Genomic DNA, 113,643 nt, shown 5'->3' with positions numbered 1-113,643 from the left:
TCACCCGGCCCGGCGCGGGTGTCACGGGGAGTCTGTTCCCGCCGGCCAACCGCTGGGCGGGAAAGTCGGCGGCCGCGCCCCCCGGGGCGGGGCCTGAGGGCGAGGCCGGGCTGTTGCTGCCATTCTATTGGGCAGAAGCCGGGCTCACGGCCCCGCCGGAGGCGCAGATTGGCCCGCCGGGGCGGGGGCGGGGGGAGGCAGGGGCGGTGCGCCCGGGCAGGTTTGGCGCGCTTCGGCTGTGGGCGGGCTGCACGGGCCAATCCCTTGGCGGCGCAGCGGAGTTGGCGCGCCCGGCGGCTTAAAGGGGTCGCCTGGCGGTGGGACGGCGGGTCGTGGCTTCCCCTCCCTGGGGCGGGGGAAACGCTTTCCTTTCCCCTGCTGGAGCCCTGCCCTCAGCGGCGGACAGAGCTGGGACCGATCTTACGGGCTGGGAGAGTACCCTCCGCGGCGATCGCAGGGCGGGCGGGGTCGGGCCGGCGCGGCCGTTATGGCTCTGGCGGGGCCGCCCGGGGAGACGCCCCGTCTAGCAGCGGTGCCGTGGCAATAGGGCACTTGTGGCTGTACAGCTACGTGCACCAGTCCCGGGGCTGTGAGAAGTGTGTAGAAGACGTTCTCTCGGCCGTCGACTCGGGAATTTTAGGAGGTTCTTAAGGCAGGTGTTATTTTAAGAGGATGGTGCCAGACTTAATTTAGTGGTTCAGAGCGGCAGGACGAGGAGCAGTGGCTCTAAACTGAGACATAAGAAGCTTCACTTCAACATGAGTGACGGCTTCTTTACGTTGAGTGTGGTAGAGAACTAAAACATAAGTTTCCCTTCAGCACGGGGCTGCTCCAGTCTGAGAACATAGCTTACATTTATTACATTAGTAGCTAAATTTTGAGGCCAGTATCAAGAGCAGAGATGCCACAGAGCTCCAAAAATTGTGAGTTTTTTTTCCCAAGATCTATTTTGTTCACAGTTCATATACTGCTGACTGCTGCCTTGTAAGAGTGTTGGCAAACTTCATGACTGACAGGAAAAGGAAAATGCAGGGAAGAGCAGGTTTGCAGTGTATGACTACTAAATAATGCCCTTTTGGATAATGGGAAAAGCCTACCAATTCTTCCAATACAGAGGCTGTAATATGGGGCGTCAGCATTCCTTACCCATCCTGAGATCAGCAGCCCTTTCATTCTGAATTATAGTTGAGTTTGCTTCAACTGCTCTTTTAAACTAACTGAAAATCCTCAAGTGTTTACTTAGGCAAATTCTTGTCCATTGCTATGCTATCCCAGCTTCTCCAAGTCAGTGTAACATGTCAAAGTCCTACCGTTACTATGCCGGGTCAGGCCTTCCTTACCAGGCCAGAAAGAAAATGCTGCAGCTTGTAACATTTGTTTCCAAAATGAGCAAATAGGTTTCCACATGCTTGGATCTGATCCCCTTAAAACCTTTGGCCCTGAAAATAGCCCATGGTAAATACTTCTGGTAATATAATGATGTTGTAGAGGAATAGTCATACAAAAAATATGTTAAAATCTACTTTAAAATTAAAAAAAAAGAGGAAAAAATATTCATGTTAATATAATTGCACCCCAAAACCAAGCTGCAAATATTCTTCATAACTTCCCAAAACTACATGCCTAATGCTTCAGGTAGTACATGTAGCTGCTAAAGAACTCTAGTGATGGATGGAATTAACATTGTGAGCTGGTATACAGAACTGTAGATACTGGGAATGGTGCAGTGCATTGTGAGCAACAGAATATCTCCATATTTAACCTATGCTGCCCCAGTGTACACATTATGTTTTGTGATGGCTTTCAAGGGCCTGGCAGCAGATTAACTTTTTTATGTGGGTCTTGTAAATTTTTCTAATGCCAATTTATTGAATTTTGTTAATAGAGGCAACACAAGAGAAGGGAGAAGTTAGTTGATGCCACATCTGATATTTTAACTGTTCTGAACAGTAGTGTTTTATGTTGTGATAGCCATAACCAAAGAGAACTGAACTTTTTCTTCCAGATCCTGCCACTGGAAGAGAATATGGGCATATAGAATGTACCTGGCCTAGAGGGCTTAAAATACACAGTACACAGCTGTCGCAGACATTTTTTCATAGAAATCTTTTCTTTGAGATTTGTTCATCTTCTGGAAAGCTGAAGCCCCAGAAGAAGAATGTAAACAATTGTTATCAGCTAGTGTAGAATGTAACAAGTGCAGCAGTGATTAAGCTTCTGTGAGTGTTTAGATTTGCTAATCACTTACAAGAGAGTTTGTCCTTGCTTTCTGCTGGACACAGAACTTTGTTGTTCATTCTTTTCTATGCTATTCTTAGCTTAGCAGCCTCTGCAACTTCTCTCCTTATTCTTTTTAGTATAGTTATAATGTATTATATATCATATATCAATAAATCTAACCTTCTGATCATCAAACAAGATTCTCATCCTTCTCTGACCCTAGAGACCTTCATCAAGGTGCTGTAATACACAGCCATAGGTATTATGATGTATTATTAAAATAGTTCATGTTACATGTAAAACCTGTTCTAAAGTAATCATCTGAACTGAAGTGTCTTAGCAATATTAAATATGTTTCCTTTTCATAGTATTTTGATGCGATGCTACTAGCTTAATGTGTGTTGTAGTTTGACTGTGGCTAGATTCCTAAGTCTCTATAACTTCTCTCTGCAGCTGGACAGAGGAAAGAAATTTTAACAAAAGGTTAATGGGTTGAGATAAGGACTGGAAGAGATCGCTCACCAAATACCATCATGGGCAAAAGAGGCTCAACTTAGATATATGAAGGGAATTTATTACTGACAAAATCAGAGCAGAATAATGAGAAGTAAAATAACCCTTGAAAACATCTTCCTGCCACCCCTCCTTCTTTCCAGCTGTGCTCCTACCCCAGCAGCACAGGGAGACAGGGAATGGGGGTTATGGCCAGTTCATCACCCCAGGCTTCTCCCACTGCTCAGGAACAAGAGTCATTCCCCTGCTGCACCATGGAGTCCCTCCCATTGCAGACAGTTCTCCATGAGCTTCTCCAACATGGGTCCATCTCATGAGCAGCAGCTCTCAGTGACCTGCTGCAGTGTGAGTCCCTCCCATGGACACACAGGCCTCCCAAAACTGCTGCAGCCTGGGTCACTCTTTTACAGGGTGCAGTCCTTCAAACACAAGCTGCTCCAGCCTGGGGCCTCCGTTGGGTTCACAGACTCCTTTGTGCATCACTGGCTCCAGTGTGGGTCTCCCCACCAGCTGCAGGTGGATCTCTGCATCCCCATGGACCTCCATGGGCCGCAGGGCACAGCTGCCTCACCATGGGCTGCACCAGGGGCTGCAGCAGAACCTCAGCTCTGGTGCCTGGAGCACCTCCTCCTCCTCTGACCCTGGTGTCTGCAGAGTTGTTCCTCTCACGTGTTCTCACCCTACTCTTCTCTGACTGCAACTACATATGTGCAATATCTTTTTTCCTTTCATCTGAAATCTGTTATCACAGCAGTGTTATCACCATTTCTGACTGGCCCAGCCTAGGCCAGTGACACATCTGTATTGGAGCCACCAGGGATTGGCTCTGCTGGACATGGAGGAAACTTCCAGCAGCTTCTCACAGAAACCAGCCCTGTAGCCCTCCCTCCTGCAAAGCTTGCCCTTGCAAACCCAATTCAATGCATTAAAGCATTAATATTTTAGTGTAGAAACAAGAAAAAGTTCACTATGCAAGTTAAAGGACCAAAATAATGAAACATTATACAGTCAGATCAAATCCTCCTTATTACAACAAAGCACACCTTTTATCACACATGACATAAGACTGGAATTGTAAAAGATAGGGAGCAAGGATTCAAGAGAAAGCAGGAAAATGTATGGTAATAGTATCTTTTATCCAAGTCTTTTTTATTATATTTTTAAAGTTTCCAGATTTCCTGTCTGAGCATTCAGATTCCACTCTAGGAATCACATTCCCAACTCGTGAGACTTTCACTGCTGGGACCGAGATCCCTTTGCAGAGGATGGCTCCAGCCACCTGACAGGTGCCCTGTTTGAATCTGTACACTCACCATACTCACACTGCCAGACAAGCTTCCTTGGCCACCTTGACCCCGCATTTCCCATAGCAGTGTCCCAGATGCTGGGTTCCTGGAAGTATTTTGATCCTGATGGGGCAACTCAGTAGCAGCACACGCTGTTTCTAAGGAATTCCTGGGCTTTTACACCCTTACAATCTATGTGCCCACCCTTCATGCCTCTTGCACTTGCCTCTTGGTCCAATGGTGATGTTTTGGCTGAGGTCCTGTCCTTGTTCACTGGGTCCTGCAGAGTCTCTAGGTGACTGGGCACCCCCACCCCTTGCAGCTAGCACCAAGGTCCCCATGCCCTTTGTCAGCAGAAGGTCAGTGTCTGTTCCTGGCTCATTTGATGGGGCTCCAACCATTTTCTGCCAGGCAGGGCACAATGTCCAGCTTGCACAGAAAGCTGTCAGCATTAGGGTACTCCTCTATAAGCATGCCCATCTTCCATGATGCAGCTCTCTTTTTGGCTTAAGACTTCATGTAGTCAATTTTGCTTGGTAGAATTGTGCTGCTGGAAAATGTATGAGATAGCTAGATCCTCTAAGTGATGCAGTGTTACCCTCTACCCTGCCCTAGAACAGCACCTTGAGCCATGTTATGTGTTCAGGATGTGTCTCCCTCAGGCAGGAGAGATGTGGGCATAGAAAATGAAAGGATGAGAAAGGGATGAGAAAGTGTCTGTATGACAGGGATGAGAAAGTGTCTATATGAAAGGTCAAGGACAGGATGACCCTTGCTGCTGATTGGGTACTTAGCTGCAAACATAGAGAAACACCAGTCAGCATTCTCAATTCTGTCTTTTGTAATTAGGCACTTTTGCACCTCAAAAAAAAAAAAAAAAAAAAAAAAAAAAAGACGAAAAAAATAAGCAAGGGCTGTTTTGGTAAAGATGCCATATTCCATATCTACACCTGCTAGGCAACCTTGCATAGGGTGCTGTTCTGTGCATGTGAAAAATCCACTTGTGGAGAGAATGTGGACGGGACAGCCAATTAGGCAGGCAGCCCTCCTCTTCACTTAACAAGAGTTACCTGTTGTCAGAAAGGTTAGGCACCTGTGCCTTGTATTACAACTAGGAGATTCAGGCTTTGCATGTAAATATGTAATCGTGCCAAAGCCATTGCTATTACTTTTTGGTATAAAATTCCAGACAGAGCATTTGGTTAAAATGTAAAATTCAAGTTTTCCTTGTCTGTCTCCATTGTTTGTGTAAGTAACTCACCAATCACACACTGATTGCGCATAGTGAAAAGCTGTGAAAGGAATGAGAGGGAGGTGTTTTTACAAACAAACTGTGGGCCTGCTGGTAGATAGAGCCAGATACTGATAGGAGAAAGAAGCAATAGGAACCATAAATTCCAGAGGAATTCCACTAATTGACACAGACTGTTACTCACTCAAGGCCGCACTAAATTCCTGGAGTTAGAGAAAAACAACAAGAGACACAAAGAAAAAGCAAGTGGGGGAGGATGCACATTGGAAGAGGATCTGTATTAGGCGATTTGGGAAGTCTCTACTTCTCAAGTACCTAAAACAATGGGAAAAGAGAAAAGGAAATGGGGCTGAGAAATTAGGATAAAAAGGAGGATGCATCCCCCAGCAATTTGAGAGATCCCATGGGAAATTTCCCCATAACCTCTCCTTTTATTCATTAATAAAGCTATGGGACTCCACTCCACTCTTTTTATGGGACTCCATTCTGTCTCTTTTTTGGACATAAAAACCTCTGGCATTTTGGATTAATTTTCCTGACAGCTGCAAGCAAAAAAGAGATTGCAAATTAATTTCATTTGTCATGCAAGACTTTTAATCAGTTTGGAGGTTGGAATCTCTTACAGAAATTTTGTTTTGATTGACAGTGCAGAGCATCAGAAAACTAAGGATTTTTCTAAATCTTTGCATTAATTTTAGGAAACAGAACTGTACAGATAAAGACAAGATATATTTGTAGCAAACACTGGTTTTGGCTGTCATTGTGGAATCTCTCTGAGCAGTCAGATTTTTTTTTTCTTTTGAGGCTTCGGGAAAAAAAAAAAAGCAAATCCCACGGAGCCCTAAATCTCTAATCTTACTGCTGAAATATATCTGAATTTCTCATATTCATCCCTCTCCAAAGATACTGTGACCTTCAAAGTACCTATTAAAGCTGTAAGGACATTACAGTCAGTGATGGCACTGACCAATGATAGCCTGTCATCTTTCATATACAGCATAACCTTCATTCAAACTTGTGGAATATTGAAATAAAAATATTTCTAAAATTTCTAAAAAAAATTCTGGATACAATGTGTGCTGATGAAATCTAGTGTAGATGCTGCAATTGATACCAAAAGGCTCCAAAAAGATCTGCAAATATTTGGCAAGATTTTTGCCAAATGTAGTAAAATGCTGTAGTAATGTGATGTTGTTAATGTCTTTCTCCAGATTAGTACAGGACAACATTCCTTTCCAGTTCCCTCTTTGCACTGAAAACACATGAGTTTTCATCTTCCGACAAAATAAACCAACAATTCAGAGGAAAGGACAGTTGATCTAAGCGAACATTTCTTATAAAGTATTTTATTCCTTTTTCGTATTATTGAAAATTTCGTCATGAACTTTTGTTAATTATGGCTAGCTACATTCTACAACATAAGAACTGTGCAGAAATAATGATATTTTTCTTTTTTTGACTTATATTTTTCAGCTTTTAATTTGAAGTGTTTCAGAGCCTGAGAGATTTGACTCAACAAGCAGGATTTTGTAAAGCTCTTTTGCAAGCAGATAATTGCCTGAAGTTTCAGTCATTAATTCCATGCAAAACAGTTTGCATTCTCTTGAATGAAATTGAAACTTGAAAGGGCGCTAAGCCAAATTAAATTAGTTTTCTAATTCTGCATGCCCTGATCATGCAAAAGTGGGTCTACATGACAGCCAGGAGAGATGCAATGACTATGTTCAAGGCTTGGAATAATCTGTAGAGGATACACATAATTTTGCTTTACAGTGGTGTCCACAGGCTTATCAGCATCCCAAAATGAAGAGAGAACAGGGCTGTCTTTAATCCTGCCTTTTGAAGCACAGCATGATTTCTGATACTGTTTCAAGTAACTGTAATAAAGATAAAATTAATTTCAAAAGCAGGTGGTATATGCAGTGAAGTTATCATCACAGAGGAAGCGCTAGTTTCATGGAGTAAAGACAGCCTCATCACAGAAATCAAGACTGCAATCACCCTTCTTTGGGCAATTGTGGCTGAAGGGCTAAGATTTTGTTGTTACTATGGCTGATAAAAGAGGCACTGATATTTTGCTCTCCCAGGTGCCGGTCCCCTGCGGAAAAAAGCCTTGATGAGTTTCCTGGCATGTCACTATTGCTCGCATTTATTGAGACAGCAGAAGTACTCGCAGCTGGGTCCAGCTAAGGCCTCTACAGGCGTGTAGGCCTCTACAGGTGCGTGGCTGCACCACAATCTGTCACCGCGGGGGCTCGGCGGCGGCCGGGGAGCCCCGTCCTGGCTGTGACTGCCCGGAGCCGAGCCGAGCTGCGAGTGCCGCGCTGCAGGCGGGCGGGCCGTGCCGGTGCCGCTGCGGGCGGGCGGGCGGTGCCGCTGAGGGGCTCGCTGCCGGCACAGGCCGCGCCGCTCCGCTCCGCTCGGACAGCCCGCGCTGACACCGCGCTCGCCGCCTCATCCCGGCGTGCGGACCGCAGAGCTGCCCCGGGGAACGCCCCGTGTGAGGGGCGCCTCTTCCCTTGGTGCTGCGGGAAATGCGTGTTTTGTGATTGGCTTTTCGCAAATATCGAAATGGATATTATATGTGTTAGAAAGTTACGCTGTATTAATTCTCTTAAGTAGTGTGCTAAATATAGTTTTAGGTTATAACAAAATGTAGAAATATGAAACTATGCTAAGTAAGGTGCTTTTTTACAAGAAAGGACTCGCAGCAAGATAGCACCGCAGGACACCTAAATCTTGCAAAAACAAAGAATTTATTGCCCTCTTATCAAAAGAAACTAACTTCTTCCCTCCTTGCTCAGGCTTGAAGGCGCCGTTAAGATTCAGAGGAAGAAGTTGACGATGACCCCGAGAGAATCCTGTATGTGAATGGAATTTATGCGTCATGTGTGAGGTGTATGAATATGCAACAGGCTATTGTTTTTAAACGTTAATCCTCTGTTAACAGGTGTCCTTTACCGGGTTTATGCTGCCCAGAAAAAGGTACCCGGACGTCCGAAACTCCTTGTTTCTATTGTCTCATATTGTCCTAATTCAAATTGTCCAAATTATGATTACTCTAATTGTATTACTATTTTTATAACCATTTTATTCCTATTAAACTTTTAAAATTTAAAAAACCCAAGTGATTGGCGTTTTTCCCAGTGTCACTTGTTGCAGGATGTAGGTTGTACGCAAAGACCCGCGGCGACACCGTTGTGTGACGGCGACACCTTCGAAGCTCTGCCGCCGGAGACCGTCCCGCCGGAGACCGTCCCCCGTCCGACGGGGCGGGGCTGTAGCGCTGGCGGGGCGCACGCCTGAAGAATAATAGAGCGGAGCACCGCATTGGGTTAACGGGCGTGATTGACAGTTCTGATCCTGCACGGTATTGGCCGCAGCTGGGCACCGGGGGCGGGGCGGAGCCTGGCGCCGGGATTGGCTGCTCTGTTACTCGCCGGTCGCGCGTGCAGGCGGTGGGCGGGCCCGGCCGCACTTATAAGCGGCGGCGACGGCGGCGGCGGTGGGTGCGCTGTGGGGCTCCATTGGCTGCTGCGGCCCAGCCGGGGCGGGGCTGCAGAAGGTGCGGCGGGCCGCCGGCGCTGGGGCGGCGCGTGAGCCGGGCTGCCGCTGCCCTCGCCCGGCGTGTGCCTTGCTTCGGCCCCGCGCAGCGGTGGCAGCCTCCTTGGGGGGGGGGGGGAGGGGGGGCAGCCGCCGCCGGGGTGCGCGCAGGGGGCGGCCGGGGAGGTGAGGCGGCCGCACGGATGATGGCGGGGCTGGCGGGCAGCCCGGTGGGTGCCGTCATGCAGGAGAACTTCGGGTGCTCCGTCACCAATCGCTTCTGCCAGCTCCTGGACGACGAGTCGGACCCGTTCGATGTCCTGCGCGAGGCCGAGCGACGCCAGCAGCAGAGGAAGAAGCGCGATGAGGAGGCGGCCGTCGCCAAGAGAGCCGTGCCCGGCGGCCGGGCGGGCAGCGGCAAGAGGGAGACCCAGAAGGAGCGCAGGCAGCCGGAGAGCTCCCCTGCACCCTACCTTGCGGCGCCGCCGCAGCCAGGTACGCGGGCAGCACCCCGGCGGGGCGGGCGCGGGCCGGACCGGCGGCCGGTTTGGGAAGGCGGTTCCCGGCGCTGCGGTGCCCGGTTCGGGCCCCGCGGCGCGGCGTGGGTGGCTGCGGGCTCCGCCGACCTCTCGGTAGCCGTGGCGTGGCGGGGTTAGCGCTGTCGTGGCGGGGCTGAAAAATCCTGGTTCCCTATGGGGTCGTCGTGGTGAATGCACCTGAAAGTCCCCTCAGAGCAAGCAGTGACGCTTGGCGCGGTCACGGCACGATGTTGCCGAGCACTCTCAGCCGAGAAGGCCTTGGAATATGTAAATGAAAACTTCAGCAATATCCCCAAGAGACAAGTGCAAGAGCATAAACTCCTACGCTGTGGCATCTACAGCTTTCATAGTGGTTTAGTAGTCCTGTTGCTGCGTTTCATTGCTTGTCACCCTGGACAGTATCCTTCAGTGTCTGAAGTTTCCAGGCTTGATTTCTGGCCCTTTGGTGTCTTCAGAGTTCTGTCGTCTCCAGAGATCTGTGCTTATTTTGGCTTGAGCTTGCATTGGTAAGCCGGCCTTTTTATAAAACCTTATTTCCTGGGGTAACTCTTCATCCGATGTTCAGGAGTGGTCATCTGCTAGGTTTTGATGCATAGTACTGCTTGGGGAAAGAGGGATTCAGTTGGGTTTTGTACTAGAATGTCCCTCACAGTCCTCTTTGTAGCTGGAGGCTCTGTGGGCTATAGCTTCTTGCATTTGGAGCTGATTGCTGGTCTTAGTCTGATTGTTACTTCTTACCCGGTATTGAGCTTCTGGTTGCTGGATTCAGTATCTAAAGTATCTGAGAACTGGTGGATTGTTTCTAAATATTGAGAATCTTTGCACGGAAGATTGTGGTTTCACACTCTTGAGTTGTAAGTTCCCGTTCTCTTACAGGAAGCAATGAAGCCTAACACATAATCTATTATTAAGATATTTTCTTCCTGTAGTAAAAGCTCCTGTTAAACTCACGGTAATGGTACTGTGTGTTTTAATGCCCTAGGAAAAGGCTTTTGAATTAGGTTGTTGCTCCATCAAGTTGTTGCCAGTGTTGCCAATTCTATTGCTTAGGCTTACAGTCTTACACACTTCCCAACAGCAGTTAGTAGACGTATTTTTAGCAGTTTGTGGAGCAGAGAATCTTCAATGCTAAATATGTGCTGGATAATGAGCACCTTTGTAGAGGAAGATAAGTTTTCGCTGTCTTTATGGGCAGTTATATGAAACTAGTCTTTTTGAGATTTCTCTGCTATTATGTGAGTTAGTCTCGTAAGACCAGTACTCAGACTATAACAGCTTATTTTATTTAAAAGTTACTTTACTGTGGCTGTCAACAGAAGTTGCAGGAGTCTGCTCAGTGAACATCAGAGTCTCAAGTTTTGATGAAAAAGTTCTTGAACAAGATCTGGTAGTTAGCAGTAACTTACCACAGTAGTGTGTGAAGACAATCCTTCGCCTCCCGCTTGCCCATAGGTGTCACCATTCCTGGCAATACACAGTGCCTCTGTGGCTTGTCTTTGACTATTCTCTGCAACCTTGGTTGCAGAAATTTCTTATTAATGCAGAAATTTATTGTTAAGAAATCTCTTTTCTCATACAGAGACAACAAGCATGTGCACCTTGTTTCAATTTCCTGCTGATTTAAAATGGAGAAAAGACTGCTGACTATAGTAGCCTTAGCGAAAGGGCATTAAGATCTATTTTAGGAAGAGTTATTTCTCTTCTATATTTAAAACACACACTTTGTTCTTTAAACATAGCATCTGTTTGGGATTTTTTGTGTTTGTCTTGGGCTCGTTAGGAAGTAAGGACTATAAAAGTACAGTGCTTAAGATGCTAAACCAGTGTGGATAGTCATGACTTGGCCTTGACTGTGTTCCTCATTTGAATGTGCTGCGTTAGTGAGTCTGCTCTGAATGGCAGAGAACCCTCTGAGTTAGGGTGAATACATAAATGATGATGTAGCTGACAAATGTTAAGCAAGTGTCATGTTGAGTAAAAAATCTTGAGGTTTTTTGGATGGGAGTGGGTCAGCTCTTTATTGGTGCCATACAAAGTTGGTTTGTTATGTAGCGTTCAAAACTTCTATATTTTATATAAGATTCAGGGTGCTATCAACTTGACAGTTGAGAATGACCAACCTCCTTGCACTCCCACAGTTTGGCATAAAGCTTCTAATAACAGATGGATTGTTAGAAGAGTGTATCTCTGTTTGGGGAAATAAATAATATTGATCAAAATTACTAAATTGTTAAACTAATTGCTAAACTTTTAATTAAAAAAAGAAAAACATACCAATCTTAAGACTTTGTTTCTAGACTTTCTTAGTGATTTTTTCCCCCCCCTGATTTTGGGCATAACTACCCCTAACTTCATTGTACTTATTAGTAATTAAAACACCAAAAAATAGCATCTAGATCTATCAGAGTAGCAGAATCAGAATCTAGTATTACAGTTGAAATGGTGGAATTCACTGTCTCATACTAGTGTTTTTGGAATCATCACAGAATAGGGTTGAGAGGCTATGTTGGAAGGATGGTCTGGTCCAACCTTTCCTAGGAAAGGCAGCCTTGAAGACCTCATCTGCTACCTTGTTGAGTTGCATTTTGAAAGCCTTCTGTGATGGGGGTTTAACTCTGAAAAGGTTGTTTCAACATAAGGTAGCGCCACAAAGAAATTCTTAACACAGATGAAATCTCTTCTTGTGCAGCTTGTCCCCACTGTAGCCGCTCACTTTCATGGGACTCCTTGTGAAAGGAGCCTTCATCATTGTAGCCTTTCTAATACTGGGATACTGTGATGTGGCTTATGTGAAGCCTTGTCCTGGGAAGAGGATAGCCTTTTCTCATAAGGCAGACTCACCAACTTTTTCATAACCTTCACAGCCTTCTTTTAGATATTCTGCAGCCTGATCATCTTCATAACCCTACTTTGGACCTTTCCAGACTGTTTTATCTAGTTGCTAGGGTATTTGCTTGTTTGTACTACAAAAAGTCTTGTTAAGTTTCATGATTTTTGTTTTATTCTAGTATTATTTCTTAAGCATATTTAATCTGTGAAAAAGGGTCTTTCTAAAGACTCAAAGCACATCTAGGCTTCTATCTTGCAATATAAGGAGTTTTACCGTAGTCAGAGATTTTTTTGTGGTGTTATGTTTTAGTGTTTGAGTGGAAGGTTTAGTCACAAAGTTCTGTAAGGTATGTTTGTTGTTTTGTTTTTTTCAAATGTAATTCTTCACTGAATTTTTCAAAGCAGGTTTTACTAAATTTCTGGAGATATTTTCAATTTGAAGCAAACCTCCTGAGAGGACTTTGCCAGAGAATGCAGTACTTTGAACTCTAGAATCCAAACTATTTATTATGAAATGGCACAACTCTAAGGAGATGACTTTTTAAGCTTTGTTTTTTATGGAGAAAATGGGTTTCTATTTCACTGTCTGTTGCAGAATCATCCGTTTGTCTGGGATGAGCCATTTGTCGGTGAGGGGAGACTCGGACACTCAATATGAGTGATAAGCAAGTTCCATTTATTGAAGAGGGCATCAGACACTTATACAGCAAGTAATAAGCTTATGAATATTCTGTAAGCCAAGCGATCTATTGGTTAAACTATACCATCAACTCTTCCTCATTCCTTTGGGCCTACATTCCCTCTTTCCCACGTCTCTGTCCACTGTTGTTATCATACTCAGCTAGGCCCGAGGACACGCTATCTCGCAGGTGCAGAACTTGGAATTAGCCACGGCCTTGTACTTTTCCAGTCTCTAGTCTAAATTCCCAACAACTGTCTACCAAAACCTATACTTTTGACCTTAAAGGTATATTTTTTCTCTTCTCTGGACTGTTGTTTTGTGATTTTTAGACTGTATTAGCTGAGGATTTGGGTAAAGGCTGGTTGTAGGTGTTGCAGCTCTTATAACTGCACCACTCGATGTTAACTCAGTTCATTCTTACCACAGTGACCAAACTGCATTTGCCAGCTCTTTATGCAAAAGGCCGAGTTGCAGAGCTAGCATTCTTTACCAGTCCAGGAAAATTAAATTTGTTGATCCTGCAGTAATACTCTCTGTTCTTTTGAAATCTCTAAACCTTTGTTGCTAATACTTCTAAAAGGTTTTCTTCTTTCCTATACATATGATGACTCTGGTAACATTTATATATAGTTCCTAAATACTGTGCTTTTGAGTTTTTAGCTGTGGTTTTAAAGTGGCGTGGAATTTTCTATGGAGTTTTATCTTAGACTGACTGTGATTTTCTTATTTTTTAATAGTTTATCCTGATAACATTCTTTCAACTACAGTACCATAAGGATTGTCTAAAGGAAAGCTATGGTAGGCAATTCTGTATTTCAGCAAGCACTGGCATGCATGAAAACAAATTGGCACTGGATGGAGTCTAACTCCATATGTCTCTTTGGTGTGTTGCTTGCAATAGCTGAAGCTATTGTTTGAAGTTTGGTATTAGAATCACACACATTCAAAGGGGAGAAAGTGAAATTGTTTTTGGAGTATTAATTCTTTTACTCTCTAAAATATAACAAAATAAGTGTTTGAGTGAAAATAAATTTCCTTTTACTATTACCAGTTATGAAGTTTTCTTGTAAAGAAAGATTAGTTGCCTGTGTATAAGTTGTTAAAGAAGTTTATTCACCCTAGGCTTCCCACAGCTAGCATCCAGTTTCGGGAGAAAAAACATTAATAATTTTGTGGTATTGCAACAGGTACAGCTCAAGCTAGGTGCCTCACCAGAGGGATTTAGGGTACAGAATCCCAGGTATTTCTTTATTCTTACAACCAATGCTCCTATTCTTTGCACACTTCACACCTTGCATGCACATCTTACTCCAATGGTGATTTTTGCTTTGGAGTCTTCTTGTTCATATCACATTCTTCTTCTGCAGCTGTCTTTATCTGGATGGGTTGCAGGTTCTGATGATAGCCATGACTTCTTAATCTTTTAGTTTGCACTCTTCTCAGAGCCTCCTTTCATTGCAGCTGAACAATAGTAGAAGACTCATTCAGCATTTCAAGGTAAAAGTTTGCAGCTTGTGGCCTAAAACTTCAGCACTTAGCACAAGCAAAGCAAAACTACTTAGATAAAAGAATTCAGCTAACTAAGCTCAGTATATAACAGTCCTCCCTTTGTTTTTATTAAGCTTTCCCACTATTATCAGAAAGAACTCATGAAGTTTTTCAAAGCATTTGACTGCTCTCCATGTCACATGTGATGTTATTACAAGTAACAGGCATAATATCCTAAAGCTTTAACAGCAAAGTAAGTACATGGTAGGGTGGTATGTGACCACTTCCATTTAGGTTCTAATTTGGATGTCTGTGAAAATACCTTAATTAATACTTCAGTAATACCATTGGGCATACTTTTTTTTTCTCAAAGCTTTTTTGCATTGATTTAGCATACTGAGTCAACCACTGATCTCCAAGAGGTTCATCCTAGGTGTAATTGTTTGCCAAACACTAATCCTGTTGATGTCAACCTTAGATGTTGGGAAAAGCTGTTTCCCAACATTGCATAATATCCCAAAGTATACTGCTCCTAAGCTTCAGGCCATTATAAACCTATCTGACAACAAGTTTGAGTTATTTTATTTTTTTTCATTTTGTTGGAGCCTTTTGTATGAGCTCAGGAGTATACTACAGGAATATTATCTGCAGAAATATTATTTTCTGCTGAAGCAAGGGACTCTCATTTTTCCACAGCTTACCCATTGCATGACACACTCCAAAGGCTTACTTAGACTCAATATAAATAGTGGCACTTGCTGATCATGTCACCACAAGGCTGCTTTTGTTAATGCAATTAGTCTGGCCTCTTGGGTCATCAGCAAGGGTTGTAGAAGTTCAGTTTCAAGTGCCTCAAAGTTTCTCACTAATGCATAGCCTCCGTGTTGTTTTCCATTTGCATAGTATGGAGATCCATTGGTCAACAGTATCAGATCTAAGGTCTGTAGAGGCTGATTTTACAGATCTGTCCATAAGTGGCTGGAGTGAAACACCTTATGGCAATTGTGATACAGGTCACTGTTGGAAAGAACAAATAGAGCTGCTGAATTCAGCATCCTTTTAAAGTAGTAATAATTAAATTAATGATGTAAAATTCATAACAGTTCATTTTTTGAGGGGACAATGCTTGTATATAATATTGTTTAAGCATCAGTTCTACTTTCGTTACACAGTTATGTGATCTATAACTACTATTCCTTTTACAACTTGGAATATCCTTTCTTTCTCCAAATTCCAATTCTACTTTCTTTGCCTTGATAACTTAACTGCCGTAGTCCTGGTAGTTAGGTTCTTCAGTACCCTAATGTGCCTAAAAACTTCCTCACAGTTGTTTTCTTTGTTACTTTGTTTGGTCAAGATATTTCTACCATAGCCTTGGACCTATTTTGGGTCTACTTTGTCCTTTTGAAGTATACTGGGAAGAAGGATAGTCTTCTTTTAAAGCTGAAAGGGGTTTCCTCCTTTTTTTTTTTTTTTTGGTGGCGGGTGTTGGTAGTTGGTTTTTTGTGGTGTTCTGATTTTTTTTTTTTTTTTTTTTGGTTTGGGCGTGTTTTGCTATTTGTTTATTTGTTTTTTGTTTTATTTATAGATTAAGCCCAAGCATCAGTTCTGCATTAATGCTGATTTTTCTCCACAGCTTTGTGACTGTGGTTTTCAACAATTCTGGTATTTTTAGCTCCTTTTGTATGTTTTTGGTGATCACACTCCTTCCCATAAAGATTAGATCTATCCATTCAGGTAACAAATGCAATTCTGTATCTCAGGTCTGTAAGAGGTCTCTTTTTATGCTGGGGAGTCTTCTGTCAATGTGACCCTTCCACAAACACTCTTTTCCCAATTTGTTCTTTGTAAGCAGTTACCTCGAATTGCATGCCAGCTACCACTGTCACATTAGGAAGTGGGAGAAACAGCAAGGCTTCTGCTTTAGTGTATAGTCCCTCATAGCAGTTGCAAACTGGGCTCCTTGTGGTGTTTGTCTGAAGTCAAGGCTTTCTACAAAAAAAATGTGTAAAATGAAAAATTTAAAAAAAGTGAAAGCACACTCTCTCAGTACAGGCGAGTGAAGAACCACAAAACCTGGAGATACCTCTTTCCAAGCAAAAGTCTCAGTTTTTGAGGATGGATTATATAGATGGATTATATAGATGGAGAAACTTGCTGAGAGCTAGACAGCAACACTGGAAAGGCAGCTAGATTTTGCTGCATTATTTTATATCCATCTGTTAATACATAGATATCCAGTTTCTGGGAAACCAAACAATGCAAGTTATAAAAGTATAACTTCTGCTTTTCCAGTAGCCAGTTCTGTGTACATACTTATTAAAAACAGTTCTCTAGAAAGTCTTTTTATCTAAGTGCTGCAGTGTTAGCAAAAGTAATTCTAAAAGTGAAGTATTATTGTGGGGAAAGTGAAAACTACTTAAGTATGTTTGCTCTGTATGATTTAGAGTTTTAACAATATCTCTCATACAACTGAGCTTTTTTCTTTAGCACTGTCTAGTTCTAGTACCTGGTAATTTTAGTATTTACAGATTCTTTCCTGCTAATAATAGTTCAGTTGCTTCTTCTGGGGAAAAAAAAGCTAAGTCTGTTGAAACACAGATCTCTGTTCTGATTCCTCAGTTTAGAAAGTACAGTGATAGGCAGCTTAGCCAACAGACTGGGCTGATGCAGTAACAATCCAGGAAAGCTGTGGTGAAGTAGGGAACGGTGGGACACATTCAGGTGAATACAGATTACAGATGTAATTTTAAGACACAGAAAAACCACTTTAAAGAGAGGCTATACTAGGTAACTAGAAAAGAGTGATCTTCAGGTTTCAGAATGTGTTTGTAAGGCCTCAAGTAGACGATCCACAGAACTCTAAAGCTTTTTTCTTTTGTGTGGTTTTGAAGAAAACCTGCATACCAGATTATATAGACAAGCAAGCAGACAAAATTTGCGTCTGTTTGGAGAGGTAGTTATTAACCAAGCATTCAAAATGTACCCCAGTCCTTTGTTAGTGATGTACAAGATGGCTCATGCTTTGTCTTGATTTTGATGCCTTGTTTTATTGTCCCCCAAAGGATAGATGGCCCTTGGGCTCTGTGAATTAAACCAAGTCTGTGTTTGGACATAGCAGAGGATTAAAATTGTAGAGCTTATGCTATCACTGCTGCCAAGCTCCAGTCTGGTTTTATTTACATGCAGAGCTGAAAGTTGGGCTGTCTTTTTGAACTGATTCACAAGCAGGTTACATGAACTTTTGCCCCAAGGGTGACTTGTCCTACTAGAGAGAGACAGGTGTTGCATACTGCCTTAATCCACTACTTCATGTCTGTCAAACCAATTAAAGATGTTTTTGTGGCACTTACTACCTGTGTAAAAGACTTTCTAGTGTTTAAAATACATCTGCAGTAAATGAAGCCACCTGTTAAAATCAAAGTGAGAGAGCCTGGCACTCAAATTGGAGTAGAACACACAGCTCCATCCAGTACGCTCAGTGCTGCTGACATGCAATATACTGACATGTCTGACAAGGAGACTTGTTTTGAAGGTGTTTTGAAGTACTTATAAGCAGTACTGGGTGATAAAATGAGATACTATGTTTTTAAAATTACTTCTGCATCTTCTTTTTTTAGCATTATTTTGCTAGTTTGAAGGAGCTCTTTGAATCTCAAGGTGAAATTGAGGTTAATACTAAATATGTAGGGATTCTGACTACTGCATTCTTGCCAAAGGAGTCTTTTTAGAATAATTGATGCTTCAGATAGCCAATGAGAGAGGATCAAAAATAAATAGCATCATAGTCTTCTATGCATTTTTGTACATTCAGATCCAAACAAAACAACTAAAATGACACCAGAAATTAGTAGTAATTTTCCCAAGCAAGAGTCCAATTTAGAATTAACCTTTACATAGCTGGTAGTGTAGTTGAGATGTGTGTAGAGTAGATGTTTCCCAACAGCATGTACTGTTCTGTATCATCTGTAATTTTGCTTTGTATTAAACTGTCCTGATTTGAAAAGCTTACTCATAAACTGATTTCAAAAGTTGTCCTTTATGCAGAGATTACATCGTAATTCGGGTAATGCAAATATGCTCAGTGCTCTGAGGGTCAAGTAACTTCAAACCTGAGAAGAGAGAATTACTGGAATGTATTATGTCAGGTGGTTTGTAGTTTAAAGAAAAGCAGAGCTGGAGTTGCTTCTGTACCACGTATAACACTATCTTCTCTGTACAAATATGACTGTTCTTACTGCGTAACAAAAAGCTTTATTTACTACATTCACCAAGTGGATAGTTCTTTGAAGCTTTCTCTTTACAAATTGTGTTAGATTTCATCCTCACCACCTAAGCTTTGATCAAAAATCTTCTGATGTGGGCATTTCTCTGGGGCTATGAGTTAATTTGCATATTAATATTGTGACATAAAATGGCCTTTTTTCTCTCTATGTTGTAGCAACAGAGGTAGCCAGGACTGTCACTTGTCCGCTAACTTGAGTTCAGTAATCTGCTCAGCATTCCACGGTAGTTCAATACTTCCTGTGGAAACAGTAGCTTAGATCTGAGACCAATCCTCCTGTTCCTTACTTGATTGCCTTACACTGTTGGCTTAGAAAGGTGTTGGTTTAAATATAGAGGCCTAGCAGACAAAATGGCTTGCTTCTGGAGATCTTGGTCCCAGAGGGAGAACAGAATTTGGGAAAACGGGAAAGGAGGCACATAAAGAACTGTAATCTTCTGCTAGATGTATACAGGTTGAGTGTAAAACTTCAGTTTTTTTTTCTATTATAATTCACGATTTCTTTTCATTCATTCTGCCCAACCCGATTCTCCTCAACTGCAACAATGGCTGAATAAAACTCTAAAAAGCTTAAGTATATTTTATCTTGGAATATGTTTATGTTCTAGAATCAGTGGTGTTGAAGTCTTCCTACTCACTGTTTGGGTCTCTGCCAGCTGAACTCAGTGACCTTTAGTGTTGCTGAATGGTGCTTTCCTCTACAAAGCAGCAGTGTGAGGAGGTGACCCTGTGCTGGTTGTTTGATACTGTGGCCATGAGCTTAGGGGACCCGGAGGCTTAGACTTCTAAACTGAGCTTATCTGACAGGAGGTGTGTTGGTTCACAATCAACACCTATCTGTAAGGGGTCATTCTCTTTCCCTCGCCTTCATTGCTTCTGCTGCCATCTTTCAATTGGTCTTTTCCATTGAAGCTTCTCCACCTCATCCTGTGCTACACTTTCATGATCCTTGAAAACATGAGAGAAACAGTTTTTGTTCTTCTCCTCTGCGACTTGTGAGCAAAATGAGATTTTTCCTTAGACTTTCTTTTCTAGAAATCTCTGACTTTCAAAACCCATAATATTTTGCAGGTTCATCAACACAGAAGGTAAAGTAAGTACATGTCTTTCAAGCAAACAGTGTCTGGCGACATTAGCTATAAGCAGTTTTAATGTTCTAGTGGATTTGGGTTTGGATGTGTAGCCAGCTCACTTCAGTCAGTAGTTTGGTAAATGCAATTGTGTTACTGTTGAGCTGTCAGTAGTCCCTGCGTGTGTTTGTGTAGGCCCAAAGCGAGTACCCAGGCATGGAGAACAACAAGGGTTCAGTAACAGAGGCACGGAGGGGAAACAGGACAAAACTGAATGGAGACCATCTTTCAGGAAATACTGCTATGGAGCACAAAGACAAGTGGAATTCTCAGTGGAACGGTATGTATCCTGCAGAGAGAACTAAGATCCCTCACAGAGGATATTAATGTGCAGGTTTTTTGCAAGACTCCTTACTTCACGCCTGTAAGAGCTGTAGTTTCACCTTCCTTGGGGGTTGAATTGGTACATTTTTTCTTGAATGTTAGCAATATAAGGCAAAACTGAAAAATTTAAAGATCTGAAAATGTACCCCCTAGTCAGCAGCATATTTATAATGTTAGTTTCTGAGCTCACATAACAAGCCTTGCAGAACATGTAGGAGGTTGCAAACTGGAATTTACTGCTTGGACAGTGAATGCATGTTGATTTTTCTTCATAAATATTAGAAGATTCCACCTAACCCTTAATGCTTCAGAATGTGGCTGTTCTTACTTTATACCATAATAGTTGATATTTAACAAGTTGTCTGAAATTTTAGCAGTTGCATATAAATATGGGTTTAGATGGTGGAGCTATTGCATATAAAGTTGTGAAGACTTGACTGTTTTATAATGTTTTCTTTAGTTTCTGTAATGTTTTCAGTGTTAATAACTGCTGATCGTTCTGTTTGTGTGCTGTAATAATTCCTCTAGAGTTCAGTTTGTCCATTTTCAATGACAAAACCCAAACAGCTGTAGTGTGTACTGTACAAAGATGCACTCTACAAATTGTGCTGTAGCTGTTATATACTGATGTATCCCATAGCTGCACAAACATAACAATATGATTTTTTTCTTCTTAATTGTTCTATAAAAACAAAAGTCTCACTAATTACCTTCTTCTTAGACCAGTGGAAAGATTAGACTATGAAAGACCAATAAGAGGCCGTGGTGGGGGAAGAGGCAGAATGAGAGGTAGAGGAAGAGGTGGTGGATTAATTGGAAGTTTTGATGGGTTTGACCAAAGAAGAAAACGTGAACCAGAAAGACAAAGTGGGAATGGTAAAACGTAAGTGTTCTGTATGCTGTTTCCTACTTGGTATACAAGTAAATAATAGTCAGCACTGCAGTTCTCTCTTTTAGGTATTCTGTTCCCTTCCATATCCAGGTTGGCTGGCAAAAAGTCAGTACTGGTTTTAGCTTGAGGTCATAAAAAGGCAAAAACCTCCTTAACTCATAGAATTCTTTTCCTCTCTAGAGGTGTGAAAGCAGGTGACAAAAAGGGTGGAGGTGGACCTTGCAACTACAGAACAATGACAGATGGTATAAGGTATGTCATATACTTGTGCCCATCACAGATCATAATTTTCTGTGGCCTAGGTTAGATCATCATTTTCATCCGTTTCTTGTCCATTTTGAGCTTTATAAGCATCACTTTCTATTATTGTTGTAATTAATGTAATTTTACATTTTTTTAACTTGGCTCCTTTATGATGGTGAGATTAAATTGAAGCAAAGGCATGATGATGTTTGTTCACTTAAGACAGCCAGAATCTTTTGACTGGAGTGGAGTTGTCTTTTAATGGAAATAAGTTATTATTTTTCTCAATAGTCAAGTAAATGGTATTTAATGGAATTGCTCCAAAATGCTAATTTTAAGATTCAAACTCTGTTACTGGGTTTAAAGTCTAGTCTCTTTTCTGGAGTTTTATGGGTAATTTCTAAATTGCAAAATGGTAGTACATTCCAGTGTGGTTCTGCAGGTAATATTCAGTTGACTGTACCATGGAAGTACATTTTAAAGTGATAGAAAAATCAGTAGCATAATGTGATTAATGGCCACTTTGAGGTAAAAAAATCAGGACTTTTCCATTCAGTTCTGTATATCTCTTAGGGGTACTGATTTCTGTTCAGATTTGTGAAACCTCACTGATTATGTTGGCTTTTATCCATTCTTTGTACCTAGCAATACATTGCTCTTTCCAGTAGCTTTTGTTCTCATATACATCTAGAACTCTTTAATTGAAGGCTTTTAAATGATGGAGAAAAAGTAGTAACTTGAACTTGTAGCAAATATATTTGGCCACATACACATTGATTGACAAAATTGTTTTAAAAAATAAAATTTTATTTTAAAATCAAATCTAGTTTTAAAAGTCAATGGATTCAGACAATCATGCTGAAAGTTTGAAAAATATGGCCTTTATGTGTAATAATTTTTGGGTCTTGATACTCCAAATTCTTCTGAAAGTTGTATTAACTTCTCTCCCTCCTACAGAATTTCATATTAAGAGTAGATGGTTTAGGTACCCTGGCTTTTCAAAGGATCAGCTAGGTTAACATTGTTCTGAACTGATAGTGCAAAACAAGCTGGCAGAAAACTGTCTTCTGTAGGGTATCAGGGAAGGCTTCATAAACTTACAAGGTATTTATTGGCCTTTACATATTTTCTTCCTAGTTGAGGTGGGTTTTTTTTGGTTTTTTAAGTTCAATAGCATCAGAACTTCTACCAATGTTTTCCTGTGATGTGGTAGAAGTGACATAAAATTAAAGCTCTCTGAACAATTCTAAAAGCATGTCTGTGTCCTGATTGTGGTAATCATGCATTGAAGCTAAAAGGTGTTAATTTAAAATATGTATGCCTGCTACTGGAATGAAAATAAGTTCCTGCTGTCATTTGACAGTGAGTTAAAGTCCATTTTACAGAAAATACAAACTTTAATTCTTTAAAAGAAGCAAAAAGGCAACTCCAAATGTCAGTGTTATACTGACAATTAATACTAATCATGATTATTATTCATAATGGAATTATTTCATCTTCATACATGCTTTTCTTTTTTTTAGCGAAATAGGATTTTTTCCCATTATTCCCAAAATATACTTGTTAATGGCTCAACTAGTCACTTAGTATATCTTTCTGCTTATGATCAAAGAGTTTTCCTTTTTTTTTTCCCTCCTTACCAGGGAATTCTGGTAAAAGAAATAATGTATTGATTTGTTTTTTTTTTTTTCCAGTGTGAGTCATGAAGACCATAGTTTTGTTTTGGTTTTTTTTGTATGTTTTGTTTTGGTTTGTTTGCTTACTGTTTTAGTGGGAAGGAGCAGACTGCATCTATGGAGGAGACCGCAGAAAGTCCTGAACAGCCAGGGACATCTGAAGGAGAGCCTCTGAGCAAGTACAGTCAGACAAATATTTTCTGTCTAAATGCAAAGGAAACAATTAACTCTTACTGATGTACTTGTATTGAGGGGCACACTTGAAATGTGAACTGTGAAGTTTTGCTAGTGCATGTATTTAAAAATAGAAAAGCTTGTTTTTTATTTGTGAGTATGGAAAATATGTCCCTTATTCTGACTAAAGCTTGATTTTTACAGTTGGAAATTGCATTTAATTGCACAGTGATGCTTAACTTCCAAAGATTTGGTGATGATTTAAGGAGGAGCTACATATTGTGTTTTACCTTTTCACTTCTCTAATTTGTAGAAACAACCATGCTTTTTGTTCTCTGACAACAGATATTTGAGGTGCCCATGCAATTGTACAAACACATTTAAAATATGCTGAGCTACTCTAAGTTTCTATTCACCAATCACTAATATCATGCAGATATCATCAATTCTTGAGAGGCCATGGTAGAACTTGGAAAAACTTTCTGGAAATGCCATGAGCCTTAGACTAGGGAAACTGAGAGAGAAATGTCCCCGTTGTCTTGTGGCTTTCATTCTAATCAGTGTCACAGCAAATAAGTGAACACTGGCATAAGAAAACTAACTGGACAGTCTTGTCTAAGTAACAGATTGAAAGAATAATTAAAGAGCATGTGGTGCATATCTCCTAGTGAGTGAAAGATGGTCAGTGCAGTATGTCGACCTCTTTTGTTGCTGTGAAGCCTTTTTTACTTCATGGAGCAGCTCCAGATATTAGTGATATAGGTTAATTTATTAATTAATTTATTAATTATAAAGCTAACTAGATGACAAAACCTGTTTTATATGTTCAGGTTGTTTTCCTTGTCAGATGTTCAGTTGATATAACTTTGATTCTTTTAATTTTAGAGGTGGTTTTAATATGTAGGTAAAGCTGTATATCCAGGGGGAAATCTGTCTTTGAATGACTTACGACTGAAAAAATGTTTCTAGGCTAATTCAAATCAGGTGAGCAGTGTAGGTACAGTGGCAAAAATACACTGTATTAGCTAAATATGATAACAGTTATTCAGCTTTTTTAAAATTTCAATTTTGTCAGTTGCTGGTTGCTTTGTTTGTTTCCTGCTTGTACTTGTTTCTACTTCAATTCAAGCTCTTTGTAGATATGTCCTGATATCTGTTCATTGTAGAGCTTAAGACATGAGAAGTGTGTACAGTGGAAAAGGCCTCCGGCAGAATTTGCCAGTTATCTTTAACTCTTTCCTCTTTCTTAGAGATCACTAGATATTCAGTCAGACTGGGAGCCTTTCTGGAGATTTTACTCCTGTTTATATATTTTTTTAAGATTAATTTAGGCATAGTCCACTGAAATTCAAATTATTCAAAAAAGCAAGTAACCTACAAGCAAAGTTCTGCACTGTGTACTCCTTTCAGGGCAACAAATACTGTCCTGAAGGCTTACAAATCTATATACAAAACATGAGTTACATAAATCTCCCTGCACTTAATTTTTGGGGGGTGTCAGCTTGGTGACCCTATGTATTTTAAAAGAGGAGATATTCTGTGAATAGTGCCTAGGTCATTAGGGATGGTTGTATGGCATATACCTTAGTAAGATGGAATTGTAGTTGTTTTAATGTTTAAAAGCAGAAGCTGGTAGGCTATGGTGTTCAGGCTTCAGGATGTACTTAAAGGTCTGACATGCTTAGGTTGCCCCTGCTGTCCAGATAACACAAATTAGGCTACCTTCTGCTTTTGCTACAGCCTCAGTGTATACAGGGTTGTGTGTTTGCTTGGGCTGCTGCTAGGGTCATTCTCATTTTGACGCTAAAATGCAGTGACTGCAAGGTAACCATTTATTTTCTACTGCTTTATTGCAGTTGTGTGCTTGCATTGAGAAAGAGATTGAAGACTTGGGGTTGTTTCATCTCTCATTCTCTTTCTAGTCTGAAGTGTTTCCATTTAAAATTACAAGTAAAAAAATGTAATCTTGGAAGTTGGGAATAACCTGTCTGCATGAAGATGGTGTGGAGCTTTCTGATGTGGTGCTGGCTAATTACCATGCAGCTCTGGAAAAGAGGTTCTGTGGGTTTCTGTGACTTATGGGGTCTTCCCTTTAAGACTCTGTTTTGCTATTCCTGAGCTTCTATTTGCAGAATATTGCTGGATAAGAGTTTCTTTTATGCTTGTGTGATGTAAGTCAAGGTGTTTCTTCCCATATCCTCAAATCTTGAGTGTATCAACAGTTTTTATCTCTAGTTATTATCATCCCAAACTGCATGCTAGTATGGGGGCTTTTTTGCTGCAAAAGCAAAACCTAACCTTGACCCTGTATAAAATAAATAGGTCGTGCATAAGCATAAACTTTTCTCACAACTGCTTTTGGTTGAACTTTTCACAGTTCAAACAATGTAACACACTTGTGTTGGCCAATTCAAATTATATTTTTTGGTTTCATTCAGTACAATGCATGGGCTAATCAACTGCTGTTCCTAAAGGTATTTGTAGAGCTTGTATGTAATCTTGTGGGGTTTTCTTACTTTTTTATTCATGTGATAGTTTTCCTTTTTGTGGAGCTATGTGTCATATTGGTTATTTAATAGGAAGCTTTAACAATTTATCTTCAGTGTTTTGGCTATTTATCTCATTTGTTTATTTGTTTTGTGGTTTGTTTTTTGTTGTTTAATGGTGGTAGAAAGCTTTTCCTAGATCAGGCCAGAGCTTCATAAGTATTTGATTCAGTGTTTTTCTTCCATAGTAAGTTTGTACAATTGTTTGGTCTTACCTTATTTAACTTTAAACTTTTCTATAGCTGGTGATAATGCTCTTGTAAATAATGCTTAGTTGGAAAGCTTCTTGTCATTGACTTCTTGATAAAAGCTAAGCATTTGCTTTGTGCAGCTGAATAATGATGAAAAACTGATCTGAGAGAGACCTGCTGTCATTATTTTTAATATGAAAATAATAGGTGAATAGCTGAGCTAAATGGCATTCCTTTCCATTTACCTTCCTTCTGGCAAAAAGCAAAGGTATTTTGTTTTATTGTATGCACAGCAATCAAGGCATAGTTAAGGGGTTATTGTTGTCCACTGGAGACACTGAAGCAGTAGGAACTATTACTGAAGGCTCTCATTTAGTTATTTGCTAGGACTTTCATTGTAAATTCAGTTCGTTCATGTCCAGAGGTTGTGCTTAGTTGTCTGGCAGTGTTTTGTAAGCATGACTGCTGGTGTGCCAAGGAGCTTATTAATTTGATAAATGAAAATGCACACTAAGCAGTTACTAAAAATGTATAACGTTAGAAGGTAGAAAGTAAGATACAGAATGCATTTCCATTCTGGCTTGGTGCCCAAAATAACTTGCTGCAATTAAGTTTCCGTCCAAAATGTGGTATGCAGGTTTTTGTTGGTGTGCTTCACTCATAGGTGCTTCCCCTTGAGAGTCTTGACATCCTAAAACAAATTTGTACCCTAATAACCTAGCAATTAAAACCATCCTTTGGAGTAAAAACCAAAACCATACTTTGCAGTTGAAAAAACCAAGTATTTGCAGCGTAAATCTGCAAGTATTTCCTTTGGAACTGGCAAGTGGATGTTTTTGTTGTATGTATATTTTTGAAAGGAATAGCTGTCTTTGCTTTTTGTGAGATCAAGTTGCTGTGTGGTCAAATGTCCTTGTGTTTTCTTATGATCATAACAATATAGACCTGAAAGGGGTCTTTTGGGCCCAAGGCATGATCAATTTTAATTGTTGCTTCTGAAACATGTCCAGTTGATTTTAATGTACTCTGCTACTGGAGATTTCAATGTCCCCTGATGGTCTTTCTAATACTTAAAAAAATAGAAGCTGCTATGTTAGTTTTTTTTTTTCTCCTGGATTTCTTGCCTTAATGTAATGGATATGCAAAATTTTTTTAGCATTATGTACATTTCCTTTGCACATCTTTAAAGGGTTCCCCATTGTGCATCAGGTGTTTCAGACTTGTGTCTAGCAGCGCTACTGTGGACTTCTCATCTGTTCCCATGTAGAAGACATTATTCAGTTGAGATTTTGTTCCACCCTGCCAGCAATAACAGCTGTTTCGATACATACTGTGTTGATGAAGAAGGAGCAGATACTTGAGTGAAGTGCTCCTGCACAATCCAGGCAGTTGAGGTCTCTCCTTCAGAACTTCTGCCTTGTTAGTGGTTCTTTCTATGTTTGGGTGGCTGATACTTTTGTCTGAGTGTATGTATTTCTAGTTGTTCTTGGGACTTTCTGGTGATTGTTGTTTTGGTTGCTTGTTTTCAAATCACTGGGTCGCTTTAGCATCTCATACCACTGAATCAGAAGCTGTTCAGTATTCTTGAATACTTGCACTATTGCCCTTCTTTTGGGCAATCTTTGTGCCACAGAAAATGCAGTAAATATTATTTTACACTGTTAAACTCCCATTTGCATTCTTGGCTTGCTTTTGCAAATTGAAATATTGATAGATAGTTCTCAAGTACTTTTTGCTGTCAGTTCTGCATCTTTCTGCATCTCTTGCGAAGGACTGAAACATTGTCTCTCTAATGTGGTGAAATGTTCATGGAAGAGGAGGAAAAAGACTTCCAAAATTCAGACATGCAATTTACTGAGATACGGCTTAGGAAAAAATTAAATCAGTCTAATAGAGACTCTTTTATTAGTTATGTTTCTCTTTAATTCCTCTAACACTTATTCCCAAAACTGAAACTTCAGATAATTGATCAGAAGTTGTTTGGCCTCTTACTCTTGAGGACAACAAATTGAAATGGTTTTGGGGCTATGTTTTCTTAGTGCTCTTACAGATGCAACAATATCTGTTGGTGTTTTTCCAGAAGTAGCTGCTTCTTTCACCAGTATCCTTTTTATTTAACTCAGTAAACTATTTTTTTCCCTAACAGTCCTTCTAATACAGTTTCAGATCATAATGAGAAGGGAGTGACAGACTGACTACCAGTCTTTTAACCTTGAATTTCTGGTTGATAAAGCTGGAATTTTCAAAACAACAGGGCATAAAGGCATGTCAAATTCTTCTGTGAAGTGAATTTAGAACTAACTTATGTTAATCCTAGAACTAAAATCAAGGGTTGCTTTAGTGTTCAGTTCTGCTTCTCCCTTTCATATGCTGGGTGTTTAGAAAAATACTGTCTAATTTTGGCAAGAAATATGAATGCTTTTGTGCAGAATCTGGTAAGAAGGACTAGGCCTGTTCCCGTATAGGCTAGTTCTATACAGTACAGTCCCAAAAACTGTGTGTATTCCAATGAGTTGCTTGTACAACTTTAAAAACAAAATACACACAGTCACTGATTGTCATTTGACTCTGCATCTTTCCATGATAAAAAAAGTTCCAACTTGCACCTAATAAACTGTATATTTACATTGGGGAAATTATAATTTTTTGGTAGTACTGTGGAATTATGACTGAATGCAGAAAACCAAATCCATCATTCTCCCACAAGACAGATTCTAATGAAGGGGCTTTCTAGAAAAGTCATTGTTAGGGAAACACTTAGTCAACTCCAACTGCTATTGTAGCACATAACAGTTTTCTATGTAAGGAGAAATGGTTTCTCAAGCATCTTGGAGTAATCATTGTGGGCTTTCCTGTACAAGTCATGGTATTTCACTTGTTTATGCAGCAGACAGTTATGGTGGTGTAGGAAGTTGTGCTCTCCCTGTATGTGATGTCTGGTTAGTAGGTAGGTAGCTTTCTGTAGGTATCATTAAATGTATACCTGTAGTATTCTAAAACCTGGTGTCCTGGCCAGGCCTGTCTTGATCAGCAGCAGAAAAGTGGCAGAAGAGTACTTAAGCATGATCAGTGGAAGGGAAGTTTTTTTGCTTATGTAACTTGTCTTATCTCTATGTATTACAGACATAAAACCTTCTGTCTTTACAGTTCACAAATATGCAAGGCAGCCTCTGATGTATTCTGTATGGTTTTCTAGAACATATAGTTATTGTACTTAGTGACAAATGATAATTTGACTAGGATTAGTCTGATTTTTGCCAAGTGATAAATACTGTCTGTTGCTACATCTGACAAAAAAATTCAAGGAAGCATCTTGTGAAATTAACAAAGGAAATGTTAATAATTACCTGTAAGATCCCATGGTGTGATCATCATATGGTGAACATTTTTGATGACTGAAAGCTACACTAAAAAATTAGTTCACCTCATATTGTCATTGTGCAGTACAAGGCAATGAAACCATGCAATTGGTGTGTTTTAAAACTGCTCTGTGTTTTTTTTTTTTTTGTTTGTTTGTTTGTTTTGTTTTTTTTTACTGTGGCTATATTTACTATGGGTAGATCCACTATTAAAATGTAGGGTTAAGAATATGCCAGATCAAAAGGCAGAATAATTTGTCTAGAATCTAAGTGCTTGAATTCAGGATGAGACTGGATGAGTACTAATACAGGAAGCTGCAGACAGCATTTGTTCATATTATTAATTTCAGAGTACATAAATATATACTCGAAGTTACGTTAATATGAAACTATCACATGAAGTTACTGTGAGGAGTAAGTGAAATTGACAATTTGGTGGGAAACATTCTAAATGTTTTGTTTAGTATCCTTACTTTAGTAGTTAAATGAGGTAAGTGCTCTTGTTTATCTTGTTGTTTTTTTTTTTTTTAAGTTTTTTACTCTAAAACTGTCAACTTCTAGAGCTGCTGAAGGAGAGCCAATGGAAGAAGTGGTTCAAGAAATGACATTAGATGAGTGGAAAAATCTTCAGCAACGGAATCGACCAAAGCCTGAATTCAATATCCGGAAGCCAGAATCCACTGTTCCTCCCAAAGCAGTGGTGATTCACAAGTCAAAATATAGCGACGATGTAAGCACTGTCTCAGGAATTCTGTCAACCTTCCTTTATGCCCAGGGATGAGAAACTGTCTCTATTTTTTTTTCCACTAGCTTTAGTATAATCTGAATGGGCAAGAGAACAATATCTAAGCTTTATCATTGCAATGACACGTGCCCCAAAACTGGCTTTAAATTGTGTGACAATTGTCTTTGTCTGACATCATCGCCCCTTCTTTCTGTGCAAACATGTAAAATATCAAGTTGTTCTACTTTATGGCTCAGCTGCTGCCACTGTATAGGTCTCTAGTAATGCTGCTAGAAAAACTTGGCTTATTTGAATCCCGCTTAGCTTGCTTGCCAGTATGCATTTGTGTGTATCATAATGTGCACTTGAAAATACGAATTTTGGATTTTTAGGGTGTGGTTTTTTTGGGTCCTTCTTCTTAGAACTAATCTTGGAGAGCTTGTGGTGCTGTAGTGTGCATGCCTCCCAGTTTCCTCTTAAATTTCACTCCATAATGTTATTTAGGTTGAAATTCCATGGAGAAGTACTAGTTCTGAGGAGAGAAGGGGAAGCTTCTTTCAGATTCTAGCTTACTTAGATTTCAGATTTTGGAGGTCACAGAAATATGTGCATAAAGTCTAGCATGATGGAATTTTGATCCTTGAAGTCTACATGCATTTACGAATATGTACCTCTTCTCTAGTTATAATAATAATCTCAAAACTTGCTTAATCACTTTAGATTGTTGAGTCTGCCTTCTTTTTAGTAAGACTTTTTAGGTCAGAGTTGTCATTATCCCCTCTTTCTTTTCTGAGAGGTAGTGGTAGGGGTGGGGCGATACCTTCCACAAACTCTGAAGAGAGCAGGTACGTGTTCCTTTTGCCTGTAAAGTTTCTCTTCTGGTAGTATCAAGAGACCTTGTTAAAGTGAACACAGAACAGGAGCTACAGGAACTCTGTAACACAGGGAGGTGAAATCCCTGAATTAGACATTGAATAAGTGACTCATCATTGTAAGGGATGAGTTAACAGACTTTATCATTACTACAGTCCTCATTAGTTATGCTGGGCAATAGTCTGACATGCACTAGCTATTAGGAACACATAGTTAAAACCACAGTGATCTCATAGCTGCAGGCATGTAGGAGGAATACATCGATTAAGTAGCTTTGGTATGGCCTTTTATCTATTACTTGGACATAACTGTAGGAGTAAGTAGCTTAGGTCTGATGCTCTAGCCTCTTTGAAAACCTCCTAGATTTATATTTCTGACAAACCTCTTCAGTATTATGGAGTTGGTACGGAAGCTTTTGTTACCAGGAATCTCTGAGCCAACAAAGAATGCATTTCCCAGGCATCTGGGAAGCTGCAATTACCTCATCTGTGTTAAAATCCTGTACAAGTTAAGGCTTGTCTTCTACTCCAGATGCTATCTTGGTTCATCTGCTGCTTAGTCAATAATATAAGTGTGAATATGTATCTGGGAGGGGAGAAGCTCATACATGGAAAACTGTGGACTTTAACCAGATCTTCTCTTTAGTTGCAAAAAGAAGACTTTGAAGATAATTCTCATGTCTTTCGAAAACCAGTGAATGATATAACTTCTCAGCTGGATATTAATTTTGGGAGTCTTCCTCGCCCTGGCCATGGATTCAGAGGAGCACGAGGTGGTCGTGGCAGAAGACCTGAAGAGACAGTACCTCGACCAGAAGTAATGGTAATGGATTTTGTGGTGGTGGTTTTGTTCATTTGGGGTTTTTTTGCTTGGTTGGAGGTTTTTTCTGTTGTTGATGGTGTTTGTGTGTGTCCTGCCCCTTTTGCGTGGAATTTTGATTTCTGTAGTGATAGACTTGTTTTTAATTCCTGTCTCATAGTACGTTGTCATGCATATTGAGTTCCTGGCCCATATTATGTTACTTGAAATTAAATACCGATTCAGGCTCCCAACTTTTAACACATACATTTCAAAAGGTCCGATTACTGGATGCTGTAATGGTAACTAGAGGAAAGGATGCAATTAGTTTTTATATAAATTGGGAAGTAATTAAAATAACTAGAGGCTTGTATCTCTTTGAAAAAATTCTGTGATACAGTGATACTTTGTTTACTAACAGTGAGATCAGTAAATCTGTGATCCTACAGGACGATTCATGTGTTCAATATAACCATTATATAAAAATTTCACTTACCTTTTCCTTTGGAATAAAAAAAAACATTTGTACACTGGAAAATGGCTTCTTTATTCTTCATACTAACAGAAACTTTACTGTGACTAAAATGCTTTAAGACCAGGAACTTTCAGAATAATATGGAAGTGTTGATGCATTTGTTTCATCTGTAAGAAAAAGGTTCTTTATGGTAACAGATCAGAGAGATCAAAACGACAACCCAATATGTTTGGTAGTTCTAGAATGTAAAAATATAGTAATGCTACTTCAAAAAATATGCTGTATTCTGCTTGAGACTGCTTAAATTTTCTTTCATTCAGTGCTGCAGAACTTGTGACCTTCTGGTTCTCTCCAGGGAGCTTTATAAAAACATTCACACTGAAAAGAAACTATAGCAGTTGGAAATTCTGAGATAAAAGCCTTGTGGTAGTGAGGGATACAATTTGAGTAGAAGTAGCCTTTAGTAGTAGTAGCATTTGAGTAGAAGAATGAACCCTTTTGAGGGTAAAATACATATACATAGCTGTCAGATACTTTTGAAATTTATTCATTTTTATAAGACTTCTTTTCTTCCATTCTAGGTGCAGCTTGTTGCTCCAAATCCTGATGATCCTGAGGATTTTCCAGCGTTAGCTTGAGGACCCATCGTGAATGGTGGTATCTCAAAGTTCCTTTGTAACTGTGAAGAGACCTGTTCTATGCTGGTGTGGATTAAGGAAGCCAGTTTCCTTCTGGAAAGTTGAGTGTTTGGTGTGGAATGATTGCAGCTGTCTGCTAATAGAGTTGTGTTCTGGAGATATGGGTGGATTGGGATCCTGTCACAGGCTCCAATGTCTGCCTCCATTTAGAAAGCCTATGGGAAGGCTTACAGTACTTCCCTACTTGGCTTCAAGTGAAGTTAAAAGGGAAGAGTGTTTAAAAATATATATATAGAGATTATATCAAGTTCTCCATGACACCATGATGAAATATAAACTGTACAACACAATCCACAATTGGGACTCAATTTCGCTGTATATTTGAAAGTTGTTTCCTTTGAGTGAAGTGTATATTTCAGACAATCAAAAGTGTCAGTTTTTCAGAGTTTCACAAATAAAGAAAAGTGCACATTGGTTTGGGTTTGAGGTATTATTTTAAGAAGTCAGAGTGGTAGGTGGAAGCTTTTGCTATTTGGATATAGTCTGTAGAAAAAAAGTGGGGGGAAAAAACCCAAACCCTAAACAGCAATTTGTACTCACCAAAAAAAGTGAATATCTCTCTAAATGGAAGTGATCTTTAAAATCAAGGCAGCATAGGTGCTTTGAATTGACACCTAACTAAGTCCTGCTTAAGCAACAAGATAGTCTGCAATTACTTTGAAGATTAAGTAAAATAAGAATTTTAATCTAAAGACAGAACTAAATTATTAAAGAAGTTTTTAATTTTAGCAAGAGCAACTACAAACTAAAATGTTAAATGCCTTACCAAGAAATTTGTGATGTTGGGGATGAGATGCGATGTTCTTTCATTGCAGCTTTAACATACTTGAGCCAGATTTTCTGTTCCCTGTCCAAGGGGACATTGAGAGCCATTCTGGGAGATATGAGAGAAACAAGAAAATGGTGCCAGAGGTGATGACAGAAAGAAATGAGCGGAAAAGCACACTGGGCATTTTGGAAGTAGCTGTCAGCCTCACAAGAGTCTTCAAATGCCTGCTCAACTTGAACACATTCTTTAAATTTTCTGGGAAAGCAGATGACTGTAAACCTTCCATGTTTTTCCAGTTCTGTGCCTCACTTCTAAGCAACTCTAAGCAGTCTCCTTTGAAAATAAATAATGGATGAAACTTAGAAGAAAAGTTTTTCTTTGGAGTAAGCTCTAAAAGTACTCACAATCTTTGAAGACTTTGCTCACTGATAAGGCTTTACTCAAATAGGATGTAGTCATCCTACAAAGACTCTTTTCTGTAAGCTCCAAACAGATGGTCTGCAGAGTAGGTAAGCCCAAAGGATTTGTTTTTGTATTGTTAAATTACTTATATAACAATGTGCTGTAACATGAGATTTTTTACTCTGCAAGAAGTTCATTGTAGTGGCATAGAGATGCTCTGACTTGCAGTAGGAAGAAGGTGCAAAAGCAAAGTTTTGGTGTTAGAGGAACCCATGCTGCTGCTATTTGAGTAACTGAACAGGATGAAACAATGCACACCTCCTTTACTTTGTAGTCGCGAGGTGTTACTTGAAATCACTGCAGTTTAAGATTTACCTGATGCTGCCCTTTTTACAGGTGTTGTTTGTTTCTGACAAAAATGGCAATTTAATCAATGTGGAATATAAGTGATTTTGTCTGTGGGGTAGTTGGTATATTTTGCTTGCTCTTCCCTTCTTGTTCCTGTTTTCCCATTGGACAAGGAAGAATGTGTCTGAATTTTTATTTATATTTTTACTTGCTGGGGTGAGTGAATGCATAGAGATGAGAAGAGCTTCTTGGCAGGGCTTCCTTCTATTTCCTGTCATGTTTTGAATATAGCCTTCTCTTCCACTGACCTGTTTTTGCTAAGGAAAGTGTTCATATAAGTAACCCTCCCTTTTTCTACTAAAAATTAAATCTTTGCTATGCTGTGCTACTGGGCTCAATCTGCTGTGATGCATTCAGTTTAGTTCTGACTGTTCTCTAAGAAAGCCAAGAGATTTGTTTATTTTTCAATCTCCTTCCTGCTGTTGCAAAGTTACTGTTCTTCTGACTTTGATCTGCCTTTCAAAACAGAATGACAAATAGGTTCTTTGGGGAATGCTTTAAAGGACTTGTCACTTTTGGTTAGCAGATTGTAAACTCCTGGTTAAAAGGAGAAAAGGCTGGTTACAAGACTGTTTAATTAAAAACAGAACAAACCAACCAACCAAAACTAAAAAATAAAACCCATCCAAAACTTTGTGAGAATGAGATTTAGTGTAATTGATTACTGCTTCAACCAGTTAGAGCATGTATGTATGACAATTTTATTTTTCAGTTTGTCAGACTTGAATATGGCTTAAGAGTTTCTCTAGTTGATGGTATATCCAAGTATAGAAAAGAAATTAATTGTAAGTGATGACACTGAATGCAATTTCTTTGCCCAGCTGTGAGAACTGTAAATCTCAGTCGTCTGTCATATTTAAGGTACCAAAATAGCTGTATCTGTTAAGCACAGATTTGCTGCTATCACTCCTGGTGTAGCTTTACTCCTTCATGTAAAGGAGTTGGCAGCAGGTGTAAATATATATACAAACACTAGTAGAATATGGCATACATACTAAGAAGGGATTAAATTGTGTTGCAGGTCTTAGTCATGTTATTCTTTAATGCACTGCTACCAGTTACTCTTTGGGTTAATGTAGTGAGTGGCCTAGGAAAAACCACTGCATTTCAGGTTTAAGTTTTAGATTCATGTTAAGTTGCAGAAAGTTTGCAAAGAAAGGAATTCACCTCTCTTCATTACTGTCATTTACATATGATAATGTTGATATGATGTTGTTCAGTTGAATCATATACAGTAGTACAGTTTAGAATTGGCAAGTGTATATTAATATAAAAGTGCCTTTAGAAGAAAGTGGAGAGAAATGTCTGTGCTTAAGATAAGAATACCAAAGAATTAATTAAGAGACTAAGAAGTAAAAACCTTGAGTTTATGAATAGGAATACTGGGCATTTGAGCCCTTAAGAAATGAGCTTTCAGCTGGTTACACTTTTTTTTGGTATAAAAATGGGCCTTGGGGTAAAAATATGTATTGGGCCCAAATTCAGAATCTGTACCTCTAGCACACTTATGCCATTAAGATTATTCTTAATCTTGTATTATTCCTAGAGCTTTTTTTCCTAGAGCTGTCACAGGCACATACACACATATTCATATGAAAAACTGAATATATGTGTGTATATACACACGCACACAAATATATATATACATGTACATGCAGTGTTGGAAGTAATACAATGCTGACTCATTATCAGTGGATCAATAGTTGAATGTGAAAAATGATTCTTTGCATAAAAATACATTTCAATCACTGAATATTTGGCACGAAATCAGAGCTTTTTCTCTTTGAGTAGCATATGCTGAGCAACTACTGAACAGTTTGTGCTTGGAGGGAGGTAGCCTTCAGTCTTTGGAGGAAGCAACAACTGTTACACTTTGGCTGTGTTGCTTAGAATTTAACTTGAAATACATTTTATCTTCAGCTTTCTGTTTCTTTTTTTTTATTTCTCAGCAAATGCCTTTTTGAATTTGTGATACAAGTGTTGCAGATAGCTGTATCTTCAGCGCAGCCTCAGATACTGCATCACATTTAACGGCTGTTGGAGATGAACCAGTGCTAAGTAAATTGAATTAAGTTTCTGCTCTCCCTGTTTAGGTAACTAAACTAGTTACTAGTAAAACTGATAAGTGTGGCTGTTCATAATCTGTGTTCTGTTGTCTCTACAATGTTTTACAGCTAGTTAACAGGACTCAATAAGCTGTTACTTGCTTTTAGCAATAGTATTTCTTCTGTTGAGATTTGTACAGTAGTTACTGTTTGAGTGAAAGATACTGAATTGTGTACTGGAATTAAATCAGCAGGATAATTCTGCTAAAACATAAAAATAACAGCAAGGTACAAAATTTTTTCTCATGCCAGAAGAGAACAATAAGCTAACACATTCTGATTCAGGAATTCTGTACATGTTAGTTGTTTGATTATATTTCGGTTGCTTATGGATTGAGTGCTTCTTTCTGGAGTTTTTGCTAGCTCTAGCAAAGGCTTGGAACCTTAGAGAGTATTGTAGGAAAAGAAAAACCCAATGAAACTGCCACCAGAGTGAAAGAATACCAGAGGCTAGAAAGGTTTGATCAGTGCGAAGAAGAGATGGAACTCTTTAAAATAGGTATGATGCTGGTGTGAAGAGACGGACAAAAAGCACCTAGAAGCATGAAAGCAGGACAAATATAATGTGTTTTAAGTACTGAACTAGAGATTCAGTCCAGTGAGCATGCCATTTTGGGAAGAATGGTGAAAGATCAACCTAGTAATAGTAAACATGAACTCAGGAAGAAATACAAGAATGTCTAGAGAAAAGTTGTTTTCAGAGGAGTGATAATGAAGAGGTTGAGCTCTTCCACTGAGCAGAAAACAATGTAATTATTCTGCTATCTTAAAAGAATGGCATCAAAGCACTGACAGAGGCAAAAGCAAGCTCATAAGGGTAAGAAGTGATGTTTCATTATTTACCCTCCTGCTATTGGCACCACTCTTGCTTTGGATTTTCTTGCATTAGTAATAGCTGCTGCCAGGGGTCTGTTCCCATTGTGCTGTCAGGGTACAAAGCCTTTGGGGTTTGCTGCTTTATCCTGTTAGTGCTGTAACTGAGCTGCAGCAACTGGCGTGGTTAGAGGTGCTAGTGGCACAGAAGAGCTTTTCATCTGCTGCTATGCTCTTATGCAGCAGGATCACCACATGCTGGGTTGAGGAATCAAGAACACCAGTGGCTGCTTGGCCTCTCTGGAATCTTTATCAGCCTTGAGAACTAGGACAGACTTAGATAGAGAGGACATGAATGGAGTTGTTTAAAGGACAAACTTTCTAGGTGTGTTCTTTCACCCCCTTTGTGACAGTCCAGCACTTAACAAGGCTCTTGAAAATACCCCATGGGTGGAGGGTGCATGTTTAATACCAGATTTACTTATTGAAGATGGTTCATGCCACATGGTATTTCTAGTTTGGAGTGATACAAAGTATACCAAAAACATAATATTATAATTAATGTAGCAATTGCAGAACACAGATCCTTCACAATACCAGGATGACTCCCTTTATTGGTCCTTAGGAAATACATCCTCACTGTCATCGTGTGAGGTGTCCTCAGGTGTCGAGAAGGAATGGGGAGGGTTAATCAGTTAAAGCCCATTGTTCTCTTTGAAATTCTTATGGCAGTTGTCTGGCTTTTATTGCTATGTATTCATTCTCCCCATACTGGCCTGGTCTTCATTCTCGCTGAAAAAGTACTGGTTGATCCACCTAAACTTTGATAGCCATTTATCCAAAACAAAGGCCACCCCGTGTTCCTTCTGAGTTGAGATAAAGTCATCTTTATAAGTGCTCTGGTTCATCTTTTCCTGAGCTTCAAAAGCACATCACCTTTTTCTGTGTTCTCTTGACCTTATTCCATATTTAGGACTTGTCACATCCATATGAAACCAATCCCAGAACCTGAAGTGCAAGAAAAATACATTTCTTCTTCAACAAACCCTTGGTGAGGTAGGGTTTAAAGCACAGCTTCTCTCTGAAACTATGCTCAGATTTCATGTATAACAGGGCACCCTTTTGCTGTATCATGTTTTTGTCTACTCCTATATAAGCAGTGTAGAAACTGCAATGCAAAGGAGGCTAAATAGATCCAAATTCAAGTTACTCAGAACTACTGTGAACAGATTATTCTTGCATTGACTTTTCAATGGAATTGCGCCGCTGTTCAGTTTTGCTCTGTGGGATTCTTTCTGTCCTCTGCCCTCCCCTGCCCAGTGCCAGTGCTCCTTTAATTGCTAATGATGTGAAAGGGCTTAAGTGTGTTTTCCTGTGTCACATGCATAAATTGGTGTTCTCTGCCATTCACTCTTCATCAGGGAGCTTGTTTGTCAGGAAAAGGTGCTTTAAATTCATGTAAATTTGGAAAGGATCACCTTACAACAAAAGAACACAGATTTTCCAACTATAAAACTCTACCTTTGAGGCAAGCAGAAGTTTACTTGCTTGTCAAATAGGCTCAAATTGCTGTGTGCAAATTCTGCATTTTCTAATGTAGGTAAGGTAAAGGTGATAAGTATTTCAGTTGATAGCTATTTTTTGCTGTTGGATATTCTTTAAAAAGACTAAGCTAGGCCATCATCCATGCTCGCTAAAAATTTAATTCTTTTGGGAAGCCTTCACTGTTGTGGTAAGTATAAAAGTATAGAGTATTTAAGATAATGCCTGTTTCTAAAAATTAATACTATATAATCATAGAGGAAGGAGAAATAAGAACTAAAATCCCATTGATCTGTTTTACTGTGTTTTTTTCACTGTGTAACTCTATCCCAGCAATTCAAATGCAGGTTCCTTTTTCCAGTGTGAATTCCTGGAAATGTAGAGCCAGAATATTTCTATTTTTTAAATATGTGCATAAAAATGTGTTTTAAGAATCTGTGCTTTAATTAAAGATTTTCAGGCAGCTGAGTGTGGTGTTTTTTCAGTGCACATGTGAGTCAGTCTGGTACAGAAATGATGGCTTTGTAATCATACTGGAAATAAAAGAGAAAAAAAACCTTCTGATTATTTTTAATTTTACACAGTTCACGTTTACACTTCTCACTATTCAGTATTTTGTATAAAATCAAATGCAATTTGCAGTATTTTAAAATGACACACAAATGCATATTGAATGAATTAATATTACAAGATAATATGAAGCTTTATCTTAAAAATACCTTCAGCAAAATAAACTTTCTGTCAATCCAAGTTAAAAAAATATGATTATAAATATACAGTTTAAAAATAATCAGGATGAACAGTACTGATTAGTCAAGAAATTTTAGACCTGAATAGCCTGTATATGAATTTACATATGACAGTCTGCAAACGATTAATATAAAAAATGCAGTACAACAAACTGGTGACCATCACATTTATGTTTTGGTTTTTTCCTATAATCTCTTACTGTTTTAAATCAGCAGTGCTTCCTCTATTGTCATACTAGGGCAAAAAGACAAGGCCTAGGTTAGTGTTTGAAATTTTTGATGCTGTAATGGAAACCAGCAATTTTACCCAAGAAATTACAGCTTTTGAGCATGTAGTATCTTTTGAGTTTAGAATTTGAGGAAGAATCCATATGTAACATATTTGAGAGAGGAAAGGATTTCTAAGAAGAATCTCCTAATTGATGATAGCAGGAGTAACTTCATTCAGCTGCTCTGTTGTACAGATATACAAAGGTGATGCAGCTGCCATAACACATTCCATTTTGGCACATAGTACTTCACAATTCAGAAACTATTTAGAAACTAAGAACTTCCTCACCCATGTCTGCTCTTCATTCTTGTACCTAAGACACATTTGGTATGGTATATTAGAAATGTTAGACAAAGTAATAAAAATTCGTTACAAACTAAGCATGCAATTATATGTGGCACAATGAGGTAATGAGTTAATTTTCCATATAAGGCTATTTGGAAAGCTCAGATGTAAAATCCCTTTGACACTTAGTGTTTTTCACTAAGATGGTGGTGGATGGGGTGTCCTGAAAGACATTGATGTTAAACATGCAGTTTTGGTTTAGCTAGAGTTGCTATTGTTTGTGCACTCGCATTATGCAAGTTTACTTTTGATGAACCTAGAAGTGCTAATTACTCTGCTGCTTACTTTAAATGAGGCAAATTCTGACTTGGAATTTGGAAGGGGTGAGAAACAGACAAATTATTTTTAGGTTAAAAAAAAAGATTCTAAAAGAAGTAGCTCAGCCAAACATAGTAAATATTACTAAATCTTTGTTCTGGTTTTCACTTCGTTATTTGCATTCCTTTTGCCTTCCAAGATGAGACTTTTGTTCAAAAAGAAGCATAGGCTCATATTTGCACAACAGATCTACTATTGTGGTTACCTATATGTAAGCTTTTGCACAAAATGGCTTAGTAAAAAACCCACCCAACCAAAAAAAAAATCCAAACCACACAGCCTCCACTAAAAAATCCTAACCAAACAAACCAAACCCAAACCCCCCTAACTGAAATAATCCCAGAAAAACCAAATAACCTCTGCAAAACAAACAAAGCAACCCCATTGAAAGCCCAAGAAATTTTAATTGCCTTATCGGGATGAGATCAGTCCCTCTCTTTCAGATGCTTTTTATCTAGAAGAAAAGGGCGTGAAAAGGGAAGTTCAAGAAGAAAACAAAATACTTTAAATCTGAGCCTTCAGTGGTCCTTTATTTTGCATCAAACCTTTCTTTTTAATTTGTATTCATGTTTGCAAATTTTGACTATCTAAGCACATGGATGTTATTTGTAAGCTTACTTACTTCACATCCCATTTCCTCTCCAATTCATGATTCTTTTGTTAGAAAATGTTTTCAAACCACTGTGTAATATTCATATTGGCATTCAAAAATCATCAGCCTAACAGAAGGCTTAGTTTTCATTCAAAAGGATGCAGATTGAAACTAGTCACTGAACACTTATATTAATTGAAATTTCCCCCTCTCACCAAGGTAATCTGCATCTTTAAAAACTTCAGTTATTCCATTACTAACATTGTAGATTTCTCCATTTCTTCCACTTTGTACTGTAAGAGTCATTAAATCAACAGATAACTGATTCATAAGTAAGGCTAGGTGGTAACAGCCCTCATCTGAGGGATACACAGCTATAACCATCAGCTAGCTGGTGCACAAGAGTACATCAGTTTTGAAAAGTCATAATGTGAAAAGTAGTAGGAAAAAAAACACTGTAGTCCTGTGCAGGATAAAAATTTCAGTCTCAAGTAGATTCCTCTAAAAATTACACTGCTTTCTACCGGAGGTAAATTGTAGTTCTTAAAAGTGTTACCTGTCAAAATTTTTACCTGCTCCTGAATTTCACTACCTCAGTCGTATGGCACCCTTATTTTCCCTTTTTTTGTGTGTGCTGCACTCGTTAAGTGTCCCAAAGCACTGTCCATGTGTTATCAAGTGTACCGATGAAATCTGAGGGGGGATTCCTACCTTTTATATATGGTAATTTAAAGTTTCATGTAAAGAGCTTGATAGGAAAAGAAACAGTAATGACAATTCAATAAGACAGCACTGCTTTAAATGGTAGTGGTTTTCCTCCCCTTTAAAATCATACCAGGTTTAAAGCAGTTCTAACTAGTTCAAAGAGCAATTGGTTGTGAAGAACTAAAAAACCTCTTACTACTAAAAACAAATTAATCATTTACAATTAGTTTTTCCTAAATAAACCACACGACCTTTGACAATAAAGCACTCTTTGGTGGACAACAGTTACATTGTGTACTCAGTACTGCAGCTTCATAAAAAACTTTATACAAAGTAAGAAAGAACAGCCAATCAACACAGGAGAGTACCAATACTATTAGAAATAAAAGCTTTTGTGGTTGATTCTCAGACTCAAGTGAAGACTTCAGCCTGATCTGAACGCACAACACAGATTTATATACTTAAAAGCTCCCACCGTCTGGTGATCAGCAGCTAAGTGATTGCCATCACAATTCGTACACATGCATCATACATACGAGCAAGCCCTCTTTATAATAGAGAGCTTAAATATTTACACCTGAGTCTGAATGTACGTAGATTATGTTGGTTTTGAGAAAGTATTGGCATGGTAGAAAAAAGTCTACCAAGCATGTTGACAGTTTATTTTATTCTACAAATAAAAAAGAGATTGTTCTGTTTCATTTTTTACTGAAAAATAGAGCCAAAGTGAACTTCCTTGAATTGCATCAAGTCCCCTCTATATCCCCTTCACTCCTGAATATCCTCTTCAACACTGGTGGCTTATTCAAAATTCAACGCAATACTGTTCTATTCCTTGTGATGGACTGGCTGTTGAAATAAAACATATTTCAGGGAAAAAGTTAAACATTACTTAGTATGTAATTCAAGCAAACATTTCTGGCAAGGTAAAATGAGCAAAATGGTACTTCAAAGAAAGAAACAAAAAGTAAAAGTCACTCCATTTAGTAACACAGCAATACTGATTGTCAAGAATGCACAGATTGGTCTGATTACAGACAATATGAAGAAAATTCTGTTCCATACAGAAATGCAAAAGGGCACTCAAGAGTACCATAATTTAATTAGGCACATTTGTGTAAAGCATTACTTTTCTTTTTCTCCCTCTGAAGTATCAGACTGCAGGAAAAGTAGGAAGAACAGGATAGAAACATATTTTTTTAAAGCTAGGCTTAGATTACATATAGAAAAGTTCTGAAATGCTGCAGGTAGTTTACAGTATTTTAACAAGGGTATAGAAGACTACTTTGTAATACCTGGCAAAGCAAAGGCATTTGAGATTTTTAAAGTGTATTCCTCTTCATTGGCTTTTGTGATATTCCTCTATACAGCTTTCATACCTTTTCCCCATTATAATTTTTTGTAATAACTTTAACTACATTCCCTTAAGTACCTTTACCTATTAAAATGCCTTTACCACTTAGGATTTCATTTCTTATCAATTGCTTACTACAAATCAAAATTCTGTTCTGTGTGGTGACATGGAAAAGACCATTTAACTTGTATCTTATGACTCGGTTTGGATGTGAAGTATGCACCTTGTTAAAATACAGACATGAACTCAGTAACTGGCAAATTTACAAGGAAGATGTCTTATCTGGAGAAATAAGGGCATCCACAGAGAAATACTGGGGTATGGGCTAGAAATATGATTTCATGCAGCTCAAAACACAGATATTTGTTATGTCCATCAGTACTTTCTTTCATAGAAGGCAGCTCACATCTAAAGGTGCTCCACAAAGGAAAAGCAATGAGTGTTATATACAGGATTGAAATTCCCTATGTTCTCTTTAAAAAGCCAGGATAACGTTTTAGACGTAAATAGCTCTTATTGCTGAAAAATCATTCTGGAGACAATCCATAGTAGTGTCTCCAACAGTCTGAAGGATGAAATGACAAATGAATTCCCTAGCATCTGGGGGTGCAGATTATACTGCATTAAGATGGGTCCCGAGTGTGATTCACATACAAAAAGAATTGACTGATGTGACATAATGCAGTAAATGAGACTGATGTAAAAATGTTGCAAGATGTTTCCACTGGAATGTATCAGAAAGAAAAAGAATAAGGATATACAGTAATGTCAGTGAAGTTCAGTGAAAAAAACAAAGTCTTGACAGACAGATGGTGTTAGGGCAGGATGTCAATATTGTAGAAATAATTATTCTCTACTCGGCAATCCACTTGATCTGGATTAAGTTCAATGAATCTGAGTACTGTGAGGTAATGCAAACTGCTCATACTTCAAGCAGGTAAACTTAAATGAAAAGTTATGCTTAAAAGAAGACTGATACTTTTTCAAATGGTACAGGAAAATAAAAGGACACTTACAAGACTAACAACAAGCCACTGCATTCTAAATCCATTAAATTATATGGCCATACCACAAGACCCTTCAGAGGGACCAGACCCAATTAGCCCTCTCAGATTATAAAACAATTAAGACTTCTAGAATTAGGACAAATTTGATTATTGGATGGAAATATGAAATTAACTGAAACTTATTTGACCTCCAAAGTTAGAAGAAAAGAAACAGTATATGGTGAGGTGTTTGGGGTAGAACTTTTAGAAAGTCCATTAAAATATGAAGGAAGTAATTTATGAAGTTTGAGATTGACCTGGTCCTTGGCCTTCAGAGTCATACATCTGGCAATACACTTAAAGGACTTCTTATAAAATTAATGATATCTTCTGTGAGCTCTATTTTAGGGATGCTGTTTTTTTCTAAGGATAGATATTCACATCTCACACAATACAAATGTCAGCTTGGAGAAGTGCTTTCCAGGAACTGAAAATCTCTCTTCAGATTACATGCATGCATGAATGTAGATACAAAATGTTGCAAACAGGTTAAGTTAAAACTGGGAGAGGCATGAAGAATAAAAACAGCAGGCAGAATCCCATCAATTCTATTTGAACCAAAACTGACATGATAAAAATTGGGTAAAATGGAGAAAAAATCCAACCAACCAAAAGGAAAACCTGGAAAAATACCACTGATTTTAGTAAAATACCTGTTTCCTAGAAAAGGTCTTATTTTTTAATATGTTCAATAAATCAAAACAAGTCACAACTAAAATGTCTCTCAATAGGATTTACTGCACTCTACTGACTATTTCCACTGACTAACAGAGCAAATTTTTCCTAACTTTATTACCTTCAAGGTAACAGGAAGAAGAAAGAGAAAGAAGAACTCAGTGAGGAAAAAGCTGTGAAACAACTTAAATTTTCAGAGATATTTATGAATCAAGCCACATAACATAGGAAGTAGTTTTGTGCCATCTTTTACTCTTTCCAGTCAGCACCTGACAGACCCATTTTTCACTAAGAGTTTAAAACAAATTCCAGTAAATTGTAAGCAATGGGTATTGTTTTAAACTATGCTTTCAGAGTCATCTTTTATAATGATCTGGAGAGTTGCCACTGAGGGGTGTGATCACAGGCATACACAAAGATAAATTAGGAGTAGTCTGGCCATATGCTTCTGGGCCAAAAGGCACTTTGAGTCTTCCATAAATCTATTAGAATTTAGAATTTCATTAAGCTTTACCAAACAGGTTTACTTCACATTATCAGCCATGCTATCAGTAAAACAATCTCATACCAGTATACACATGCATTTATACACTTCACCTTCCCATAACCACTGCATTTCAGTTGTCTATTGAATTCTTCCTAGTTTTGAATTCATGCACTGACTAGTATATGACTTAATGCTGTGAGGCATTTTTCCGTCTCTCACTCCAGGCAAAGGGGTTTTCATGTTACCAAAATCCCTTGTCTTCAGTAATTCTCACTCACATTAAGAATTACTATTTAAAATTCTTGAACTTGGAAGACTGAGCAAGATAAATAAATTACTTAAGATGTAAGGTTCCAGATGTTCTCAGTACATGATACAAACCATTTAATTGTTTCTCACTTTCCATTGCTACGAGAAGGAGCTGAACTATGGCAAAGCTCCTGCCAGCAGTGGATAGAACAGCTGAAAGTATTTGCCTAGAAAACGGTTACAGGATCTGTAAAGAGGGTAACTCTCACCTTTTTAAACTTTTTTTTCTTGCAGCAGACCTGGTAGTTCTTTTAGTAATGTCTGTACTGTCAGAAATGCTAGGTTCAGAGGTTTTATTTTTCTGAACACTGGACTGCAGAGTTACTCTGTAAAGAGTAGGAAAAAAGAAAGATTATATAATTGGAAAGTTCCTAAAAACACTGAAAAGAGGGTGTTACAATAGAGCTAACAAGTATCAACTTTATACCTATTTTCTATTCCACCTGTGCAAGGTTCCAGCTGTGAAAGTATGCACTGTTTTACAGATTCTGACCTAGGGGTAACTTAGCTCTTACTCTTTATTCTCCTGCTATTAATAGACTCTAATTTTCAGTGGCTTCAGCGAGTCCAGTCATATGAGCAAATTACATTAGACTGGCAATCAAAACCTTCATTAAATAGTGCAAGTTACAGTCTGGTCAGTTAATACTCTGAAGAAACTACTTTCACAGAATCCTAGATATGAATACTGAATGCTAACTTTTGGAGCAAAAGTGAACAGGAATATATGGGGAGAATATACATTTCTATATTCATGTAACATACTCACCAAAAACAAAAATGGAAAAAACCTCCAATGTTTTCATTGTTTTATATGGGCTTCAGAATTAGAACATGTATTTGAGATAACACAATTTCATCTAAAATATATTCTTTATGCAGTAAAATTGATCAGCAACATTATTTTTACTATGCACCTCTTGATTGGCAAACAAATGCCTACATACCCACAAATTTCAAGTACTTTAAACTTCTACTTGAAAAAATCTCTCTTAATAGTTCAGCCTTGCAAAATATTATTACTTGATTTGCAAATGTTCAAACAAAACAGCCAGTTGCTCAGATAAGATACAAGGTTTCAGTGACAAGTACTATGAAAATGCAATGCAAATTCTCCTGTAAACACAGGACATTCAAAGTTGAAGGAATTGCTTTTACAGGAAGCATGAAAAACCACCCCCAGATACCTTCAACTTCATATCATACTTTAGACAAAACAAATTCTTCTAATGAAAATGTTTTCCTTGCATGCCCAAGGTGAAAACATTTAAAACCTGAAAGCTTATGTTTTAGTTTCTACTGTGATTGTGAAACAGTTTTTGCAAGTCCTAATATTGAAATTCTTTTTTCAGTGCCACAGGTGTCATACAGAATGAACAAATTCAGTCCTACTACACTTTTAACCAAGCACTAAAAACTACAGCAGTGGTGAGATAAGACTTGCATTATACCATTCATCTGTGCTGATAGAAACTTCTAGGAATGAACAGAAAAGCACGAGGTTATGCTTAACCTTGTAACATTCAGTCACTGAAATATAAACATGAACAGATCATGGCACATTCTGTTTTACTAGTGCTCATGCAGCCAGAAATATGGAAAAATCATGTTTTCTCCTTAAATACACACATTTGGTGTCTCTCTGCATAAAATGCATGCAATGTACATATAAAAGAAAGCAAAAGTTACTGGAATGCAATTCTTGTAATCTTTCTCTCATAAACACCCATTTTTCTAGACGCCAGAAGTTCAGAAAATGAATGTACATGGCTTATACCCATGTACGTATCTAACAGGAACTGAAATATGAGCCAGCAGTGTGCCCTGTCGCCCAGAAGGCCGCTAGTGTTCTGGGGACCATCAGGGAGATCACTGCCAGCAGGTCAGAGGAGGTGATCCTGCCCCTTTACTCAGCCCAGGGGAGGCACATCTGGAGTGCTGTGTCTAGTTCTGAGCTGCCCAGCACAAGAGAGACATGGAGGTCCTGGGGAGAGTCCAGTGGAAGGATGTGAAGATGATGAAGGGACTGGACATCTCTCTTTTGAGGAAAGCCTCAGGGAACTGGATCTGTTCAGCCTCCAGAAGATATGACAGAGAGGACTTCATCATTGTCTGTCAGTATCTGAAGGCAGGCTGTCAAGAGCCAGGCTCTGCTTGGTGGTGCTGAGCAACAGGAGGCATTGGGCACAAATGGGTGTACAGGAAGTTCCACCTGAATGTGAAGAACTTCTGAACTTCTGAACCCAACACCCAAATTTCTTTACTGTGCAGGTGACTGAGCTCTGGAAGATTGTCCAGAGAGGTTGTCAAGTCTCCTGCACTGGAGATTTAAGAACCATTTGGATGCAATCCTGTGCCATATAGTCTGGGATGACTCTGCATGAGCAGGGAGGTTGGACCACATGACCCACTGCGGTCTATTTCAACATTTATGCATTCTGTGATTCTGTGAAGCATTATGAATTCTCAAGATAGCATTTTGAACAAACATTTAAATATTCATCTTTTCAGTATCATAAGGTAGCCCTTACTTCCCAAAAAATTTCATCTCTTCAAAACAAAGAAAGAAAATAATAGAAGCTCTAAGTGGAAATGTGACTTATAATAAAAATAGCCACTAGGAAACCAAAACAACCACAAAAACATCCTTGTAAATTTGCTGCATTTGCCAAAGGGAGATAACAAGATGCCTTATGGGATCAGCTCAGAGCCAGCTGTGAGCAAAGTAGAATCTTTAACATCATCTGCTCTTCAGTTGATATGTCATTTTTACATCTCAGATACATGCAACTTCACTGGGCTACTCTACAGGAAAGAATAATTGAAATCACTGTGAACAAAACATTTGCTAAATTATCACACAGACATTTTAAAATCAGACTAGAATTCTAGACATCCAAGGCTGATAGCACCTCAAGGAAAAGAGACAAGGTTTCATTTACACCACTGTCTGACAGGTTGTTGCAAATAAACACCCAAAACTGTCTTTGAGCCTCACAGCTGTCAGCTGAGGAGCAGCAACAGTGCTATCACAGCTTTTATTAGAATGCTACTGCATATATGTTAAAGGTGAGAGAAGAAACCAATGCATGGAATTTTAGTTTAGCACAATTACACTAACAACCTCACTTGATAGCAGGAGGTTCAATAGATAGGTTTTATAATGGATGTGAGATGAAGAAGTAGAGGTAGAGGAAAATTGTGTCAAAATGTCAGCATGAAAAACATATCCCAAACTATATTAGAGAAGTGTAAGATCTCAGGACACCTACCTTACTCTTTTGGAGCTGTTCACATAAAATAGTATGTCACACAACTTCCAGAAACACCAGCAAACCCATCTGACGTACACAAAGGTTTTCTAACTCAATGGATATGATAAACAAAAGAAAAAAACCAACCAACCACCACCAAAGCCCCACAAAAAATAAACAAAAAAAAACCAATCAAAAACTCCCAAAACCCTGCAGGCTATAGGATGTTGTAATAGTCACACTATTAAACATACATTTACATTCTAAGAATTTTTCATCTCAAATTAATCTGTAATAGAAACATCACTTGGTAGTTCTGATCCTAAATACATACCACAAATAGCAGACAAGTTCATAAAATGCTTTCTTATTCAAGCTAATATCTTGGTCTTTAAATAAATAAAGACCTGTTTGAATGGAACAGTGCTTGTGTAAGGAGCAGCAACTTTTAAATAACTCACAACTCTTATTCACCATTTAACTCAGTGCAAGGGCAGAACACAGGCACACCACCAGCACACAAAAACCCAAACTCCACAACCCGGGACAAAATCCACAAAACTTGAATTGCAATCAGTGTAATACACATTGGACAGAAACCAGTCCACACAAGCTTTTTTAAAATATGTGATTGCAGAATCCTAAGCAGAGATGAAGAAAAAAGAGGTTACACAGGTACATGTCTTCTCTATCTGCAAAAGGCATTTTAGTCTTGCCAACCAATCTGGGCAACCTGTCTTACAAGGTCTGTCAAGTGCAATACTGCTTTCTCCTTCATCACCTCATGATTGTTAAGAAAATAGACCTGAGACCTCTGCTACTCTTCCAAGTCATCGACAGGCAACAAATGACCAATAACTCCTCAGCATACAGGGCTCCAGCCAACACAACTGCCAGGCTAGCCCAGATTGATCCATGATCCTTATTGATAATTTGATCTCTTAAAACATGAGATATTAGCTGCAGAAAGAAGAGAAAGTTGGGCAAGTTTTTAAGAAAAGCCTAAGTGTTTTCTCTCCCTATACTTAAACCCACATTGTTAATCTTAAAAGTCAAGCAGCAGCACCAGTAATTGGAAATTCACAGCAAATGGGAATAACAAAATTGCTTGCATCACATCTACCAACATCAAACAGTCTTTTTTCATCTAGCAAGGAATAAGTGTTTCTAGTTTTTAGACAGAACACAGATACAGTAAGAGAAAGAAAGGATGATAGTTGACTGAAATTGATCTTATAGCACAGTACAGCAAAACAAAGCACAGATTGTTTCACCTCTTTAACCTGTGTTTTAAGCTTAGCTTTTTAGTATGTGTTCAGAAATCGGAGGTCTGACTTCCAGAGACCACCAAGAAAAGAAAGAGTGCTCCATTCACTGTAACATTTTGAAAACACACCTCTCATATTATTTGGAATCATGCCTCTCAAGTAAGTTATTTGACAAGGTTAGGGGGAAAATTAAGCTGAAATTATCTTTATTTCTTTATAATTTCTTTCTCAAAAAGAACAGATTAAGATGACCTCAGTGAAGGCCAACTGAATAACTAACCTGTCCAAAGTCTCCCAGTTCTAATTCTATAGTTATCCAGTCACTTAGGTCAGCAGAAAGAGTTTCATGCTTTTTAAAAAAGTGCAGGCAAAAAGTTGCAAGGCCAAAGGTATGGATGACAGAAAATCTCAACCTTCATGCCTGTCAGGAGAGAAGGCCTATTCTTAATTAGTAAAAGACTTTCTGACCATTTTTTTAATCTGACAGCACCAAGATTTCAAGTATTCACCCAAAGTAATCATTCTGCTTTGAGGGTGGTGATGACAGAGGAGCTCCAGGGAGGCTCAGAAACAAGCAAACAAGCAAAAAGTTCATTTGCACTTTCTCACAGTTCTGTGTGCTGTTGGAATTTTATTTGACCAAAATATGTAAGTTGTCACTTTATGAAAACATTGCACCTTTTAAGTAGAAGCAAGGCACAGAAATCACTGCAGCTACTCTAATGAAAGTGGAGTGAAGAAAGAGTAAAAACTGTACTCAAGGAACTGATATGCTATTAATGTTTTCTCAGCTGCTGAATCCAAGTAACAGAATAAAGGAATGTAAGTAGTCTCCTAAAGCTCTAGAAAACATAACTGTGAACAAAAGATGATGAAACCAGACTGGCTGGGTAAACAAGTGAGCCTGGACCTAACACTGCAACTTGCCCCATCTTCTTTAATGTCAAAAAGGTAAAAGAAATAATGTTTTATGACATGGCATATAATATTTGATCTCTTCATAGAAACAAAGACCTACTGACATTTCTAACAAATTCTAATTCTTGGCATTTCATGGGAATAAAATCATGTGTTGGGAAACTAGCCTACTTTGCAAGTTCATGACCTTCGAAGTAAAACTGAAGCTAACATTTGCATCTGCAATATGCAAAGGATAGGATCATATTTTAAAGCAGCACTTTTTTATTTCTTACAGATAATTTTGCTTATGTAGTTTTGCTTATCTGCAGAGAAGAAATATTTGAAAACTAAAACTTACTCTAATTTTAAGAGCTGTTTGCCTTTGTATATTGTAAGCCAGCCATAAAAATCACTCAATTATTCCAAATAATATACACAAGAATATTACAAAGCCAGAGCAGTGAAATTCACTCTTGCAACAAAGTCAGTAAGAAAAATGACATGAAAACATGCATTTAAGAGACATACTAGACAGAAGATGTGAGCTATTGTAGAGAAATGGAACGGGACACTTACACAGTGGCTCTCTCTCAGGGGGTCCTGATGGTTACTATGTTCTTAAACCATCTAGACAGAATAGCAGGCTGGGCAGAAGGGAGCCACATACAATCCACCAGATGACAATGCTACACAGTGTAGACACCAGCATAGCTAGGAGCCATCTAAAAAGGGATTGGAGGGGGAGGTAGAGATGAAAAAAAATTCAAAGCAAAAGCTATTGGTGCATTTTAGCTTGTTTCAAGTTCTTCAAAAGGATACTGCTCTATAAACTTTGCCAAGCATTTCTTACTTTCTATGACTAACAATCCATACAGCCACAAATTGCCAATGTGGTACCCATGTGCTGCTGGAATCAAAGCAAATCTTCTGAAATCCACACCAAAGTCACCTATTTCACACAGTCTCTATCACACTTGGAAAGAATTGTGTGCAGGAGCAATACATCTCTGACCACTTGCTGCCATCTCTTATGCAGTTTGCTCAGCCTGTATTCACACATTTTACTTCACAATCATACATTCTGATACTAAAACATTACATCACAGACAGGTACATTTGCAGAAACAAGCAACTTATATAAACGAGATGATGGGGTGTATTACCTTTCCATGTAAGAAGCAAAGGCCAATTCATAATCCTTTGCCACAGGTGCAGAATATTGCTTATTAGAACATACATAAAATATCCAGTCATCAACACATAAAGAATTTATACAGCCAACCTCAATAAACACTATACAAGTCCCTTGTGACTTAAAAGTAAATAATGCCTCTATTTTTCAAGACTAACTGTCCAAGGTTCTGGTGCTCTTACTTTGCCCCCCCCCACCCCCCTTATTTATTCCTCTGAAATAGAACTACTTGGAAGATTTAGAAGCTTCTGTTTGTTTGTTTGTTTGTTTAGATAACAGTAACCAATTTCACTGCAAGAATAATTATTTTAACAGACTAAACTAAAAAGAAAAGAGACAGTCATCTCTTGTACTAGAAAAAACTGATTCTTGTAAGGCAGCTAAATATTCCTTCAATAAAACAACAGTAACACAAAGGAATGTATGAGCTTACACATTCATTTTTCACTAAATTATTTCAGTACAGGTTGCAACCATAAAAATAACTCAGGGGAAGAGAAAGAAGTAAATTGAAGCCCCTTGAGCAGCAATGCACAATGTAAAAATGAGCTATAAGCTCCAGGTCAGTTAGTTTAATTCTACACAAGTACAAACTAATTAGAGCAGACATATTGCAGAATGTTTTATGAACCAAATAATATTTTAATAGTAGATAGGTTTTGTATTAAGAAGGTATTAGGACAATGGCTCTGAATAGATTATCACACAGTCCACATTCATCATATGGAACATACAGTGAGTGTATGGCAATTAAGTACTTGACAATTAAGGCACTTCTGTGCCTTGGAAACTAATCTGCAAGGCAGTTGTTTTTTACTGTGCTATTTGAAGTAACTGAGGTGGTGCATTTTGGTATTTTTTAAGTCAGCTGGGCACAGTCCTTGTTCTGAGTATGTTGTTTCTTATATGGCTGCCTGTGTAAATGATAAGCACGAACAGAAGACAGTAGTCAGACATAGCAATGTGTGAAGGTTTCCAGAGATACATTCCTTTACCTTCAGCACATTTTTACTACATACTTCTCACTTTTTCTAAAAGTCTGCTTACAGTGGTGATCTTGAAAAAGAAGAAAAAGAAAATAAAAATTCCAGCAAGGTAGAAGCATCATGTCCTATAGAAGGACAACACAATAAAAGTCATGTTGACTGTGGCCTGTGACTTTGGTAACATGTGATTACCAAAAGTCTGACAGCCAGGGGTCACCACTGCTTTCCTAGCAATCAAACATGATCCTGCAAAGTTTTCCAAGTGTTGCATTCACTTGCAGTTTGTTTAAGGGCAGGCAGATGTATTTTGTACCTACAGTTCTTAGAAGCTACAAAAGATGCAAACTTTCTTTTACAGGTGATGTTTCAGGACTTGTCTAAAATACACCACCAGTTTCACTGACAGAAATACAGTTCTTTAAATTTGTTTACTGAAACAGTGGCTACTCTGCCTTCCAGATTCACCAGACATTATCACAAAGCCTACAGGATTTAGGGAAAGTTCTCTTCCAAGGAAGATAAAATGAAAGGAAGCTAAAAATCCTTCTTTCAACTCTGACTTTACCGACTTTACTTCAAACACCAGGCTGTACCTTACTTGAGCCAATCAAACAAAACCACACAGAGTCATATTCTTTTGATTTTATACTACCACAGGACAGACAAGGGAATGTTTGTGAAAAGCATTCAGAAGTGCTATAGGAGCTTGTAAAGTGCAGAATATCAACATCAAAAACTATGCAGAAAACTAGAAATTCAGTCATGCAATTCTTTAACCAAATTGCCCTGCCTCCTCAGCATTCACCAAGCCTTCAGAGAAATAGTGAACCTCATGTTTGTTTTAAGGGAATAAAAACAGCATTGATAGCAAAAATTTGTGGGCAATGGGAAGTATGCATGATGAAAAGGATAAAAGTGTTTCTGGCATTTTATATATTCAGAAACTGACTTACGCTAGTGGAGATGCAGTTGGAGCTTTTGCTTGCCTTTTGCTTTTCAGAGCACGAAGCTTATCCCCTTGTGTTAAACAGTTTGTTTCATCATCATCACTGTACTGGATAAGTGGAGGGGGGAAAGGGATAAATCAAGATTAAATATAGGCACTTTGATATATAAGAATTAACTTTATCCTAAAGCTTAAAATTAGAATTATCTCAACAGGATAAAGTCAAAGAAAATTCACTTGCATAAATATAGTTCTGTTTCTTCCAGTTTCCTGTTTGCTGCCTTAGAAGCTGTAAACCATTAAATGGTGTCATGACTTACATGCACTGGAATATTGTCTCCTTTTAAAGCATTGGAAGCAATATATTATAAAATCTTTGCTTAGGTACAGTATGATCTTCACTAAATACAGCATTTCCCTTCTTCACTTGCCTTTTTAAAACAGCAGTACTGTCTTTGTCAAAAAGCACCATCAAAAGGTATTACAGAAGTTGCAATTACTTAGAAACTAAAATGAGTAAAAATGATAAGCATAACCCACCCTTTCATCCCCTCCATTTAAATACACACTGTAAAGCAACAGACAATCCAAAATGAAACCAGTGTTTTTGATTGCAGAATGTATGTTTTTTCTATTGTTGACCTAATTACAGAAGAGTAAAACATGATGATGCTCCTACTTCACCTGTGTGCTAAACTCCATTTTTCATAATTGCCATCCCTAGTTTCCTCCCCCACCCCCATATCCTTTTATACAAAAAGGGTGAACAGAAAAAAAATTTGATTAACAAAGTTTTTGTGCACTCACAGGTTTTTTCAAAACCTGAGAAATTCTCAACAGTTTCAACTTTTACAAGAGCACAATATTTGGATGGTTACCAGTTCAATGTCCTTTTGGATGCTTCTCCTGTTTCTTGTGTTATTAATTGAAATATCATCTACTCCTGACAGAATTCTTGTTACAGCAATTTTATGGTTTCGTTTCAACTTTGCACGGAAAATATCCCCTTCTGTCCAAAGTTCTGCCTGTTTGCTATCGTAACATGGAAAAAAAGGCCCAAAACACAACAAATTAACACTGAGGATTGTTAAGTGTACAATAGAAGAAGAAGAAGAAAAAGACATCTAGATTTATTTTTGGCAATAATTTACACTCAATCTACTTACTCCATCAGGAAATGCTGTTGTGGTCCAATGACAGAACCAGGTCTATTTATTCTGATCCAGGCAATAGATTCAGCAGCTGTCATCCGATAATGCTTCATGATGTAACAGGCAATAAGTGTGCCAGTTCGGCCAAGGCCAGCTGTGCAATATATAAGAATGGCTTCTTTTATATATCCATCTTCATCTGGAATCTGTTGTAACTACAGACACTGTTACTTGGACAAGTAGTTACCTGCCTAATTTATCAAAACAAACCCCTACTTATCAAATGTGGAAAGGGAAACTTACTCTTTAATCTGTTTCATCATATACAAGGTTACTAACACACTGTCCATATTTTCTTTGAGTGAGGTAACCCTCCAAAGCCAGCAACTTTACAAAGATCTGTAAGTTTAGCTATCTTTATTTACCTATCTATCTGTGAATATGTATGAAGGTATGAGAATGTTTATAAGCATGGGATAAAACTGTTGGCCTTATTTTTCTTTTCAGAATTCTCCCAGCACCTTCTTGCAAACTAATCATACATTGCACTGAAATCAGATGTTCTCCCAGCCCCCCTCTAATTAATCTCTTTAATTCCCAAGAAAAAAACAAATTTTGCAATAAGCAAGTCTGGGCACTAGCTAGCACAGGAAAGAAGTACTCCAGAGTGAGAAACCTTATTTAAAATGGCCCTCAAAACAGTTCTATTTACCTTGGAAAAACATGAGAAGCAAGACAGGACTGCTCCAGCTAAGTGGCATCTCTCCTTAATCACTTGCTGCACATGCAAATCACACACCACCTTAGCTCATTTAACAATTAACTGATCAACACCACTGTAAAATCTTCTGTATAACACAACAGACAAGACAACCACACAGTAGCTTCCATGACTTGCTTTAGGAACTTGCTTTAGCTTTCCATGACTTCCATGACAGCTTTAGGAACAGGCTACAGCATTCTAAACTCCCTCAAGAGTAAGCACAGTCTAGACACCATTAGTCTGACATCTACCAAAGAACACCTTAATTTGAATAATAACAAAGCACTTGTAGTACTGATAATCAATATTCTGGCATAACCAATTAAGTGATATGCCTGAATTTATCACCTCAGTGAAGAATAAGAGTATGGACTTGTTTTCCCAGAGTCAAGATGCTGGTTTCAACAATTCTTTCACTTTCCAGTATAATTCTGTTAAATGCAGCAAACAGATGGCAGATACAGGAACAAAACTGCAGTCTTTGCAGGTCCAAAGAAACAGGTTAAGAAAATGCCCTTCTCCTTCAATCACAGCATTATCAGATACACTAGTGATGCAAAGTTGTGGAGAAGAAATGTCTGATAGACTATTAAAGATAGTATGGGAAGGGAAACATACTGCCTCTAGAACAACCGAAAACAATAACTATACTAGCTGCATTGGCCAGGCTCTTAAAATCTTCTAACTCTGAAGGAATGGATATTCAGAGTGTGCCCAAACTAGTATAGTTTCTGAGGGATGAAGATTTTGGTAGCTACAGAACACTCATACACTTTGAGAAATCTCCCCAAAATACAGCACTGTTTCCAAAAGTTTACCACTTGGTATATTTAAACCTGTATTTTCAGAGAAAACTTGACAGGACTTCAAATGCCTGCCCAAAGCATCCTTTGAAAGTACTAACACTTTCTAGCAGAAACAGCTATTAATATAGTAAATCTCATTTTCCCCAGTCTCATTTTGGGAATGGCTTGGAAGATTTTTCTGGTACTTAAGAAAATTGCTGAATAGAATCATAGAAATAATTTTAATGGAACAGTTGCAGTTTGGCAGAGATGTTAATAACTAGGTATAGTAGAATTATACTGCAAAATAGCTCAGGAACTGTAATTATAAACATCACTAGTGATATAAACTGATTTTTGCATCATACCTTTGCAATGGACAGCTATTACACCTTCAGCATTTTCACAAATATTTAGAAATGTTTTAACTATAGTATCACTAGGTGTGCTTCCATCAGCAAAGAAGAGATCAAAATGCTCAAATCCAGCATCTGTAAATCGTTTGGCGTCATACAGTTTTTTGTTGAGGCGTATTATAGTGGTGACCTTCTTTTGCTTGAAGTATGGGAAATAAGCCTCTGGAGCATGGTGGGGATAGCCTATTTGAGAACAGAAGATAAAAAAAGAGTAAGGCTTAAACTGAAGAAATAAAAAATATTTTTAAAAAAAGATATGAAAATACTCCCAAAACAGAGACAAGAAATAGACTAACTGAAAATGGAACTTTAATACAATCACCTAGGTCAGATACAATTAAACCAAGCATTAAAATTTTACTGCCAGAGTTCTTATAAAAGGAAAAGAGCCAAGGAAAAAACACACTGTTTGAGGAACAATTTTTAAAGCTTGTTCTTACTGATAACAATCAACTAAGAAAGTAGTGGGCTTGTGTTCCCCACCTCCTTTTTTAAGCATACCATTTTCAATTTTACTTCTTGAATGAGGTCCACTGAAGGCAATGAATTTGTTTGGTATTATCCAGTTAAAATCTCCATTTTCTGCTCTCTGTCAAGAGAAAATGCTTGGTTTATCATTATCCCTGTATTTTCAGGCTTTTCCTTATTGTTTCAAAATACATGCTAGATAGAATTTATGTATAATTTTTGTCAAAGGAAGGTGTGTTAGTTGGCTGCTTTCTTTTTCATCATGAGGATGACAGATGCTCTCAACCTCACATTTCTCCCGTGTCCCTGTCTTTCTAAATCAGAGGTGTAGAACAACGCAACTCATGCCCTTGAGATGAAGAGCAACTTCCAAATTTTTATTTTTTATAGGATTCTAAATTGGTCTTACCAATTGGCCTTACCACTATTCACAAATTATAAAATTATTTTTTCAGCTCTGGGACCATTTAATTTTCTCTTTACAGACATCTGGCAGCTTTGCATTTCTGAGACTGCGTACAGTCAGGAGTTGCAGTATTTCATTGTGACAATAATTTCCTAAGACCCAAAATGAATTTTATGCACTTGGAGTTTCCCCGCCCTGTTTTCTTCTTTACCTCAAAGAGTGTTATTACATTTTTGCCATGTGTCCTCAAATACATACTTTGATTGTTCTCTAGCATTTAGTTAGACTTGGGCTTGTATGCCCTTTAGTTTTCCATCAAGACTGCTCAAGAATATCCAGGGTTTTACTAATAAAGGAGACTCCCGTTTATTTCCATTTTGGTTTCTGCTTTTCCCCATGTTTGAACATAATTATGCTTAAATCTGGATTTTACTATTCTCTCTCTGACCACGAACCTTTATTTAACTATCATAACTTAAAGAGACAAAGCAAAAATGGAACTTAATACTACAAAAGAATAGCAGAAATTATAAGCAATTGCTTTAGCATTAGTAACAGCAAACAAATCAAGAGATTGATACTGAACACTTACTTCATAATGCTCATATTCATCTACATCAAACGTACTAAAATCCAGGAAACCATACTGCAAGGCCTAAAATTCAGAACACAGTTCTTAACAAAGATGCCTCTTCAATGAGGACAGTTTATTACTGGTTTTGGTTATATGAAGTCCTTTAAAACACACTCTCCCCTTCTTTCTTTACAAAACTTAAGAATACAGAAAAACTCAGTCTTGCTTCAAACTAGGCTTGTAAATTTCAATATAAGTGAAGTTAGTAAATCAACTTTTTTTGTTTTCACGAAATCACTATAAAAACCCCAGACTATTGAAGCATTTAGTCTTTTTATTATTGCTAGCTGCACAAAATAAAAAGAAAAATAACCAGCAAAAAATATCTGTTGAAGCTCTAAGTAGATTCTAAAGACCACATTCAAGGACTGGAGATATATTTTGTGCACAAATTGTATTTGCTAATATCTTCACTGATTTCAAATTGCTTGCAGTCACAAAGTCCTAAGTAGATATTACTGTGAGTCCATGATGTCCCATAATTAGCCACAACCATAATCCTCAACACTGTATAAAAAATGTAAACATTTGAGTAACTAATAGTTTATCCACTTGTTAAAACAGGAAGACATACACAGATAAACCTCATATCTCCAAATATTAAAAATACTACATTCCAATTTTCTTTTTTACTACCTAATCTTCTGCAGCTTTCCTTCTTGTTCACCTGCAAGAACAACAATGCACCAGTCTTGGCATACAAATAACCAATTTCAAAATACCCAGAAAAGCTGAAAAATCACCAATCTTCAAGAAGATGACTTAACCAGTAAAAATGTCACTATTTGGTAGAGATACTCATTATACAAAACACAATAGTACGGTGGAGAGCTGCAGAATTCCATTTCACTATTCATACAGACTAAAAATAATGTGGTTCGATTCCCTTATCCTTTAATGCTGCATTACTTCACTGCTACATTGCTATAAAACCGAGATTTTATAATTTTATAGTTAAAAAAAGAAGCACCTACTCCTCACATTTGTTCTATTTCTATTACTAAAAAAACATCTGAAATCATTACCATGTGCTGCAAATGCCAGAAGTATATAGCAAACCCATTCAAAACCCTTTGAAAGGCTATGTTCAGCCTAATACATAACACCAGGGGGCATACAATAAACCTAACACATAGCTCTTAGGATTAGAGGTGAATTACTGTCCCAATAGATTACACAAGTAAAACTCAGAATTCCCTCTATAATATCTTCACTTGTTGATTATATAAAGTACTGGTAGACTTCTAAGAATGCTGTATCTATTTTGTGACAATGCATAGTGCACAGTAAACTAGGCAACAATCATCAGACCTGCTAGTTCACAGCTTTAATTGGATCCTAGTTTCCTGAGCCTTCTTCTTCTGATGGGCAACATTTAGCTATTTTTTTGAAATGTGAAAAAATATTCATTTACTGACCTTGTTTATTGCATGAAAACAGTCCAGTAACGTTAGATGAAAACTGCAAGTACCAAAGGAAGCATCCCTATAAGATACAATGACCAAAACATAATTACTGTATTTTAATCCAAGTGAAAGCAATTGAAGATACTTCTGTAAAACACCTTTTAAAATTACTTCAAGGTAATGATTATTAAACTGAAATAATTATATCAAATGATTACTTCATTTCCCATACACTGAATCTTACAAGAATAACAACATAAAATAAAAAGTTATATTAACAGATACAAGAGTAAGATTACTCCAGCCACAGTTTTTGTAAAGCAGAAATGTTCAATTTCTGACATGGACTGTTATACTAAAATATTTAGTAAATATAGTAAATATATAAATCTAATAATAATTATACAATAAATTATAGTAAATATAATAAAATAGAAAAATATTTTCCTTAGTAAATATAATAAAATATTTTCCTTAAGAAGCATAAATAGTTAATGCTTATACAAGAGGAGAAACTAGTTTCATTAAAACTGCTCCTTTCAATGACAAGTTTTTTAATTCTGTTGATCCAGGAATTGCATGTTCTTAGTATGTGACCATTACAAAATTTCATAAGCACCACAGATTATGAATTCCACAGAAATATTATAGTGAAGTAAATAAATAAATTAAACTGAATCTACACCAGACAACCATTATGCCTTGGCAGAACACCTTAAGACCATGCAGCCCTTATCAGCTAATGTTTCTAATAAGTAGAAAACATTTCATGTTCAAATTTCAGCTGAGATAAAGAAGAATTTTGAAGAACCTGAATAGCTGTCTCTAGGACTTTTTTCTATCCTTTCCTTCCTTATGAATCAGTGTGAAAAAGGGCAGAAATTAGGAGGAGACAGAAATAATAGAATGTTACTCAAGTCAAAGAAAGGACACATAAAGGTGACATTGTAGTAGCACGTGTCTCTTAGACCACCTGATGAGATGGAACAAATAGATAAAGCCTGCTATAGTCAGATAGAAGCAGCCTCACATTCTTAGGCCGTGGTCCTCACAGGGAACTGCAACCACTCTGATATGTTTTGGAGGCATAGCACAGTAGGGCAAAGGCAACAGAAATGGCTCCTGGAATACACCGATGACAACTTCCCACTTGCCAAATATGTGCAGCAATCTGCAAATACTGCCTTGTGCATAAAGAATGCTATTAAGTATTGCAAGCCCTCTGTGGTGAATGACAGATATTTCGATATGTTTAACTATCAGCTACTGGCACAAAATCAGACTGCCAAGTGAGAAGCAATAACGAAGATTAAAAAGCTCAGTGAGTGGATACAAACAGTGGGGCTCCTTCACCTTCTGCTGGGACACTTCACTACCAGCTGGTAACACCTCTGATTCACTGAATACCTAAGGTTAGGACAGGGAGTGTGTCCCAAGTGAAAAGTTCAACACCAAAAAAAATTCAACCCAAAAACCAACCACCCAAAAACAATCCACAAAAAAAACCCCTCAAACAAACAAAAATCCACCCCAACACAAAACAAAATAAAATAAAACCCCAGAAAACCAACACAGCAGAAATTAGTACTGAAAAATGTTACATTTGTCTTCAAAATATCAAGGTACAGAAAGTTCTATCAACTTGTTATTTACCTGAAAGGAAGATATGAAACACTTCCTGACAATATAAGCCTGTACACATCTTCTGGGGATTCTCTCAGGTATATTATCTATTTTTGGAAAAAGACAGAAAAGGAAAAAAATTATTTTAAGATAGACTTCAATAATTTCAAGTAATTTGTTTACTACAGAAGGCATAATTATTTATCGCAGAGTGCAAAAGTGCTGGAAAAGAGTGGAATCAAGAACAAATGTTTCAAGTGTGCAACAATAAAACTAACATAAACAATAAAAAATCTTGTCAATCTAAAGAAATATATATTTTAAAATAATCTTTATAGATTTGTGCAGGAGTTGTTCAGCTATAGACTGCAGTGAAAAGGCTCCTATTCAACTGAATTCTTACATTTATCTTATGACTCGGCTTCACCAGTTTGTAAATTTGTTTAAATTAAGCTTTTAAGATGTAAATCAAAACATAAAAACCTGCAGAGATATCAGTAAAGCTATCATCTAGTACACAAATTGTGGATAGACACAGGAGACAGGACTAAAACAGTTATTTATGTTTGATCTTCCTGCAGAACATTTGCATTAATCCAAATTCTGTACTTCCTCTTTTCCACTGCTGGGGCAATATCCAGTAACTAAATCCAGATGTCATAAATCAAGAGAAAACAAAAAACAAAAAAACCCCAACAAACACACAACCCACCCCCCCCCCAAAAAAATCAACAACAAAAAAAGAAATCTGTAGCTTCAGAAGCAAAATGCTATGAACAGAATGAATTGAACCTTCTACTGTCAAAAACACTCAGAAAAGAATTCACAAAGGACCAACTTACGAGAAATATCCGTATGGTCTTCCATCACAACATGTCTGATCCCTCTTGGATAGCCTTTAACACTAAGGTCTCCTTAAAGAATACCTAAAATTCCTCTTTTTTGCATATCTCTTCTTCAAATACCATTAAACACCATCCCCAGCATGGCCAGGAGGTAACAACGGTTAATAACAAGCTGTCATTAACAGGTCAATATTGTGTAATTTCAAGTTAATATTTTTTCTTTGAAATTGCTTCAATACTCTACAGAAAATTGTGTTTTTTTCACTAATTTTCAGTAAAATTATTTATTTCTTTTATACTAATGACATTTCCCTTAGAGATATTTGAAAGTAAAAATCCTCACGAGTATTAATTAAATACCTTCCAAAAATCAAGGCATGGTGTATTTGCTTTCTGCTGCTCTGGACATTTTTTCTTTAAAATGTTGGCATTGCCTTTCAAATTTCTTTGATGCTACCGCAAGGCCAGTTTGAACAAATGGTTAAACATCCTCTCCTCACACACACACACAGAAAACAAGAGTTAGAACAGATGTTGCTAAAAAAACCCAACAAACAAACTCAGATTGAAACACAACCTAAAGAGACAGCTAAAGCAGACATGGCCAACAGGTGACCCCTTTGATTTTCCTGATTCAATTAGTGTGTTAAGTATTTTCAGAGCATTCTTCCCTTGAAACTGGCAGAGGAAAACAGAAAAATAAATCTTTCTTGAGACATAGCTAAGTAATGAAAACGGCATGTTTTTTGTGTGTGTGCTTTCACTGGGGAGAGATAAGAGACTTCTGCATTTATATTAGCAAGTATACACTCAAAATAGAAAAGATACTTCAAAAGCCTCCCCAAGTATCATTGAATAGCTTAGCCTCTGACAGCAAAGTTCACTTTTTATTCTACAGGCATTCATTGCCTGATTTGGATGTAAAGGTTATCTTCCAAGAAATTTCAAATTGTGTGCATTGCTACGGTCCTAATTTGCATCTTGCAGGACAGTGAACAACATATTGCCAGCAACGATACACATCAAGCACTTCTTGTTTATCAGGAAGAGAGCCCTGCTCCTGAAAAACTTACAAACCCAAGACATGAAATGGAATTAAAAAACAGACAGTAATTAGATAGGGTTTGTAGCCAGAAATGAGTCACCTGGAAAAAACCGGATTAAAGAATCACAGAATCAATTAGGCTGGAAAAGATCTCTGAGATCATTCTAGCCCAACCTTTGCCCAAACCATGACCATGTTAACTAGACCATGGCACTGTGTGCCACGTCCAGTATTCCCTTAAACATCTCGTCCACCATCTCCCTGGGCAGGCCATTACAATGTTTAATCAATCCTTCACCCTTCCTGTGAAGAAATTCCCTTCCTGTGAAGAAACTGGACTTAAGTGCTATCACTGTGTAGTATATAGAGTACTAATCGTACCACAGGCAAATAGAAAGGCAACTAATACTACGTGATTTTGTAAGCTTGTATAAAAGCTCAGCTGAGGTTTGAGAGAAATCCTTGGCCTTTCTGAGCTACCAGCTTCTTAAAGGAAACAAGACAGAATGAAGAAGAATTTGTTTACAAGTGTAACAGCTGCAAGACAGAATTTTTTCTCATTTCACTGTGTTGTATTAAAATAAGTCAATTAGTTCTATTTTATCTCTCAAGCACAGATCCTGCTTCTGAAATTACATTACCAGTGAAACTGCTAGAAATACCTTTTCAACATACACAACATACATGCATAACAACATCCATCCATTTGTCCATCCGTATGTGTATGGACTTTTAACACAGCTACATAAGAATACTTCTTCCATACAAGGACATTTAAAAAAAACCAATCTGATTTTGCAAAGCAAAAATACAACTTGTATTATTCAACTGAAGCAAAATGCAGCATATTTACTGAAGAATAAAACTTATTCTGAAACAAAGAGAAATCCTTTTACGCTCAGCTATGACACTACCACACACACAAAAGACACAACAAGTGAAGAGCTGCAGAGACAGCAGTTGATGAAATGGTCAGATAGTGCTCTCAGTTGAAAGTGCTTGTAAAAAAAATAGGTTAGTATGAGAATAGCTAGATGAGTGCAATGGTATAGAGTGCTTCAAAAGGGAAGAATGACACTCACACATAATGGGAAAGACCATAAACAGATAATTACTTCACAAGGAAAGTATCTTGGCAGTAACACAACACAAGAAGCTGTGATATCAAAGTGGACACATAATCAGTTTCTGCCACAGGTTAAGGGAGTACACAGCTAGAAATCCCGGATGTAACCAAGGCTGGATGAAGGCTAAACATGGGTGGGGCCTGCTTTTAGTTGGGGTTAACCAAATTCCATGTATGGTTAACAGGTAAGACTGAAGTAGCAAAGCTCAGAGAAGCAACAGATGTCAAGGCAGCAGAGGCCACACATCTGCATTAGGAAATGGTCTGCACCAAAATAATTCTATCAGTAGACAGAGAGCCAGCATTGCAGATCTGACATCTTTACTATATAAAACTTCCAGCAGCTTTTAAGCTTAACAGCTGGGTTTAGTCTGTTCCTGCAGACTGAATGCCCCTTATCTGTAGGGATTGCTCCTACACTGCTCCATGAAGTGAACCAAAATGCAGTAGTTAGCAGTTAAGGAAAGATTTAGTTAAAAAAATATTTCTGACACATCTACATCTATATAAAACTGAATATAATACTGTTTCTGACCTGGAGGAGGCCAGGGAAGCCTTAAAGATGAACAATTTCATTGGAATGATGTGAATGAACAAAGTACTAAAGAAAGCAAATAAACAGGAAAGTGAAAGTAGTAGTGATCAAATATCTGTAGCAGACAGAAGTGTTGAAAGAGAGAAGGACGTTCTAAGGCAGCAAGCAGAACTGAAGTTTTAGAAAACTGAAAGTTTTAGAAAAACTGAAAACTGAAGTTTTAGAAAAGAAGAGAATGGAAATGTTGATCTAATGAATAACAAAACAAGATATATTTGTAAATTAATGAGGTATGTACTGGGGGAAGGAGAGGAAATGAGAGAAGACAAACTCCAGAAATCAAAATATACAACAACTGAAACTAAGTTGTCCAGATGCTGATTACAACTTATGTTTCTGCTGTGCTTTCTAAGATGATGAAAACCTTCACAAATAAAGCTGTTTTCTTAGGTTAATGCTAATAAAGCAACCAACAAAATTGACTACTAGAAAGATAAAAATATTAAACTAAATTTAAAGCAATGATATTAGGAGTTATTTAGTAGAAGCATTCACTCTCTGGGATAATCTTTATCCTTCTGTGTATATACAAATGAAGAAAAGACTATTAGAATTTTACACTTATTTCCCAAGAGGATTCTTTCCTGCAGTTAGGGAAATATTAGAAAAAAAAAAAGGCCTTCTTTCAAAAAAAGCTTAGTCAATGCGGCATGCATCTACAGGTTCAGCTTTTAGAATTTTCCTACAGTCATATTCAAGTCCAGATAGGAGTATACATACCTATCTATACACACACAAATAAAAACAGAAAAACCCTTAAAATATTTTAGAAATCTTCTACTTAAGTACCTTTCAGGAAAATTGTTATTATAAGGAATTGATATCTTTCAAATCAAACATATCATTTTATCACAATCTGCAATCATGTGTATACAGAAAATTTAGAAATTTGTTTTTTTATGCATACAAAAAAATATCCCACTGAACTTCAACATATAGCCAGGAATTTGCAATTAGCAGTTGAACTACTAACAATGCTCTAATAATCCTTTCCATTTAGGACATCTGTTTCTAATTAAGGAACTACAGGCACCTCTGTGAATGGTCAAGAACCATCCAAGCACTGAACACTGGGAAAGGTGCTCTCAAGCACTCCTCCTAACAGTGCTGTGCAGTCAAAACAGCTGCCTTCAAGTTCACTCAATGAAATACAAGGGTTTGTAGGATTACATGACCCAGTCTTTATTTAGGAGCATTTAAAATCAACCAGAGAATGAGAGTTTTTAGCAAGCCATGTTTTCATCTGATTCATTAGTGTTTTCAATCCAGCCTTATTTTTCAAGCAACCATTTCATAGATTGGAGTTATAATCATTGGAATGATATTCACAATAGGACACAAAGTATTCCTGGTAGAAAGGGAAATGAGTCTCTGGTTAAAAAAGGCATCTTAACTTTCAATACATGGCACTGCCAAGTAAAATAATAATGCTGCATATAAGACCAAACATGTTTAGTAATAATAATCTATGACATAACTTGCTGCTTTTTCAATAGGCTATTGAAATAAGCTTTACTGTTAGAAACTATATCAACTCAAGTCTGTAAATAGCACTTTAAATTCATATCTATGATGTGCTCAATACAATCATGTTTATCCACCTGTTCACCCTCAAATGAAAAATCTGCTTATGGCTGCTACCTAAATCATATATTTTACCAACCATGCTCACTTAGAAGCCAGAAAATAATGAGATAATTAATTTTAAACTGCTTACAAGTGAATTTTATGTGATACAACTTTGTTCCAAAAATGTCACTCTTCCAAGATGGCCTGAACTGCTGTAAACAGCAAACAATTAAACCCATTCTGAACAAATAACTGCTGTGTGTGACCAGACTCAAACACAAACTCATACAGTTTTTATAACTTTAAACTGTCAAATATTTTATTTCATTAAAACCTCAATGGGATATACTACTCAGTTAGTAGATTAAATTTCTAGCAATTTCCTTAGGACAAAATGTTAGATATTTTAATTGCAAAATTAAAATATAAGTTTATTAGAACAAAAAGATTCCTGTATGGATTTGTATTGTAGTGAAGAAATGCATGTGGCCAACAGTTTCATCACTAGCAGAAACACAGTCATTAAGTGGACAAAAGAGACAGAGAGTGAATAACTGCCTGTCTCTGGCAACTCTCTTTGTTCATCATAAACAAAAGCAAGAAACCTCCAATTACCTTTTAAACAACAGAGGAAAGTATAAAAAACCCTGAACTGATTGGATTGGGCGCATCACTATTTTATGCCAGATAAGGAAGCAACCTAAGGCTATAGAGTGAGGGACCTCCAAAAGAACAACCTTTCTTCTTCTATGGAGACAAGCAGTTTTGTGGGAGCATACTGGAATAGAACCTAGTAGCAACAGCAGGAAAAGCTGCTGCTGTGAAGATTAATCATGATTTCCCAAATACAACTCAGAGAACGTAGCATTTTAGAGGACACAAACTCAGAGATAGCCAAGACTCTAGGTAACTTCTGCTTAAATGAAAGGTCAGTACTTTGTCCATCTAGTCTCTGTCACTTGCTCATCAAGCACCTCTCACCAAAACATAGCTGAGGGTGAACATGGTTTACCCACTCTAAATTTGAGCACTGCCACAGTTATCCATTCACCACCACCCAGTCTGGATCACTAGAACGTTTATCTCAGGCTTAGCCAGAGATAATTCTGCAAGCGTCACACTAAGAACAGAACAGTTCAACATCGCAGCAGTGGGTGCCAATTGATTCTCCAACCTCCAGCTTCTACCCAGCATTAGGCCCACAACTAGGAAGGATACTAACAAATTGAAAAGGCAAAAAACCAATACTATGGATTAGAACGGATGAAGGAAACGCTGCTTACCCTGAAGAAAGAAGATGAGAAAATAGACAAAGTACAGAGATGAGTCCTGGAGAAGGTGACCTGAATTACAGCAGTTCATGGGGCGGTACCCTGGAAGGGTCACCCTCCAAGTACATAATTAGTGCCAGGCCTGAGAAAAAAAACACTGTTACTAAGTTAATGTAGCCAAGGGGAGAGGGGGGAGTTTGGGAATCGGGTGGACAGGGCACAGAGGGTACATTTTCTTTCGTAATATAGAAGGAGCAATGATGGAAGAAGCAGACTTTCCTCACCCACAGCCAAGTCCTGGTGAAAATCAAGAGAAGCCACTGTAGGTATCAACTCAGAAGACCATTGCTGCTTTGGTACTGTGGTAAGGCCTGAACAGTGCAGATAGCTTTCAAGGAAAAGATTTTTCTTTAAAAGGTGAAGAACAAAGCTTCCCCCCGCACCCCCCTTCTTTCCCTTTTCCCCCTCCACCCAAATAAAGTGTAAACATTCAACCCCAACACACTGAATTCTGGCTACCCTTTGTGTGGCTGAATGTGCCAAATTTTTGCTAACCTGCATAGAAGAATATTATTCCCATGATGTCTGCAAAAATTTAGAAACTAAATACAGATTTAAAATAGATGAAAGATGAACAATAAAGGGATTAAGGTCTAAATTGTTAAGATTTACTCTAAAAAATTTGTATTTTATTCTAAAGCTACATATACAATAATGAATTTGAAAACTTAATTCTTCAATCTTAAGGCCATGTTATACTGAAGAGCTTGAGTTAGGCTGTGCTGTCACATCAAAGTACACCTGGAAGGAAGCAGGAGATGCAGGAGGGGGGAGAAAGAAGTATGTAGTCTGGAGAGTTCATAAACTATCTCCACTGAAGAGGAAAGAAAGACAAGTTAGGTGAACGGGAATGGGGGAAACATTAAAACACATCAACTGTGAAGAAAAGACTGAGAACAGACTTTGCTTGAAAACAAGAACACTAACAGCTGCCCTTACCACATCACAGTTAATGAAGACTTTCATAATTGCCTTAGTAGTAGGAGCATATCCCCACATGATATATACACACACATATACATTTGAACAAAAGATGACAAACGAAAAATCATGCTAATATATTGCAATTCCTTTAAGCAGAAGTTATAATATTCTGTTTAAGAATACAAGTTTGAGGTCAACAAGCCTTTGAAAAAACATGCTCAGAAGTTGAACATTTATCAGGACACAGAAGTCCCAGAGGAGAGATAGTCATATACAGTTCATTACAGTTTTATAGCTTAACTGTAACTGTGCTTCAAAAAACCCCAAAAGATAACAAACCCAGAAATTACACAGACTCACTGTGCCTTGTTATTCTTGAAAACCTTGCTGTTATTCCTAGCAAGTAACTTGTAGCACCTGCACCTACACAGCACCCCAAAACTGTGCTTATCAAACACTTTCAACCAAAGTAGACAAAGCACTATTTTTGTGCTTGTCTGCACAAATCTGCAAAGACCCTTTCTACTTCCTTGCTCTTCCCTGAATGAACCAGAACTCCCTCAACGTAAGGCATTGCTTACCCACAGAGCTCCTCAACTCTGTTGAAATGGGAACCTATCATGAAGCTAAATAAATAGAATCAAGTAAGAAAACACATTCAATCCACAGAAAACAGAATACAGTATCAACCTACAACTTACACTGTAAGATCAGAAAATAAATAATGACAATCGGCTCAAGCAACAAAGAGTATTACCAACACGACACAGTCTGATTAACTAAAATAATAGAAAAACTCCTTAAAAGATTTGACCAGTATCTGGATGGATCTTCAACAAAAAGCAAAGCATTCTGAAACTAAAGAAGGTAGACACTTAAGCCTACATATGTTTTTAATATAGAAGTAATCAATATTTCCTTTTAATCATGAAATATGCTGATAGACATGTTTATCAGGCATTCTGAACAGATCCCATATCATTGCTTGCTCCACAGACAACAGTCCAATTCTCCCTACAGAAAGCAAAAATATGGGACAAATATGTGTGAACACTTGAGCAATGAGCTCTGTAATTAAGCCTGCCTCTTCATGAAAGATCATCAAAGAAGGCCATGGGGAAAAAAAAGCCTCAGGGGCATAGTTTTTCTTCTGTGATCTTTCTTCAGTGGAATCCCTCCTACACAAAACTGGGAAGAAATTCTACCCCACTGTAAAGAAAAAGCAGTATCAAAGTCAAAATGTATTGCACTGGAAAGAAAATCAGCATCTAGCTAGAACTAGCTCACAATCTTAGACTTGCAAATTTGCAAGATAGACATGCCTACAGACGACTGATGCTTCACTTTCCCATAGGCCTTTCAGGGAAACTGCCAAAATACTCAATGTGTACAATACAGTAACTTAAGCACCTCTCCAGACTCTGAGAACAATGGTGGTTTTGCCATATTTTTTTGCCATATGCCATGTGTCTGCAACTAGCCCCACCACATGCCTTGACTGGGCAGTCATCATCACTCTGTGAGCAAGCATCCTTTCTTTACTCTCAACTCCCTCTTCCTTCACTGCAGCTCTCTAAAGCAGAAACTGCCTATTCATGTGTACAACAACCTCCATTTCTAATTACTGTGCTTTGGATTGTCATAAACCATACATATTAATCTTTTATTCAAGACTGTTGAAGAACTTACCTTCACTTGCATGCTATTATTGTGACATGGTAGGGCTACCAGGTGATCAAAAATAAGATTTATTTCAGGTTTTCTGTATACTTTTGCATAGCGAACCACAGTTTTTTTCCTATTAGATTGTTTTGCCATTAGTTAATCTTCTGTACCAAAATTCTACTCAGAATGTCAGCTGCCGTGCCACACAGTGCTACTACAACACATATTTCCTAAAAGCTGCAGCTGTTTTGTCAACATAATTCCTTAACAGCAAACAAGCCTATTTACTCATATTTCCAGTCTCCATGCAGTTTAAGATTGCACAGGACTACAACAACAATCCCAATTCAAATACCAAGAGTGATATGTTTTGAAATTTAGTTCTCAATTTGTAAGAAGTGCTATAGAATATAGACAACAGAGAAACTCCAGGGAACAGAAAGTGGACATCCTGCATGATGCAGAGAGGCAGCAAGGAGACTGCCTGCATCACAGAAAGTACTGTGTAGCCTTTGCAGCCAATAAATAGGAACACCCTAAGGCTACATGAACCAATCTCTCAAATCTCCAACATCAAAAAGTGCATAGCTTCTTATTTCATTTTATTACTCAGTAAACAAGAGAAATGGTTACAACCAAGATGTTTTAAAAGTCAAAACAGAACCTGAATATGGTGTATCACAGCTTACAGCCTGAAGAATTCAACATTTTATTTCTTGACTACATTTCTGTGTACCAAACACATGCAGTTGTGATATAAAGCCATCCCTTTACTCCTCTGCGGCCACAGACTTGGCTTAGTACCTTCTCAGCCACTTTGTATCTTCCCAGGTTTTAGACAGGCTCTAAACCCATCACACATTCTCACTGCTTCTCCCAGATGATTGGAAGCGATTACTTTGTACTAGAGAAGAAGCAGCTGGGAAGGAGAGGTTCATTTAAACATGCACTGGGTAAATGATACATTATACTTCAAGCAAAATACTATGTTTCTATTATAAAAAAAGAAAAGAGGTTGTGTGGTTGGGGAGATGCAAAACTTCAAGAAGCAATGATCTTTTCCAAATGAAATTATTAAAACTAGTTTTTTTTCTGGCAATGCTCTTATTTCTTAAGAACAAAAATGGCAGTAGGAAGGAAAAAACCTGAAATCATACAACTTCATTAACATATATTCTGGACCTTAGAAACTCCCTTATTATGTGCTTCATTACTATAATTACATTAGTAGGATGATTATTCAAGAGGAAAGTACTGTTTTTATCTTGCTGTTCTAAAAATTGAGTATAAAAAGTTAACACAATCAGCAGCTGTTGTAAAAATTTAAATACTTACTGCGTAGGAGCCTATGAGGAATGCAGCGTTTGCTTGCTTTTTCTGATCAAAGCCAGTATAATGAATTATTTTCTTCCTTATCAATGAAAATGACTGTATCAAGAAATGAACAAGATCATGATTTTTCATTTTAGACCTTTTATACCTTCTTTTATAAAATCAGAGAAATGCAAGAGTTTGTTTACCTCCTTTCATCCAGCTGTAGTCAGAGAACCAAAAAGACTGTGGAGTAGTCCCTCAGAAGCTTTGGAAAACTGCATTGCATCCCTACCTAAATTTTTCCAGTATTTTCCCCAGTATCCACCCAAAATAATTTTTGATAGAAATTACTGAAATACTTTGTTTTTCTTCTTAAATGCATTCGTATTTTTAGCTTGCGTTTTTTACTTCAAGCCTTATGTAAGAGATAGCCATTTATGAGAACAGAAAGAGGCATTCTCTGAAGCAACACAAGTATATTAAAGTTGTAAAAATTTTAAAATCAGAGTTACACCTTTTTGTTCATTTTTCAAACTCAAATGTAGATAAATCCACTAGTATTTGTTTCTAAGGATCAGAACCATGCTTAGATTAAAATATTTTGAAATTATTTCTAAACGTTATCATAACTACTTTTTTTAGGTGTCTTCTTGGCTTGGCATACAGTTTCTCCATATATCTTAGAATGTGGGTGGAATGGTATTTTCAATAGAAAGGACACACACATCAGGTGGCTGTTATCCCCTAACTAGCCCTTGAAATAAATTCTGATGTGCTTGAAACTGCCCACTTTGATCAACTGCTAAGCTATCATAAAATGTCATTTTATGCATTTAAATAGCAATGTTACCTCTTCAAGATACCAGATTCAATGCATTCAAGACAAAACCTCAGATCAGTAGCAGAAATATGTTCTCAGAAAGCCTAACATGTCAGACACAAGACATGGAAAGGGACTGTAACATAGAAGCAACTATTTTGTTGCTTCAGAGCACCCAATATACAAAAATCAGAGAATCTCATCTCTAATGAACACAGTTACCCACGTGGGAGTTTCCCACCTCCCAGCCCGGACCACTAAACAGGTTTATCTCAGGCTTAGCCAGAGACAATTCTGCTAGTGCCCTTGTAGGAACCGAGCAGCAACATCACACCCATGGGTGTCAATTGCTTCTACAACCTGAAGAATAATAAAGCAAGTCTGAATTCTGCAAACTATTATCTGCGACAGACATCAAGGAATGAAAAAAAAAATACCCTCTTATTTCATTATGTGCTGTATATTTCCTACTTCTCACAGTTCAGTGGCAGTTTAAAGATCTAAGTAGTTTTGAAGAGGCAAACCATGATTGACATTAACAAAAATAAGCTTTTTTATCTGCCAAACAGGTTTTATACTCCAATATCTACTAAAGGTGAATTAACTTGTAGTAAGTTGTGTTAATTAATTTAAGAAATCTGTTTTAAACACACTATGCTTTATCAAGAGCCCAATCCCAAAAATTACTCAGCTCCTGTAAGAGAAAATAATCTGCATTACAAGCAGAGCAGCCTCCTTCAGGCCAATGCTATCAATGCTACTAAATATCAAATGTTGTTCATTATTGAAGAATGTCAGCATCAGAAGAGAAGGCCAAGTCAAACAAAAATAATTTCAAATAAAAACATAGCACTACACCTTCAAGCTCACTCAATACTGGCAAATTGCCAATAGGACAGAATTCCAGGAAAAAAGCTTTTCCTATATAAGAGGCTGTATTAATTCAGCAACTGATCTTGTAGAAGCTTAACGATAGTTACTGCCACAGTTGTGTATCTTCTGTAAGTGAGTGAGTGAATAAATAAGTGAGTTTTCCACCCTGATCCTCCTCCTCCCTAAATTCACCTCACTAAAATATAGCATTCATATTCAGAATTCAGCTGGGTTAGGAAAACAGGAAAGCAACTGAACAATAGCAACAAAAGAAATGTTGGCCTACTTGTTTTTGCTTTTTAAAAAGCCAGTAATAAGTGGCTTTTGAATCAAAAACCCAAGTATTACCTTTAATTTCCTATTTAGCTTGCAGCAGTATCTGTAGACCATTGCCAGATTGAGTGGTCCAAAGTCTGCATAGAAACTGTTAGAAGAAATGAGAAAACTTGTACATGACCCCAGTAAATACCTTTTTTTTAAACAAGATACACAAAGTTGTAATAATATACATGTGATATATGTACATCATTCTAAAAACAAGCATGCTCTCTTACATAAATACATACTGTTTTGTTGGAGGCAGCACCCCAGACTTTAAGAACTATTTCTCACTACTGTATCACTCTATGACAAAAGTTTTTAAACTCTATTTAAAGAGGACCTCATAAGCTTTACTTTAAAAGAAGGCAACTTGTGCTACAGAAAAGTGAACACAGAGAATAAATATTTATTAGTGTATTAAAAACCAGCAAGCATGCCCTTGATCAAAACTATTTGAAGAATTAGCAACATTCCACATCATGTGAAAGACAAACACTGTTCACTACAGGGGAAATAATATATCCATTGTCAGCTCATAAAGGCTTGAATTGACTTTACCATTTTCTTGTCTGATTCTAGGAAGTTCAGACATTCCACTAAATACATGAGGAACCAAAGACACCCCTTTTAGTCTGGCAGTACAATGTGCACTTCTAAATTTATAAGGCTGTATCATGTTTCTGTGTCTTCGAACAAGAATGGGTACAATGAAAGCTTCTGCTTTGAAGATGTTTTTAAGAAATCCTGATGGGAAAGCAAGAAACCCTTCAAAAGCCTATAAATCATCATGGCACGAAGTCTTAGAAGACCAAACTCATGGAATTAATTCTCCAAGGAGACTAATTCCTCACTGCTGTTGTTCTGACTAATTTATTTCTGTCAAAAAAGAAAAAAACCCCTAACTTGGTACTTACTTCTCATACACAAGTTCATCATCAATGCAGAAATAATGGGTATTTGCAGCTCCACTCTTTGGTTTTTGGTAGAGAATTGCAAAATAAAGGCGATCTGAAATGCAAGAAAATTGGAAGCTTTTATAAACATAATGATTTTCTGCTGAAACTCTGAAGTATTACTTGTCAATGGGACAACATTAAATGGTTTAGAGTGAAGAAAAGCTTCTTTTAAGTATTAAATCAGTTATTATTATTTCTCCAGTGTTAAACAAACAAGGCACACAAAGATTGAGGCTTTTTGCTCAGCAGCATTCCCATAATCCACAGCTCTTTAGTGTTCTTTCCCAAAGTGTTCCTTGTTTGACGATTTTGCAAAATAGCAGGAGCCTGACTTGCACCCACACACACAGCAGACACCTCCTTTATCAGGTTTGGTTCCACACCAAATACCAATGCACACACACCACCCCTCAGACTAAAGCACAAATCCCTCTGCACCTCTGATTCCCTACATTAAACTAAATGGTGAAGCACACTCACACCAAACACAGGCACTCCTTTCTGCAAAGCCATGATTTTGACAGTAGTGCCATACAAATTAAAGCCTGCAGGTAACAGACTCGGGAGGTATCCAACATGCTACCCATGGGAGTACCAGCCAAGCCCCATCTGGACATCTCCAACTGAATTCTCATCCCCATCCCAGCCGCCCCTTCAAAGCCTGTGTGTCTGCAGGCAGGAGACATCTTGTACTTGCCCTGGCTTCCTTTGTTAAGCTGAGGGGAAAAAAATACCAGTGGTATTCACATAGGTATAAATTACTTTTATGGCCGGGGAAGTTGAAGCCCCAGTGAACTTTAAACACTGACTGTGCTCCTGCTATAAATTGCTGTGCTTGGGGTAATTGGTCAATAAAAATTGAGGCTTGCAGCACCACTGCAATACTTGTCTTCCTCCTGCTGAGAAAATATCATCATAAAGTATTTGAATTAAAATTCAGACCTAAAAGGAAAGCTTTTTTTTTTTTCAAATTAATTTCCTAGAACAGATATTATGTAAGTATCAAAACAGATCACGTGTATTATTTCAAAACATGATCTGTGGTGAGGAAAATCTGTATGTCAGTTTTTATACAGCAGAGGGGGAAAAAAATCACTTCAAGCTTCAAAAAAGCATAATCCATGACCACCACTTAGAAATCATCACCTGTATCTTGAAAATACATATCCAGGTACACCCTGAAAGGAGTTACCATATCTATATTTCAACAGTCACATGCTCAGTGCTCACCTACACACACTAGGATCTCAAGGGTGAGGGCAGAAAAGTCCACCAAAAAGAGTACAATTTCTTAATGCTTTTTTCAGCAGAACAGCAGCCCAGTGTGAGCGGTTTGGCTTAAACATGTACAGATCAGGAGCAACACTGGGATGTATAGTACCGCCTAAGCAACTCAGGCACCAACCTCCTTACTTTCTAGCAGAAGCAAGGCATCCAACTTGCTTAATTAATTTCTAATAGACCCATTCAGTAGCAGAGCAACTTCAAGTACTAAATGTGCTGCTTCTGTACTTCCAAGCACTTACCAAATAATTCCCTAAAAGCAAGACAAAGGATAAATGTGTGCATTTTTAAGAAGTGACTAAACTGCCCACAAAGTGAATTATGTGGGGAGAAGCAAGTGCACTGATACTTCAGCTGAGTGCAAAATATGCTGACAAAAACTGCTTCATAGAGAGGCAGTCCTGGGGTGGACTTTTGCGGGTAGCTCCCCACCCCGGTGTTAATCATTGAGCTCTGTCAAGGTGGATTTGAATTAATTAGAAACTGTAACAGGCATCCCTGGGCAATACTAAAAAAAGAAAAAGAAAAAAAAATAACAAGGGAGAAAAAGGAAAAAGAAAAAAAAAAGGGGGGAGAAAAAAGAAAAAAAAAAGGAAAAAGAAGGCAAGAAAAAAGAAAAAAAAAGTGGAAAACAAGGTAAAAAGCTGCTTTGCTGACTTCCTTCCCTCTGCTCTGAGAATGACAGCTAATGTATGCAGGAGAACCAAGGGCAAGGGAGGAAGCAGAAAGGAGAACTGAGAGAACGTGATATCTAGGGATTGTATTTAAACTGGCATTGCTAGATTAAACACATGTCACTGCAGCCCCAAGCTATAATTTCACACCACTTCTAAACTGATTTAATGGCTAGCTGCCACCAGGTTCCTTAGAAGGAAAAATCTACTGAGTTAGTTCACTGAACCAGCCTGCTGGGGGTTAAGAGCAGGAATATGCAGCCAAAATTTTTCCCTCCATGGCATCTGTCCTTAAGTGCCAGTCTAATTATTGACTAGACTGAGCTCTCCCTCTTCATTGTACATAAACAATAACCACATCAAAGTCTGGGAAGAATGGCAGTAGTACTCAAACTGAGTTCCTTGGGTACTCAAACACCACCTTTTTACCTTTTTGCACTTCAGCTTCTTCAAAGAAACTTTACATCACTTTTGAAAATATAAAAGTACTTTGCAAAGAGCAATCCAAAATCTTCAAATACAAAAGGAGGACAAAAATGAAAATATATATAGTTTGCACAGGTCAAAGACCTAAAATAATTTAGCATTTTGCTCCAAACCCAGATTTGAAATAAAAGAATCACGTGCATCCTCAGTGCTCATACTGTTACTGAAATGCTTCTGCAGCTTGCAAAAATGTCCAGCAAAAATAAGAATTCCTATCCTGAGCAAGCAGTGTGTATGTGGCCTTCAGAACTGCTATTGGCAATGGTTCTGCTCTGGTATCTCTGAACTGTGCTCATTGTTGCTATTCTTAAAACACCTGAAAGAAACTTGAGTTTAATGAGTTTACAGAAGTACCTCACAATAAGAGCAGTGTGAGTCAAATGCCAATATCCTGACAAGCTGTCCACTCCTATGCACTGCTAACAATTAATCCCTATTATGTAAACAGCAGGCTCCATCTTTTTAACATGTTTCCTATGGGGAGATTTTGGAATGAAGAAATTTCCTGTAAGTGTATTTACCCTTCTACTGATTTACCAGTCCAGCATCTGACAAATGCTGTATTACTCACCACGTCTGTTTTTACCTGTTTTTTTTTTTCCCAAACACATTCCAAGTTCTATTTAATAAAGGATTAGCGTGTTGTGATTTTTTTAACAGAAATTAAGAGAAAGGAGAATTCCTTCATTAAGGATCGGATTGCAGGATTGAAAGTTTATACATAAAATACACTCAAGCACTGATCATTTGATTTCACTAGGATTTCACAAAGGTTTGGACTACCAGGAGCAAGGCTTCCCTCTCATTATCTTCGTACTTCCTTTGCTAATTTTAGCTCTTTAGTATTTCATTTACATATAGTGCACTTGAGCACTTCCTAATTCCTGCAAATTTCTGATAAAAAATCATCCTAAAACTATCAAACTAGAGCAGACCTTTCTAATCATCTCTCAGAAGAACGACAGAGTAGGGCTCACGGCCTTACAGGCTGCATCTGCTCTGCAATTAAGAGATATGGCTGCAGCATTTTAGATATACTTCAAATACACTTAATTTTATCAGCCTTATATAACAGAACAGTTAAAATACATAAGCACGGATGTCACTGCAGGCATTTAATTTGAGTTACTGCTGGTAACTCAGCTAGAGAGACTAAAGGGAGCACACACAAGACTGTCCAAGCTGATTGCAGTGTTACAGAAGGAAAAGCACTCTGCTTGTTTATCAGAGCCACAGCGTTCTGTGGAAATAGATGAGTAGAAAATTGAGAGCTACCACTTCAAAATCACATTAATGTGAATTTAGAGATGAAAAAAATAATCTCCTTCCTTTACTCTTAACAGGCCTGATGCTTCTCAGGTTGTGCTGCACAGGCCTTCAAGAAAGAAACTTCATTAATTCAAGAATTACAGTTGGCCTTGATCATCTTAGAGGCTTCTTCCAACCTAAGTGATTCTATGATTTTAAGCGACAACTAAATATTAAATGGGCATTAGTGGCAGGACTAGCTTGCATATGATCAGCAAACATTACTTAATGCAAACAGAAATTCCACAGTTCTATTGTAAAATAGATGTCCTAGATGAGAAACTCAGTGACTGACAGTACAACAAACCCCAGTGTTAGTCTGTTTTGATCACCAGGAATGTAACCAAAGAGGAGTGTATTTCTGAATTCAGAGCTGGTATATACAATTTTGTTGTGTTTGACTTAAAAAACTTCAACATATTTGTTTAAGATTTTTAGTCTTCCTATCCTTGAAAAATTTCATTAAGTGATCATCACTATGATATTTCAAATTCAGCTAATGATAGACTTGCCAATTGGAACAACAGCCTGGAATCTGAAAAGGAAAATAAAAGTACACTAAAAAGATAAAGGAACTTTTTTTTAAACAAAAAACTATGAGAGCCTTATTTTCAGTGCCATGTCATGACTGATCGATACTATTATTTCACTTACATAGAGTGCTTCCACTCTGCTGCTCTTGACTGACACACAAGACTGCACATGTTCAGGCACTTTTAGTGCTGGATTAGACACTAAAAGCCTTAAACATGTATTTAAAATCTTAGCTTTGGAGAAAACTCACAAGTAAGTGAGGTCATATTGATAAAAGAGTAAACACAGTTTTTGTACTGAGACAGCTGCATAATAAAAATGAATTGAAAATGTTGAGAGTCAAAATATTTGAAGCTTAATGATACTTATTAGAAGTGTCATTAGCATTCTAGAAAAATAGTTTTCTATTGGGTACACAAAGTTTATAATGACCAGCACTCCTGGAAAAAGACAACTTAAGGGTTTGAAAAAAATAACAAACTGCAATACAAAACCAAATAAAACAACCCACATATCAATGAATACATTAAAATGAATATTTAATTATCAACTCCTAATGACAATATAAGCAAAATTATTCTCAATGAAGACAAACAAAATAGGTATGTACACTGTAGCTTAGAGCATCCTTTAAGATGTTCAATTCTGTAAACAAAATGCGTATACATTCAACAGGAAGAACAAACACCAAGAAATTATCCATGACACTATATCACTTAAAATTTAATTCCATATCTAGTTATTGTAGTTATTTAATTTTAGAATTTACTACACAAAAAAGGTGAGAGAGAAACCCAAACATTTTGCCTGAAGTTTATGCATTATAATTCCACATCTTCTTTAAAATGCTCTTTATAAAATAAGAGCAATGAGAAAGAAAAGGAGCTGAGGAAAGGAAATGAACAGCTTCCAAGCGTCTCACAGAGCATTGCTAAATTTTATTTAGATCATATAAATTACTTCTCTCAGAGATCAGAAGGATATGGGAATATGCTTCTAATAAACAGACTAAATGCATTCAGTTCCAGCAAATTGGATTCATACCAGCAAGCCTCATGCACTAGTTGACAAAGAGAAAATGATAAAGCTTACCATGCAGCTTAACAGACTAAAATGAACAACTTTTTAAAAGGACAGCTTTCCTGAATTAGTCTTACTAGTAACCAAGAATATTTAGACAGTTCTGATTAATAGTTATTCTGACATATGGCTGATGCATACAATTAATTACAAAATAAGGAAGTGCAATGATTACTGTAAGTATTGTGGGAATAAAATACCTAGAATGGATTTGAAACTTTGCCGTCTGTGAATGTAACATCACACAACAAAAGATCCATAAATCTTTATAGCAATTTTGGTTTATGTTCTGCTTCTGTCTTTTGCAAAGATGAAAATAAGGGTAGCCTGAGGTGTTTTTAATAAGTTTGGCACTGTTTCTCTAAGCAGATAAGCTAACGCAGACCTCTCAGCCTTTAAAATGGTTCAAATATTTACCAGTATGTCCATTTTTGAGAATAAGACCTTATGCTTTGTCTCCAGTACACAGCTATTAATTAGCTTCTCGAAACTGCATTATGAGAAGGCAAAACTGCCATTTCAAACCTTGACAGAACTTTAAAACAGCTGAACAAAAAGATAAGCCTGTTAGCTTATTCTTTTAAGATTTCGCTTTAAATAAACAAGTATGACATAGCAGCAAACTAAACATTAGACTATAATTTGAATCAGAACTAGAAATTGGACAATAAAGAGCAGCCACTGTGCACAGCAAGATCAAAAAAAAAAAAAGAAGTATTCTTAAATATAATAATCAAATTTACTTTAATCAAAGTAAAGTTAATTAAAGTGCACTTTAATCAAATTTACTACACTAGGTACTGCTGCACATGGTGAAATCCCACTGAAAAAACACAGGTCAAAGCCTCGGTGCTCTACTGAATTTAAAAAGGTAAACACTTTCTTGAAGGAGAAAATACAGTAATTTAATGGGCTTGTTGATGCCAGACACACGTTACCAGGTCAAAGCAACTGCTTCATGAGAATGGTTACAGAGATCTGTTGGCTGGAGATGTGAGCTGGACACGGCTGCGTGGTAATACTGGCAGTAAAATCACTTTGATAGTAAAAAGTCATTATCTGTTACAAGAGGGGTTTCCACAACTGACCTTAAAATCATACTATCATCATGTCCTATAGGAACAGTTGCTGCAACAGAAACAAAATGCATATGGAGTTGTTGGAGCTTTAGAGTTCTGTAGATAAGTACACCATTATGTTTCTCAGTGTAGATTAGGCCTAAAATGCTGATTTTTTTGGCTGGAATATTTAGGATTTTATGTGCTGACAGTATTAAAGCTTTTTAAAAAGAAGAATCCGGTATGCTTTGGCAGTTTACATTCTTTCTACGTTGCTATGACAAATTTTCAAAACAAAATCTTACGGTTTTCTATACATACACTTATGTAGGAGACACACTAGTTAATATAAGGAACCATGTTTTTACCACAGAAATAAAAGGTACATTGGTGCCTTTTCTTCATGTTTGCTCTTTATATTTTTGCTTGCTCTATCCACAGATATTTTCCACACCCTTCACAAAGATGTGCCGGGAGGGATAGTTCTTGCTTTTTATGAGAAGTTGTAAATACACTAAAATTCTGAGATTATGACATATGACTTAAAAAGTAATTTTTGCTGTTGTTTTTGCCTTTAGGCAAACTAAACTCAAGCCCATCTTTCAGATGGGGAGCTCAAACCTAAACACAGAATGTTCTGGCTGTGATCCAACAGGCTTCTTAAAAGAGGCAGACTCATGTGCCAACACAAAGCGCGGCTCGGAGCCTGGAGTCACGGAAAGGAGGGAGGACACTGAGCAATCCTGCCTGCACAAGCTGTTGGCACTTGCATGTCAAAGGGAGGTGCGACGTTCGCCCACTATTTTACTCATTAGCCGGCAAGCCCGATATAACGGCATCAGGAGAAACAAATATCTGCATCTATCTATACATGTATCTATATATAATAGATACAGACAGATTAGATACAGATATATTTGTGCGTGCGTGCGTATATACACATTCCCCCAATACATGGAGAAACATGCTACTTTTTCCACCCCACAACGTGTTGAACGGCTAGAAACGCGTTTAACGTTGTTTTCCGTTCACTCTCTCTGGCAGGCAGAAAATGCCAGCGAGAGGCAATCGGGACTGGGTACGGCTCGGGCTACCGGGACACGGCAGGACGAGCTATCCCGCTGGACGAGCGGCGCAGTTCCCAACAACACTTGGCTGAGTGACACGCCAGAGCTCCGGGCTCGGGGACTGACCGGCCCACCGCCCGGACAGCAGCGCCTGCCGAGCGCCCCGGGCTCCCGCCGGGAATCGCACCGACGGCAAGTTTTCCTGCCCACCCGGCGCCGGCGCGGCGCCCACCGCCGGCGGGACGGGACACCGCGCCGGGACACCGGGAGACCCCCGCCCCCCGCGCCCCCGGCACACCCCCCTCACCCGCGATCCTCAGGCAGGTCTCCAGACCGACGGGGGGCGGCTGCCGCCGCCGCTCCGCCTCGCCCCCCGGCGCCCGCGACGCCGCGCCCCGCGTCCTCTTCAGCGCGGGCGGCGGCGGGGCTGCGCGGCGCCGCGCCTCGGCCCAGCTCTTCCGCTTCATGGCGGAGGCGGCCGCGGCGCTACGATCCCCTCATGCCGCGGGGACACAGCGGCCGGAGGGAGGGGAGGGACCCCGCGGCGGCGAGGGCGGCGGCGGCGGCTGACGCGTCCCTGCGGACACCGCCCCCTCCCGCCGCACCTGGGCCCCGCAGCCCGGCGGAGCGCCCGCCGCACCCCCAACGGCCGCCCCTGATTGGGGCGCGCGGTGTGGCGTCACCGGCGCGGAGCGGCGGGGGGGGGTGACGTCATGGCGGCCGCGGTAACAGGTGGGCCGGGGCACGCGTCCCCCCGCCCCCGCTGCCGCGGCACCGCCTGTCTGGGCGCGCGGCCGGCCCGCGCTGCTGACGTGGCGCCGGCTGCCCCCGGCGGGGAGCGCGGCCCGGCCCGGCCCGGGGACTCCGCTCCTGCCCCGCTCCGGCCCCGCTCCGGCCCCGCTCCTGCCCCGCTCCTGCCCCGCGGCCTCGCAGCCCTCCAGGTGCCCCTCCTGACGCGTAGCGAGAGAGGAGCCCGAGCACTCGGTACTTTGTAAAGCCAGCTCAAAACAGTCCAGTTGCATGCAGTCTTCTGGTCTGAACGTTAAATGGGCTGATCCGGAAAGTTTAAATAACTGTGTTTGAATCTGCCTCTTAGATACAGCCATGCTTTACAATATGCAGTTATTTTAAATGGCCGTAGCACTAAACCAAGCCGGTAGGTAAAACAGCTTCTGAGAACCACTCCCTTCCCACCGCCGTCTAATGGCCATGATGAAAGCCCTGGAGGGAGTATTCTACCATCTGCTGAGTGTGCGTATTTATGGAGGAAAACCTGCTGGAAACATTCTAGTAGCCACTATTCACTGCGTGACTTTTTAAAAAATATCCTTTCTAAATAACACCAGTCACCTAAAATTCTTCTGACACTTCGGAAACAAATTCTCCCAAGGGTGACTGTGGCCATCGTTGTTCCAATTCATTATGAATGTGAGAGTCATTGTCTGGCAGGGGTCAAGCAAACTGTCTCAAGCTGTGGCCAGATGCAAAAGGCAGGGCCAATGCCCTGATTAGGACACCTCAGCTCTTCTGCTGAATCCTCCTCTCTCTTCCTCTCTCCTTTTTTTCGTCTGCAGTTTGAGAGTCTTTCTGAAGAAGTGATTTTGCTGGGATAACACAGAGGTTGTGATATGGTTCCTTTCAGTATTGAAATAATAAGGGTCGATTACTTCTACCTAAAGAGCTGTAAAACTACAGTTTAATTAACTACAATATATTTTAATCATCCATAATTTTTAGCTGTAGTTAATTTTAAAAAATGTGTTTATTAGGACCAACAGAACTATTACCGTTGTATATTCTTTTAATTTTACTAAAAGCAAAAGAAGCAGGAAGGCAGCTAGAATGTTTCCTTTAAAATCAAAAGCACCAAGAACAACTGCAAAATAAAAGTGGAACAAGAATCAGTGCCCTTAACTGTGATTATCAGGTTAATGAAGCAGAGTGGAAGCCCTACAAATCAACTGACTATTCATCATTCATTGTCTTTGCAAATAATTTTTATTTGTTTATTGTCTCTATTTTACAAACATATGAACAGTTTTCCAGCCTGCTTTTGGCTGTTTAAGTAACATGAGGCAAAGAGGCAAATGCATTCCAGAGTTCTTGGCATGCTGAAAAATATTTTTGAGCTGGGGGACTGCTGGAGGGAGGAGGCAGCTCCTTATTTGAGACTGTAGGAACAGTGGTTCATGAAAAGCAGGCTTCACTCCCCTGTGAACCTGAGCTGTCTGTCCCAGTCTGTTATGCCGAGTTTGAGGAAGCCTCTGGCCAGCCCTGAAACCACAGGGGTTCAGAGTCTGCATGTGACTACCTTTAGCCCATTGCTGTGTGCTGTTCAGTCAAAGCATGGAACTGACAACTGTATTTTGCCATTCATAAAATCCTTCTTCTAAACATGTAATATCAATATAAGGGTGTAATGAATAAGTTGCTGAGACATAGTATCTTTAATAGAATTACATTGTTCAGTATTGTTATGTTTTTTACACGAGCCTTTTATTTTTTACCAAGGAACAGTGCACTTAATTTCACATGCTCTTAATGGTGTAAAGCTTTCCAGACCTTGCTCTGGGCCTGCCAGTGACCTTAATGAATGCAGGAACAAACATCTTCACAAAATGCCATTTCACAGTTGCATTAAAGTTTAAAAGGGGTGAAAATTTGCAGTTGAGACATGTATGTATGGTAACATTTTACAGTGAGGGTCAAAGATCAAAGGCTGCAGAGAAGAATATGCTCCTCCATAAATCTTGGACATTTTTTTCAAATTGCTAAAAAGTGTATCCTAGATGAAAGAGTGCACGTCTACTTTAATGAAGCCAATAGATGTTGAACATAAACATCTGTAGATAAATGAATAATATGAAATATGCCAGAACTGCAAACCATGCTGAGAGAATGCTGTTATGCTTACTTCAGTTGTCTGAAACAGAAATAACTAAGAACAATTTATTCTGAGACCTCTTGCTCTGAGAGAAAATATGAACATACAAAGGAAGAACATCCTGCTGCAAATCTTCATAGGAACACAAATAATTCGGCTTACTCCAAAACCAATAATCTGATCAGATAAAAATTTAAGACCCACCCCTCTCTGTTCTTACAGACCCATGTTTTTGTATCACACAAAAGAACTGCAGACAATACAGGATGATGTATTTAAAATTTTTATTTGAATTTTTGAAATGTGTTTCATAACTTCTGCCGCTGCCAGATGCAAATGAAGTCCAGGTGTTCAAAACTGTGGCTTTTCAAGGTGTATTTCAATACAAAATTGTCATACAGTGCTGGAAGCTTTAAAACAGTGCTGAAAAGTCTTGGATTGAAAGCCAGTGTTGATCTGCTGAAGGCAGGAATCCCAAGTTCTTCCTGAGCAAAATCTGATTTCTTACCTTAGTGCACCCTGAACAACGATGTTTAAAAAAACACTGGCAAGTTTGTCTGATGAGCCAATAATAAGCTCCAGGATTTTTTGCAATCAGTCTGAGTTGTGTTTTGTTTTTTAATGTCTTGTACTCAATGGAAATAGCACTTTTATATCCATCTCTAGTGTCAGGCAGTTTATTCTATGCTCTGATTTTCTACATAAGGTTTCAGATGTCCCACAAAGAAGCAACAGAAGCAATGCTTGTTGTAATTCACCAGAGAGCTGTTCTTGTAGAGCACAAATTTACAAAAAAAGTATACATTGCTTCAGTGTCATATGTCAATAATCTGGGGTTTGTTTGAGAAATTCACTGTTTTAACTCCTGCCAGCTGCAAGATTGTATTAATGGGAACATGATCCAACCTGTTTTTATCAAGGTGCAAAAAATGAACGTCGTTGCCTGGAATGAGAATAACATGTAAATTATTGAATAACATATTTATTTATTCAAAGATGTAAGTGTATTGAAGCAGCATTCTGACTACCTACCAGTTACCATGCAAATGTGTACTAGTTCTGTAGACTGCACGTATTCTGTATTTTAAGCAATGACAAAATGTTTTTTTAATTATATTAAAGAAGCAAGGAACATTGACACACTTAACTACTTTAAATCTGCTGTAGCAGGATGTTTCCTAATAATGTGGTGACTGTCATGTTGCAATTCCCCCTTCATACTCTACCCCTCTAATAAAACCACATTAAATGTCTCAAATCACATGTGAACGCAGAATGTAGGTAAATACCACAATGTCAAGAAAACCCTCCAGACTTTGAGGCAGTTGTTCCATCACTGATCCAACCAATTTCTGTGGTACTGTGATCAGGTTTATGCCACCTCTGTGGGAGATGGGACTATGCGATGACACTCTGCAGATTTCTTCATGCGACAGAAATCACACAGTTCAACACCAGACTGTCTCCTTGGGACCCACAGAGACAGAAGGCGAAATGGCAGCAAACAGCTAAAGGAGACAGTGGTGACTTTCACACAAAACAAAGCAGCTCACCTGGGCCTAAAATCAAAGCTCCTCCCTGCTGAGCAGGGTCTCCTTGAAAATCAAAAGCTGGGCCAGTCATTGCTCTCCATATACTTCTAATACTTCCCAGAAGAGTGTTTGATTTCACATGAGGGCTCCGAACTAAACAAAACCACAAAACACTTGTTATAGGGAAATATGAAAGTATATAAGAGCAACAACAATTAACAGCTCCTATGAATACTTTAGAGATTCCTGAGTACCAGTGTTTCCACAAAATATAGCCTGCGAGACACAATCTGGTGGGCAACTAATTTTCTCTTTACATTGTGATCGCACAGTTTTATCAGACCATTTCTGTTTTGTTTGTGAAAGTCTAAATAAGGTGGGAAAATCATTCTTACCTGATGCTTTATTACCTTCACCTCTTTTCATCCCAAGTATTTTATAAATTTCTCTTTGTGGATCTACATACATTTCATGTGTATATCCTGTTAAACTGCAAAAAGGCTGCAAAATATAGGCATAGACATAGATAGACACAGAAAAATAAAGTAATATTTGTAAGGTTAAGGCAGTCACTAGCTAGGGTTTACTGACAACAGCAAAAATACCAACACCCTGCCAGCTTCATGCTCCCCCCTCTTATTTGAAAGCTGTGTATTTGTTAGTTATGTTAAAGTACAAAATTTTTAGCTTCAAAGCTTCTATTAAAACAAAGCTTCCAGTGAAATCAAGAAAGGATGTTTCCTTAGCAACTCCTGGTGGCTTTTAAACTGCAAGTTTTAATTATTTGTTTTAGTCATGTATTACTATTTGAATTGCCTCATGAACACTATCCTTTTTTCCTGATGCAAGACTACCTTTTCATGCAAACCAAATCCCTCAGTACAGAACAAGAGGACATAATAGAGGATTCATTGTATTTAATGACCACTTTATTTACCTTGATGTGATGATATGATGACTGTCCAATAACTATAAGCCTCACATTTGATTCCTAGAACAGAAGATGGGTATTGAAGCTGTAAAGAGGAAGTGGGTGTCCTACATGACTTCAAAACATTGCCAGAATCTGGTGTGCCAAATTAGTGATCACAGTGCACTGACTTAAAATTATTTGACGTTAACATAACTTCCATGTTTGGAGACTGTACTTTTGTATATCACCCACAATTAGCAGCAACATTAATTTTTTTAAGTGAAAAATTATTTTTAAATATAACTTTTAAATTACAGTTGTGTAATCTTTAAGTTTCCTGTAGTATTGATAGGATTGTCTTTTCAATTAATTGCACCATGATATGATTTTGGAAACTCAACATTTCCACTCAATTGCACCTTCATCCAAAGAAGAAGCACAAAAATTATGGTGCCCAAACATTTGGGATTTACATATATGGACCCATTGGTAGATATAACTTGCATTTATATGCACTGCTGTTTTTTGCAGATGCAGCCTTAGGCCTGAGTCTGTAAAACGGAGCCCAGAATTGAAGTTCATTTAGATATCACTAAAACCAGTCCTAAATATAAGGTTGTTGTATTACATATTTGCCTTTCCCATATAAAATAATTTTGCTAGTTGTGAAAAGAAGCCCTCCTAAAATCAGAATCCTTGCATTAAGAAATGCCCATTCTTAACTGACATTTCAGACTCTCTAGACACATTTATTTGAGGAGCCAAATTAAGAAAATGTCCTTTTGAGTAACACTGATCAAACAGTTAAGAAGTGTATGTCCTGAGAAGGGAACCTGACAAAGAAATTGCCCCTTTTTGTCCTCATAATTCCTAATCCATCTCAGATGGACCCCTTTTTGTCCTCATAATTCCTAATCCATCTCAGATGGACTTAGATGGAGTTGCCATCAGCAATGACCTGAGTCTCTGTCATTGGCCACGCTGCTGTTGGGAATAAAGTACGGCAGAATTTCAATCAGCAGTCTAGAAGAGACAGATTGACCTTCCACATTTAGCAGGAGATCATTGTCTTCTCTGGCATCTCCTACCGCCTAAAAAACTCATATTGATGGCAACCCCTGCCCACTCTACTTCTGTTTTCTGTCACTGTCATTCCTGTTTGTGCAGCTGCCCTGGAGAGCAGGACACACTACTAATGTACTTTACATATCACCATAGAAAAAAATCCTGTTTTTAATCCAGATAAATTTTCTGATCTTGTTCTGTGCACATCTGCTGGCCCTACCAGCATAATGGGAAGGGCGGTAGTTAGCAGTCAGAAGACAGCTGTCCAGGGCACTACTAATACTGAAAGAAATGCCTGTCAGATGTTGTCTAACTGTTCTGAGCACAACAGTAAAAGGAGCACCAAGCTAATAGGGCAGGGAGAAATAATGCTGTTCCAACAGAGCGTGCAGTGCCATAAATCCTTTCCTGTGTCTCCTAGGCAGATTCATTACTGCTATTGGAGCAAACAATGAAAGTGCTTCTTCTGAGCCTTTTTTTTTTATTCCTCGAAGCTTTATGTAAGTGCATAGCTGGACATAACAGATCTGCTTGATTGCGGCCACAAACACATTAAGAGCAGAGTACTTACTTGTAAAAATGCCTTGGGGACTTTTGCCAGATCTTCTACGTACTCCTTGCAGGTGTAACACAAAAAGTTCTGCAACGTACCCAATTGAATGTGTCAGAAACAGATACAACTGCATAGACAGGAAGCAGCAGACTTTGGACACACACCACTTTGGAGGTGATCAGGAACAAGGAATGGGAAAAATTCCAACCACAAAACTTGGATTCGGATACTGGTTTAACCCAAGCCTGAACAAGGACACTGGGCCTGCGGCCTTGCAAATATTTTTATCTCTAGATATTTTAGTAATGTGATAGCTGGCTCGACAGCCGGGAAATCAAGGAACACGATACTTGTTTCCCTAAACACCCAGCTGAAGAAGTATTTCCTTTCTGGTAAATAGTGTTTCACTTTACCAAAGAACAGGGGTCTCAGGAGCAGCACGGCTCTCCTTTGTGTTCCTGCCCAGCCTGCTAAGCCCCCGCACCCCCGTCCTCCCACAGCCCCGCCGGGAGCCGGGCTGGGCCCCGCGACGGCCCCTCCTCACCCGCACGAACAGCACGATCGCTTTCTGCTCCGCGTACAGGGCCTGGAAGGGGACACTCCTGCCGTCCGCGTCCAGCACCGGGCAGCGGGCGGCCTCCCGCAGCTGCTCCTGCTCCGGCCGCCGCCCGCAGCCCCGCTCCCGCCCGACCTGCTGCGTGACCGGGGGCGCCGGCGGCCCGGCCATGGGAGCACGGAAGGGAAAGGCGGAGCTGGAGCGGAAAGGCGCCGGGCGTTGTGCGACGGCGAGGAAGCGACGGGCCCAGGACGGAGCGGAGCGGTTCGCTCCCGGCCGGGGGAGCGACCTCGGGCAGCCGCGCCGAGGCCCAGGAGGAGGCGGGGGATTCGGATGGAGAGAGCGAGCAACCTGCGGCCCAACCCGCTGCGCGTCCGTCAGCCAGAGACGGGGTGCAGTTTGTGCCCGAGAAACACAGGAGAGTCACCCGGAGCTTCCCAGGAATGGTGTGCAAGCAGGAGCAGTGACATGGCCGCACGGCCCTCGAGGTCGGCGTTCTTTTTGCGGGAGGCCTCAGCCCTGCAGAGGGCCGTAAGCGAGATGGAAAACTTGTGGAGGAGTTGTCGAGCTGCTCGGTTTTTGTGTCAGACAAAAACCGCATCAGACCCGGAGTCCCTGTTCATGCACAAGCAGAGCTTCACAGTGTCTTGACAGCTGAATAGCAGATGTTCGAGTGCACGCAGAAATGAGTGAACAGTTCTTACAAAAATAAAAACACTATGTCGTTGAAGAGTATTGTAGTATTTTAGATTGTTGTGTCAGCTGAAAGCTTATGAGAATGAGGGTACTTTTCTTAGTGGGCAGAGAGAGGAAAAAGAAATATCAGAGAGAATAGGACTGGGGGGAATCCCGAGAATTTTTTCTGCTTTGTGAAACTGTCTGATTTTATTAATTCCAAAGTTTCTCTTGGCAGACTGTCGTGGGGTCTGTATGTTAGGGTGGTCCAAACTTATTTCTCCTGTGCTTTGGGTTAAGCCGCTGCTTTTATATTACCAGGATTGAGCACATAGAACAGGTTAAGTCTTACATTTCAATATGTCCTCACAAGGACTTTGATTTGAAAGGTGATGAATTCAAATTAGTAAAGATTAGTAAAGAACTTCAGAAAATTGTGAAACTTACAATTCTCCAATGCAGTTGGACTCAATGATTTTAAAGATCTTTTCCAACATAAGTAATTCTATGATTCTGGAAGAATATGGTCAGTTGTTTTCATCAGGCTTCCTTGTTCAGTTATTAGTATGTTAGAAGTATGCAGCACACTTCTTCCCCTGGCAGTTCATAAACCAAACCGTGTGCTGTGTGCTGTGTGCAGCAGCCCTGTAGCTCCCTCAGCAGTACTGATGGGAGTGTGCTGCCTACCCTTGACTACTGCAGGACATAGCAAGGCAGACAACTGACAGCTTTTGACAAGCTTTGGTCTTCATCTTGAAGCTGAAGTGATGGGTAATCTTGTGTTATGCCTTGTGCGGTAAGCACTGGGCAGGACTCAGGGGCACAGCTCAGGACTCGATCATCAGGAGAGCTTAAACCAGGGCCCTTGCCACTGCAGCTGGAAATCAGAAGAAGCAGTCGTATCACTGTAGGGGATCTGCTGATGAAAAGAATTGTGCCTTGTGGTGTCACAAGCTCAGAAGACACTGCCCCGGGTCAGTCTGCACATAGCTGACCTTGTGCATCCAGAGAGCTTGTTCTTTCTTGATTTGAAATGAAACCTCCTGAGGAGCCCAAGAGAGACACTCTGCCTGTCTGGGAGTGGTGGTAATCATTCCTACTAGGCCAATGAAGACTGCCTGCAGACTTTGCTTTATGTAATTTGGCCTCCTTAAACTAGCTGAAGAAGCACATCCTTAACAACTGGTTTCAGTAGTATACAAGTGAGGAACAGCAACTTTCTTTGATGGTATTTGCCAAAGCATTCTCTAAAACCCCTCAAGCACCATGTTTCTAACTTTTGGTCGAGAATCTTAAGTGTTGTGAGAATACAAATACAAATTGCTGTCACTCCCACTTTTGTAGAGAAAGGGCAGAAGGGAAGGCAGTTATACTCTAACATGTTCTCTGAAAGAAGAAACACTCAAAATTAGCGGTCATGTTTTGAAAGCTGAAGCTTAAAGCCGTTCATTAATACATGCTTAACAGAAATGCAGATGTAAATTTTTCTTAGATGGGAAGAAACAATCCATATCTGCTGAACAGTACTAACTACCTAAGTGTGCAGTCTACTAAAACTATATAATTCTTCTATGTGTGCTGTGAATAGGGAAATTTCCTTTTCTTTCCCTTCCCTCTTTTCTTTATAGCTCACAAATGTAGAAATGTGGATAACTTAAAAAAACACATTTGTCAGAGTGATGTATTTTTCATTGTCCTAAGGAGAATCAATCAGTGCATTTACATTATTAATTTTGATTCAGGATGCAAGTCACTCTTTTCATTGAAGTGCAATTTACAGTAGAGAGAAACATAGCTAATATTTAATTAATCAAGTGTTAGGTTACTTTGTACTGTGGATAAGAAATTCAAATTCCTACCATTTCAAGAGGGAAGATAGTAATTACACAAATATGGTGGTTAATTTATTTGTTCTGTATTGACTAGTGAAACAAAATACCAGCTGTAATTATGCAACATTAATTCCTTTGTATACTGCAGCTACACAAAATATTTGACAAGAGAGGTGTGGCCTGTATCAATGCCATAAATGCACTACCTTAAGTATTTGGTGTTTATTTGTAAAGCAACATGTTATTATCAATTTACTGCACAATGTACTGTTTATTTAACACAAGGATATTTGTTGTTGCTAATCTAATATTGTTTAGCTAGAGATAACAAGGTTATTACTTATCAGCAGAAATAAATTAGTGTTTACAATTCCAGGGAAAAACATCATGCTAAACACTAGTTAAGAATTAGTTGTTTATAAACTGTTGTTGTAATAACAAAGGAGTAAAAGTGTGTACTGTCTTGTAAATAAGAGAGATTCTTCTCTATAAGGATGGTGAGAGAAGTACCCCAGAGAAGTTGTGGACTCCCTGTCCCAGATAGTGTTCAAAGCCAGGCTGAATGGAACCTTGTGCAGAGGAAGGTTCCCTACCCATGGCAGGGGGCAGAACTGGATGATCTTTTAAAGTCCCATCCAACTCAAACTATCATAGAATTTTATGATTCTATGATAAGAGGCTTTTTCCTTTATGTCTGCCTTTCATTGTTCCTTTAGTCTCACAATATCCTGGAGGTATGATTGAACAGCATCATGGAGTGATTCTTCCAACCAGCAAGGACAATACCCTTTTCCTGACCCAGAGATGCGGCAACTGAGAGGCATTTTAAAAACTTGTATTCCGTTTATTGTCCAGCAAGGACAGCAATTTGGACTTTGAAGTAATTTTGCAAGAGGTGAGTTAATCTCTACTTTCACTACCTGCTGTGTGTACTCATCCTGATGTTATTTCTCATTGGTTTTGCTTCCTGTTTTGTGTCCTGTGGTTGTTTTTTTATTGTTTGTTGGTTTTGTGTGTATGGTTTTTTGTTTGGTTTGGTTTGTGCTTCTCTATTTTTGTTTATTGAGAGAAGATTGGCTGTTTGTTTTTTTTCCCTGAAGGGGGAGTTATTACCATTTCAAAGCTTGCCTAAGTTTTGCTTTTTGGCTCCATTTAAAAGTTCAAGATTATTTACCAGACTAAAGGGCTTTGTAAGTCTGGCTGCAGTGTCAGAGTATCAGTGTGTATTTCATACTGACTAACTGTTGTTTCAGAACATGGATAATAGAAATGTAATTTAAAATCTACTCAAATAGTTCAGGGATTATAATGACGTATGGAGAGAAAATATTTTTCCTGTTAAATCTGATATATTTAGTTTAGTAAAGCAAACCCTACAGAGAGAGCAGAAGTACAAACTTTACTACACAGCAAAATAACAGTATTAATTGAAACTTGCACATTTTATTTAATATAGCCTCCAGGCACAAAGAGAACTTTTAAAACTCTCTGAATTGGATCTATTCTGTTTTGCAGCTACCTACTCTGTGCTGCAAATGAGAAACAGAGATGACCATCTATGTGTCAAGCACAGTAAATTATGTGTGAAGATGCTGTTTATTTACTCTAAGTGCCACTGCTTTGAATATTTTTAAAATAACTAAGAGGTAGCAAAATACTACTGAAATAGATGAGACATGGTCAAAAAACAAATAACAGATATGCTACAATCCAGACAGACCAAACAGAATTGTCTTGTATCTTGTTAGCAATAAGGCTCTTAGAAAGTAAGCTAATTATCTTTAGTGTAAACCAGATGAGAGGATTAAGAAATAAAGAATGTGAAAAAAAGCAGATGTGATTTCATGGAGTGTCCAGGGAAAATTAAGCCTCACTTAAGACTGGTGTCTTGCAAAGTAAACAAAAACTTATTGAAAACTTTAGATACTGTTCCTTTTTTAACTTCTACCCACCCCCCCTTCATTTTTTGCTTATATGGAAAAGTGTGTTGTGAGAAGGCTATAGTTCCCAGCTACTATTTTCTATATTTCCTATGTTCTTAGAGAGTTGGAGGTATACTTAGCAGTAGATTCAGTTCAAATGGCTCTTTTGTTTATGGCAACATTGATATTTAGCTACAGTTAGGAATTTCCTTCTTGGGGCCAGTGGATGGTATAATATTTTTGCTGGAGGCTAATAGCTTTTGCTGATTATAGCACACACTTGAAACAGATCTCATTTATTTCTTGGTGTATAATTAAGAGTAGCATCACTTTAGCATCAGACATATCTCTTGAGCCTCTTTGCTAGAGGAATCAATTAGAAACCCAGGCCAGTTCTCATAAAGAGGTGGATTTGATTTTTTCGCAAGCTTGCCTGACTGTATCCTAAGGACTACAAATGCATGACCCATGTCCACTCTTCTGTCTTTCAAATTTGGCTAAAATGTGTTGCCTCTCTTAATATTGACTGGCTGAGATGATGTATGTGCCAAACTCTGATGGAGTAAGCCACAGTTTTCATTTAGTGGGTACTTTCTTAAGAAATTATTTAAATAAGAAAAGGAGTCCAAAGATAAAAGTGTCTAATGCCCATGTGAACCCTTAATCAGAAGCTTTAGACATTACAGCTTTCCAGCTGGCTCTCCTAGGAGGGCCTTTAAAATCCTCTCCAGTGGAAATAATGTGTTTGGTTTGTTAACAATGAAAGCGTCTACTGCAGCCGGTAAAATTCATGCTGGAGCTGAGGTGGAGGGCCTAGCCCTGAAAGCCTTTTCAGGCTGGGGTTCATGTAGATGCTGGCATGGATCCTGCACTTGGTGCTTTGAGAGATAATCGTTGGCTTACGGCTCAAAAATATGGCCCCTTCTGTGCCTTCAACATTTAAGCAAGAAAGCTGGTTTTCCTTATGTTGTTTGCACCATAATTTTGTTACTTACTTCAACAAAGATGTCAATCTGCTCCAGATTTTTCTTTCTTAATAAAGCTATTTATTCTTTCCCTATTTTCAATTCCTATTTTCAATTATCTTTTTAATATATTTCGAATGCAGTCATTTGTTTATGTACAAAACTAGCAGTTAAAGTGAAGATCAGAAAAAAAAGGCAAATATAGATACATGGAATACTTTAGTTGGAGACAACCATAAATTAACATATATTAACATATCAGCTAAACCACAAATTCTTTAACTAAAATGTCTGTAAATGTAAAATAAGTGTTATCTTTCTTTGCATATTGGTGAAAGGCCATTCAAATGAATTCAAATTTATGTACTGTTGTTTCATTACATCATCATCTTTCATGTTACAAGTTAGAATGTGCAATGTCCTTCTGTCTGCAACCTAAGATTTCACATGTAAAAGCTAAAGAATACAGTGTACAAAACCAAAATCTATTAAAAAAGAAGAAGAAAATAATGGCAAAAGAATGAAAATTCCCTCTAAGCTCTATTTTTCTTTTTTTTAATTTTCCTCATTGTTCCTCAATAAAATGTTTGCAACAATTTTAACTTTGTTTTCTTGATGCTAATGTTTATGCATCAATCATTTGTTAAAAGCAGCTACTGCCATTTCTGCATAGTACGAGTCACGTTTTTTTTTAAACTGAATTGACTTGTGTTTTCTCCAGAGAATGATCAACAGCCCCTGTTTAAAAATTCTCATTAGGCACTGTAGCATTCAAGCTGTGGCCCTGCCGTGGTTTCCAATGTCTTGAAATAGAACCCTAGTGATTTCAGTATCAGTTTGATCATACAAATATATTAGCTAGATGTCATAACAATCAATCTGCAAAACGTATGTGTTTCTGTGGTGCTGCTATCATTAATTCTACAAAGGGAAATCCTTTAAAGAAGTACTAGTTGTTGTTTGAAAATATCAGAAGAGAGAAAATATCTGGCTTACAGTCCAAATGGGATCAACACAGCTGCGTCTGGAATTACTGTACCAGCAGGAATCTCTTCTTGCTAATGTAATTTGTGTGACCCTTTCTGAGTAGTAATTGCTGTGTTGTTTTTCTTAAATGAAAAGCCCGTATGACAGAAAAGAATGAATCAGAATGGAAGAATTCGTATTCCTTTCTACTGCTTAGTGGACTGCTAATTGCTAAAGCAGGCAAGTCAGGGATTGTTTGTATGTATTTATTTGTTTAAACAAAATTTTAAAATAAATTTTGATTGTCTTGGTCTATTGAAATATTTAACTTATTCTAAAAATGACTTCAGGAGGTATGGTCCACTTGGAAATACACATATAAGTATTTTTCCCCATTATACATTTTTTATGTGTGTGTCTATCTGCTTTGGAATGCTGCTTCTGTGGCCTGTTCTCTGCCTGTGTCTTGTGGCAGTGACTTTTGCATAAAAGCATTGACAAAATGCTATAGAAAATCATACTTTTTAGTTATTTTTCCTTGTATATCTGTGTAGCTGTATTCAAAACAGGTCATTGTAATTCAGCCTCTGCTTCGGAAAATGTAATAAGGAAATTATTCACACTTGAAAGTTAATTCTGACTAAAGTAGATGTAAATTTAATTTCTGTAGCTATTGCTGAGTAAGTCTACTTGTGGTTGTGCTTATTTGAGCTGTGTTTATCTGAAATAACTTTCAAATAATGAGACTAAATCAGAACAAGGAATGATTCTCTAGGAAAAGATATGTAAAAACATGAGGGTGTTCAGAATACCTGTAGCTCATATTGTGGACAGGCTTTGAGAAGTCTTCAGTGGGACATGCTTGTAGCTTTGTTTGGGAAATTCAGGTGATAAAATGTCTTGAAATATCTTTGTTGTTATCTCTGATGTCACTTAGATAAAAGAATTTTTATCTACTTTGAAATTTACCTAAGAATTCTGATTTCTTTGAAGGAAACTCATGACAATCTTCTAGAGCAAATGATTTACTAGATTCCAGTTCCAGTGAAAAAGAGCATTAAGAGCAGGGAGTCAACAGCTGGCTTGCTGAATGGTGGATAGACCAGTCTTTACACAAAGAAGATGATACGCTATGTCTACAGTTTTCCACACAAATTTAAATTATTTATGTAATCCACGAAAGATTTTACGCCTTCCTCAAGTTCTTAGAAAGAGGTGTCACACATAAAGTGGAAGAGCTATCTGCTGTGGGTATGGAAATTCCATTTCCTGGATGCACTATCTGCTTCTGCACATTTTTGAGACACTTGTGGGGTCAGAACACTGGTTTGCTTTTAAGCACAGCATGCCACAGTACTTTTACTGGAAAGCTTGTAGAAGATGGAGGGGGTGGGAAAATAGTGTGTCATGAGTGCACAGAAATCTCTGTTACTAGTTAGTTCTCTTGACTACTTTAGCAACATGTCAACCTGGAATCACAAGCTTTCCTTAGAAAGTTGCTGGTTGTGCTTCTGTAACAAACAGAATCTTGAAAATAATGACCATGACTGTAAAATTCCAAATTCTACTTGGAAAGAATCACCAGTGTGACCTTTGCAGAATCACCTTTGAAAAAATTCTGCATCAAAAGCAGCCTTTACTTAAAACTGGCAATACTGAAGTTACCACTGGCTACAGTTTCTTAATGCTTTCTGTAAATGCTTCAATGTCTACCCTGTCCAACTTCAAATTAACAGTGCATGACTTATACTTCTAGGGGGAAATGTAGTTGTACCACTCTTCTCAATTCTGAGTGAAATAAAAGCTCTTTTCTCATTGAAACCATGGCATGACCTTGTCGAGCACTTCTTGACGTGTGGGGTTCTAAAACTGTGCACAACTACATCACATCAGTTGAAGACAAGAGCCAAAGGAGTGTAGAGTATTTAAAAAAATGCAGTGGAAAATTTAGTTTGACAGAATGCAATTGCAAAAATGTGATTTAGTCAGAACTCCAGGGAAAACCTTATTCACGGTGCAGAGGAGTTCTCTGAGGACCATAAATACTTCAGATATAGGTTTAATACTGCTTCTAAAAGACAGTGAAGCCAATAATTCAGCTTGACACCATGCTGGCATATTATTTAATACTACATCATAGAGGTAAAGATACCACCTATGAAGTCATTAGTGTTAATGCCTGTTATCTGACTTAGTAACAGGTAATATTTGGCAGTTACTTGTTACCTTAAAAAGAGGAAATCATGCAACATATATTTTGTGTGTTTTACACATAATAATTTTTCAGATTTAATAGTCTTTCAGAAGATTGGGGTATCTAGTAGCACTTGGAGGAAACAAGTATTTGTGAAACTCCTAATTCTAGGCCTGGAACAAACCCATTATCTCTGAGTGTGCAGAAAGAGCCAGTGGGGATCCACCTTTCATGTACCTCTCACATGATCTACAATTATCTTGAGCTGGTGGAATTCCATTCAGGGGCCATTCATAAGCAAAACAGTCACAATCTGGGGAGCTGGAGTTGGGGCTTTATACCTAGTGTTTTATTTCTGCCAATATTTTCTTCTTGTTTTCCTCTGCCCCAGTGTGGTTTATGCATGGGTAGCCACCTCTTTGGGAAGTTTCTGCCCTGGCATATGTTCTCTGCAAGTCATAATCCCTTTGGAAATGTCTCACTCCTGGTAGTGACCATCTATGGCCTGTAGCTCTTCAGGAGTGTCCCTACTCTGGTGTGTGTCACTAGTGGACTGTCCCTACTCTGGTGTGTGTCACTAGTGGACCACAGTCCCTTCAGGGCATCTGTACTGTGGGCTGCAGTCCCTTCAGTACAGCTCCTCTGCATATGGAGAACCTCTGAAGAGCACATCTCCATCCGTGCCATCAACAACATCCCCATCATGTCTTCTCTGTTAATGCTTTACTGGCAGCTGTCACATTTTAAAAACATGTCTGAACAGAAGCGCCGGGTGGTTGTTTGAAATTTTGGTGTGGGACATGGGGTGCACAGTGGTTGCAGAGCCAGGTGGAAACAGCTGTAACTACACAGCACAGATGTTGAATTCCTCCCTGCAGGGCACCCTTGCAGCCCCTGGGTACGGAAATCCCCACATTTAAGCCCAAAATCTGCTGGGTACACCCTCTCATCATAGCATGCTGTGCCCCTGCAAGACAAACTTTTACTGAGGGGATTCTAAAGACATGGTGGTTCAGGTTCTATCTAAACAGTAAATTTTGTTTTGTTTTATTTATTCTGTGGTTGCATCTTGCTACTTGATATCAATGAAATACTTAATACTGTAATAGAAATCAATTTAATTTCTTGTTTGTTTGTAGAAATGTCTCATTGAGAAAATGGCTCCCCCTTGAGGATGTTAAGAGTGTCCACTGGACATAACAATTGAAAACAGAGGACAAAAATTAAAATAAATGGAATTGGAAGTGAGTCTATTCAGAAATTATATACGATAATGATATGTTCACAACACTGACTTTCTTTGAAGAAAGAAAGTGCCTTCAATTACCAAAGATGAGTCTTGCAAAGCAGTGGGTTTATATGAATACTGAGGAAATGCTGATCATCACTGGAGTAAAGCTGCTGTAATGATTTATATCTGGTGATAGATGCCATCTTTATCTGGTGTAAATGCTGCAGTTAATTCCCATTTCATAAAAAAACACACTACCAGAAGTTGCTGTTTTCCATGATTCTACATAGTCTCTTATTTCACTTCTAGTATCCATTCAAGAGACTTTATTTTTTTTACATTTACATCTTGATGCAGAAGATCAAGATGTAAATGCTGTGGTTAAAAAGCTCTGGGCAGATGAGAAAGGTCCTTCAATGAAGTCACCTGACTGTGAAGTAAGCTAATGGAGGAAATAAAAATGAATTAAAGCTGCAATTTGCAATTCTTACCTGTTAGGAACATCTTCTTTGTGTGTATGCTACTGCTGACAGCATTATATTAATAGAAAAGTTAAAAATCAAACCAATCAGTCAGAAAATGAGAATTTGAACAAGTTTGGTTTAAATGTCCACTGGAGAGGCAAGGACTTCAGGGTCCATTGTGAAGCATTCATCGAATGACCTGAAGATTTGAAGATGCATAGGAGCTGTGGTGATGGCTGCTTTACATGAAGCAGAAATAAACATAATTTTACTCATTTTAATTGTTAATTAGACAAAAGCATTTAAAAGGAAAGTGGATTTTTTTCCTGAGCGCTGATCGCAGTTAATAAGAGCAGATTTTTTTACAGCTGAGAGTCTAAAGACATCTGGGTCTCAGTAATCATTAAATTTGGGGCACAAATCATCTTAAAATGACAATCATGCTGGCAATTTGTTTTGCAGTTCTTCTTGGCTGATATGTTTTGTTTTCTGGTGTGCTTCTCTAATAGCAGTACGGGAGGGGTCAAGTCTGTTACATGTCAGTCTTGGGTTTAACTTGTGTTGGGGCTCTTTTTGCTGCTGTGAATTAGTTTTTAAATTGTAGGTATTTTATTTCACAGAATGTGCATATGGTTCCTCTTAGGATCTTTTAAAATGCTTAATCTGATTTCTGAATTGAAGTATATATACTTCAAGTATATATACTCTGAATTTTATAAATGTATAAATGAAAGGAAATTAATTTGAAATATAAAGGGCTGGAGTGAAATGAAAAAAAAGTTTAGGTGGCATAATGTGGGTGTCTTATGAAAGACCATCCTAGGACTTGTAATACAACTGAGAGTGGGCTGAGACCATTGGGTTTAAAACCATAAAATTTTCCTATTTTCATTGCGCCCATCCTGCTTGGTTGTAACAATTATTTTAAAGAAGGTATATAAGGAAAAAGGCCCCTTTGAGGGCTGTTCAGGTGACCAACAGAATGCACCTCTACAGACAAACCACATGGTGTCAGGAAAGCACAGCCCAGCGCTGCTCAGGTGTTGAAATTCCAGTCAGACTGGAGGTGGCTAACGTTGTGTAATCTTATTTTTGTTATGTGGCTTCAGTAAAAGACTGGCCCTTCTGCTTCTTTATTTTTACTTGTCTTTCTTTCTTGTTTTTCAATATTTAGATTTTCTTGACCCCTCCCCCCACTCTCCTACAGTCTTTTTCTTGCCCTTTAGCTGCATAATTTTTTTGCTAAAATGCTTGTATAATGAAATCCTGCTGGTAAAATAAAATCCTGCTGGAATACATTTGGCAGGAGCTGTGTGCAGGCAACACAAGCCTTTCCTGGGTTTTTTTTCTGTGGTCAGAATTTTTTCCCAGAATTGCAGCTTGAAAGAAGAACGAGTCTTTAAAATAAGCTGTCTGGCTTTAAAATTACTTGTACAGAGTAGTAAAAAAGTAGGTTATGCATCTGCTCAAATATTAATGAAGATCCCCATTATTGTAATTAGGGAAGAAGACGCTATAAATCGAGTAAACATCAAGGAGAGCTAGATTACAACCTGATTTTTTAAAAGGATTTAGATTAGTTGTCTCTCCCTTCCCTCTCTTCCCCAATACTTTGTTTATAACTTTTGCAAATGCATTCAGCAAGGTACTGATCAGTCCTCTCCATCCCTCCCACTTCATGAACATTTTGAAAAGCCAAAGCAGCAATGGTATTAGAATCTCTGTGCTGGAAAAAGCACAGTTCTTGTTGCAGCCAGTTTGCCTGCCACTGTGCTGCTTTGAGCATGTAAAGATGAAAAAGAAAGTAGTGAATGAGTCTGATAAGTTAAGATGAGAATGTAATAGAGAAATGTGGACATATTTCTAGCAAAGATCTTCCTCCCTAGAAATGTAGTGTGCTGTATATAATGTATCTCAAATTAAAACATAGACCATATCTAATACCAGGGTGTGAAAGTTGTAGAGTATCCCTACATTTAAAGTTGTAGCTTTGTTCCTACATTTAAGATCTTGTGTTCGTGTTTGTGTTGAAAAAGTACATCTTAGAAGCCCTTGCTTCTCCTTCAGAGAGAGCAGAACTTTCTCTGACACCAAGTAGGTTCCTCTGGATACTCCGTAGTTGCCAGGTGTACACATTTTTGTGCTACTACGCTTGGAAAAGAATTCACAATTCAGTTTTGTGCAAGTGCCTGCTGTGACGAAAAAAGAAATTTAGGTTGTGACTGCCTTTTCAAGGCAGCATTTATCAGAAGATATATTTATCCAATTATGAGTTAATTTTAGACTGGGGTTTACTGGAGTGGTGATTTGGAGAAGGCACCCACTGAAAGAATAGAGGCACAAAGCCAGGATGGGGTAGATCCTATTAACTCTAGTTTGCTACAGCCTAAAATGAAGACTGTCTGAACGCTAGTTCTTTCAAGCCACAAGAAAACCTGTCAGAAAAAAACCTCTCTAACAACTAAAAAGGACAATAATGCACTTTTGAGTTAATAAATGGAAGCTGTATTGAACTCCAGAAAATGAAATCCTTAGACTCTACTTCTGATTGATGTAGTAGCTGGGGTATGTTTCAGAATATGGAAGGAAAATTGACATATGCTAACACAGACTGTACATCATGAATGTGCTCTTTCTAGTTATGTAAGCAATTGGATATTTACATCACTTTGCTTCCTATTTCCTAGCTAAAGCTTCCTGATATTTTGGTGCTGTAATTCTTTGAATTCTGATGCAAATATATGTAGAATACAAATATGAGGTTACAAAACATTGTGGCTTACATGGAATTTCCATATACCACACTTTTAATGAAGCTTCCTATCCCTTCCCTTTGTGATTCAATTGATCTCCCCAGCCTTTGACATGGTATTCTAGTACATGGCACCTTTTCCTTTTTCCTAAATCAAAATTGGCCTATGGGTTTATCTTAACCATTTTGATGTGGAAACCTCATTTTCTGTCCCCCAAGGCAATAAAAAATGGCCTTTCTTTCAAATTTGGAAAGAAAAAGTCCTCATGAAATAAAGAAGACGGGAAATTAATATGTAATGCTGCAGTACAATTTGCACTTATAATATGCTGTATCCCTGTCACTGCCCTGATTCTTTACACACCCACTATGAATTAGTTTAAATAGTCATTAACATTACACAAAGTGCAGTGTATAATAGGGATTCTGGGGAGTGGCAGTGTGAACTTCAGGGGATTGTTTAATATTCATTGTACACACTTTGTAAAAAGTCAGAACACGTTTTTCAACTTCACTGCACATCTGTGCAGTGTTGTGTGTGTACTGCAAGCCCTAGTGGCCACTGAACAAGCTGGGCCAAATCTGCCATTGCTAATAATGTTAAAAATCTGGATAAATTATAATCTTTCAAAAAGAGAGATAATCTCCTTACACCACTGTTGTGGCAGGCAGATCAGAGACCCACTACTTGATTTTGGCTGCTGTGATCGGTTGATGACTGTGTTTAATGATATTACTGGCCTACAGTCTCAATTAAATCTGATATTCTCCTTAGGAAGAAATTTAAAAAAAATTAAAAAGAGAAAAAAAAAAAAAGAATGCGAGCCTCTTCTGTTTTCAAAAAGAATCTTTTGGCAGAGCCTTCTGGTCTCTATCTTCTACAAGCACCTACTCCCTCCAGGAGCTTTTCTTGTCCTCCGGGTCAAAGCCTTAGATACTCTGAGATTTTCTTGGCTGTAATGTTGGGTTATAGGTAGAGGTTTTGTATGGTTGTGTATCAATGTATTTTGTCTTAGAAACTACAGAATATACGCAGAAAGATCCCCTGTTTCTGCATATATTCTGCTGTATATCCTTGCAGAATGCTAGAAATCAAACCTTGTTCTCAGGTAAAAGGACATACCACCTCATACAGATGTGTGACAGGGAGTCTGATATACTGATTTTGGTTTTTATTTACCCTGAGTTATGTAGTTCTGCTTGTTTTTTTCTAATTTGCTTAGTCTATGTTGCATAGCAACAATATGATTGTTCTTGTAGCTATGGAAGTCTCAGGGTTAACTTTATACTGCAAACTCTTCTTCACAGCCATACTCAAGTACAACTTTATGTCAGTCCAAATCTGTTTTCCTTCTGCTTAGTGAACAGTGATACTGTTGTTGTTTTTACCAGTACGTGCTGTACACACCTGTAACATCTCTCTTGATAACATCACCTCTGATGGTATCACCTTGCAGCAAAGAAGGACTGTTTTTATCCTTTTCACTGGTGGTAGTCTACAAAAAAAGACCACAGCTACCAATTACTCTGTTTAATCTCTAGGCTGAACAGTGCATACTCTGTGTTGCACTGATTAAAAGTGGGCGACTTCATCTTTGCCTAATCTTGAAGGTATCACTGAATCACTCCAAAGCTATCTTTTGAGGTGTGGTGGATTTATCTTTGCTCTTTTCTTTTCACACAGCAGCCACATCTTCTTGCTCAGCCAAACCATGTTGTCTGCCTAGCAATCCATTTGTCTGATTTCCATGTGGGGATGATTTTCATCCTACCACACATCTCAGTCATGTTGACCACAGATTGGCTGTCCATTATTGTTATTGTTTTTGGGGTTCAGCTTTCACCAGCTTTTCAGCAAATTGTTGATTTAAGTATTATGAAACCTCTGTGAGGATAGCCTTTGTCAAAAAAAAAAAGTGCAGAAGAACATGCCATCTCTCACACTGTTCCTGTCTCTCACACTGTTCCTGTCTTTGGCACAGCTGTAGTCTACCGGCTGTCCCAATTTATATATTTAATAGTAATATTGCTAGAGGGTGTACTGGGCTTTCTTACTTCACAGTTAAAAGGCTTTAGAGCTAACACTAGTTGACTCAGGAGAAAAGAAATTGGGAGTTTGCAGTTTGGAGGTTGTTTAATATTATATCAGGAGGACAAAAACATTTCTTCATCTCTGAGTTGACTGTAAAGGAAAAAACCCAAAGAAACTAAAATTGAAGTACAATAGCTGGAAATCACTCTTAATGACAAGAATAAACAGAGACCAAGCAAATAAAAGGCAACCAATGGAGTAAGAGCCAGAAGGGCTAGATCTTTTATTTCCTCTGTATTATGGTGATATGACTCATATTTCTGTGGATTGCTTTATTTGATATTGATTGATCACTCCACGAAGAACTCCCTGACTCATCTGAGCTTGTTGCTAAATATCTCATTTTTGAAAGAAATGTCATGTTTGGAAACTCATCAAGCTGACAAAATGGCATGTCTGTGTCTACAAATTGCTAGCTCTTAAGTAGAAGGGCTTTAGATATTTTCCCATTGTCCCACTGTTCTTCAAACCTGCCCTAAAGGATACACCTCTCTGAGCACAATAAATGTTCAGTCCCCTTGCTTGTTGTGTGTGGTCTTAAATGTGAAACAGAGCACTTTAGCAGTTATACACTTCTTGTAAAATGGAAGAGACAAGTGCATTTATTTGTTTTACTTCTGATTTGAAGCAGTGCTTTAAGAGTGAAAGATTTTTTGTCTTACTTCCCAAAGGGATTCAGCAGGCCTGAACTGCAACATTCTATCTGACAGCACATTCTGCGTATAAGACTATCTGCTGCTTATGCATCTTAGAAAACTCTTTTATGTTGGACATCTATACCAGCTCCAAACGGAGTGGTTCTTGAGTAAAGCAAACCTTCAGGTTTCTGCAGCATGCTCTGTCAGGGAGGGCTCCACAAGATGGCAGTGTGTATCCAGAATCTGTTTCCATCTGCTTTAGATACAGAGATCTTCCGCACGCCTCAGCAGATTTTGCTGATGAAATAAAATATTTAAAAGTTCCATATGACAAAACCTCGATTTAATTAAATAGTTTTGATTATTTTGCTTAAATTAAAATCATTGTGCATTGTTTTAATGTTGCTGGATTAATGTGCAAAAATAGAATTGCTTTGTAAAATATATGTTTTCTTTCCCTGAGACATTCCATATCATAGAATTTGTCTTTGATCAGACAGTATTATTTTATTGAGATAGATGACTCTATATACAAAATACAATCAATTATGTCCATCCATAATTCAAAAAATACCCTTTTTTAGATATGAAATCATTGCAAATTAATTGTTCCTGTCTTTATATGACTTTCTCCACTCAACTTAGTTCAAAATTGCTTTTGGGAGCATCCTGACTCATGCAAAAATTGTAAATGACCAGTCAGTCCCTTACAGATTAGGAATGTCTTTGTGGGGCAAACAAGTGAGCAAGGAGGAAGTTCTCTTGTCAAAGGAGGTAGGCAGAGAATGCTTTCCTACTGATGAAAGACAGGGAAAACTCCCTTCAAGCCAGCACAGAAGGTAATCCTTGCCCCTTTATTACTGCTGGGCTCTAGTGCCTTCCTTCTTTGCATGAAGTAATGGATAAGCAGAGGCTGTTGGTCCCAGGGGCTGGGTGCAGTAATGTATGGGGAGCAGAAGGGCTCAGAGGCTGCATTTCACCACAGAAGCAAAGTGGAATCAGGGTGACAGACAGCCATGGAGGCTGTTTTAGCACACTTTTAACAGTTCATCACAGATGCACAAAAAATGAAGCTCATTTTTGAGACAATGAAAAAAGAGGGAGCATGACTGTGAGGGAGAGGGGGAGAGAAAAACAGCTCCTCCAGAAACTACAATGCTATTAAGACCTGGTTCCCAGTGGATGACTGTGCCTTATGGGGTCTAATAGGTATGAGCTCCAGTCTAATCTTGGCTGGCAGTTGGAATATTCAGAGACTGCTGGGGAACACCAAGTTTCTCTTTCTGGGGGTATCTCAGGTGATTAATAATGTCAGAATGCATGCCTTAGCCTCTCCATCTTTGGGTCGCTAATGCGGCCTCTCTCTTTTCCTCGCCTGCCTATTTCCAAGAAACTTCCTTTGAGACTCCTTTGTCTTATTTGGCTGAAATTGAACATAAAGTTCAAATATTGCTAAAGGGAAAGAGACTGGCAGAAACAGACAGAGATATGGGCACATAGCAAAAGTATGTAAAAGCAAGTTTTTGTCCTTCATAGTGGTGGTGATGAAAACAGAGTGAAAAAATTCAATTTCTTTTCCTCAATTTAAACTTTTGAGGGAGACGCAAGGTCAGTACTGAGGAAATGAAGCCACACATGAAATGATATGATTTTAGCAATGATGCAACTGTTTTGGGAGATGCTTGTTTACCTGTATTGGTTTCCTCAGGATATATGGAAATGCACTTTCAATGCTGGTGGGCTGCTTGTCTCTTCTTTTACCCTCCTAGTCTCCTAAATTGACAAAAGTCTACTCATTTTCTCCACTAGAGTATCTGAACAGTTCTTACTGTTCTTATTTTAGTCAAGTAAGAAACTCTTCACACAACTTGGCTGGCCTGCCTCATTATAGCCTGTCTTTAGAAAATACCTAGGAATTTTTTAATATATCGAAATACACTAATTTTCAATTTGCTGAAAACACTCAGGACTTTCTCAAAAACACTTCAAAAATGCATCTTTTGTTACCATAAATGTGTGAGGTAACACATGGTCTTGTGGAGTTATCTGAGCCACCAAAGTAATATGCCTATTTATCCATGCTTCTATCTGACTGGTAACACAAGTGATTTGCATACTGCTATGAGACTGGCAATATGATTCTCATTTCCTGACATTCTTTGGGTCATGCAAACCTAAAGTGACACTTCTTGATTCTTGCTGTATAAACAGAAGTTGAAACTTTGACTTCAGTGAAGTTAAAATAACCTCAATAGAAACCCAGTAGCATATCAGTCCTACAGTCTGAGAAATTTCGTCTGAAGGACTTAAACCCAACTAGACAAAATTGGGTTGATTTTTTTTTTGTTCATTTCTTTGTGGTTTTTTGTCGTATTTTGTTCGGGGTTTTTTTCAATCTGAGGGTGGGTAACAGAAATACAAGGCATCTAAGTGGGTTTTTTACAAAGTGCACAGCTGACAAGCAGGAGAACGTGGGAACTATAAGAGATGTTTGTGTATAACACCCGTTTACCATCTTTGTCAGTATGTGGGTGGTGGGATGGAGTGCAGCTCCAGCAATTTTGCTGAAGACATCAAGCTGTGCAATGCAGTCTCCTGATGCTGGAGAGAAGGGATGTCATCCTGAGGGATCTTCACAGCCTTGAAAGGTGGGTCTGTGCAAATCTCATGAAGTTCAACAAGGACAAGTGTTGGGAGAGCCCTGAGAGAAGGAGCTTGGGGTGTTGGTCATTGAAAAATTCTTCACAAACCATCATTGTGAGCCTGCAGCCCAGAGAGCCAAACGTGTCCTGGGCTGCATCCAGAGCAGCGTGGGCAGCAGGGGAGGGAGGGGATTCTGCCCCTCTGCTCTGCTCTGGGGAGCGCCCACCTGGAACCTGCATCCAGCCCTGGGGTCCCAGCACAGGGAGGACATGGAACTTTTGGTGTGGGTCCAGAGGAGGGCCATGAAGATCATCCAAGGACTGATCACCTCTCCTTTGCATAAATATCCACCCAAAACTGAAAGACTGATTTAAAATTGGAGATGTGGTAGATGACTGCATCAGCAACATATGTTGCGCAGCATATGAATAAATCAAGTTCCATCGATGGCTAATGAAAGGCTTTTCAATACACTTAGCACTAAATTAGTTTTGATTAAAAAGCTTACTGGAGACACAAATGTAAACTATGGCTTGGTGCACTCATGTTAGACAGTTATATGCTGAATCTAATTTGAAATGGATAAGTCCTAACACATTTAATTTCCTGCATACTCAGTGAGACAATGTTCACTTTTTTTTTAAACAGTAATTTCCAGTGTGCCTTTCAAAATGCTTGAGTCAGCACCATAGCAAGAGTGTTTGGAAAGATGATCATGCAAATGGAACTTCAAGTGATTTAATATACTCACCATCACAGGTAGATAGCTTGATCTATGGCATACTTAGAATGATGGAACAAGCTGTATACATCAGTGGTGTATTTCAAGCTGTTAGCATTCACAGCAAATAATGTTTAATATGGGTTTATCTTTAGTCTGGAAAACTTACCAGAAAGTGTGATGAATAACAAAATTATGGAAGCAACAAAATAAATGAGAGTGGATTTCTGGATGTAATAGCAGAGAGGAGAGAGAAAATAAACTGTCTGGGTTGCACTGTATGTAGCTAGTTTTGAGCTCTTTTCGCTAAATCACGTCAGAACTGTGATTTCTTTTAATTATTCCTCAGACTGGAAACTTGAAATCTAAAAGAAATAACATATGTGGTTCTCGTACTCACAGGAGAAAAATCATATTGCTATGTGGAAAAGGATGCAACACTGAGTTCAGGGTTGGTCAAAGAGGAGAAGCAAGTACCACACTAATAGGTGAGGTAATGGAAGTACTGGAAATAGGTAACTTTGTACTAGAAAAGGGTGTTTCTTAATGGCAACACCCTTGAGGTGAAGGCAAGAAACCCTATTCACTGATTAAAGCTTTTTGAAAAGGTAGAGTCTGTAATAATTTTCAAAAATGTAGCCAATTCTCTTTGTGATTGTTTTTGCTCAAGGGTTGCAATCTAAACAGATATAGCATTCTAAACAAATTAATAGGCATGTATCCTCTTCTAGCATCCTTTTCAAACTCCCAGAAAGCAATGAGTATGCTCAGTCTTTACTCAGTGGCACTCCCATAATAGATTTTGCCCTTTTCAGCAATCAGTATAAAAAGTGCATTTCAAAACTGAAATGGATGCCTATTTAAAAAGGGATGTAGTGCTTAAAGCTCTGAAAGCCTAAACAGGTAGATACTATTTTTTATTTTTTTTCTTACTTTTGGAGGCACTTAAAGTGATTTTGAAATATACTGATATTTCTAAATTTTTCAATGCAAATTTATAGTTTGAACATAACTGATTTTCTTATTTCTGTTCTGACCAGACTTCAGCCACAGTCTCTGTGATGGCAGCAATCTGCTATGTGGTTTGGTGTCTGGCCCATAGCAGGAAAAGAAGCCTCTGGACTATTGTGAGGCAGGGTAGCAGCTGCACAGACACAGGTCTATGCTGAACTGAGTAATAGATCTGAACAGTTCCAAACCCACTGGTTTATTATGCTTTTTGCCCCTGAAATTTTTGCTTCAGATAACTTTTTTTTTTCTTTTGTTCTAATCTGGTTGCAAGGAAATAAAAAATATAAGTAAATAGATACGTTGTATTCCATGTTACAGAAATGACATAAAAGTTTATATTGCAAGGAATCCTTGGAAATCACCTTATCCAATTTTCTATTGAAAATAGAGACTCTGGATTAGATTAGGTAGGGCAGTGTCAAGATGAGTTTTCAGTGTCTCCAGCAAGGAAGATTCCACCACTTCCATGATTTAGTGAATCAAAGAATGGCGGGGGCAAGATGGGACTTCTGGAGGCCATCTGGCCCAGCTCCCTCTCTCAAACAGGTTGCCCAGGACTGTGTCCTCATATGAAGTATTGTTTTTGCTATATCCAGACGGAATTTCTCCTGAAGCACCTTGTGTGTCTTGGGTGTTCTGGCACCTGTGCATTCCTGTGCAGAGAGTAATTTCATCTCTGCAGCTGCCTGTTAGCTACTGGAATACTGTCATAAAGTCTCTGCTCAGCTCCCTCTCTTCTAGTCTGAGGACATAACATTTCTTCAGCATTTTTTTGTGTATTATATTCATCAGTCCTCTAATCAACTTGGTGTATCTTTGTTGGGCTCTCCCCAGTTCTTCAGTGCTCTTCTTGAGCTGAAAAACAGGATGAAGTATTCCAGTTGTGGCTTAACATGCACCAAGAGAAAGAATGGCAGCCCTCAAGCTGTTGAGTTACCTCTGGCTTGCACAGTCTAGGGCTGTCCTGGCCTCGTTACTGTCAGGGCACTCTGGTCACTCGAGCTTGCTGTCCCACAGGGACCTTCCTAGCAAGGCATTAAGTGTCCCCAGCTAAGCAGTTAGGCATCTCATCAGGCTCATCCATCTGTCTGATCTTTACCCAAGATATCTTCCCAGGTTCTCTTCCACCACTCTTTACTGCCTGTGGGTCTCATGCGAGAAAGGTTTAAGATGATAGTTAAATTGTTGAATTTTTCTAGTCCAAGGGAAACAAAAAAAAGAGTCCTCCTGCTAAAGGTTCGGGAAAAGGGACAGGTATGTTACATCATGATATAGTAAGGCTCCTGTCAGAGAAAAGATACCTCAAGCACAATTTGTGCTTGAGCCTGACCATTAATGAGGACTCAACCTGAATACTTAACCATCCCATCTTTGGGGAAGGGATGACATGCTATTCTTTTTCAGTTCTGTGAATTATTTAATTAAAGATAGATATATGCATTTTATCTACCATTGACCTAACTGCTGAGATTTTTTTAAATTTTAAAGTAGGAAAGAAAAAATAGTCAAATACAAAATAGATGCAACAGAAGGTACAAACCAACTCTCCAACACAAGTGTCACACACTCTAAGTTGATTACATTTTACTTCATGTAGCTGAAAAATCCCAGTTCTTCATGCCAAAATTGATCACATCACACATCTTCTGTTTCTGATGCTCATATAGGCTCTTTAGCCTACTGAGACAAATGTCTGTTTTTCATGTTTCATCATCATTACTGTACCTGTGGAAAAATGTGTACTCTTATTGTGCTCAACCCAACTTAGTGTTAAAAGGTATTATTTTGCTGAAATTCCATATTGTGGGGTAATAAGAAATGGACATACTGTTATTAATCTTCTTTTAGTAAGTCTTAAATTAATCCATACACATATCTTTTAAAGGGCTTTAAACTGCCCTTTACATTTTCTGTAACTAAGAGGAGAACACCTTGTTATCCAGATAATGCAGATAGAAGTGGAAGAAACTATAGTTCATACTCCATTTGCAAAAACCTTTAAAAATCTGAACTCCATATTTGATGGAAATACAAGACAAAAGTTAACATTTGAAAAGGAAAAAGTAAATGCAATACATATTACATGAACATACTATAGTTGTATAAGTAATCTGAAATCAAATACTTTGGCAGAAAACATGCCTAGAATTTGTATCAACAGCTGGTGCTTATCAGATCAACCTCTCTTCTGCATCTGGGTATGAATTTTTAGATAGCTGGACAGTGCTTGACATAATAGGTGCCTTTTCTGAAATAATAATATAATTTGCAAATGCAAAAAGACCCCCAAAACTGTAAAGTGTGTATGCTGCTTTCTGTCATATGCATATTTATTTAACAAAGTTGCAATGGTAAAAAACATCAACAGATCTGGTACCAGAAAAAAGAAGAAAAGCCCATGTAAATAGGTATACATGAGCTGTTATATCAACGAACTAAGTATTTGTTAACACTAATACTTTAATGTAAATTCTTTTGTTACCTGGAAATACATGGAATAGAATCTGACAACAAATAATCAGAATCTGATCAGATCTGTTCTTAAAATCACCTCCCAGTTTCTGTTTTATTTGTAAACACCTACAGCCCCCTTTGTGATACAGATCCCACAGGTGCATAAAGAACTGCATTATCAGTTAATTTGCCTGGCTTAATTTCTCAGCTGCACATCAGCGTCATGTTATGCACTAAAATGTCTGCCTTCATAGATTTTCCAGTAGGAACTAAAACCAAAATTATAGTTTTGGAAGCCTAACTGAGAACCGGTAATATGGATGTACAATATTTTCAGCACTGCAAAGAGAAAACATACATTTAATATTGACAAAAATCCCTTCTGTTAAAAATTATGAACGTGCTCCCTGGTAATATTTTCTGAGGAGCCTTAAACTTTCTGTTTCTTAGTCCCTCAGTATTCTCTACTGCAATGCATGTGTTTACATTATTATTTAATTATTTTATAGTATTGGATGCATTTAATATTGGATGCATTTCAAAGAGAGCTGTTTGTTACCATATGGTATTTTTCCTCATTAAAATTATTTAATTTCATAAAATTATTCCATGCTTGAACCTCTCATCATCATGACACTGTTTAATTCTGCATTCTCCTTTTCAAAAGCTTTCTCATGGATGTGAATCCTGACTTAGGACAGCAGAGTATTAACTAACTAACATTGATCTACCATCAATGTGTGGAACATTAATGCAGGTGTTAAAAGCTTATCTACCTGATGGGTTAAATCTGGATGGAGGAAGAGCTTGGAGTGAGCGTTGCAACACTAACTCAGAGGAGCTGGAGATGGCTGGCTGAGGAAAGGACCTTCTCCAA

General features: G+C 38.4%; 3 protein-coding genes across 6 annotated transcripts; 1 reads left to right on the top strand and 2 right to left on the bottom strand.

The window, feature by feature from the left end:
* The first annotated feature begins 9,017 nt into the window (after positions 1 to 9,017).
* HABP4 (hyaluronan binding protein 4) lies at positions 9,018 to 33,154 on the top strand. The gene is made up of 8 exons (XM_059492424.1): positions 9,018 to 9,309; positions 19,903 to 20,047; positions 20,813 to 20,974; positions 21,164 to 21,235; positions 22,998 to 23,081; positions 29,734 to 29,902; positions 31,415 to 31,591; positions 32,624 to 33,154. Exons 1-8 carry the CDS (start codon positions 9,018 to 9,020, stop codon positions 32,678 to 32,680), a joined length of 1,158 nt encoding a protein of 385 aa, XP_059348407.1. The 3' UTR covers positions 32,681 to 33,154.
* A 6,179-nt stretch (positions 33,155 to 39,333) lies between these two features.
* CDC14B (cell division cycle 14B) lies at positions 39,334 to 83,190 on the bottom strand. Of its 4 annotated transcripts, XR_009420432.1 has the most exons (15): positions 83,011 to 83,190; positions 75,171 to 75,264; positions 74,284 to 74,359; positions 72,264 to 72,356; positions 61,859 to 61,935; positions 60,218 to 60,284; positions 58,758 to 58,820; positions 57,793 to 57,880; positions 57,244 to 57,474; positions 55,343 to 55,481; positions 55,055 to 55,208; positions 54,184 to 54,284; positions 51,629 to 51,774; positions 45,840 to 45,956; positions 39,334 to 42,608 (listed from the first exon to the last, which is right to left on the bottom strand). XR_009420432.1 is itself a non-coding variant. In XM_059492486.1 (14 exons), the coding sequence occupies exons 1-14, from the start codon at positions 83,168 to 83,170 to the stop codon at positions 42,572 to 42,574; spliced, it is 1,497 nt and encodes a 498-aa protein (XP_059348469.1). In that variant the 5' UTR covers positions 83,171 to 83,190; the 3' UTR covers positions 39,334 to 42,571. The 4 variants fall into 4 exon arrangements, 3 of the variants coding, with proteins under 3 accessions (XP_059348469.1, XP_059348471.1, XP_059348470.1); XM_059492486.1 differs by lacking the exon at positions 51,629 to 51,774; XM_059492488.1 differs by lacking the exons at positions 45,840 to 45,956; positions 51,629 to 51,774.
* Positions 83,191 to 85,857: 2,667 nt separating this feature from the next.
* Positions 85,858 to 90,495, bottom strand: PRXL2C (peroxiredoxin like 2C). The gene is made up of 6 exons (XM_059492235.1): positions 90,195 to 90,495; positions 89,669 to 89,737; positions 88,057 to 88,110; positions 87,515 to 87,620; positions 87,141 to 87,272; positions 85,858 to 86,530 (listed from the first exon to the last, which is right to left on the bottom strand). Exons 1-6 carry the CDS (start codon positions 90,375 to 90,377, stop codon positions 86,403 to 86,405), a joined length of 672 nt encoding a protein of 223 aa, XP_059348218.1. The 5' UTR covers positions 90,378 to 90,495; the 3' UTR covers positions 85,858 to 86,402.
* Positions 90,496 to 113,643: the final 23,148 nt, after the last annotated feature.

Source organism: Ammospiza nelsoni, chromosome Z (assembly GCF_027579445.1).
Source record: "Ammospiza nelsoni isolate bAmmNel1 chromosome Z, bAmmNel1.pri, whole genome shotgun sequence".
NCBI lineage: Eukaryota > Metazoa > Chordata > Aves > Passeriformes > Passerellidae > Ammospiza > Ammospiza nelsoni.
Note: the sequence above shows the minus strand (reverse complement) of the source record. Positions and strands in the feature narration are given on the sequence as shown.

Excerpts from the sequence above, each read along its gene's own strand:
- HABP4 (XM_059492424.1), top strand. The coding sequence starts at position 9,018 with ATGATGGCGGGGCTGGCGGGCAGCCCGGTGGGTGCCGTCATGCAGGAG. Across the intron at positions 20,048-20,812 it reads GTGGAATTCTCAGTGGAACG|ACCAGTGGAAAGATTAGACT; the intron begins GTATGTATCCTG and ends CCTTCTTCTTAG. Across the intron at positions 21,236-22,997 it reads ACAATGACAGATGGTATAAG|TGGGAAGGAGCAGACTGCAT; the intron begins GTATGTCATATA and ends TTACTGTTTTAG.
- CDC14B (XM_059492486.1), bottom strand. The coding sequence starts at position 83,170 with ATGAAGCGGAAGAGCTGGGCCGAGGCGCGGCGCCGCGCAGCCCCGCCG. Across the intron at positions 74,360-75,170 it reads GATGAACTTGTGTATGAGAA|TTTCTATGCAGACTTTGGAC; the intron begins GTAAGTACCAAG and ends TTCTTCTAACAG. Across the intron at positions 60,285-61,858 it reads GTTTCATATCTTCCTTTCAG|GGATGCTTCCTTTGGTACTT; the intron begins GTAAATAACAAG and ends TGTATCTTATAG.
- PRXL2C (XM_059492235.1), bottom strand. The coding sequence starts at position 90,377 with ATGGCCGGGCCGCCGGCGCCCCCGGTCACGCAGCAGGTCGGGCGGGAG. Across the intron at positions 89,738-90,194 it reads CGATCGTGCTGTTCGTGCGG|AACTTTTTGTGTTACACCTG; the intron begins GTGAGGAGGGGC and ends GGTACGTTGCAG. Across the intron at positions 87,621-88,056 it reads CATCATATCATCACATCAAG|CCTTTTTGCAGTTTAACAGG; the intron begins GTAAATAAAGTG and ends TATATTTTGCAG.